General features: G+C 41.5%; 1 protein-coding gene and 1 long non-coding RNA gene across 2 annotated transcripts; both read left to right on the top strand.

The window, feature by feature from the left end:
* Positions 1-68,609: 68,609 nt before the first annotated feature.
* On the top strand, positions 68,610-79,671 carry LOC117516573. Its single transcript, XR_004562469.1, has 3 exons — positions 68,610-68,620; positions 72,160-72,170; positions 79,457-79,671. It is a non-coding gene; the product is annotated as an uncharacterized LOC117516573 (long non-coding RNA).
* Positions 79,672-83,655: 3,984 nt separating this feature from the next.
* paxbp1 (PAX3 and PAX7 binding protein 1) lies at positions 83,656-143,219 on the top strand. Its single transcript, XM_034178354.1, has 18 exons — positions 83,656-84,055; positions 95,240-95,359; positions 101,117-101,329; positions 104,481-104,702; positions 104,786-104,886; positions 126,249-126,472; positions 126,987-127,176; positions 130,838-130,961; positions 131,982-132,084; positions 134,675-134,790; positions 134,932-135,131; positions 135,219-135,366; positions 135,452-135,573; positions 135,658-135,734; positions 135,817-135,883; positions 136,609-136,755; positions 140,833-140,987; positions 142,574-143,219. The coding sequence occupies exons 1-18, from the start codon at positions 83,767-83,769 to the stop codon at positions 142,692-142,694; spliced, it is 2,739 nt and encodes a 912-aa protein (XP_034034245.1). The 5' UTR covers positions 83,656-83,766; the 3' UTR covers positions 142,695-143,219.
* Positions 143,220-144,179: the final 960 nt, after the last annotated feature.

The following is a 144,179-nucleotide window of genomic DNA, read 5'->3' as shown; positions in this document are numbered from 1 at the left end:
TCCTATTTGGTTTTCTTCTCCTTCTGCCTAGCAACTCCATCCTCAGCATCTTCTCCTCTGCACATGCCCAAACTATTACAAACCCACTTTGTCTCAAAACTGTCGTAATTGCACTGTTTCTTTGACATCCTCATTTCTCAACATGTCCATCCTGGTCACCCCCACATAAAATCACAGCATCTTCAGCTTTGCCTTCTGTCTTTTTGTTAGCCCCATGGCCTCTACGTCAACATAGCTGGTCTCTCAATCAACATAGCTGGTGTCTCGATCATCTTCTAAACTTTCCCTTGCAAATCCTTCAATCACAGATCACTCCTGCCATGCTTCTCCACCTACTCCATCCAATTTTAACTAATTTCCACCATGCCCACTCTTTTCACCCACGTACGCCATCTTGCTCCTACTGTCTTTCATTCCCATTCTCTCCATAGCATATCTCCACCTCCCTAGAGACATCTCAGCCTACTTCACACTCTCACTACAGATCACAAGGTCATCTGCAAGCATCATAGTCCATGGAGAAGCTTGTCTGTCTCTCACCAGTGCAAACAAGAAAGGTCTTGTGCCCAATCCTTGATGTAATCCCACCTCTACTTTGTATGCATGTGTCATTCCTACCGCACAGCTCACCACTGTCACACTGTCCATGTAAATATCCTGCACCACGCTCACATACTTCTCTGCTACTCTCAATTTCCTCATATAGTGCCAAAACTTTTCATTGGAACCCTATCATAAACTGTCTCTAAATCCAGACCGGCACAATGCAATTCCTTCTGTCCTGTATAAATACTACACCTGTTGTTCTCTTTCTCTGCATGAAACCATGTTCCTGCTCACAGATTTTCACCTCTTTTCAGCTTAGCTTCCACTACTCTTTTCCGTAATGTCATAGTATGGCTGAGCAACATTATGCCTCTGTATGAGCTGCCAAGGAGACAATATTTCAATTTCAATTTATTTCATTTATATAGCGCCAAATCACAACAAAGTTGCCTCAAGGTGCTTCATACAAGTAAGGTTTAACCTTACCAACCCCTAGAGCAAGCACACAGGTGACAGTGGTAAGGAAAAACTCCCTCTGATGATTTGAGGAAGAAACTTCAAGCAGACCAGACTCACAGGGGTGACCCTCTGCTTAGGCCATGCTACCGACACAATAGACAATACATGAAATTATATAGGAAATTTTTGGAGATTTTACAGTAATAATGGTAATCATGCACACATATGTTTGTTGTGTATTGGTTTGTTTTGGAGGTTTTTGTGGGATTCCTTAAAAACAAATGAACAGGGTTTTTTTTAAATGTTGTTGGAGGGATGTGACATGGGACATTGACGATGGATCAAGTCATGTCTGAGAGCATGAGCTGGTGCTACGCGTCACTGCATCCAAAACACCACAGAACCACCTTGGTCCTGCATGCCAAGTCAAAATGACAATGGATGAAGCTGTTATATAATGGTGTGGCTCTAGATTATGAGGGTGGATTGTGACTTTCACTCATCAGTCAGGATTAAATTTAATGATCAGGATCAAATGTAAGGAACATGATCAAAGGCCAGGTATACAGATCAATGGCATGATCTCATGACAGCCATAGGCTAGAAACTTCACCTGTGTGTGGTATCCTGTACAGAGGTATTGTTTTCAGTCCTCTGTGTCTGTCCATTTTTATCTAATTTGGACAAAGTAGTTGGATTTTGAGGAAAAACTGGTACAAAGTCAAGTTTGCAGGCCAACATAAAAATCTGAAGCCGGTGGAGCAGACCACATGGTCCGCCCCTAAAAATCAGTCCGCCTTTTGCATCTGCGCATCTGTCATTTCGGACCAGAGCAGCACGTCTGAGACGGAGTCTCTTCACCCAAAACAATCAAATGGATTAATGGGATTATTAACCATCATATGATAAAGATAAAACCTCTTAAATCATTCTAAAGTAAGTTTTAAGCAGAAACAAGGCCGTTTTAAGCAGAAACGAGGCGAAATTCCGTGACGCTTTGAAATGTCCAATGCACAGTGCTTCTTCCACCTTTTATGATGAAATAATGCTGAATTTATTTGGAAATGATTGTTGTACAAAAGCTTCAGATATCTGTTGCTGAGATAGATGATGACCGGTGTGCAGTTTTAAGCAGAAACGAGGCGTTAATCGGTGAACCGCGTCATCAGGGGAGACCGATTTTTAGGGGGGCCGGTCAGTCTGCGACACCAGTGCTTATTAATAGGAGATTTGAATGTAGAATGGCTATTCTCAAGTTTGTAACTATTAAATTCTAATATAATATAAATGAATGTATGACCTTTCAGTTGATCCCATGGCCTTTGACCTTGAGTGACCTTTCAAAGGTCAGACTCAAGGTAATATCTGTTTAGAAAGAGAGGTTTGGAGCCAATATGGATTAACCATCTTGGAAGGGTTGATTGTTACTCAAGGATAAAGTGTTTCAACGTTAGACAGACCTGATTAAATATCAAGGCCACACATGTAATATACAGTAGTGTTCAGAATAATAGTAGTGCTATGTGACTAAAAAGATTAATCCAGGTTTTGATTATATTTCTTATTGTTACATGGGAAACTAGGTACCAGTAGATTCAGTAGATTCTCACAAATCCAACAAGACCAAGCATTCATGATATGCACACTCTTAAGGCTATGAAACTGGGCTATTAGTAAAAAAAAAAGTAGAAAAGGGGGTGTTCACAATAATAGTAGTGTGGCATTCAGTCAATGAGTTTGTCAATTTTGTGGAACAAACAGGTGTGAATCAGGTGTCCCCTATTTAAGGATGAAGCCAGCACCTGTTGAACATGGTTTTCTCTTTGAAAGCCTGAGGAAAATGGGACGTTCAAGACATTGTTCAGAAGAACAGCGTAGTTTGATTAAAAAGTTGATTGGAGAGGGGAAAACTTATACGCAGGTGCAAAAAATTATAGGCTGTTCATCTACAATGATCTCCAATGCTTTAAAATGGACAAAAAAAAAACAGAGACGCTAGGAAGAAAACGGAAAACAACCATCAAAATGGATAGAAGAAGAACCAGAATGGCAAAGGCTCACCCAATGATCAGCTCCAGGATGATCAAAGACAGTCTGGAGTTACCTGTAAGTGCTGTGACAGTTAGAAGACGCCTGTGTGAGGCTAATTTATGTGCAAGAATCCCCCGCAAAGTCCCTCTGTTAAATAAAAGACATGTGCAGAAGAGGTTACAATTTGCCAAAGAACACATCAACTGGCCTAAAGAGAAATGGAGGAATATTTTGTGGACTGATGAGAGTAAAATTGTTCTTTTTGGGTCCAAGGGCTGCAGACAGTTTGTGAGACGACCCCAAACTCTGAACTCAAGCCACAATTCACAGTGAAGACAGTGAAGCATGTTGGTGCAAGCATCATGATATGGGCATGTTTCTCCTACTATGGTGTTGGGCCTATATATCGCATACCAGGTATTATGGATCAGTTTGGATATGTCAAAATACTTGAAGAGGTCATGTTGCCTTATGCTGAAGAGGACATGCCCTTGAAATGGGTGTTTCAACAAGACAATGACCCCAAGCACACTAGTAAACAAGCAAAATCTTGATTCCAAACCAACAAAATTGATGTTTTGGAGTGGCCTGCCCAATCCCTGGACCTAAATCCAATTGAGAACTTGTGGGGTGACATCAAAAAAGCTGTTTCTGAAGCAAAACCAAGAAATGTGAATGAATTGTGGAATGTTGTTAAAGAATCCTGGAGTGGAATAACAGCTGAAAGGTGCCACAAGTTGGTTGACTCCATGCCTCGCAGATGTGAAGAAATCATGAAAAACTGTGGTTATACTTGTACAACTAAATACTAGTTTAGTGATTCACAGGATTGCTAAAAAAAGCAGTTTGAACATAATAGTTCTGAGTTTGTAGCGTCAACAGCAGATGCTACTATTATTGTGAACACCCCCTTTTCTACTTTTTTTTTTACTAATAGCCCAATTTCATAGCCTTAAGAGTGTGCATATCATGAATGCTTGGTCTTGTTGGATTTGTGAGAATCTACTGAATCTACTGGTACCTTGTTTCCCATGTAACAATAAGAAATATACTCAAAACCTGGATTAATCTTTTTAGTCACATAGCACTACTATTATTCTGAACACTACTGTATTATGGTATGACTGAATCACCAAGAATTATTTTTCATGGCCCTCTGTCAAACATGTAAGGCACGAGTGTTGCACACAGAGTGCCCGTTGTTGTTGTTGTGTCATTAGCATGGGTGGAATATTTTTGTAGAACTGAACTTTAAATCCACTCCCTTATCTACCCCTGTGGGCATTTCAATAAATGACTTCAACTCCATGAAGTCAGCTCTTATCAAGACAAACCACTGAATGCTGCACTTTATGATCCTCTCTATTTTTCATCGAGAATAAAGTTTTATTGTTCTGTCAAAATACTAAAGGTCAGCAATGGTCATTCTCATCATTCTTATCAGAGGCCACATTCAGCTGCCTCTTTAATGCCTGTGGCATTATGACAAATTATGAGTCTTTCCTGTTGGGGAAAGTGTAGTGACACGGACCCACAACAGGGGGCGCAAATGAACGGTCAATAGATGAGCCAAAAGGTAACAATTTAATGTTGTGAATGTGCACAACGAATATACAGACAATCTCAGAATCTGATAGCAGTCAATACACAAAGGTGACGTGTGGGCAGGCTCGAGGATAGAAGACGTCTGTCCTGAGAAGAGCTGGAACCACACGATTTCCGCCGCCACCGAACCTGGTGAATACTGGAGCCGCCAAGTCCCGAATTCCCAGATGATCACCGTCCCCGACTGTCGGATCTGGTACTGCTGGCGAGGAGCACAAACAGTGAGATGTGGGTGTGTGCACACCCAGTAACAAAAACAGTCAGAAGGTGGAAAGTCACCTCCACCTCTAATCACACACTCATGCAGCTCCTGTTAACCACTTATCTGGTTGGGGTGTGAAGCGAAGCCGTCGCTGATCACACCAAAATGCCAATCCCACAGATAAGGCAACACCCACAGGAAAACGGCTACAAAGAAGTTCAGGCTATAAAGTCAGTGTTAAGTTCAGATACAGCAGAGAATATTACCTTCACAGGTAGATGATATCTCGGCAGTGAGGAGAAACGGTCGCCTTGGAGAAACGGTCCACTATCGTGAAGATGGTCGTCATGCCCTGGGACGGCGCGAGGCCCGTGACAAAGTCCAGGCCAATGTGAGACCAGGGGCGATGAGGCACCGGAAGCAGTTGCAGAAGTCCTTGTGTCTTGGCACAGGTGGTGCAGGCCTGGACATACTCCCGGACGTCGGCCTCCATGGACGCCCACCAGAAGCGCTGCCGGACAACTGCCACGGTCCTACGCACCCCTGGATGACAGGAGAGCTTGGACCCGTGACAGAAGTCCAAGACTGCAGCTCTGGCCTCTGGTGGGACGTATAAACAGTTCTTTGGTCCAGTTCCGGGGTCCGGGCTCTGTGCCAGGGCCTCCCGGACGGTCTTCTCCACGTCCCAGGTGAGGGTGGCCACGATAGTGGACTCCGGAATGATGGGCTCCGGTGGATCCGTCAGCTCAGTCTTGACCTCATCTTCATGCACCCGGGACAAGGCATCCGATCTCTGGTTCTTGGTCCCGGGGCGGTAGGTGATTCGGAAGTCAAAACGCCCGAAGAACAGTGACCAGTGGGCTTGCCTGGGGTTCAGCCGCTTGGCGGTCCTGATATACTCCAGGTTCCTATGGTCAGTGAAAACCGTGAACGGCACAGACGCTCCCTCCAACAGGTGTCTCCACTCCTCAAGAGCCTCTTTCACCGCAAGGAGTTCTCGATTGCCGACGTCATAGTTCCGTTCAGCTGGGGTCAACATGCGAGAAAAGTAGGCACACGGGTGAAGAACCTTATCGGTCTCTCCGCTCTGGGATAGCACGGCTCCTATCCCTGAGTCAGAGGCGTCCACTTCAACCACGAACTGACGGCTAGGGTCGGGCTGCACCAGAACTGCTGCAGACGAGAACCGGCGTTTCAACTCCTTGAACGCGGCTTCGCACCGATCCAACCAGGTGAAGGGGACTTTTGGAGAGGTCAGGGCTGTCAGGGGGCTAACTACCTGACTGTAGCCCTTAATGAACCTCCTGTAGAAATTTGCGAAGCCGAGGAACTGTTGCAGCTTCCTATGGCTTGTTAGTTGAGGCCAATCTCTCACCGCCGCAACCTTGGCCGGATCAGGGGCGACGGTGTTGGAGGAGATGATGAACCCCAGGAAGGACAAAGAGGTGCAGTGAAACTCACACTTCTCACCCTTCACAAACAGCCGGTTCTCCAACAACCGCTGCAGGACCTGACGTACATGCTGGACATGAGTCTCAGGGTCCGGGGAAAAGATGAGTATGTCATCCAGATATACGAAGACGAATCGGTGCAGGAAGTCCCGCAAGACGTCATTAACCAAAGCTTGGAACGTCGCGGGGACGTTAGTGAGGCCGAATGGCATGACCAGGTACTCAAAATGACCTAATGGGGTGTTAAATGCCGTCTTCCATTCGTCTCCCTTCCGGATCCGAAACAGGTGATACGCATTCCTAAGGTCCAGTTTGGTGAAAATTTGGGCTCCATGCAGGGGCTTGAACACTGAATCCAACAGGGGTAAAGGGTATTGATTACGAACCGTTATGTCGTTCAGCCCCCTGTAATTAATGCATGGACGGAGTCCGCCATCTTTCTTGCCCACAAAAAAGAAACCGGCACCCATCGGGGAGGTGGAATTCCGGATCAGCCCGGCAGCTAATGAGTCCCGGATGTAGGTCTCCATTGATTCGCGCTCAGGACGTGAGAGGTTGTACAGCCTGCTGGACGGGTACTCAGCGCCCGGGACCAAATCAATGGCACAATCGTACGGACGGTGCGGGGGAAGGCTGAGCGCCAGATCCTTGCTGAAGACGTCAGCAAGGTCGTGGTACTCAACCGGCACCGCCGTCAGATTGGGAGGGATTTTAACCTCCTCATTAGCATTTACACCGGGAGGAACCGAGGATCCTAAACACTTCCGGTGGCAGGTTTCGCTCCACTGAGTCACAACCCCAGACGGCCAATCAATCCGGGGATTGTGTTTAATCATCCATGGGAAGCCCAAAATCACGCGGGAGGTAGAAGGAGTTACAAAAAATTCAATCTCCTCCTGGTGATTCCCAGACACTACCAGGGTTACAGGTAGTGTCTTGTGTGTGATAAAAGGGAGAAGAGTGCCATCTAGTGCTCGCACCTTCACTGGCGAAGAAAGCGCCACCAGAGGGAGCCCTACCTCCCTTGCCCATCTGCTATCCAGCAGATTCCCTTCTGACCCCGTGTCCACCAGTGCTGGGGCTTGAAGGGTTAAATCCCTGCTCAGGATTTTAACTGGGAGTCGTGTTGACAGATGTGTATGACCCACGTGAATGCTTTGACCCCCCCTCAGCCCAGTCTCTAAGGGCGGGCGTTTGTGTTTTGACCGTTTGAGGCAGTCTCTCTGCTGATGCTCACTCGAGCCGCAGACAAAACACTCCCCGCGGACCAGCCTCCTCTGTCTGAATGTGGCCCTGCTCGTGTCCCTAGCACTGTCAGCAGGGGGAGCTGTAGCCACACGGAGCGCTGTGGCTGTGGAGCGTGGGGAAGAGGCTCTCTTTCGGACCCGGGAGGAAGAGGGACGGCTTGTGCCTGACCACGCCCTTCGCCTCACTCCCATTGGCATTCTTCTAACCAATTGTCCAATCGTATAACCAAATCGATAAGCTCAGCCAAATCCCGCGGTTCCTCCTTAGCCACCAGGTGCTCCTTCAGGACCGACGACAGTCCGTTTATGAAGGCGGCGCGGAGCGCAGTAATATTCCAGCCGGATCTCGCAGCCGTGATGTGGAAGTCAACTGCATATTCGGCTGCGCTGCGGCGCCCCTGTCTCATTGACAGCAGCACGGTTGATGCGGTTTCGCCTCTGTTAGGGTGATCAAAAACAGTTCTGAGCTCCCTCACAAACCCAGTATAAGAAGCGAGGAGCCGTGAACTCTGTTCCCAAAGCGCTGTAGCCCAAGCGCGTGCCTCGCCTCAAAGCAAATTAATCACGTAAGCCACCTTGCTGGCATCAGACACGTACATCACGGGACGTTGTGCAAAGACGAGCGAACACTGCATAAGAAAGTCCGCGCATGTCTCCACACAACCTCCGTATGGCTCTGGGGGGCTTATGCATGCTTCAGGGGATGGTGGGGGGGGTCGTTGAATGACCAGTGGAATGTCTGTATTCGGCCCCGGGTCGGCAGGAGGAGGAGCTGCAGCAGCGCCCTGAGCGCGCGCTTCCACCTGCGCGGTGAGAGCCTCCATCCTGCGATTAAGGATGACGTTTTGCTCGGTTATCAGGTCCAGCCGAGCGGTAAAGGCGGTGAGGATGTGCTGCAACTCACCAATCACGCCTCCAGCCGACGCCTGCGCACCCTGCTCTTCCATTGTCTATCCAACAGATGGTTGACGCCCCTCGGGATCCATGACGTGGCCGAGATATCCTGTTGGGGAAAGTGTAGTGACACGGACCCACAACAGGGGGCGCAAATGAACGGTCAATAGATGAGCCAAAAGGTAACAATTTAATGTTGTGAATGTGCACAACAAATATACAGACAATCTCAGAATCTGATAGCAGTCAATACACAAAGGTGACGTGTGGGCAGGCTCGAGGATAGAAGACGTATGTCCTGAGAAGAGCCGGAACCACACGATTTCCGCCACCACCGAACCTGGTGAATACTGGAGCCGCCAAGTCCTGAATTCCCAGGTGATCACCGTCCCCGACTGTCGGATCTGGTACTGCTGGCGAGGAGCACAAACAGTGAGATGTGGGTGTGTGCACACCCAGTAACAAAAACAGTTAGAAGGTGGAAAGTCACCTCCACCTCTAATCACACACTCGTGCAGCTCCTGTTAACCACTTATCTGGTTGGGGTGTGAAGCGAAGCCGTCGCTGATCACACCAAAATGCCAATCCCACAGATAAGGCAACACCCACAGGAAAACGGCTGCAAAGAAGTTCAGACTATAAAGTCAGTGTTAAGTTCAGATACAGCAGAGAATATTACCTTCACAGGTAGATGATATCTCGGCAGCGAGGTGGAGATGACATCCGGCTTTTATGGAGTGATGAAATGATGGGTGACAGCTGTCATGAGTTGATGTGTGACAGCTGTCACTCCCGGTTGTGTCCGTGGCGGCAGCGCCCTCTCGTGCCTGAAGCCCGCACTTCAGGCAGGGCGCCCTCTGGTGGTGGGCCAGCAGTACCTCCTCTTCTGGCGGCCCACACAACACTTTCCTGCACAATCACTGCATACAGATAAATTTAAAATAAATATGTATAGTTAAGATGCATTTGAGCTTTAGTGCATCAGCAGTGACACTGAATTTTGTCATTAAAAAAACTAAAATTTCACAGTTGTGAAATGTGATGTGTAAAAGAAGATTCTTGTGCATTTGATTAAGTATCTGAAGTTCCCTGAAGAAGGACAAATGATGAAAGAGGAGTAAAGGAGAAAGAGGAGTGGCTGCTTTTTGTAAATCACATCCTTTTCTCCCTTTAAAACTCTTTGAACGGGTCAATAACCTGTCAAATAGAAAGCCCTTTTCCTTCTTGGCTCGTCCAACCCAATGCTGCTCAACTCAACTCAATCCAGCTATCACCTTCTTTTCAGCCTTTCTCTCACACCCGTTTTATTACCTTTAGTCTATTGAGTGAGTCTGCCAACCCAAAGAAACATTGTCCCGTCTTACGTGGCTCAGACTCTTAATAAAAGAAGGGTCATAATGTCAGCGATTCTCAGCAAATTGTGTGTGTGTGTGTGTGTGTGTGTGTGTGTGTGTGTGTGTGTGTGTGTGTGTGTGTGGTGTGTGTGTGTGTGTGTGTGTGTGTTGTGTGTGGTGTGTGTGTGTGTGTGTTGGGGTGCAGAATCCTATATATTACAGAAGTCAGTTGTATAAAAGTGAACCTCCCTCTGCTTTTCTCTAGTGTACTAGATACTGCAGACGTTTTGCTTTACTGCTCCCTTTTGGCCTGAACGTTTGATATCAGGACTGACAGCAAATTAGGGCTGCAGAGCTCTGCTCCACCCTTCCCGGTTTCAGGATTGTAACACCATTTTTATGTTCCATCCTGAGAATGAATAGACCATTTGTAGAATGTGTCAGTAACTTTACGTAATTTGACTTCACCAAGCAAAAAGTGTCATGTGAATCACGCCTGCCAAAAAGTGAGAGATCCATCGTAGAAAATATCACAAACTGGACAAGCCCTTGTGCACTGTATGCTTCTGCATAAACCAAGCAACCTTTGAATTTTTCACTGGGATTGACATTCCTTCATTTTCTATACCCGATCATTACAATTAAACGTCATCTGGTTGCTGGAGTCTATCCCATTGGTCACTGGGAGAGAGGCAGGGCACACCCTGGACAGGTCGCCAGTTTATCGCAGGGCCACATATAGAGAGACAAACACGTTTACTCACACCTACAGTCAATTTGAAGCCATCAGTTTATGGGACCTGCATGTAGTGTTGCCCAACTTAGGGACTTTGTTGCTAAATTTAACAACTATTCAGACACCTTTAGCGACTTTTTTTAAGTGACAAGCAAGAAATCTAGTGACTTTTCCTGGTGTTATTGGAAACTTTTGGAGACTCTATTTAAAACATGTATTTCTCCTCAATGAGCATCAGGTGTTTCCATAGGAGTGGACCAGGTGGGAAGCAATAATAGGACCTTCTCATTTTGACGTAACAGTGCTAGTCACTAAGCCACCATGGTGTCTGGATTTAATGTTATTGTTATAAATGCTATTTGCAATGCACTATATTACTATACTATAACTCAGCATGTAACATCACTTGTTGATTGTTGATGGATATGTGTGACATGTTTAAACAAGATTAGTGGAGAACAATTCCCCATATTGCTATGTTAAACAGGGTAATGTAAAATAATCCAAAATCCACATCCTGAGCACCATTTTCACCAAATTTTAAAGATCTTTTCTCTTGATCCACCATGTATCACACTGATCAGTAACTTTTTTCCACAAAGAATCATTATACATCAGCTACTCTGACATGACGTGATATAATTATGTCATTTTACACTTATATTTTATACCTTAGAGTGACATGGTGTCTTAGTGGTTAGCACTGTTGCCTCACAGAAAGAAGGTCCTGGGATCGCTTCCCGCCTGGTCCTTTCTGTGTGGAGTTTACATGTTCCCTGTGTGTTTATGTGGGTTCCCTTGGGTGTCTGTCTGTATGTGGCCCTGCAATGGACTAGCATCCTGTCCAGGGTGTACCCTGCCTCTCGCACTATGCCTGCTGGGATAGGAAGATTTTTTTTCTGTTTTGCTCTTTACAAATAATAATAATAATAATAATAATTTGGTCTATTTTGCGCTTTACAGTAATGATAATCACAATTTTTTTTATTGTGTGGTAAATATGGCTGTGCGTTATCTTCCATCTGGTGCAAAGAAGTGCACAGTGCAACACTAGCAGTCTTCCTAGTTTTGACACTATTTTCACACCTGACACCCACATTCTTTGAATACCAAAAGTACTTGTGCTCGTAAGTGTTTCCACCACAGACCAGCAATATCCTGCTTTAAAATTCAAAGCAGTGTATATTTGGAGTTTAGAGAGTGAAAGACAGTTGTCAAATAACCTCACATGGTGGTTTCATGACATGCATACCATATTAATTTGTGCCATATCTCTACGCTGATTTCCTTCCCCCCTACGGGTGGAACTGGTGGGAAGGAAGGAAACTGACCCATAGAATTTGACTCATCTTTCACTATTTTCCAGATTGAAATGTTCACAACATATGACAAAACTATGCTCTTTGCAAGGTTATATCACCAAAACAATAGTTGCAGGTCCAGTTGATCATTTTCACAGCTGGGTTTGATTTAGTGCAATTTAATTTTCTTCTCATTCATTCTTGCAGCCTAAACCAACAAGGTCCCAGAGATGATTGCCCTCGAGACCAAGAAACGCTCTTCAGTTCAAGTAATTATCAGCTGTCAATCATCCATCAGTCAGTGCCTGTCTGTGCGTGTGCATGCTTATGGTATCGTATCATTTGGATGATTGATGACTGGTTGGAGTAAAAGTAAAAAGCAGTCTCACCCTTTACATTTTTATCATATGTGTCAGGTTTTACAGGTTTGTTCATGCAAACAGCATTTATGCCACCTACAGTAGTGTTCAGAATAATAGTAGTGCTATGTGACTAAAAAGATTAAGCCAGGTTTTGAGTATATTTCTATTGTTACATTGGAAACAATGGTACCAGTAGATTCAGTAGATTCTCACAAATCCAAACAAGACCAAGCATTCATGATATGCACACTCTTAAGGCTATGAAATTGGGCTATTAGTAAAAAAAAAAAAAAAAGTAGAAAAGAGGGTGTTCACAGTAACATTAGTGTGGCATTCAGTCAGTGAGTTTGTCATTTTGTGGAACAAACAGGTGTGAATCAGGTGTCCCCTATTTAAGGATGAAGCCAGCACCTGTTGAACATGCGTTTCTCTTTGAAAGCCTGAGGAAAATGGGACGTTCAAGACATTGTTCAGAAGAACAGCGTAGTTTGATTAAAAAGTTGATTGGAGAGGGGAAAAACTGTTCATCTACAATGATCTCCAATGCTTTAAAATGGACAAAAAAAAAAAAAAAAAAACAGAGACACGTGGAGAAAACAGAAAACATCCATCAAAATGGATAGAAGAATAACCAGAATGGCAAAGGCTACCCACTGATCAGCTCCAGGATGATCAAAGACAGTCTGGAATTACCTGTAAGTGCTGTGACAGTTAGAAGACGCCTGTGTGAAGCTAATTTATGTGCAAGAATCCCCCGCAAAGTCCTTCTGTTAAATAAAGACATTTGCAGAAGAGGTTACAATTTGCCAAAGAACACATCAACTGGCCTAAAGAGAAATGGAGGAATATTTTGTGGACTGATGAGAGTAAAATTGTTCTTTTTGGGTCCAAGGGCTGCAGACCGTTAGTGAGACGACCCCCAAAGTCTGAATTCAAACCACAGTTCACAGTGAAGACAGTGAAGCATGGTGGTGCAAGCATCATGATATGGGCATGTTTCTCCTACTATGGTGTTGGGCCTATATATCGCATACCAGGTATCATGGATCAGTTTGGATATGTCAAAATACTTGAAGAGGTCATGTTGCCTTATGCTGAAGAGGACATGTCCTTGAAATGGGTGTTTCAACAAGACAATGCCCCAAGCACACTAGGTAAACGAGCAAAATCTTGGTTCCAAACCAACAAAATTAATGTTTTGGAGTGGCCTGCCCGATCCCCGGACCTAAATCCAATTGAGAACTTGTGGGGTGACTCAAAAAAGCTGTTCTGAAGCAAAACCAAGAAATGTGACTGAATTATGGAATGTTGTTAAAGAATTTTGGAGTGGAATAACAGCCGAAAGGTGCCACAAGTTGGTTGACTCCATGCCTCGCAGATGTGAAGAAATCATGAAAAACTGTGGTTATACAACTAAATACTAGTTTAGTGATTCACAGGATTGCTAAAAAAGCAGTTTGAACATAATAGTTTTGAGTTTGTAGCGTAAACAGCAGATGCTACTATTATTGTGAACACCCCCTTTTCTACTTTTTTTTTTTTTACTAATAGCCCAATTTCATAGCCTTAAGAGTGTGCATATCATGAATGCTTGGTCTTGTTGGATTTGTGAGAATCTACTGAATCTACTACTATTATTCTGAACACTACTGTATTTAAATCTGTGCATGAACGCTTTAAAGATGGAATATTCAGAAGACGAACAAAAAGAGGTGAAGATGCTTCAGCCGTCCTTCATCAGCACACAAACACTGACCTTTTCTCAATTTCAAACATCCATTTCTCCATGTCTCACCTTTAGAGGATCTCTTCATTCCTGTTCTTCTCATCTTTTGTTCGCGGGCTCCACTGTGCTCCATTGTGTTTTATGCCGCTCTGTTAAGCTAGCAGTGAGGCTTGTTAAAAAGTCTCCAGCGGGGTTCATTACGACTCCTACATCTGATAGAAATAAAGCAGTAAGTGACATGTTAGATTAGATCATTAGATCACTCAATTTTCCTTAATACAACATGAGTCAAGTAAGTGGGGTGCAACAATGCACAGCAGGGAAGCACTTTCAGATCTGAGAATCACAAAGATTATTTCAGTGGTTCAAATCCTTGGGAACTGAATTTTATCTAAAAAAAAAAAAAAAAAAATCAATCAGTGAGACATTTTGTAAGAACTGTTGACCTAAATTGTGATTGCAGATTGATTTGGGGTCTCTGAAGTGAAGTTCCTAAAGAACTAACTGAGGTTAAATTAAGTCATACTCATTAAGACAACAGTCAGTCTCATTTAGTAAATGATCCTATTGCAAAATTTGCAGTGATAGTCAGACAATGAACAGGTGCTGAGTTCCGACTGCCTGGTACTTTTCTTCTGTTTATTAACTGCATAAAATCTGATTGATGGATTTGTTCATCACAAGGTCAGACATGTATGTACGAGGTCTGTTAGAAAAGTATCCGACCTTTTTATTTTTTTCAAAAACCATATGGATTTGAATCACGTGTGATTGCATCAGACAAGCTTGAACCTTCGTGCGCATGCGTGAGTTTTTTCACGCCTGTCGGTTGCGTCATTCGCCTGTGAGCAGGCTTTGTGTGAGCACTGGTCCACCCTCTCGTTTTTTATTGCGAATAAATGTCTGAACGATTTGGAGCTTTGCTGCATCAATTTTTTTCCAGAAACTGTGGGAGACCTCCAGGTGGACACCGTTCGGAAAATTAATATGGCTTTCAGGGATGATTTTATGGGGATTATACAGATTAAGGAGTGTTACTGCCGCTTTAAGGACGACCCACAACTGCTGAGAGCGCGGCGCGCTCCCAGCGCCGATCGACATGCTCAACCCCGCTGAAACAACCAGATCATTTCCAACGTGAAGGCTTTGTTGATCCGGGACCTTGTCTGACTTTCACAAAAAGGCAGAAGTCGTGGACATCAGTACTTTTTCGGCACATTCCACTGTTACAGGAGTATTTTTCATGGAAAGAAAAGTGGAGGGACGCACCACAGAGCCGTTCATTACACGGGACAAAACCACCTCGATGTTGGTCTCACAGGACGGCTTTCAGGTGGATTTCAGATGGATTACAGTTGCTTTTCAGTCGTGTGATTATCCGATTGTGAGTGTGCATGAGCTGGACATGCCCCAACATGTCCTGGAAGGCTTCATCATCGCGCCATGTGGCTCCACCGCGATGCTCAGTGGAGCCGCTCCTTTTTCCATGACAAAAACTCCTGTAACAGTGGAATGTGCCATTCATTTCTAAACTGGACGCTGTCTTGATCCGGTATGTCGTCTGACTAGCACAGGAATTGTGAAAAGACGTGGACATCAGCACTTTTTCAGCACATTAAGACAGACGTGCGGAGGAGTTCCGTGATGACCCTTTCTATGAAAGCACTTCCAAGTGTGGGCATTCAAAAATGGTTCATACCCCAGATGAATCAAGGACCTTTATTCTATTTATTAGAGAAAATGTGTAAATGTTGCCACCCACACAATTTGACATTAAACATGGTGATGTTGACTATGTTATAATGACGTTTCTACCACAAAAGACTAGACGGCGGTGAAGACGGAGTTGGTCTGTGCAGCCATAAAATACTCCTGAACAATATAATATATGCATAAAACTCTGGTCAAAATATTCCACCATTGTTGATAGTCTTCTTCATGTCTGTAACTTTTAGGTTGTATCTCCCTTGAACTTTGGTTACACAGCCCCAGTGGTGAGCACAGATAACCAAAAAATTAACTTCGATAACAGATAATCAAATAACTGAAAAGTTATCTTTGATAAAGCTAAACCGATAAACCACCCAAAAATGTATCGGAAGTTACAGATAACGGATAAATTCTAGTATTGTCTCCGGTACACTTGCAACTACTAACAAGCTGTTTTTGAGTTCTAACACCATGATCGCTTGAGTCAGCACTTCTGTCTTTGAACATCCTGCCCCGTGCTGGAAGCTCTTGTTTAGTACATGGCTTCCAGCACAAACTAAGAGGAGCCAGGAAGCTCAACTGTCTACTCAATCACAACACTGCCATCAGGTGGAGGTCTTGGAAAATAAAGCAGTGCTGAGTTATGGTTTGGTATATAAATAAAATTAATACTGATAGAATAACTCCATTAATGTCAATTCTGTCATTTGTACACAGTTAAAATATAACATATATCTTTTAATGTTGAATAATGCACTAATTCTGAAGTTTTGTAACAAACACAGACAGATCGCAAAGGATTCTGGGTAAAATGTGCCTCCGCTAACACTGATTGGTTGACTCATTCATTATGTAAACCAACACGTTAATGTGAGGTCTGTCGTGTGTTGGTGTTTCCAGATAAATGTGCTTTTGTAAAATATTCCATTTTTTATTTGTAAATAAAGGCATTTTCAAAAAAAAAAAGCCAAGTTGTAATTAGATAACCGTCTGATATAACCGGTGTCAAAAATAAATAGAACACTGCCATGATCTACTGGTGCCACACGTTCAGTACTTAAGCTGGGTTTACACTATGTGAGTTTTGGCCCTTTTTCAGCTGATTTTTCATTCATGTGAGAATTTTTTGGATCGCACCGAGTTTCAGGTTAATCGCGCGTCCTGCATCGTTTAGTATATATGGAGTAACGAGCTGCGTTTAACATCTCACGACCACCTCCTCATCGGCGATCGTATGGTCAGATGAAAATCAAACCTGTTTGATATTCTGGTCAGCCGTCATGAGGGTATCCCGCTGCTGAAGCGCTACAAATGTCCAACTTCTCGCACTGTGCCTGTGCAAACACGGCAGACCTGTCTTGTAATGTTTGTTTTTTTTAACTTTGATGTCTCCCATCGAGAGTTTTTGTAAAAAATAAGAAATGTAAATTAAATTTGGACAAAAAGCTTCTGTTTACGTTTTGCTTCTGGAAACACGAGTCCGACGTCTGGTTTTTGAACGTACAATGTGTGCGAGAATATAAATTGGGCACTCTGAACTTTTACACCGTGCAGTTCTGTCCTACAGTTTGAGCTGGAACCAAGTACAGTGATTGAAAATATCATACAGTGTCTGCCCAGCTTCAGGGCCGATACTGGCATGAACACTACTGGCCAGTAGATGGTAGTAGAGACCGTGAAAACTTGCCAAAACAAAATTCCAGATAATCCATGTCTGCTACATTTAAGATGCATGGAATTTAATAAACGCAAACACAATAACGTCTATTAACCCAGAGAATATATTCATGAGAGTTTTAGGCACTAGAGTTTAATGCTGTTGTCTGTGGAGCCTGATCAGAGTGTCTCAAATGCATTTCTCCTGTCGTGAACGTACTGATATTACCCTATCCTACCCCTAATGCACTTGGCACAGCATGTCCACACTAAAACCTTAAAAATTAGCGCATTACTTTAAAACTAAAACATATATCTGATATTTTCACTTTATTAAATTTCAGATGTGACATTAATTTAAATAACTTGTCTGAAATTAGTTTGGTTAAAATTTGAACCATAAGTTAAAAATGTATGCCTCTGGATGACTTGGGTGATACTGCCCGCATATCAGTATGCAGTTAAAAGAAATTTTTTTTTTTTTTGGATGACCAGTTCTCCTTTGACTGTAGATGATAGAGCAGTTTGTTTAATAGATTGGTGCTCAACTGATTTTAAATTTTATAAATGTTTGTAGCTGTTCAGCTTTGTTTACCACATTAACAGTCTAAAAATTATCGGACAAAAATTTATCAGAAGATAATTAGTCCAATAATGGTTTTTAAAGTTATCTGAAAAGATAATTACCTCCGCCAAGGAGGTTATGTTTTCAGTCGAGTTTTTGTTTGTTTGTCTGTCTGTCTGTTTGTCAGCAGGATAACTCAAAAAGTTTTGAACGGATTTTGATGAAATTTTGTGGAGTGGTTGGAAATGACAAGAGGAACAACTGATTCAATTTTAGTGGTGATCTGGATCACGATCCGGATCCAGGAATTTTTTAAAGGATTCTTCACTATTGCGGGATTGGGGAATTTTGACATTCTAGTTTCTAACTCCACAAAAACAAGGCAGAAAGGCTTGAAAAAATTAGGGTGTAACATAGTCAAATGTTCTATCAAACAACAAAGTTTGGTGATGATCGGATTCGGATTCCGGATCTGGTGATCCAGAATCAGGGGCGTAGGCAGAAATCATAAAACGGGTGGGCCCAGAAAAAATCAGACGTGCCCAACCTTTGGGGTTGTAGGTAAGGTGTAGGTATTATAATACACCGTTTGAAAAAGTATGCCTCGTCTGAACATCGCAAGCAATGTTATCACTTAGCCTACAGCACTGGCAAAGTGAGCACACAGACGCGACACGTCAGACACAAGTACTCTTTATGGATAATGCAAGCTGCAGTGCAGCGCCACACACACACAGAGAGACACACACATTCAGTGCAAGTCTGGTAGCCTACTTGGCTCAGCCTAAACCCAAAACGTCAATAGGTATTTAAATAAGGCATTGTTTCAAAAATGAATTCTAAGTTTAATGATGAACACATCTCAGCCAACTGCACAGACGCTGTGTGCACAGTTACATAGACGCAAAGTGTCAGACACAAGCACCCCATGGACAATGCAAGCAGCAACGCAACACTTAGTCATGTAAAGTCCTTTAAAATAAAATTCAAATATATCCGCAACATGAAAACAGGATGGCTCAGCGGCCATATTATAAAATTGATCTTCTTTGTCTTTCGGCTGTTACCGTTAGGGGTCGCCACAGCAGATCAATTGTTTCCATCTCACCCTGTACTCTGTATCTTCCTCTGTCACACCAACCACCTGCATGTCCTCTCTCAGCACATTAATGAACCTCCTCTTTGGTCTCCCTCTTCTCCTCCTGCCTGGTGGCTCCATCCTCAGCATCCTTCTCCCTATATAAACTGGGTCCCTCCACTGCACATGTCCAAACCATCTCAATCTCGCCTCTCTGACTTTGTCTCCAAACCGTCCCACCTGAGCTGTCCCTCTGATATGTTCATTCCTAATCTTGTCCATTCTTGTCACTCCCAAAGAGAATTTCAACATCTTCAGCTCTGCCACCTCCAGCTCTGCCTCCTGTCTTTTTGTTAGTGCCACTGTCTCTAAACCATACAACAAAGCTGGTCTCACTACTGTTTTGTAAACTTTCCCCTTCACTCTTGCTGATATTCTTCAGTCACAAATCACTCCTGCCACTTTTCTCCACCCACTCCACCCTGCCTGCACTCTCTTCTTCACCTCTCTACCACACTCTCCATTACTTTGAACAGTTGACCCCAAATATTTAAACTCATCTGCTTTCACCACTTCTACTCCTTGTAACTGCATTATTCCACTGGGCTCCCTCTCATTCACACACATGTACTCAGTCTTGCTTCTACTGACTTTCATTCCCCTTCTCTCCAAAGCATATCTCCACTTCTCCAGACTACACTCAACTTGCTCTCTACTCTCACTACAGATCACAATGTCATCTGCAAACATCATAGTCCATGGGGACTCCTGTCTGATCTCATCCATCAACCTGTCCATCACCACTGCAAACAAGAAAGGACGCAGAGCTGATCCTTGGTGTAATCCCACCTCCACCTTGAATGAGTCTGTCATTCCGACTGTGCATCTCACTGCTGTCACACTATTCTTGTACATGTCCTGCACTACCCTAACATACTTCTCTGCCGCTCCAGACTTCCTCATACAATGCCACAACTCTTCTCTTGGCACCCTATCAGTCCACAACACACAATGTAACTCTTTCTGTCCTTCTCTGTACTTTTCCAACAGTATTCTCAGAGCAAACATTGCATGTGTAGTGCTCTTTCGGCATGAAACCATATTGCTGCTCACAGATCTTCACCTGTTTTCTAAGCCTAGCTTCTACTACTCATTCCCATAACTTCATGCTGTGGCTGATCAGCTTTGTCTCTGTAGTTACTGCAGCTCTGCACATCACCCTTGTTCTTAAAAATAGGAACCAGCACACTTCGTCTCCACTCCTCAGGCATCCTCTCACTTTCCAAGATTTTATTAAACAATCTGGTTATAAACTCTACTGCCATCTCTCCTAGACATTTCCATGCCTCCATTGGAATGTCATCTGAACCAACTGCCTTTCCACTCTTCATCCTCTTCATAGCAGCCCTCACTTCTTCCTTGCTAATCTCTTTTACTTCCTGATTTACTCTCACCACATCATCCAGCCTTTTCTCTTGCTCATTTTCTTTATTCATCAACTCTTCAAAATATTCCCTCCACCTTCTCAGCACACACTCCTCACTTGTCAGCACATTACCATGTGCATCTTTTACCACCCTAACCTGCTGCACATCCTTTCCAGCTCTGTCCCTTTGTCTGGTCAATCGGTACAAGTCCTTTTCTCCTTCCTTACTCGCTAAATTTCACACAACAGTCTTCCTCCTTCAGCTTCCACCATCTGATCCTTTGTTGAGCTCTCACTCTCTTCTTCTTCTTTACCTCTAAAGTCATCCTACAAACAACCATCCTATGCTGTCTAGTGACACTCTCTCCTGCTACCACCTTGCTGTCTCTGATTTCTTTTAGCTTGCATCTCCTATAAAGAATGTAGTCCACCTGTGTGCACCACAGCCATTTCTATCCTTTTTGCAAAATCAACTACCACCTGTCCTTCCCCATTCCTATCCTTGATACCATATCTACCCATTACTTCCTCATCACCTCTGTTCCCTTCACCAACATGCCCATTGAAGTCTGCTCCTATCACCACTCTTTCATGCTTGGGCACACTCTCCACCATCATCTAACACACTCCAGAAATCTTCTTTCTCCTTCATCTCACAACCTACCTCTGGGGCATATGCACTGATGATATTCATCATCACCCCTTCAATTTCCAACTTCACACTCATCACCCTGTCAGACACTCGCTTAACCTCCAACACACTTTTAACATACTCTTCCTTTAAAATGACCCCAACACCATTTCTCTTCCTGTCCTCACCATGGTACAACAACTTGTACCCACCGCCGATGCTCCTGCTCTTACTTCCCTTCTACTTGGTCTCTTGCACACACAATATGTCTACCTTTCTCCTCTCCATCATATCAGCCAGATCTCTCCCTTTACCAGTCATACTACCAACATTCAAAGGCCCCACTCTCATTTCCACCCTTCTAGTTTTCTTCTTCTCCCGCTGTTCGTGGCAGCATTTTCCTCCTCTTCTTCGTCGTTCATATTATAAAATTGATAAACAATGGAAACCATGGATCGGCAGCCAAATTAAAAACCATCAGAACGGACACCAACATGATTTGTGGCAGTTGCAATATAATATTAATAATTAGGCCTATTTAGAAGAAAAAAGTAATTAATGGTCTAACACTTACATTTGATGAATCCTTTTAATGCTACAGCAGGAGACGACGGGTTTTTTTGTTGAACTCTCTTATCACGTCATCATAGTCCAACGATTCGGTCAGTTCTCTTTCAAGGGAAAATGCATTCAGTCTGTGAGTCAACATGGATGTTCTGGTGGACGTTTTTATCCAATTAACAGTAAAAACAGTGAAATCCACAAAGTAATCAGCGCTATTTTTTACAATTATTATGCATGTTTTAAGGCTGTAAAACCCCTCACTACACACTTTATACACTTTCTCAAACAGGCATTAACATTTTCTCACTTTTCTCTCTGTGTAAACACTCTCTTTTTTCTTCTGTGCGAGAAGATTATAAAGACACACGCAGAACACAATGCGCATACTCTCCCTTCGCTCACTGCCTTCGGAGATATGGATGCGGGACCCGCAAAGAATCCAAGTCCTCTCTCGCTCTGCGGCTGCGGTCAACATCACATCAAAACAGTGAGAGTCTCTGGGCCTGTTGCCAGATTTGGCGCAATTCTGCACAGCAGACAGGAGGCGGTGTGAGTGGCCCACTGCTGCGTTTATCGAGCCCGCAGAAAGCACATCGGAGGCAGTGAGAGCAATCGCGGTGATGCCGACCGTGCCGCGACCAGCCCGCCTGATAAGGACGCAGAACACAATGCGCTTAAAAAAAAAGCATGCAAAATTGCTCTAAAAAAAATCTGCGAAACTGCGAGGCCGCGAAAGGTGAAATGTTATAGCGAGGGACCACTGTACTCTGAAAATGAATTAATAAAAATCACAGAAGATGAACCAGATTTTTTGACAAAATTTATTAATTGTCGCTCAGTGCTAATGCAATACCATATCATAGGAATACAATGAGGCAACAACAGGTGACTGTCGAGTGTGACTCAGCCTTCTCATTGGATGGGGCGGGCCTGGCTGACAAGTGGGCGGCCCAGGCCCATCCAGGCCCACCCCTGGCTACGCGTAAGTCCAGAATATGCAAAAATATAGGAAAATAGAAAATGTGTCAGTGTGAGGTGACAAATGAAGCTAGAGATGCACAACTAACACCAAATTGTAGCTGAATCTGTACTGATTCAGTAAGGTGTCATCAGATTTGATGTAGCTTCAAATGTTATGGAGCTAGATCCAGAAGAAAACCGCCATTACCGAAAAATCGTTTTATACAATACTTTTGAACTAATAAAGACATAAAAGTGATTCCAAGTTCTAGTGGTATGTTTCCATGGTCAAGGATGTCAAATATACAGGAAAGAAAAGTGTATGTATCATAGTTTTGGTTGTAACACTGAATTGTTGAATAGATCACTGTGCCAAGGAGGGAATCTCTTTAGGGTCAGTGACCCTATGGCCTTGGCGGAGGTTTGCACTCTCTGAGTGCTTCTAGTTTGATAATAAAACATTGTCTTCGATAATTATTGGATTATCGGAACTGTGCCCACCACTGCACAGCCCCCACGATTACCGCTGGCATTGTTCCATTTTGTTTGTATCCATGGGCTTTTCAAAAACAGACACAAATATGGATAAAATGTATGCAGAATGCAGATAGAAGGCTCTTTCCATACCCATATTTAACATTGAGCATAAATGGGCACTAATGAAATGTACTGTGCTCTTAAACACTTACCATAATACAATTCCTACACAGGAACTTAATCCATTTGCATGTTTGACCTTGACCCTGAGGTTCAAGGTCAAATGTAGTATACTAAAGGAGGAAATGCATGATTTGTTATAAGCCTGAGCTCTAGAATTAATATTTTGAGGAAAAAAAAGCGGTATTTGGGGTGAAACGTGGGTGTCTTTGTCAGCTGTTATTTCAGATGACTTTGGAAATCTCGATCAAGATCATATGCTTAGATGTCACATTTGTGTCCATTTATAATATGATACAGGTATGTAAGAAAGGGGCAACAGTAAAATCTAGGGCTCTCAAAATGTGATGACAGATACGGATGGACAGAAGTAGGCACAGACTCACAGAGACCATTTCAGTGGCCATCCTTATTTCATGGCAGGGGACAAAAAGTCAGATCGTGATCATTTCTAAATCATTATGGTATTCAAACTGAGCTCTTGCATGACGAGATTAATTTGGGCTGCACACTCATCTTCAACATCAGTACAAACATGACAGTCACAGGCTTCTTTTGGCAGCTTCTGTTGGGGATGTCACTGAATCTTTCTCCATCTTCTCCTGTCCTTTGCGTCTTATTCTAACACATTAACAACCTGCATGTCCTCCCTCACCACCTCTATAAATCTCCTATTTGGTTTTCTTCTCCTTCTGCCTAGCAACTCCATCCTCAGCATCTTCTCCTCTGCACATGCCCAAACTATTACAAACCCACTTTGTCTCAAAACTGTCGTAATTGCACTGTTTCTTTGACATCCTCATTTCTCAACATGTCCATCCTGGTCACCCCCACATAAAATCACAGCATCTTCAGCTTTGCCTTCTGTCTTTTTGTTAGCCCCATGGCCTCTACGTCAACATAGCTGGTCTCTCAATCAACATAGCTGGTGTCTCGATCATCTTCTAAACTTTCCCTTGCAAATCCTTCAATCACAGATCACTCCTGCCATGCTTCTCCACCTACTCCATCCAATTTTAACTAATTTCCACCATGCCCCTCTTTTCACCCACGTACGCCATCTTGCTCCTACTGTCTTTCATTCCCATTCTCTCCATAGCATATCTCCACCTCCCTAGAGACATCTCAGCCTACTTCACACTCTCACTACAGATCACAAGGTCATCTGCAAGCATCATAGTCCATGGAGAAGCTTGTCTGTCTCTCACCAGTGCAAACAAGAAAGGTCTTGTGCCCAATCCTTGATGTAATCCCACCTCTACTTGTATGCATGTGTCATTCCTACCGCACAGCTCACCACTGTCACACTGTCCATGTAAATATCCTGCACCACGCTCACATACTTCTCTGCTACTCTCAATTTCCTCATATAGTGCCAAAACTTTTCATTGGAACCCTATCATAAACTGTCTCTAAATCCAGACCGGCACAATGCAATTCCTTCTGTCCTGTATAAATACTACACCTGTTGTTCTCTTTCTCTGCATGAAACCATGTTCCTGCTCACAGATTTTCACCTCTTTTCAGCTTAGCTTCCACTACTCTTTTCCGTAATGTCATAGTATGGCTGAGCAACATTATGCCTCTGTATGAGCTGCCAAGGAGACAATATTTCAATTTCAATTTATTTCATTTATAGCGCCAAATCACAACAAAGTTGCCTCAAGGTGCTTCATACAAGTAAGGTTTAACCTTACCAACCCCTAGAGCAAGCACACAGGTGACAGTGGTAAGGAAAAACTCCCTCTGATGATTTGAGGAAGAAACTTCAAGCAGACCAGACTCACAGGGGTGACCCTCTGCTTAGGCCATGCTACCGACACAATAGACAATACATGAAATTATATAGGAAATTTTTGGAGATTTTACAGTAATAATGGTAATCATGCACATATGTTTGTTGTGTATTGGTTTGTTTTGGAGGTTTTTGTGGGATTCCTTAAAAACAATGAACAGGGTTTTTTTTAATGTTGTTGGAGGGATGTGACATGGGACATTGACGATGGATCAAGTCATGTCTGAGAGCATGAGCTGGTGCTACGCGTCACTGCATCCAAAACACCACAGAACCACCTTGGTCCTGCATGCCAAGTCAAAATGACAATGGATGAAGCTGTTATATAATGGTGTGCTCTAGATTATGAGGGTGGATTGTGACTTTCACTCATCAGTCAGGATTAAATTTAATGATCAGGATCAAATGTAAGGAACATGATCAAAGGCCAGGTATACAGATCAATGGCATGATCTCATGACAGCCATAGGCTAGAAACTTCACCTGTGTGTGGTATCCTGTACAGAGGTATTGTTTTCAGTCCTCTGTGTCTGTCCATTTTTCTAATTTGGACAAAGTAGTTGGATTTTGAGGAAAAACTGGTACAAAGTCAAGTTTGCAGGCCAAAATAAATCTGAAGCCGGTGGAGCAGACCACATGGTCCGCCCCTAAAAATCAGTCCGCCTTTTTGCATCTGCGCATCTGTCATTTCGGACCAGAGCAGCACGTCTGAGACAGTCTCTTCACCCAAAACAATCAAATGGATTAATGGGATTATTAACCATCATATGATAAAGATAAAACCTCTTAAATCATTCTAAAGTAAGTTTTAAGCAGAAACAAGGCCGTTTTAAGCAGAAACGAGGCGAAATTCCGTGACGCTTTGAAATGTCCAATGCACAGTGCTTCTTCCACCTTTTATGATGAAATAATGCTGAATTTATTTGGAAATGATTGTTGTACAAAAGCTTCAGATATCTGTTGCTGAGATAGATGATGACCGGTGTGCAGTTTTAAGCAGAAACGAGGCGTTAATCGGTGAACCGCGTCATCAGGGGAGACCGATTTTTAGGGGGGCCGGTCAGTCTGCGACACCAGTGCTTATTAATAGGAGATTTGAATGTAGAATGGCTATTCTCAAGTTTGTAACTATTAAATTCTAATATAATATAAATGAATGTATGACCTTTCAGTTGATCCCATGGCCTTTGACCTTGAGTCTGACCTTTGAAAGGTCAGACTCAAGGTAATATGTTTAGAAAGAGAGGTTTGGAGCCAATATGGATTAACCATCTTGGAAGGGTTGATTGTTACTCAAGGATAAAGTTTTCAACGTTAGACAGACCTGATTAAATATCAAGGCCACACATGTAATATACAGTAGTGTTCAGAATAATAGTAGTGCTATGTGACTAAAAAGATTAATCCAGGTTTTGATTATATTTCTTATTGTTACATGGGAAACTAGGTACCAGTAGATTCAGTAGATTCTCACAAATCCAACAAGACCAAGCATTCATGATATGCACACTCTTAAGGCTATGAAACTGGGCTATTAGTAAAAAAAAAGTAGAAAAGGGGGTGTTCACAATAATAGTAGTGTGGCATTCAGTCAATGAGTTTGTCAATTTTGTGGAACAAACAGGTGTGAATCAGGTGTCCCCTATTTAAGGATGAAGCCAGCACCTGTTGAACATGGTTTTCTCTTTGAAAGCCTGAGGAAAATGGGACGTTCAGACATTGTTCAGAAGAACAGCGTAGTTTGATTAAAAAGTTGATTGGAGGGGAAAACTTATACGCAGGTGCAAAAAATTATAGGCTGTTCATCTACAATGATCTCCAATGCTTTAAAATGGACAAAAAAAAAACAGAGACGCTAGGAAGAAAACGGAAAACAACCATCAAAATGGATAGAAGAAGAACCAGAATGGCAAAGGCTCACCCAATGATCAGCTCCAGGATGATCAAAGACAGTCTGGAGTTACCTGTAAGTGCTGTGACAGTTAGAAGACGCCTGTGTGAGGCTAATTATGTGCAAGAATCCCCGCAAAGTCCCTCTGTTAAATAAAAGACATGTGCAGAAGAGGTTACAATTTGCCAAAGAACACATCAACTGGCCTAAAGAGAAATGGAGGAATATTTTGTGGACTGATGAGAGTAAAATTGTTCTTTTTGGGTCCAAGGGCTGCAGACAGTTTGTGAGACGACCCCAAACTCTGAACTCAAGCCACAATTCACAGTGAAGACAGTGAAGCATGCTGGTGCAAGCATCATGATATGGGCATGTTTCTCCAACTATGGTGTTGGGCCTATATATTGCATACCAGGTATTACGGATCAGTTTGGATATGTCAAATACTTGAAGAGGTGATGTTGCCTTATGTTGAAGAGGACATGCCCTTGAAATTGGTGTTTCAACAAGACAATGACCCCAAACACACTAGTAAACAAGCAAAATCTTGGTTCCAAACCAACAAAATTGATGTTTTGGAGTGGCCTGCCCAATCCCTGGACCTAAATCCAATTGAGAACTTGTGGGGTGACATCAAAAAAGCTGTTTCTGAAGCAAAACCAAGAAATGTGAATGAATTGTGTGGAATGTTGTTAAAGAATCCTGGAGTGGAATAACAGCTGAAAGGTGCCACAAGTTGGTTGACTCCATGCCTCGCAGATGTGAAGAAATCATGAAAAACTGTGGTTATACTTGTACAACTAAATACTAGTTTAGTGATTCACAGGATTGCTAAAAAAAGCAGTTTGAACATAATAGTTCTGAGTTTGTAGCGTCAACAGCAGATGCTACTATTATTGTGAACACCCCCTTTTCTACTTTTTTTTTACTAATAGCCCAATTTCATAGCCTTAAGAGTGTGCATATCATGAATGCTTGGTCTTGTTGGATTTGTGAGAATACTGAATCTACTGGTACCTTGTTTCCCATGTAACAATAAGAAATATACTCAAAACCTGGATTAATCTTTTTAGTCACATAGCACTACTATTATTCTGAACACTACTGTATTATGGTATGACTGAATCACCAAGAATTATTTTTCATGGCCCTCTGTCAAACATGTAAGGCACGAGTGTTGCACACAGAGTGCCCGTTGTTGTTGTTGTGTCATTAGCATGGGTGGAATATTTTTGTAGAACTGAACTTTAAATCCACTCCCTTATCTACCCCTGTGGGCATTTCAATAAATGACTTCAACTCCATGAAGTCAGCTCTTATCAAGACAAACCACTGAATGCTGCACTTTATGATCCTCTCTATTTTTCATCGAGAATAAAGTTTTATTGTTCTGTCAAAATACTAAAGGTCAGCAATGGTCATTCTCATCATTCTTATCAGAGGCCACATTCAGCTGCCTCTTTAATGCCTGTGGCATTATGACAAATTATGAGTCTTTCCTGTTGGGGAAAGTGTAGTGACACGGACCCACAACAGGGGGCGCAAATGAACGGTCAATAGATGAGCCAAAAGGTAACAATTTAATGTTGTGAATGTGCACAACGAATATACAGACAATCTCAGAATCTGATAGCAGTCAATACACAAAGGTGACGTGTGGGCAGGCTCGAGGATAGAAGACGTCTGTCCTGAAAGAGCTGGAACCACACGATTTCCGCCGCCACCGAACCTGGTGAATACTGGAGCCGCCAAGTCCCGAATTCCCAGATGATCACCGTCCCCGACTGTCGGATCTGGTACTGCTGGCGAGGAGCACAAACAGTGAGATGTGGGTGTGTGCACACCCAGTAACAAAAACAGTCAGAAGGTGGAAAGTCACCTCCACCTCTAATCACACACTCATGCAGCTCCTGTTAACCACTTATCTGGTTGGGGTGTGAAGCGAAGCCGTCGCTGATCACACCAAAATGCCAATCCCACAGATAAGGCAACCCCACAGGAAAACGGCTACAAAGAAGTTCAGGCTATAAAGTCAGTGTTAAGTTCAGATACAGCAGAGAATATTACCTTCACAGGTAGATGATATCTCGGCAGTGAGGAGAAACGGTCGCCTTGGAGAAACGGTCCACTATCGTGAAGATGGTCGTCATGCCCTGGGACGGCGCGAGGCCCGTGACAAAGTCCAGGCCAATGTGAGACCAGGGGCGATGAGGCACCGGAAGCAGTTGCAGAAGTCCTTGTGTCTTGGCACAGGTGGTGCAGGCCTGGACATACTCCCGGACGTCGGCCTCCATGGACGCCCACCAGAAGCGCTGCCGGACAACTGCCACGGTCCTACGCACCCCTGGATGACAGGAGAGCTTGGACCCGTGACAGAAGTCCAAGACTGCAGCTCTGGCCTCTGGTGGGACGTATAAACAGTTCTTTGGTCCAGTTCCGGGGTCCGGGCTCTGTGCCAGGGCCTCCCGGACGGTCTTCTCCACGTCCCAGGTGAGGGTGGCCACGATAGTGGACTCCGGAATGATGGGCTCCGGTGGATCCGTCAGCTCAGTCTTGACCTCATCTTCATGCACCCGGGACAAGGCATCCGATCTCTGGTTCTTGGTCCCGGGGCGGTAGGTGATTCGGAAGTCAAAACGCCCGAAGAACAGTGACCAGTGGGCTTGCCTGGGGTTCAGCCGCTTGGCGGTCCTGATATACTCCAGGTTCCTATGGTCAGTGAAAACCGTGAACGGCACAGACGCTCCCTCCAACAGGTGTCTCCACTCCTCAAGAGCCTCTTTCACCGCAAGGAGTTCTCGATTGCCGACGTCATAGTTCCGTTCAGCTGGGGTCAACATGCGAGAAAAGTAGGCACACGGTGAAGAACCTTATCGGTCTCTCCGCTCTGGGATAGCACGGCTCCTATCCCTGAGTCAGAGGCGTCCACTTCAACCACGAACTGACGGCTAGGGTCGGGCTGCACCAGAACTGCTGCAGACGAGAACCGGCGTTTCAACTCCTTGAACGCGGCTTCGCACCGATCCAACCAGGTGAAGGGGACTTTTGGAGAGGTCAGGGCTGTCAGGGGGCTAACTACCTGACTGTAGCCCTTAATGAACCTCCTGTAGAAATTTGCGAAGCCGAGGAACTGTTGCAGCTTCCTATGGCTTGTTAGTTGAGGCCAATCTCTCACCGCCGCAACCTTGGCCGGATCAGGGGCGACGGTGTTGGAGGAGATGATGAACCCCAGGAAGGACAAAGAGGTGCAGTGAAACTCACACTTCTCACCCTTCACAAACAGCCGGTTCTCCAACAACCGCTGCAGGACCTGACGTACATGCTGGACATGAGTCTCAGGGTCCGGGGAAAAGATGAGTATGTCATCCAGATATACGAAGACGAATCGGTGCAGGAAGTCCCGCAAGACGTCATTAACCAAAGCTTGGAACGTCGCGGGGACGTTAGTGAGGCCGAATGGCATGACCAGGTACTCAAAATGACCTAATGGGGTGTTAAATGCCGTCTTCCATTCGTCTCCCTTCCGGATCCGAAACAGGTGATACGCATTCCTAAGGTCCAGTTTGGTGAAAATTTGGGCTCCATGCAGGGGCTTGAACACTGAATCCAACAGGGGTAAAGGGTATTGATTACGAACCGTTATGTCGTTCAGCCCCCTGTAATTAATGCATGGACGGAGTCCGCCATCTTTCTTGCCCACAAAAAAGAAACCGGCACCCATCGGGGAGGTGGAATTCCGGATCAGCCCGGCAGCTAATGAGTCCCGGATGTAGGTCTCCATTGATTCGCGCTCAGGACGTGAGAGGTTGTACAGCCTGCTGGACGGGTACTCAGCGCCCGGGACCAAATCAATGGCACAATCGTACGGACGGTGCGGGGAAGGGTGAGCGCCAGATCCTTGCTGAAGACGTCAGCAAGGTCGTGGTACTCAACCGGCACCGCCGTCAGATTGGGAGGGATTTTAACCTCCTCATTAGCATTTACACCGGGAGGAACCGAGGATCCTAAACACTTCCGGTGGCAGGTTTCGCTCCACTGAGTCACAACCCCAGACGGCCAATCAATCCGGGGATTGTGTTTAATCATCCATGGGAAGCCCAAAATCACGCGGGAGGTAGAAGGAGTTACAAAAATTCAACTCCTCCGGTGATTCCCAGACACTACCAGGGTTACAGGTAGTGTCTTGTGTGTGATAAAAGGGAGAAGAGTGCCATCTAGTGCTCGCACCTTCACTGGCGAAGAAAGCGCCACCAGAGGGAGCCCTACCTCCTTGCCCATCTGCTATCCAGCAGATTCCCTTCTGACCCCGTCCACCAGTGCTGGGGCTTGAAGGGTTAAATCCCTGCTCAGGATTTTAATGGGAGTCGTGTTGACAGATGTGTATGACCCACGTGAATGCTTTGACCCCCCTCAGCCCAGTCTCTAAGGGCGGGCGTTTGTGTTTTGACCGTTTGAGGCAGTCTCTCTGCTGATGCTCACTCGAGCCGCAGACAAAACACTCCCCGCGGACCAGCCTCCTCTGTCTGAAGTGGCCCTGCTCGTGTCCCTAGCACTGTCAGCAGGGGGAGCTGTAGCCACACGGAGCGCTGTGGCTGTGGAGCGTGGGGAAGAGGCTCTCTTTCGGACCCGGGAGGAAGAGGACGGCTTGTGCCTGACCAGCCCTTCGCCTCACTCCCATTGGCATTCTTCTAACCAATTGTCCAATCGTATAACCAAATCGATAAGCTCAGCCAAATCCCGCGGTTCCTCCTTAGCCACCAGGTGCTCCTTCAGGACCGACGACAGTCCGTTTATGAAGGCGGCGCGGAGCGCAGTAATATTCCAGCCGGATCTCGCAGCCGTGATGTGGAAGTCAACTGCATATTCGGCTGCGCTGCGGCGCCCCTGTCTCATTGACAGCAGCACGGTTGATGCGGTTTCGCCTCTGTTAGGGTGATCAAAAACAGTTCTGAGCTCCCTCACAAACCCAGTATAAGAAGCGAGGAGCCGTGAACTCTGTTCCCAAGCGCTGTAGCCCAAGCGCGTGCCTCGCCTCAAAGCAAATTAATCACGTAAGCCACCTTGCTGGCATCAGACACGTACATCACGGGACGTTGTGCAAAGACGAGCGAACACTGCATAAGAAAGTCCGCGCATGTCTCCACACAACCTCCGTATGGCTCTGGGGGCTTATGCATGCTTCAGGGGATGGTGGGGGGGGTCGTTGAATGACCAGTGGAATGTCTGTATTCGGCCCCGGGTCGGCAGGAGGGAGGAGCTGCAGCAGCGCCCTGAGCGCGCGCTTCCACCTGCGCGGTGAGAGCCTCCATCCTGCGATTAAGGATGACGTTTTGCTCGGTTATCAGGTCCAGCCGAGCGGTAAAGGCGGTGAGGATGTGCTGCAACTCACCAATCACGCCTCCAGCCGACGCCTGCGCACCCTGCTCTTCCATTGTCATCCAACAGATGGTTGACGCCCCTCGGGATCCATGACGTGGCCGAGATATCCTGTTGGGGAAAGTGTAGTGACACGGACCCACAACAGGGGGCGCAAATGAACGGTCAATAGATGAGCCAAAAGGTAACAATTTAATGTTGTGAATGTGCACAACAAATATACAGACAATCTCAGAATCTGATAGCAGTCAATACACAAAGGTGACGTGTGGGCAGGCTCGAGGATAGAAGACGTATGTCCTGAGAAGAGCCGGAACCACACGATTTCCGCCACCACCGAACCTGGTGAATACTGGAGCCGCCAAGTCCTGAATTCCAGGTGATCACCGTCCCCGACTGTCGGATCTGGTACTGCTGGCGAGGAGCACAAACAGGAGATGTGGGTGGTGCACACCCAGTAACAAAAACAGTTAGAAGGTGGAAAGTCACCTCCACCTCTAATCACACACTCGTGCAGCTCCTGTTAACCACTTATCTGGTTGGGGTGTGAAGCGAAGCCGTCGCTGATCACACCAAAATGCCAATCCCACAGATAAGGCAACACCCACAGGAAAACGGCTGCAAAGAAGTTCAGACTATAAAGTCAGTGTTAAGTTCAGATACAGCAGAGAATATTACCTTCACAGGTAGATGATATCTCGGCAGCGAGGTGGAGATGACATCCGGCTTTTATGGAGTGATGAAATGATGGGTGACAGCTGTCATGAGTTGATGTGTGACAGCTGTCACTCCCGGTTGTGTCCGTGGCGGCAGCGCCCTCTCGTGCCTGAAGCCCGCACTTCAGGCAGGGCGCCCTCTGGTGGTGGGCCAGCAGTACCTCCTCTTCTGGCGGCCCACACAACACTTTCCTGCACAATCACTGCATACAGATAAATTTAAAATAAATATGTATAGTTAAGATGCATTTGAGCTTTAGTGCATCAGCAGTGACACTGAATTTTGTCATTAAAAAAACTAAAATTTCACAGTTGTGAAATGTGATGTGTAAAAGAAGATTCTTGTGCATTTGATTAAGTATCTGAAGTTCCCTGAAGAAGGACAAATGATGAAAGAGGAGTAAAGGAGAAAGAGGAGTGGCTGCTTTTTGTAAATCACATCCTTTTCTCCCTTTAAAACTCTTTGAACGGGTCAATAACCTGTCAAATAGAAAGCCCTTTTCCTTCTTGGCTCGTCCAACCCAATGCTGCTCAACTCAACTCAATCCAGCTATCACCTTCTTTTCAGCCTTTCTCTCACACCCGTTTTATTACCTTTAGTCTATTGAGTGAGTCTGCCAACCCAAAGAACATTGTCCCGTCTTACGTGGCTCAGACTCTTAATAAAAGAAGGGTCATAATGTCAGCGATTCTCAGCAAATTGTGTGTGTGTGTGTGTGTGTGTGTGTGTGTGTGTGTGTGTGTGTGTGTGTGTGTGTGTGTGTGTGTGTGTGTGTGTGTGTGTGTGTGTGTGTGTGTGTGTGTGTGTGTGTTGGGGTGCAGAATCCTATATATTACAGAAGTCAGTTGTATAAAAGTGAACCTCCCCTCTGCTTTTCTCTAGTGTACTAGATACTGCAGACGTTTGCTTTACTGCTCCCTTTTGGCTGAACGTTTGATATCAGGACTGACAGCAAATTAGGGCTGCAGAGCTCTGCTCCACCCTTCCCGGTTTCAGGATTGTAAACACCATTTTTATGTTTCCATCCTGAGAATGATAGACCATTTGTAGAATGTGTCAGTAACTTTACGTAATTTGATTCACCAAGCAAAAAGTGTCACTGTGAATCACGCCTGCCAAAAAGTGGAGGAGAGATCCATCGTAGAAAATATCACAAACTGGACAAGCCCTTGTGCACTGTATGCTTCTGCATAAACCAAGCAACCTTTGAATTTTTCACTGGGGATTGACATTCCTTCATTTTCTATATACCCGATCATTACAATAACGTCATCTGGTTGCTGGAGTCTATCCATTGGTCACTGGGAGAGAGCAGGCCACACCCTGGACAGGTCGCACAGTTTATCGCAGGGCCACTATAGAGAGACAAACACGTTTACTCACACCTACAGTCAATTTGAAGCCATCAGTTTATGGGACCTGCATGTAGTGTTGCCAACTTAGGGACTTTGTTGCTAAATTTAACAACTATTCAGACACCTTTAGCGACTTTTTTTAAGTGACAAGCAAGAAATCTAGTGACTTTTCCTGGTGTTATTGGAAACTTTTGGAGACTCTATTTAAAACATGTATTTCTCCTCAATGAGCATCAGGTGTTTCCATAGGAGTGGACCAGTGGGAAGCAATAATAGGACCTTCTCATTTTGACGTACAGTGCTAGTCACTAAGCCACCATGGTGGTCTGGATTTAATGTTATTGTTATAAATGCTATTTGCCAATGCCTATATTACTATACTATAACTCAGCATGTAACATCACTTGTTGATTGTTGATGGATATGTGGACATGTTTAAACAAGATTAGTGGAGAACAATTCCCCATATTGCTATGTTAAACAGGGTAATGTAAAATATCCAAAATCCACATCCTGAGCACCATTTTCACCAAATTTAAAGATCTTTCTCTTGATCCACCATGTATCACACTGATCAGTAACTTTTTTCCACAAAGAATCATTATACATCAGCTACTCTGACATGACGTGATATACATTATGTCATTTTACACTTATATTTATTACCTTAGAGTGACATGGTGTCTTAGTGGTTAGCACTGTTGCCTCACAGAAAGAAGGTCCTGGGATCGCTTCCGCCTGGTCCTTCTGTGTGGAGTTTACATGTTCCCTGTGTGTTTATGTGGGTTCCCTTGGGTGTCTGTCTGTATGTGGCCCTGCAATGGGACTAGCATCCTGTCCAGGGTGTACCCTGCCTCTCGCACTATGCCTGCTGGGATAGGAAGATTTTTTTCTGTTTTGCTCTTTACAAATAATAATAATAATAATAATATTGGTCTATTTTGCGCTTTACAGTAATGATAATCACAATTTTTTTATTGTGTGGTAAATATGGCTGTGCGTTATCTTCCATCTGGTGCAAAGAAGTGCACAGTGCAACACTAGCAGTCTTCCTAGTTTTGACACTATTTTCACACCTGACACCCACATTCTTTGAATACCAAAAGTACTTGTGCTCGTAAGTGTTTCCACCACAGACCAGCAATATCCTGCTTTAAAATTCAAAGCAGTGTATATTTGGAGTTTAGAGAGTGAAAGACAGTTGTCAAATAACCTCACATGGTGGTTTCATGACATGCATACCATATTAATTTGTGCCATATCTCTACGCTGATTTCCTTCCCCCCTACGGGTGGAACTGGTGGGAAGGAAGGAAACTGACCCATAGAATTTGACTCATCTTTCACTATTTTCCAGATTGAAATGTTCACAACATATGACAAAACTATGCTCTTTGCAAGGTTATATCACCAAAACAATAGTTGCAGGTCCAGTTGATCATTTTCACAGCTGGGTTTGATTTAGTGCAATTTAATTTTCTTCTCATTCATTCTTGCAGCCTAAACCAACAAGGTCCCAGAGATGATTGCCCTCGAGACCAAGAAACGCTCTTCAGTTCAAGTAATTATCAGCTGTCAATCATCCATCAGTCAGTGCCTGTCTGTGCGTGTGCATGCTATGGTATCGTATCATTTGGATGATTGATGACTGGTTGGAGTAAAAGTAAAAAGCAGTCTCACCCTTTACATTTTTATCATATGTGTCAGGTTTTACAGGTTTGTTCATGCAAACAGCATTTATGCACCTACAGTAGTGTTCAGAATAATAGTAGTGCTATGTGACTAAAAAGATTAAGCCAGGTTTTGAGTATATTTCTTATTGTTACATTGGAAACAAGGTACCAGTAGATTCAGTAGATTCTCACAAATCCAACAAGACCAAGCATTCATGATATGCACACTCTTAAGGCTATGAAATTGGGCTATTAGTAAAAAAAAAAAAAAAGTAGAAAAGAGGGTGTTCACAGTAACATTAGTGTGGCATTCAGTCAGTGAGTTTGTCAATTTTGTGGAACAAACAGGTGTGAATCAGGTGTCCCCTATTTAAGGATGAAGCCAGCACCTGTGAAACATGCGTTCTCTTTGAAAGCCTGAGAAAGGGACGTTCAAGACATTGTTCAGAAGAACCGCGTAGTTTGATTAAAAGTTGATTGGAGAGGGGAAAACTGTTCATCTACAATGATCTCCAATGCTTTAAAATGGACAAAAAAAAAAAAAAAAAAAAAAACAGAGACACGTGGAAGAAAACAGAAAACATCCATCAAAATGGATAGAAGAATAACCAGATGGCAAAGGCTCACCCACTGATCAGGCTCCAGGATGATCAAAGACAGTCTGGAATTACCTGTAAGTGCTGTGACAGTTAGAAGACGCCTGTGTGAAGCTAATTTATGTGCAAGAATCCCCCGCAAAGTCCTTCTGTTAAATAAAAGACATTTGCAGAAGAGGTTACAATTTGCCAAAGAACACATCAACTGGCCTAAGAGAAATGGAGGAATATTTTGTGGACTGATGAGAGTAAAATTGTTCTTTTTGGGTCCAAGGGCTGCAGACCGTTTAGTGAGACGACCCCCAAAGTCTGAATTCAAACCACAGTTCACAGTGAAGACAGTGAAGCATGGTGGTGCAAGCATCATGATATGGGCATGTTTCTCCTACTATGGTGTTGGGCCTATATATCGCATACCAGGTATCATGGATCAGTTTGGATATGTCAAATACTTGAAGAGGTCATGTTGCCTTATGCTGAAGAGGACATGTCCTTGAAATGGGTGTTCAACAAGACAATGCCCCAAGCACACCTAGTAAACGAGCAAAATCTTGGTTCCAAACCAACAAAATTAATGTTTTGGAGTGGCCTGCCCGATCCCCGGACCTAAATCCAATTGAGAACTTGTGGGGTGACATCAAAAAAGCTGTTTCTGAAGCAAAACCAAGAAATGTGACTGAATTATGGAATGTTGTTAAAGAATTTTGGAGTGGAATAACAGCCGAAAGGTGCCACAAGTTGGTTGGACTCCATGCCTCGCAGATGTGAAGAAATCATGAAAAACTGTGGTTATACAACTAAATACTAGTTTAGTGATTCACAGGATTGCTAAAAAAAGCAGTTTGAACATAATAGTTTTGAGTTTGTAGCGTAAACAGCAGATGCTACTATTATTGTGAACACCCCCTTTTTCTACTTTTTTTTTTTTTTACTAATAGCCCAATTTCATAGCCTTAAGAGTGTGCATATCATGAATGCTTGTCTTGTTGGATTTGTGAGAATCTACTGAATCTACTACTATTATTCTGAACACTACTGTATTTAAATCTGTGCATTGAACGCTTTTAAAGATGGAATATTCAGAAGACGAACAAAAAGAGGTGAAGATGCTTCAGCCGTCCTTCATCAGCACACAAACACTGACCTTTTCTCAATTTCAAACATCCATTTCTCCATGTCTCACCTTTAGAGGATCTCTTCATTCCTGTTCTTCTCATCTTTGTTCGCGGGCTCCACTGTGCTCCATTGTGTTTTATGCGCTCTGTTAAGCTAGCAGTGAGGCTTGTTAAAAAGTCTCCAGCGGGGTTCATTACGACTCCTACATCTGATAGAAATAAAGAACATCAGTAAGTGACATGTTAGATTAGATCATTAGATCACTCAATTTTCCTTAATACAACATGAGTCAAGTAAGTGGGGTGCAACAATGCACAGCAGGGAAGCACTTTCAGATCTGAGAATCACAAAGATTATTTCAGTGGTTCAAATCCTTGGGAACTGAATTTTATCTAAAAAAAAAAAAAAAAAATCAATCAGTGAGACATTTTGTAAGAACTGTTGACCTAAATTGTGATTGCAGATTGATTTGGGGTCTCTGAAGTGAAGTTCCTAAAGAACTAACTGAGGTTAATTAAGTCATACTCATTAAGACAACAGTCAGTCTCATTTAGTAAATGATCCTATTGCAAAATTTGCAGTGATAGTCAGACAATGAACAGGTGCTGAGTTCCGACTGCCTGGTACTTTTCTTCTGTTTATTAACTGCATAAAATCTGATTGATGATTTGTTCATCACAAGGTCAGACATGTATGTACGAGGTCTGTTAGAAAAGTATCCGACCTTTTATTTTTTTCAAAAACCATATGGATTTGAATCACGTGTGATTGCATCAGACAAGCTTGACCTTCGTGCGCATGCGTGTAGTTTTTTTCACGCCTGTCGGTTGCGTCATTCGCCTGTGAGCAGGCTTTGTGTGAGCACTGGTCCACCCTCTCGTTTTTTATTGCGAATAAATGTCTGAACGATTTGGAGCTTTGCTGCATCAATTTTTTTCCAGAAACTGTGGGAGACCTCCAGGTGGACACCGTTCGGAAAATTAATATGGCTTTCAGGGATGATTTTATGGGGATTATACAGATTAAGGAGTGTTACTGCCGCTTTAAGGACGACCCACAACTGCTGAGAGCGCGGCGCGCTCCCAGCGCCGATCGACATGCTCAACCCCGCTGAAACAACCAGATCATTTCCAACGTGAAGGCTTTTGTGATCCGGGACCTTGTCTGACTTTCACAAAAGGCAGAAGTCGTGGACATCAGTACTTTTTCGGCACATCCACTGTTACAGGAGTATTTTTCATGGAAAGAAAAGTGGAGGGACGCACCACAGAGCCGTTCATTACACGGGACAAACCACCTCGATGTTGGTCTCACAGGACGGCTTTCAGGTGGATTTCAGATGGATTACAGTGCTTTTCAGTCGTGTGATTATCGATTGTGAGTGTGCATGAGCTGGACATGCCCCCAACATGTCCTGGAAGGCTTCATCATCGCGCCATGTGGCTCCACCGCGATGCTCAGTGGAGCCGCCTCCTTTTTCCATGACAAAAACTCCTGTAACAGTGGAATGTGCCATTCATTTCTAAACTGGACGCTGTCTTGATCGGTATGTCGTCTGACTAGCACAGGAATTGTGAAAAGACGTGGACCATCAGCACTTTTTCAGCACATTAAGACAGACGTGCGGAGGAGTTCCGTGATGACCCTTTCTATGAAAGCACTTCCAAGTGTGGGCATTCAAAAATGGTTCCATACCCCAGATGAATCAAGGACCTTTATTCTATTTATTAGAGAAAATGTGTAAATGTTGCCACCACACAATTTGACATTAAACATGGTGATGTTGACTATGTTATAATGACGTTTCTACCACAAAGACTAGACGGCGGTTGAAGACGGAGTTGGTCTGTGCAGCCATAAAATACTCCTGAACAATATAATATATGCAATAAACTCTGGTCAAAATATTCCACCATTGTTGATAGTCTTCTTCATGTCTGTAACTTTAGGTGTATCTCCCTGAACTTTGGTTACACAGCCCAGTGGTGAGCACAGATAACCAAAAATTAACTTCGATAACAGATAATCAAATAATGAAAAGTTATCTTTGATAAGCTAAACCGATAAACCACCCAAAAATGGTATCGGAAGTTACAGATAACGGATAAATTCTAGTATTGTCTCCGGTACACTTGCAACTACTAACAAGCTGTTTTTGAGTTCTAACACCATGATCGCTTGAGTCAGCACTTCTGTCTTTGAACATCCTGCCCCGTGCTGGAAGCTCTTGTTTAGTACATGGCTTCCAGCACAAACTAAGAGGAGCCAGGAAGCTCAACTGTCTACTCAATCCCAACACTGCCATCAGGTGGAGGTCTTGAAAATAAAGCAGTGCTGAGTTATGGTTTGGTATATAATAAAATTAATACTGATAGAATAACTCCATTAATGTCAATTCTGTCATTTGTACACAGTTAAAATATAACATATATCTTTTTAATGTTGAATAATGCACTAATTCTGAAGTTTTGTAACAAACACAGACAGATCGCAAAGGATTCTGGGTAAAATGTGCCTCCGCTAACACTGATTGGTTGACTCATTCATTATGTAAACCAACACGTTAATGTGAGGTCTGTCGTGTGTTGGTGTTTCCAGATAAATGTGCTTTTGTAAATATTCCATTTTTATTTGTAAATAAAGGCATTTTCAAAAAAAAAAAGCCAAGTTGTAATTAGATTTAACCGTCTGATATACCGGTGTCAAAATAAATAGACACTGCCATGATCTACTGGTGCCACACGTTCAGTACTTAAGCTGGGTTTACACTATGTGAGTTTTGGCCCTTTTTCAGCTGATTTTTCATTCATGTGAGAATTTTTTGGATCGCACCGAGTTTCAGGTTAATCGCGCGTCCTGCATCGTTTAGTATATATGGAGTAACGAGCTGCGTTTAACATCTCACGACCACCTCCTCATCGGCGATCGTATGGTCAGATGAAAATCAAACCTGTTTGATATTCTGGTCAGCCGTCATGAGGGTATCCCGCTGCTGAAGCGCTACAAATGTCCAACTTCTCGCACTGTGCCTGTGCAAACACGGCAGGACCTGTCTTGTAATGTTTGTTTTTTTTAACTTGATGTCTCCCATCGAGAGTTTTTGTAAAAAATAAGAAATGTAAATTAAATTTGGACAAAAAGCTTCTGTTTACGTTTTGCTTCTGGAAACACGAGTCCGACGTCTGGTTTTTGACGTACAATGTGTGCGAGAATATAAATTGGGCACTCTGAACTTTTACACCGTGCAGTTCTGTCCTACAGTTTGAGCTGGAAACCAAGTACAGTGATTGAAAATATCATACAGTGTCTGCCCGCTTCAGGGCCGATACTGGCATGAACACTACTGGCCAGTAGATGGTAGTAGAGACCGTGAAAACTTGCCAAAACAAAATTCCCAGATAATCCATGTCTGCTACATTTAAGATGCATGGAATTTAATAAACGCAAACACAATAACGTCTATAACCCAGAGAATATATTCATGAGAGTTTTAGGCACTAGAGTTTAATGCTGTTGTCTGTGGAGCCTGATCAGAGTGTCTCACAATGCATTTTCTCCTGTCGTGAACGTACTGATATTACCCTATCCTACCCTAATGCACTTGGCACAGCATGTCCACACTAAAACCTTAAAAATTAGCGCATTACTTTAAAACTAAAACATATATCTGATATTTTCACTTTATTAAATTTCAGCTGTGACATTAATTTAAATAACTTGTCTGAAATTAGTTTTGGTTAAAATTTGACCCATAAGTAAAATGTATGCCTCTGGCTGACTTGGGTGATACTGCCCGCATATCAGTATGCAGTTAAAAGAAATTTTTTTTTTTTTTTGGATGACCAGTTCTCCTTTGACTGTAGATGATAGAGGCAGTTTGTTTAATAGATTGGTGCTCCAACTGATTTTAAATTTTATAAATGTTTGTAGCTGTTCAGCTTTGTTTACCACATTAACAGTCTAAAAATTATCGGACAAAAATTTATCAGAAGATAATTAGTCCAATAATGGTTTTTAAAGTTATCTGAAAAGATAATTACCACCTGCCGCCAAGGAGGTTATGTTTTCAGTCGAGTTTTTGTTTGTTTTTCTGTCTGTCTGTTGTCAGCAGGATAACTCAAAAAGTTTTGAACGGATTTTGATGAAATTTTGTGGAGTGGTTGGAAACTGACAAGAGGAACAACTGATATCAATTTTAGTGGTGATCTGGATCACGATCCGGATTCAGGAATTTTTTAAAGGATTCTTCACTATTGCGGGATTGGGGAATTTTGACATTCTAGTTTCTAACTCCACAAAAACAAGGCAGAAAGGCTTGAAAAAATTAGGGTGTAACATAGTCAATGTTCTATCAAACAACAAGTTTGGTGATGATCGGATTCGGATTCCGGATCTGGTGATCCAGAATCAGGGGCGTAGGCAGAAAATCATAAAACGGGTGGGCCCAGAAAAAATCAGACGTGCCCAACCTTTGGGGTTGTTAGGTAAGGTGTAGGTATTATAATACACCGTTTGAAAAGTATTGCCTCGTCTGAACATCGCAAGCAATGTTATCACTTAGCCTACAGCCACTGGCAAAGTGAGCACACAGACGCGGACACGTCAGACACAAGTACTCTTTATGGATAATGCAAGCTGCAGTGCAGCGCACACACACACACAGAGAGACACACACATTCAGTGCAAGTCTGGTACCTACTTGGCTCAGCCTAACCCCAAAACGTCAATAGGTATTTAAATAAGGCATTGTTTTCAAAAAATGAATTCTAAGTTTAATGATGAACACATCTCAGCCAACTGCACAGACGCTGTGTGCACTAGTTACATAGACGCAAGTGTCAGACACAAGCACCCCATGGACAATGCAAGCAGCAACGCAACACTTAGTCATGTAAAGTCCTTTAAAATAAAAATTCAAAATATATCCGCAACATGAAAACCGGATGGCTCAGCGGCCATATTATAAATTGATCTTCTTTGTCTTTCGGCTGTTAACCGTTAGGGGTCGCCACAGCAGATCAATTGTTTCCATCTCCCCCTGTACTCTGTATCTTCCTCTGTCACACCAACCACTGCATGTCCTCTCTCAGCACATTAATGAACCTCCTCTTTGGTCTCTCCCTCTTCTCCTCCTGCCTGGTGGCTCCATCCTCACATCCTTCTCCCTATATAAACTGGGTCCCTCCACTGCACCATGTCCAACCCATCTCATCTCGCCTCTCTGACTTTGTCTCCAAAACCGTCCCACCTGAGCTGTCCCTCTGATATGTTCATTCCTAATCTTGTCCATTCTTGTCACTCCCAAAGAGAATTCAACATCTTCAGCTCTGCCACCTCCAGCTCTGCCTCCTGTCTTTTGTTAGTGCCACTGTCTCTAAACCATACAACACAAGCTGGTCTCACTACTGTTTTGTAAACTTTCCCCTTCACTCTTGCTGATATTCTTCAGTCACAATCCTACCTGCCACTTTTCTCCACCCACTCCACCCTGGCCTGCACTCTCTTCTTCACCTCTCTACCACCAATCTCCATTACTTTGAACAGTTGACCCCAAATATTTAAACTCATCTGCTTTCACCACTTCTACTCCTTGTAACTGCATTATTTCCCTGGGCTCCCTCTCATTCACCACATGTACTCAGTCTTGCTTCTACTGACTTTTCATCCCCTTCTCTCCAAAGCATATCTCCACTTCTCCAGACTACATCTCAACTTGCTCTCTACTTCTCACTACAGATCACAATGTCATCTGCAAACATCATAGTCCATGGGGACCTCCTGTCTGATCTCATCCATCAACCCTGTCCATCACCACTGCAAACAAGAAAGGACGCAGAGCTGATCCTTGGTGTAATCCCACCTCCACCTTGAATGAGTCTGTCATTCCGACTGTGCATCTCACTGCTGTCACACTATTCTTGTACATGTCCTGCACTACCCTAACATACTTCTCTGCCGCTCCAGACTTCCTCATACAATGCCACAACTCTTCTCTTGGCACCCTATCAGTCCACAACACACAATGTAACTCTTTCTGTCCTTCTCTGTACTTTTCCAACAGTATTCTCAGGCAAACATTGCATGTGTAGTGCTCTTTCTCGGCATGAAACCATATTGCTGCTCACAGATCTTCACCTGTTTTCTAAGCCTAGCTTCTACTACTCATTCCCATAACTTCATGCTGTGGCTGATCGCTTTGTCTCTGTAGTTTACTGCAGCTCTGCACTCACCCTTGTTCTTAAACAATAGGAACCAGCACACTTCGTCTCCACTCCTCAGGCATCCTCTCAACTTTCCAAGATTTTATTAAAACAATCTGGTTATAAACTCTACTGCCATCTCTCCTAGACTTTCCATGCCTCATTGGACTGTCATCTGAACCAACTGCCTTTCCACTCTTCATCCCTTCATAGCAGCCCTCACTTCTTCCCTTGCTAATCTCTTTTACTTCCTGATTTACTCTCACCACATCATCCAGCCTTTTCTCTTGCTCATTTTCTTTATTCATCAACTCTTCAAAATATTCCTCCACCTTCTCAGCACACACTCCTCACTTGTCAGCACATTACCATGTGCATCTTTTACCACCCCAACCTGCCTGCACATCCTTTCCAGCTCTGTCCCTTTGGCTGGTCAATCGGTACAAGTCCTTTTCTCCTTCCTTACTCGCTAATTTCACACAACAGTCGTCCTCCTTCAGCTTCCACCATCTGCTCCTTGTTGAGCTCTCACTCTCTTCAGTCTTCTTTACCTCTAAAGTCATCCTACAAACAACCATCCTATGCTGTCTAGTGACACTCTCTCCCTGCTACCACCTTGCTGTCTCTGATTTCTTTTAGCTTGCATCTCCTATAAAGAATGTAGTCCACCTGTGTGCACCACACCATTTCTATCCTTTTTGCAAAATCAACTACCACCTGTCCTTCCCCATTCCTATCCTTGATACCATATCTACCCATTACTTCTCATCACCTCTGTTCCCTTCACCAACATGCCCCATTGAAGTCTGCTCCTATCACCACTCTTTCATGCTTGGGCCACACTCTCCACCATCATCTAACACACTCCAGAAATCTTCTTTCTCCTTCCTCTCCCAACCTACCTCTGGGGCATATGCACTGATGATATTCATCATCACCCTTCAATTTCCAACTTCACACTCATCACCCTGTCAGACACTCGCTTAACCTCCAACACACTTTTAACATACTCTTCCTTTAAAATGACCCCAACACCATTTCTCTTCCTGTCCTCACCAGGGTACAACAACTTGTACACACCGCCGATGCTCCTGCTCTTACTCCCTTCTACTTGTCTCTTGCACACACAATATGTCTACCTTTCTCCTCTCCATCATATCAGCCAGATCTCTCCCTTTACCAGTCATACTACCAACATTCAAAGGCCCCACTTCTCATTTCCACCCTTCTAGTTTTTCTTCTTCTCCCGCTGTTCGTGGCAGCATTTTCCTCCTCTTCTTCGTCGTTCATATTATAAAATTGATAAACAATGGGAAACCATGGATCGGCAGCCAATTAAAAACCATCAGAACGGACCCCAACATGATTTGTGGCAGTTGCAATATAATATTAATAATTAGGCCTATTTAGAAGAAAAAAGTAATTAATGGTCTAACACTTACATTTGATGATCCTTTTAATGCTACAGCAGGAGACGACGGGTTTTTTTTGTTGAACTCTCTTATCACGTCTCATAGTCCAACGATTCGGTCAGTTCTCTTCAAGGGAACATGCATTCAGTCTGGAGTCACCATGGATGTTCTGGTGGACGTTTTTATCCAATTAACAGTAAAAAACAGTGAAATCCACAAAGTAATCAGCGCTATTTTTTACAATTATTATGCATGTTTTAAGGCTGTAAAACCCCTCACTACACCACTTTATACAACGTTTCTCAAACAGGCATTAACATTTTCTCACTTTTCTCATCCTGTGTAAACACTCTCTTTTTTCTTCTGTGCGAGAAGATTATAAAGACACACGCAGAACACAATGCGCATACTCTCCTTCGCTCACTGCCTTCGGAGATATGGATGCGGGACCCGCAAAGAATCCAAGTCCTCTCTCGCTCTGCGGCTGCGGTCAACATCAACATCAAAACAGTGAGCGTAGTCTCTGGGCCTGTTGCCAGATTTGGCGCAATTCTGCACAGCAGACAGGAAGGCGGTGTGAGTGGCCCACTGCTGCGTTTATCGAGCCCGCAGAAAGCACATCGGAGGCAGTGAGAGCAATCGCGGTGTAGCCGACCCGGTGCCGCGACCAGCCCGCCTGAGTAAGGACGCAGAACACAATGCGCGTTAAAAAAAACCAGCATGCAAATTGCTCTAAAAAAAATCTGCGAAACTGCGAGGGCCGCGAAAGGTGAAACGTGTTATAGCGAGGGACCACTGTACTCTGAACATGAATTAATAAAATCACAGAAGATGAACCAGATTTTTTGGGACAAAATTTATAATTGTCGCTCAGTGCTAATGCAATACCATATCATAGGAATACAATGAGGCAACAACAGGTGTACTGTCGAGTGTTGACTCAGCCTTCTCATTGGATTGGGGCGGGCCTGGCTGACAAGTGGGCGGGGCCCAGGCCCATCCAGGCCCACCCCTGGCTACGCGTAAGTCCAGAATATGCAAAAATATGGAAAAATATAAAATGTGTCAGTGTGATGTGACAAATGAAGCTAGAGATGCACAAACTAACACCAATTGTAGCTGAATCTGTACTGATTCGTAAGGTGTCATCAGATTTGATGTAGCTTCAAATGTTATGGAGCTAGATCCAGAAGAAACCGCCATTACCGAAAAATAGTTTTTATACAATGACTTTTGAACTAATAAAGACATAAAAGTGATTTCCAAGTTCTAGTGGTATGTTTTCCATGGTCAAGGATGTCAAATATACAGGAAAGAAAAGTGTATGGTATCATAGTTTGGTTGTAACACTGAATTGTTGAATAGATCACTGTGCCAAGGAGGGGAATCTCTTTAGGGTCAGTGACCCTATGGCCTTGGCGGAGGTTTGCACTCTCTGAGTGCTTCTAGTTTGATAATAAAACATTGTCTTTCGATAATTATTGGATTATCGGAACTGTGCCCACCACTGCACAGCCCCCACGATTACCGCTGGCATTGTTCCATTTTGTTTGTATCCATGGGCTTTTCAAAAACAGACACAAATATGGATAAAATGTATGCAGAATGCAGATAGAAGGCTCTTTCCATACCCATATTTACCATTGAGCATAAATGGGCACTAATGAAATGTACTGTGCTCTTAAACACTTACCATAATACAATTACCTACACAGGACACAATGATTAAACACCAAGCACAGCAGACTGTCCAAAATCAACTTTGTAAATGAACACTCTGGAGAAAAAAAAAAACAATACTGTATTTTTTTTTTAATTAATTTATTTATTTTATGTTGTTTGCTGTTGTTGTTTTGGTTTTGAAACTTTGAATGTCTATGGGCACATTCTGGTAATACCACTACATGTGGTGCACACGAAATATGGATCCATTTTCACTTATTGTTTACTAATGGCTGCAGGTTCCACAAGCTATGCCTGACAACTATCATGCAACCAGTGGTGGGCACAGATAACCAAAAAATTAACTTCGATAACACATAATCAGATAATTGAAAAGTTATCTTCGATAAAGATAAAACAATAAACCACCAAAATGAAGTTACAGATACACCGATAACATAAATTCCAATATTACCTCTGACACATCTACAACTACTAATAGAACAAATTTAATAGGGTATATTAAAAACAACAACAGACCCCAACAATGAGACCACACTTTTCTTTCCACATTTGGCCCCTGCTGGAAGCTCTTGTCTACTACAGCGCTCCCAGCACAGAGACACCCCGAGAGCAATCATAAAGCCAACTCTCTATCAATTACGATGCTCCGGTCAGGCGCAGGTCTTGAAAATAAAGTCATGCTGAATGCATGAATAACCCATAATAATTATATACATGGGAGATACGTAATACCAGGACAAGATATTGCAGAGATCAGAAACAAACAGAAAAAAACCCATGGCATATCAATTAAAGGTAAGCACTAAGTCAGGCACGCTCCTCATCGACCACACAAAACGCCTGAAAGCGCATTGACCATGGTATCCCGGTGGTATTACAGAGTCAATATTAACAACGAGAGCAGTGATTGATCCCTCGCTACCATACACTCCTTGTGAAACCTCATGAACTCCTTTCATGCCTCAACTCTTTTTATATTTCTTTAATCATCTATTTCTGACAAATATATTTAACAAATTCCCAAATGATGCCTTTTTAACTAAACTAATATTGCAAAAAAGTGGCATATTCCATCGAGAGCTGAAACAGAGCCTTTGGTTCAATGTTTAATTCTTCTGGAGTTGACTGTTTTATGTGGTAGTTTCAGACCTGTCATGCTCTATTGCTGAAATCTGTAAATAGTTTGATATGCAGCTGCCAGAGTTCTAAACAACGACCAGAAATTCTAACCATAATACTCCAGTATTAGCCTCACCACACTGGGTTCTCCTATACATATGAGGTCAGGCTTCATGGCATTTTTGTTGTTGTTGTTTGTTTGTTTGTTTTAATACACAACATGCCGAATGTTATGGTGCTTTCATCTCTGGAATTTAGGAATCCTTACATAGCTGCAGTTTTTCACCAATTCACCTATTTTTATGTTGATGTAAATATAGAATCCTCAGATTTCAAGTCATTATGGCAAGCAGCGAAGACATCCAAGTGAATTGGCAGAAATGCACATCAGCATGTCAAAACCTGAGCATCTGCTGATGCAGCCATCATTCAGATTTGTTTGTCTTCATAGACTTATGATCTGATTTGGAACAAACATCTGCTCAATGTTTCTCAGCTTGTCCCTCCATCAAATGTCTGCTCAAGGTCATGATGATGGCCAAAAGTAAGATTCTCTTGTGATTTAAAGGAATTTCTAAAATTGTTACTCCTAACTGGCAGAACTGGTCAGTATGAGCTACAGCGTCATTGATGCTCTGGTTTGTTTGTTTGTTTATTTGGTTGGTTGGTTGGTTGGTTGGGTTGGTTGGTTGGTTGGTTGGTTGGTTGGTTGGTTGGTTGGTTGGTTGGTTGGTTTGGTTTTGTTACTTTTTTCACAGGTGGGAGTGGCAATTATGGTTTGGATGACCAATGTTCTTCGGTTATCTTGTTGTATTCATCATCTGACAGCAGCACCATGGACTTTTACACATTTTAATTTGTGCCACTTCAAACTCAAAAGTAATTCAGGCTTCTTTATATTAAAATTCTGAAAATTTATATTAAGCTGTGGAACGTTTGCTTTTAGTTTGAATTGAAGAGGATAATTTTAGAAATTTTAATATAGAGAACCATAAATTACTTTTTGTGTTTTGAAATGGCATAAACAATGTAAACTGTGTAAAAGCCCAAGGTGGTCAATACTTTTGCAAGGCACGATAACTGCCCATGATTTTTGCCCTGTGCAATATAGCACATCGTTGATTTTGTATGTTTGCTCTATTTCTGTACTTTTAAATCTTTTTGAATTTTAATGTAATGAATGCCTTCATAATTCTTTTAATGTCAAAGCACTTGAATTTGGTTTCTTTAGAGGTCTGGACAATAATGTATTATTATTATTATTATTATCATTATTATTACAGTTAGTGTTTTTTCCTGCATGCTTTTTTTTCAGAGCAGGAATCTAGCGTGCAAAGTGTATATCTACATTGTATCATGCTCTGTTCAAAATTTGCCTCAAGGAAGAATTTCTTGCTTTTTTCTGTTGAAGTTTGATTTTGCGTGCAGAACACTACAAAACCTGACATTGAAAGAAAGTTAAAAAAAAGACTTGTTTAAAGAAAATTTTACTTAATTTTTGTGTAAATAGAAAAATGATCTTGCAAAGCATTTTTTTTTTACATGAGAAAAAAATGTCTTATTTTGGGAAAATGTATCTCATTTTTTTCTTAACATGTTTCCAGCTAATAACAAGCTGTATTTAACCAGTAACAAAGGAAAAGGCAATAGATATTTCAAATCATCCAAGCAAGGAACAAGATTGTTCCCTTTATTTTAAGAGAGACTAATCTAAAGTAAGAATTCTGTCTAATTTTAAGGCGCATTTTGATTATTCAGTGCCTAGACATTTTGCTAGTTTTGAGAATTCTAACCACGTAAATTTTTCTTACCCCATTGGCAGATTTTTTTTTTTTTTTTTTTTTTTTCTTAATACAAGACAATTTGGCTAGATTTCGGATTATTTGGCTTATTTTGAGAGGGACAGTTTTTGCAGTGAACACATTGGCTTTGAAGCAGTAAAAAAAATCTTTGTGTTTTAGTATAAAACTATGGTGGGACATTGAGGCTACCTTAGGTAGGACACTAAACTCAAAAACTTTGACAAATTTACTGTATTTCATGTTGATAGTGGCAGTAATTCAGTTAGTCATTAAAAAATAAAACTACACTATTTCAGTTGCCATCTCAAATCATTTTTTTTTCACCTAAATCTGATCCCACTACCTCACCAATGCAGTTCTTGTAGTTCTTGTACCTGCAGCTGGTGCTCAAAGGATGCTATTTCGTATTTTTTTTACCCCGTGATGCCTCACAAATGCTCCAGATTCCCCGGGCAATTAAGGATGAGCAGCTGCGTTGTGTTTTTTTTTTTTAACGGAGTACTGAAGAATGAAACTCACAAGTGCTAATGATTCATGTCCTGCTTTTGGTTATCATTTCACCTTTGTTGATGAAAATGACATGTGACTGTCTGAATGGGAACTATTGTGGTTCCCAGTGAACTCCCATCTGGATCCTTTATCAGGGTGCAAATTTTAATGAGCCAAACACAGAAAGGGAGGCAGGAAACGAGGTCAGCTTTAAACACAGTGATTAGCAGTTCAAAGACAACAACTCAGGGTTTCATCTACCTTCCTCCTCCTTGGGCGTTCCTCCCCTCGTGCCAAAATGCTCTCATCTTCAACGACCCAGGTGGAGGGGTGGAGGGTGAAGGATGACTTTCCTGGGTCAACCAACAGGGAGCATTGAGGGCAGGAGGATGAAGGCTAGAGAGCAGTCTTTGTTGCCTGCTTGGCCTCTCCCTTTGCTGGGCAGCGAGTAAATCAAGGCCCTGGTGTGAGGCCTTTAGCTGGGGCAGCAGTGTGCTTGCGGCCCCTGCTGACTTGGGATGTGTTTCCTGAGAGGAAAATATGACAAATTGTCTGATGGTGCACTTAAAGGGCTTGTACAAGCCTTTTCAGCAAGCCAGTGTAAGCTACGTAGTATACTATCTCAAAAACACGTAAAAACTACTCCAATGTCTGCCTAAAACTTTCCTGTTTGTACATCTACACATGATCACAATGGCATTATTGTTAGGTGCCAGCCTAGTCGGATTGAGTCTGGGGTTTGGTAGATTTCTCTCAGGGTCCACCTGATCAGGTTTGTCTCGCTCTGGTCTGTGAATGTGTAAGAAAGTCTGGTTTGTGAGTGTGGGTGTGTGTGGACGGATGAATGGGTGTGTCCTGTTGCACCTGCCTTAACTGTCCTTATGTGTGTGTTTGCATGCTCTGGACGTGTGGATGGATGGATAGGTGTGAGTCGTATATGTGGGAATGTGTGTTTCCTCTGGCGCTCTTCCCACACCATACGCATATGTCCTCTCCGTCCTTCAGTCTCTTCCGGGGGTTTTTCCACATCCTGCATGTGGTAGAGAAGCTTGAATCTTCGACTGGACTGGGTTGCTTGACGTGAGGACGTTTCGCTTCAAAACACAGAAGCTTCCTCAGCTAAAATTCTTGCTCTGGTAGTCTGACTTCTGCCTCTTCTCTACAAGAGTCAAGACAGAAGTCAGACTACCAGAGCAAGAATTTTAGCTGAGGAAGCTTCTGTGATTTGAAGCGAAACACACAGAAATCCTGCATGTGTATTTCCCTGCATGTCATCTGTTTCTGTCTGTTGGCGTGCACGTGTGATGTGTCCAGCAGGTGTTCATGGATCGGCGTTTCCTTCTCATCCTAATGTGTGTGTGTGAAGCGCTGCTTTCCCTCATGTTGTCACCTGCTTGTGTCAGGGCTGAGCGGGCGCGATCATGTACCATCCTGGATCTCTCTGTCCTTGCCAACTGTCCTTTGTCCCTGCTCAGTCCTTTGATTCTCTGCCACACGCTTCACCAGGTGTCCGCCTTGGGGTTGCGCGTGGTGGTGGTTTATTCTTTCTCTTTCTAAGGCTCCGTTCTTCACAGGTTGTCAGCTCCTTTGATGTTCAGTTTTGTTACGGCCATTCTGGGCTTATTGCCATTCAGTTTTGTACGGTGTTTCAGGTTGCACCCGTGTCTGTGGTTTCCCTGGTAATGTTATGTCACTGTTTTACGTTTAGTCCACTATATAGATAATGGTTTGTCGCCCTCTTGTGTTCAGTGTTTGTTACTACATTCATAATTGAGATGACCTGTATTTCATCAGTGTAATTTATTAGTGTCTGTTTATGTCACACCCGTTTGTTTTCCCTGGCCGGTCATTAATGTTTATCTCCCGGTGTTTGCACATGTTTCCTGCTCCAACTTTGTATTGTAACTTTGTTTTTTCACTCAGCCTTCCTGTGTCTGGCTACTCTGCATTTTGGGGGTCCTTCCGTCCTCTAGTAGACTAAACCATAACAGAAAGACTGGCCCAAAATTGGACTCCACAGATTAGTCTCCTGACTTCCCCACGCTTTTGTCCTTCTGTGAACAATTAAGACTCTTCCACACGTGTACACTGCTGTTCAAAGCAAAGGAAGAAAGAGGACTTCATGAGGGAGGTGTGGGGTTTACTGGAAACCAATCATTGGTTCTTAGACACTTTTCTGAGCTGAACTCCTTAGATAATTTATTTAATCAAGAAAATCTTCCTGAGTGGGTTTATAACCTGGCAGATTTTTGGCCCCTCCCTGATTTAAGTGCTGCAGATGACACAGACCCTTTGCTGGTCAAACACCACCGAGAGGACAGTGCACTCTCATCAGGGGTCCCCACTTCCAAGAGCCGGTGCCCAGTTTGAAGTTAGTTCCATTGAACTTGACTTGAGTGATCTGTCTGGAGCCACCCTCCTTACTCCTGTGCTGATGGGCACATCCCATCGGGATGGGAGGAGGCCCCCGGGAGACTCAGGACATGGTGGAGGGACTACAATCTCGCAGCTTGTTTGGGAATGCCTCGGAGTTCCCCCGGAGGAGCTGGGGGAGGTGTGTGTGGATCGGGAGGTCTGGGCGGCATTGCTTGAGCTGCTGCCCCGCGACCCAACCTCGGATGAAGCGGAAGAAAATGGATGGATGTTTAATGGTGATTGTTCTGTCTGAGTTATTTTCATTAGTTACTTCATCCAAACCATCAACATGTCTATTAGACCCCATTCCTACCAGGCTGCTCAAGGAAGCCCTACCATTATTTAATGCTTCGATCTTAAATATGATCAATCTATCTTTATTAGTTGGCTATGTACCACAGGCTTTTAAGGTGGCAGTAATTAAACCATTACTTAAAAAGCCATCACTTGACCCAGCTATCTTAGCTAATTATAGGCCAATCTCCAACCTTCCTTTTCTCTCAAAGATTCTTGAAAGGGTAGTTGTAAAACAGCTAACTGATCATCTGCAGAGGAATGGTCTATTTGAGAGTTTCAGTCAGGTTTTTAGAATTCATCATAGTACAGAAACAGCATTAGTGAAGCTTACAAATGATCTTCTTATGGCCTCAGACAGTGGACTCATCTCTGTGCTTGTTCTGTTAGACCTCAGTGCTGCTTTTGATACTGTTGACCATAAAATTTTATTACAGAGATTAGAGCACGTCATAGGTATTAAAGGCACTGCGCTGTGGTGGTTTGAATCATATTTATCTAATAGATTACAATTTGTTCATGTAAATGGGGAATCTTCTTCACAGACTAAGGTTAATTATGGAGTTCCACAAGGTTCTGTGCTAGCACCAATTTTATTCACTTTATACATGCTTCCCTTAGGCAGTATTATTAGACGGTATTGCTTAAATTTTCATTGTTACGCAGATGATACCCAGCTTTATCTATCCATGAAGCCAGAGGACACACACCAATTAGCTAAACTGCAGGATTGTCTTACAGACATAAAGACATGGATGACCTCTAATTTCCTGCTTTTAAACTCAGATAAAACTGAAGTTATTGTACTTGACCCACAAATCTTATAAACGTGGTGTCTAACCAGATCCTTACACTGAATGGCATTACCCTGACCTCTAGTAATACTGTGAGAAATCTTGGAGTCATTTTTGATCAGGATATGTCATTCAATGCGCATATTAAACAAATATGTAGGACTGCTTTTTGCATTTACGCAATATCTCTAAAATTAGAAAGGTCTTGTCTCAGAGTGATGCTGAAAAACTAATTCATGCATTTATTTCCTCTAGGCTGTACTATTTAAATTCATTATTATCAGGTTGTCCTAAAGTTCCCTGAAAAGGCTTCAGTTAATTCAAAATGCTGCAGCTAGAGTACTAACGGGGACTAGAAGGAGAGAGGATATCTCACCCATATTGGCCTCTCTTCATTGGCTTCCTGTTAATTCTAGAATAGAATTTAAAATTCTTCTTCTTACTTATAAGGTTTTGACTAATCAGGTCCCATCTTATCTTAGGGACCTCATAGTACCATATCACCCCAATAGAGCGCTTCGCTCTCAGACTGCAGGCTTACTTGTAGTTCCTAGGTTTGTAAGAGTAGAATGGGAGCAGAGCCTTCAGTTTCAGGCTCCTCTCCTGTGGAACCAGCTCCAAATTCAGATCAGGGAGACAGACAACCCTCTCTACTTTTAAGATTAGGCTTAAAACTTTCCTTTTGCTAAAGCTTATAGTTAGGGCTGGATCAGGTGACCCTGAACCATCCCTTAGTTATGCTGCTATACACTTAAGACTGCTGGGGGGTTCCCATGATGCACTGAGTGTTTCTTTCTCCTTTTGCTCTGTATGCACCACTCGTGCATTATAATCATTTAGTGGATTGATCTCTGCTCCCTCTCACAGCATGTCTTTTTCCTGGGTCTCTCCCTCAGCCCCCAACCATTCCCAGAGAAGACTGACCCTCCCGGAGCCTGGTTTGCTGGAGGTTTCGTTCTTCCTGTTAAAGGGAAGTTTTTTCCTTCCACTGTCGCCAAGTGCTTGCTCACAGGGGGCTGTTTTGACCGTTGGGGTTTTTTACCGTAATTATTGTATGGCCTTGCCTTACATATAAAGGCGCCTTGGGGGCAACTTGGGTGTTGTGATTTGGGACGCTATATAAATAAAATTGATTGATGATTGATTAATTAAAGTGTTGTAATGAAAACCCCAATGCATCACTTCTTGATAATCATGTGCTGTATTTCTGCCCTCAGATGAACAAGATGAGATGGGTCAAGGTGAGGAGCTTGTTTGCAGTAACTATGTCATCATGTTGGGACCCAGAGATGAAGGATCACACCTGTTCAAAAAGGCCCACCATCACATGTGAAATGCATCCACCACCACCAGGACCGCTACACCCTGTAGCTGACTGCATCTTAGAGCGTGATGCAGACTCCCGTCTATATTCAGGGATTCCACTCGTAAAATTTCAAACACTTCACCATCAATGCTGGTTGTGGCCCAAATTCTAATGACTTTGATGAAACTAAGACAAAATTTTGTCATGGCTGATTTGGCACACCGATTTAAATATCACAAGGTCAGGTCAGCAAGACAATGGAACTGTGGATACACATTACGTGTGAACACATGAAGGATCTCATTGTGTGGCTGCCTCATGAAACAATCAAAGCAACATTGCCAAAAGCTTTAAAAGAGCACGTTGCTAACACAACCTGTGTAATTGACTGCACATAGACAGTTTTACAAAAAGCAAAAAACTGGATTCAAGACGTGAGTCATACAATCAGTATAATGTAAATAACCAACCTGGTCTCACGGCAAATCGTAGCAGCACGAAATATTCATTAATTGGTTCGTGATACTGTGGCAAAAAGCGCCTCATTTTCGTCACAGCAGCACAAATTCATTCTAATTCATTCCTTGATGGCTGCACGAAATTAAAAGTGAAGCGGGGGGGGGGGGGTGTGTGTTGTGGTTACTGTGGGGGAAAGAGTAAGGATTAGGTTATGGTTAAGGTTAGGGTCAGGGGTAAGAGTAGTGTAAGGAATGGTGAGTTTAAAAAAACCCTGTCACGGAATTTGACTCATTTCATCACAGGAGCATGAAAAAAAAAAAACATGAGACTGGGATGAAATAACACAGTTAAGTATTTAGTGATTGTTTTCCCCCTCTGGAATAATCGGGTTATATTTCTGACACTTATGGTGTAAAAATGTGACATGCACATGACACAGATAATGTTTTTTTATTATTATTAGGACAAGCTGCCGCGACCACCTTAGTAATCTTTTGCTTCCCTGTTGATTTACTGCTGGTGAATTAATGCCTCAGGTGCAGTTATTTCCAACCGACTGATTCTGCACTTTTTCTCTCTGTCCGAGGTGCTGACAATTCCATGAATGACAGATCCGTGGCTCTGCACCCAATACTGCCGGATTGACCTGGGGATGCTACGCCTGTTGCACCAATGACCGGAGGTCCTGCCCTGCAGACTACCGGTGCTGGACATGGACAGAGACCCAAGATGGACTCTATTTTCAATTTAGGACTCTGTTTTGTTGCTCTTCTGTTTCTTCTGTTTGTAAAGAAACGCTTGCAACTGTTTGAATGGCCAAAGCAGTGGGTCACCCCTCTGAGTCTGGTCTGCTTGAGGTTTCTCCCTCATTACCACCAGAGGGAATTTTTCCTTGGTCAGCTTAGACCTTACTCATGTGAAGTGCCTGACCCCTTGAGGCAGCTTTGTTGTGATTTGGTGCTGCACAAATAAAATAAATTGAAGAGAATTAAATTGAATTGCACTTTAAGCAGCTGTAGGTAGCTTCATCCATTAGGTCCCCTTATGCATGATTACTGACAAATAAAAGCTCATAACTTTAATGTCTATGCCAAAGCAAATCATTAGGAGAACCACAGAGCAGTCCCTGTCACTGTTACTGTCATCTGTGTGCTTGCTCAAAGGGTAGGGTTGGGGGGTTGGTAATGTGAGACCTTACGCGTATGAAGCACCTTGTGGCAGTTTTGTTGTGATTTGGCACTACACAAATAAACTGAACTAATAAGTCATACTTATTTTTGAAATGTGGTGGTACTGCTTCATGCCACAAGAAGCAAAATAAATTTTTGCCGGTCGTGGATCAGTACAGCAGAGACTCAAACCATCATGGACTTTTCTTCAGCCAGGGCAACAAATTAAATTATTTTCAGATGTTTTCATCAAAATGAAGATGATCTCACTGAAATGGACAGGTAAGACTATATTATTTTCTCCTTGTGTGAATGGTTTTAATATTTAATAATAACATGTTACGCTACTAACATACAGTACATTAACTGTATTCCAGAAGGAAATAATATTTATTTTTAAAATAGCTGATAATTTCAGTCCCTCGTGACAGATTTGAATGTACCTTTTTCTCAGAAAAAAAAAATCAGCAAATATAATACCCATTTTTTTATTATACATTTTTAAAACACTGCAGTTAGCCTTTCTTTAGCCTAACTGTTGTCCTGGTTCTGGCTGTCCCAAAAAGTGCAAACAAGTGGAGTGCCAAGTACAAGCCCAATTCTAATGAAGTCAGGACATTGTGTAAAGTGTAAAATGTAAATAAAAACAGAATACAATGATTTGCAAATCCTATTCACACAAGGAGAAAATAATATAGTCTTACCTGTCCATTTCAGTGAGATCATCTTCATTTTGATGAAAACATCTGAAAATAATTTAATTTGTTGTCCTGGCTGAAGAAAAGTCCATGATGGTTTGAGTCTCTGCTGTACTGATCCACGACTGGCACGGTCAACTGCAGGTGTAATCCATTCATTGCATCTGCAGCTGATGGTTCGAGTCTCTGCTGTAAATTGATATTCTTGTTCCACTGCAAGCCGCTTTGCGCTGCAAGTTAAAAGCCACGTAGTCCCTCATCTGCTCCTAATGTCTCAGTCTGCACAAAACGAAATTCCCATGATCCACAAAACAATAATAATGTGAAAATAGCCAGTTTTGCCTCTGTGTGGAGTGCAGAATCCACGCAACACTGTGTGTGTGTGGCGCGCTCGTGAATATAAGTGTTCCACCTGCCAATCAAAAGGATTCTGCCACCAAGAATAACCGCTCTGACACTGAAAACACGGTGCAGCTCCAACCCAAACCACTCGGTGGAAACAAGGGTTGTCAGTAGCCTGTAAAAATCCATAAATTTATCCATAAATTAATGGTGCTATTAAGATAATGGTTCCGGCCCTATGATCACCTTATTCTTCTTCTCTGATGTCAGATCTTGCCAGGAAGTTCCAGGTGTTTAGTGGCACGCAGCTCAAAATCAGAATATTTCTCTCTTCAGTAACTGCACACCAGGAAAGGAAAAATTTCAAACTGTTGTTTAATTTTACTCTTAAATACTCAAAAACTACACTTTACTACACTTTAAATAGCACCTCATAGGTTCTGTGTATGAGGTGTTTGCATTATAAAAAATTCACTGGTTAAATTTATTTTGCTTCTTGTGGCATGAAGCAGTACCACCACACTTCAAAAATAAGTATGACTTGTCAGTTCAGTTTATTTGTGTAGCACCAAATCACAACAAAGCTGCCACAAGGTGCTTCTTACAGAAAGGTCTCACCTTACCAACCCCCCAACCCCACCCTTTGAGCAAGCACACAGATGACAGTAGCAGTGACAGGGACTGCTCTGTGGTTCTCCTAATGATTTGCTTTGGCATGGACATTAAAGTTATGAGTCATTTATTTTGTCAGTAATCATGCATTAAGGGGACCTAATGGATGAAGCTACCTACAGCTGCTTAAAGTGCAATTCAATTTAATTCTCTTCAATTTATTTTATTTGTGCAGCATCAAATCACAACAAAGCTGCCTCAAGGGGTCAGCGCACTTCACATGAGTAAGGTCTAACCTGACCAAGGAAAAATTCCCTCTTGTGTGCTTTGGCCATTTGAACAGTTGCAAGGTTTTTTTTTACAGATTGTACAAGAGATTATTTACAAACAGAAGAAACAGAAGAGCAACAAAAACAGAGTCCTAAATTGAAAATAAAGTAGACTCCATCTTGGGTCTCTGATACATAGATAGGTGTCCATGTCCAGCACTGGTAGTCTGCAGGGCAGGACCTCTGCTCAGTGGTACAACAGGCGTAGCATCCCTAGGTCAGTCTGGCGGTGTGGGGTGCAGAGCCAGGATCTGTCATTCAGCACCTCGGACAGAGAGAAAAAGAGCACAATCAGTCGGCTGGAAGTCACTGTACCTGAGGCATTAAATCACCAGCAGTAAATCAACAGGGAAGCAAAGAGATTACTAAAGTGGTCACCGGCAGCGAGTCTGTGCTTCACAAACAGACCCAGAATTTAGATGTAGTGAGGCAGAGACCTGTTCCACTCCTAATAATATGAATTAAACGGAGAGGAAGCATAGTTCCATACTACACCAGTACACTAGCCATATAAGAGGGACAATAGATGCGTCTTTAGTCTGGACTTGATTGCCTCTACAGAATCTGACTGTTTTATCTCTGCAAAGAGATCATTAAATTTATATGTTTTCCCCCTTCTTCATGACGCATTTTTGGATATGTGACAAATACGCTGGTGAGACATATAATCTGGAAAATACGGTAATTATAAAAGACACATAAATGATATTATAAATGTTGATGCAAAAGCTGTAAAAGAGCCCTGGGCCCAGGGTTTCAAGTTTGAAACCAAATTAGTAAATTTAGGTTTGGTGTGCATAAATAAGTTACTGAAGTCATTCAGGAGGAGTGGATCAGTTACCAACAGTGGCTGCACAATTTTGGCAGCTCCCCAGTGGCAATCTACAACTGTGTGAACGTGACACAGTATGGTGCTAAAAAATACTCTGCACGTTCAGCCAAAGCCCCATATAATAAAGATTTAAAAAAGTCAAATGCTGAGGGGAAATAAAAGCACTTTAACATGTAATCCTTTGAAGGATTGCAGCTCCCTCCTGCCGTGCACTAGGAGCTGATTGCGTGCCCCAGGTCCTGTTCCTGACAGCTTGACAGAAAGAAAGAGAAAGCATTCAGGCAGAGTTATACTTGTGTAATTACTAAGAAGAAAAAAGTATTTTTGTCTTCATGTATAAACTTTTGGGATATTCTAACTCCCTCCCACAGAGTAGTAGTGACTGATTGCTGTGCCCGAGGTCCTCTTCCTGATGGGCTGACAGAAAGAGGGGAGAAATGCATTCAGGGAGAGTCATCATTTACCCTCATGTAATTACTCTGAAATCAAGGAGCTGAAATATATGTACTACAGAAAAGAAAAACGCCCTGAAGGACTCTCTGAAACACACACTGCCTAGGAAATGAAGAAATGGGGGGTGAATAAGAAATATGAAATGAAGACTTGAGAGAGGTTAAATAAAGTGAAAGTAAGGTCAAGCATGCTTAAGAGAGACGGCTTCAAGATGCAACGATTAATCAGCAGACATGGGCTGAGAATGGAAACAACTGCGAAAGTGACTGCGCAATTGTGGTTTAGGCTGTGACTGAGTGAAGACATTACTTTATGACCTTGGTGCAAGTAATAAAAGTTTGGTTTCAAAAAGTCATGAATATCAAAATTCTACTGGTCATTATTACGAACAGCTGCTCTAATGTGTTTAAGTCCGATCTGTCCAACAGTTTTAAACCGGGAACAATTTTATATCAACATCAATTTTATATCAACTTCAGAAAAGTTTTTTTTCTTCAGGGTGTATAAAGCCATATTCATTGGTAAAACAACTTGATAACGATTTTATCATATACCTATAAATGCACGCAGAACACAATGCGCATGCTCTCCCTTTGCTCACTGCCTCCGGGGGTACGGATGCAGGACCCGCAAAGAATCCAAGTCATGGCCACGGAGCTCTGCGGCTGCAGTTACCGAGACCATGCAGCAGGCACTGCGCATCAAAACAGCGAGAGTAGCCTCTGGACCCAGTGCTGGAGTTGGATGCAGTTCGGCACAGCAGACAGGAGGCAGTGTGAGTGGTCTGCTGCGGCGCTTAACGAACCCGCAGACTCAGTAAGCGCATCGGAGGCAGTGAGAGCAATCGCGGTGATGCAGACCTGTGCCGCGACCGCTCGCCTAATAAGGACGCAAAACACAATGCGCTGTTAAAAAAAAAAACAAGTAGAAGCAGCATGCAAAATTGCACTAAAAAAATCTGCGAAACTGCGAGGCCGCGAAAGGAAGTTACGTTCTAAAAATAACCCACAATAGGCAAAATCTGCAAAGTAGTCAGCGTTATTTTTTACAATTATTATAGATGTTTTAAGGCTGTAAAACCCCTCACTACACACTTTATACACTTTTCTTAAACAGGCATTAACATTTTCTCACTTTTCTCTCCTGTGTAAACACTCAAAGTTCAAACCTTAGTAGAAAAAAAAAATCAAACATTTTCCTATAATATTATGATGGCTTTTAGAACTAACTCATTTAATTTTAACGATCAACCTACGAGGTTGGACACGTAAGAAATTATTAATAGTGACTCACCAGCATTTCACAGTTCCTCTGACCGCGCCTCTTTGTCGTGGCGCCACTACTCCGCTGTCCGGTTTTGGCGGATTACTCAGGTGGTATGAATAAATTACCCGTCCACGAAATAGGAAGTTAGCTTTGAGTTAGCAGACGTTAGTGTGCACACTAATGCCACAAAATGTCTTGACTCGAGGTGTTAGCAGGTTACAAAAACAGCGTTTTCAGTTTTAAAAAGTGTTATTTCTGGCTAGCTTTACATAATATATCAAAGAGGATATATTTACGAAATGGAGTATTGCAGCTAGCTACCAGTCTGTGACTCACCATGCTATCATCCTAAAATGTCTTGTAAATAAGTTGAGAAGTGTTATTAGGTTCCAAAAAGAGTGTTTTCAGTTTTAGAAGTGTTTCTTTCTTGCTAGCTTTTACATAATGTATGAGAGACATGTACGAGGTCTATTAGAAAAGTATCTGACCTTATTATTTTTTTCAAAAACCATATGGATTTGATTCATGTTTTTACATCAGCCAAGCTTGAACCTTCGTGCGTATGCATGAGTTTTTCCACGCCTGTCGGTTGCGTCATTCGCCTGTGAGCACGCCTTGTGGGAGGAGTGGTCCACCCCTCTCATCGTTGTTTCATTGCGAGGAAATGGCGGAATGATTTGGGCTTTTTTTCCATCAGAATTTTTTCAGAAACTGTTAGAGACAGGCAGCTGAAAACCATTCGAAAAATTTATCTGGCTTTCGGTGAAAATTTTACGGGCTTCACAGAGAATAAGGACTGTTACTACAGCTTTAAGGACGCCCCACAATGGCGCACAGCGCGCCGCGCTCCGAGCCGCCATCGAGAGGCAGAAAACACCACATCATTTCTAAAGGGATGGCTGTGTGGAGCTGGGACCGTCGTGAGCAATTTCTCTGGTTATCACAAGAGCTGGACATCAGCCATTTTCCGGCAGATTTCACTTTTAACAAGAGATTTTGTCATGGAAAGCCGCGCGGAGGCTTCGCACGTCAGGACCAATTCGCTGATCGAGCGAGACAAAGGAACACCTCCGTTTCGGAGTGCCAGGGGACAAGTTGGGACATGCTTATCTCGGCTTTCAATGCTTACCAGCCCAGTGAGTATAAGAGAAATTGTGGAGAGCTGGGCATGTCCCAACTTGTCCCCTGGCACTCCGAAACGGAGGTGTTCCTTTGTCTCGCTCGATCAGCGAATCGGTCCTGACGCGCGAAGCCTCCACGTGGCTTTCCATGACAAAATCTCTTGTTAAAAGTGAAATCTGCCGGAAAAAGGCTGATGTCCAGCTCTTGTGATAACCAGAGAAATTGCTCACGACGGTCCCGGCTCCACACAGCCATCCGTTTAGAAATGATGTGGTGTTTTCTGCCTCTCGATGGCGGCTCAGAGCGCGGCGCGCCATGCGCCATTGTGGGGTGTCCGTAAAGCGGTAGTAACAGTCCTTATTCTCTGTGAAGCCTGTAAAATTTTCACAGAAAGGCAGATAAATTTTTCGAATGGTTTCCAGCAGCTTGTCTCTAACAGTTTCTGAAAAAATTCTGATGGAAAAAAAAGCCCAAATCATTCCGCCATTTCCTCGCAATGAAACAGGGGTGGACCACTCCTCCCCAAGGCGTGCTCACAGGCGAATGACGCAACCGACAGGCGTGGAAAAACTCACGCATGCGCACGAAGGTTCAAGCTTGGCTGACATAAAAACATATGAATCAAATCCATATGGTTTTTGAAAAAAATAATAGGTCGGATACTTTTCTAATAGACCTCATATATTAACACGCAGAACAAAGCAGTTTTGGAGAGACTAGCTACTGACATCGACTGTGCAGCTCTACTCTGATTGGCTGTCATGCCCGCCACTCAAAAACAAAATGGAACAGATTGAAACAGAATGTGACTTTTTAACCTCTTAAAATTGGTCAAGATTAGCCATCTTTGGACTTGTCCAAGGTCCTGTGTCCCAAGAATGTTCCCTTTGAATTTGAAGACTGTGGCAGTAATAGGACTAGAATTATGTTGACCACAGACGGACAGATGGACAGACAGACAAGCGGACGCAAAGCCTTTGTGATACCCACTGGCCATATTTAATGGCCTTGGGTAAAAAAATAAAATAAAATGTTTTTCACCCTGAAAAAGCTTTTCTATGCAGAGTTGTCTGCGTCCCATTTTGATCCTGTCACTGCGTGATGACGAGACAGAGGGACTTCCTGCCTTGATAATCTATGAGTAAGTTATTTAGCTTCTCCCTTCACCACAGCAAATCTGATAAGGATCTGCATATTTAAAAAGTGATTAATTAAAATTTGTTACAATTCAAGGTCAGAGGCCTAGGTCAAAATTTTGCCCAAATGCTTATAGTGTGTGCAGAGCAGGTGCCTCTGTGGAGTTGGAGTTTATTAATTTGTTCATTTTCTGAACCTGCTTATTCCAGTTGAAAGTAAAAGAATGTGAGAGCCCATCCCATCATTCATTTGGCAAGAGGCGGGCACACCCCAGACAGGCCACCAGTCTATTGTAGACACAACACACATATTCATTCACACCTACGGTCAATACAGAGTTTCCAGCTTACATAACCTGCAGCGCTTCAGAAGTGGAAGGAAGCCAGAGCACCTTGCAAACAGGGAGAGACAATTCATACTCCACACAGAAAGGACTACATCAGATTTAAACTTGGGTCTTTCTCCCTGTGACATATCAGTGCTAACCGTACTGCCCAGAATAGGAGTTTGATTTGGAGTATATAGACTGTATAAAATTAAAGATGTATGCTTCAAGCTGTCTTCAACAATACACTTCATCTGCATTGTTCCAGGTATTGGCTGTGGAAATAACCTGTGATGAACAAATATTCCATCCAGGGAGAGTCGTAGACACTCATTCATTTCATTCTACAATATCCAGAGATAAGTACCAGCCCGATGGGCCTTGGGACCTACGCAAAACTTAGAAAGAAATTAGAATAAGCTGGGATGGTATGGAAAATGCAAATTACAAAAAACTGTAATGACTTTTACATTAACTTTGACTTTTATTTCATAACACACAGTATGAACACAACACATTTCATGTTTTATGTGGTCAGCTTAATTTCATTTGTTAATATACATCCATTCCCACATTTCAAGCCTGCAAAAAAGTTGGGATGGGGACAATTTAGGCTATGTAATGAGGCAAAGAAAAAGAAAGAAAAGGATCAATTTTGTTATTTCAAACAGCTGATGTCAACAAGTGATTGTAATTATGATTTGATACAAAACCAGCATCCACAAACAATAGAGTATTAGAGGTGCAAGGATGGGCTTTGGATCTCCTCTATGTCAACAAATGTGTGAGAAAATTATTGAAATATTTAAAAACAATGTACCCCAAAGAAATATTAGAAGGGGTGTGCCCATGTCTCCCACAACAGTGCATAATATAATTAAACAATTAAAGTAATCTGGAGGAATTTCAATGTGAAAGTGCAAGAGATCAAACCTAAGATGAACACCCATGGTCTGATCCCTCAGACAGCACTGCTTCATGAATTGTCAAACATCAATAGCTGATATAACCACATGGGCAAGGGATTACTTTGCGAAACCTTTGTCAAGCACTGAGATATGAATTTACATTCATAAATACCACTTAAAGACAGAAAGGACCATCCAGACAATTATCAGCAACAAGTCCAAAAGCCAGGGTCTGTCATGGTAAGGGGTTGTGTCAGTGCTCTTGGTAAAGGTAATTCAGTCCTGACCTGTCCCCAATAGAGAATGTGTGAAGACTTCAGAAAAGAAAAATGCAACAACAACCACCCTGTGCTGCTGCACACCTTAAGGGCCCTTTCACACATCATGCGAATTTGGTCGAATTACAGCAAAACAGAGTGAAACAGTTCGAATTAACAACCACAAAAACATCACGCCGATGGGCAGGCATGTACGATCCTGCTGCAAAGGTGTTGTGCATGCCATGCATAACACAGTGCAAGCAACTGGAGCATGTGTAACCACATCGCACCGCTGCTGTGGAATAAGTAAGGATAAACGAGAAGCCGTGCATTATACGGTTTGAATGCACAACGCGGAGTCTAAAACACCACGACGCGAAACGGAGTGGTGTTACTCCACGAAGTGCATTCAAACCGTATAATGCACGGCTTCGAGTTGTTTAATCCGCTTATACCATGGTCCCACACAGTGAGCTAACACACAAATATTTAAGTTAACAGAACTTGATAAAAATGTGTGAGTATTTGGGACTATTTTATACCAGTCTCAATATATTTTGCCTCCGATGCGCTTACCGAGTCTGCGGGCTTGCGCTGCAGCGGGCCACTCACACCACCCCCTTTCTGCTGTGTGGAGCTGCAGCCAACTCTGGCAACAGGTCCAGAAACTACGCTCACTGTTTTGATGCGGAGCGCTCCGGTAGCCCGCAAGGATAGAACCGTTCTCTTCTTCTTTCCCGTCTTCAACCTTGTCCAGTTCGTCCGATGTTAAATCTTTACACCGTTGCTTTGCTGTTCTTCTCGTTTGCTCTCCTCCTCTTTCCATTCCTCAAACGTTTTATTTTGGCCAAAAATATTAAAATTCACTTGGAAATCCATGTTTTATCGCGTTTCTGTCATTCACCTCTCAAAACACAGCTGATCTGCGCCAACTGATTTGGGCATTGCTATGGTGACGACCAGAGTGGAGTGATTATAACAGTGACTTAACTCGCCGAACTACGTGTGCGTATACATGAAAATAATGCACGCCAGTTAGACATGGAATTCTCACTGACCATGGTATAAATAAAAAATAAAAACCAGCTGGTACCTGTAGAACCATATCACGCCACTGCTGTGGAAAAAAAAATACATCCCACCCACGGGATTTGTACCTGTACTATATTTATTACCAGCCCGAAACTTTACCACTGAGCTACCGTCGCTGGCCTGTAAACACTGTGGGAAAATGTCTGAAATCAACAAAGAGATTGACGTATTTAAAAAAATTAAAACACACACCATAAAAAAAACACCCTCTTATTAAATATGAACTGTGTGTTCCTCTGTAGATGACCCATGGTCACAGACGTACAGTCATGAAATGACATTAATGAAGCAGTGCGCTGTTGTCATGTCCAGATCTACTGGTCCAGTGTGTCCAGCCAGCCCCACGCGCGTGTCCATGTGGAACAGAGCTCACGTGGGTGATGTGACAGTCAGACCGCCCACTGCATGTTATGATCTTACGGTCCATTGTCACCTAGGGCAGCCTGTCAATGTGCACGATGTGGGTGGACGCACCCCCTGTCAGTTCAGCGCACAAACCAACACACCATCTGTACATCCATATATCAGCAGCTCATGTAAGTGCACCCCCCCCCCCCCCGGCACCACATGTTTACGAATGGGGGGAGAGCAACACATGCGCAATTCACATGAATGCTACATGTGTGCGGGAGGAGCCAACACTCTGGCATCTCACATGTGTGTTGCTGTTTTGCAAAGCCACTCTCATGGGGCACTTAGACAAATTTCACAGCCAGCTCGACAGTGATTGTCTGCTGACTTGTTGTGATGCAGTTCACTCTCACTTTTTTTTTTTTTTTTGTGCTCCCATCATGAAATTAGTCAGATTTTCGTGACAGGGGTTTTTTTTTAACTCACTATTACTAACCCTACTCCTACCCCCAACCCTAACCTTAACCATAACCTAATCCTACTCCTTCCCCCCACCCTAACATAACCACCCAGACACCCACCCAACCCCGCTTCACTTTTAATTTCATGCAGCCATCACAGAAAGAATTAGAATAAATTCATGCTGCCGTGACGAAAATGAGGCACTTTTCATCACAGTATCACGAACCAATAGATTAATGTACATTTCGTGCTCCTGAATCACGACTTGCCGTGAGAGTTACGTGATGATAGTGTGAATGGCCACACATTTTCTAAATGTCACACGAGCAGTGTTAGATGTTCGTGTGTTTCAGCTGGAATTTGGCCAACACCTACCGCGAGAGGGTTCGATGGGTTTGCACAGGGCACACTCTGTCTTTCTGGTGTGCGCAAATAGTTGTAGCAACAGGTGTACGAGGCGTTTGAGGCAGCTATGAATATACATGTTTTGCATACGATTCCTGCTTCATGCGCACTTTGACCAAATTCCCACTATGTGTGAAGGAGCCCTAAGATGTGTTTACAGTAAGAATAGCACAAAATAACACCTGAAACGCTTCATCCCTTGGTATCCGCAAGGCCAAAATGTCTTTTAAGTACTGCAAGAAGAAATGGCAGCCATGGTAAATGGTTTAAGATTCAAACTTTTTTTTAAATGTGGTGAAAGCCTGAAATGCTAGAATGGATATATGTCTTTCATGTCTATATGGGAATTTAAAACAGCTATTTCAGGGAACTGGTTATAGATACACCAATTTTGATATTCCATAGCAATATGAAATCACATATCACCTTGCTACTGGTCACATGACCTCTGATCCTAGTTGAACTTGAAAGCTGGAACTCATTTGGAATGGATATTTCAAAAGAAGTGGTTACATGAAGCACTAATGTGAAGCCATGTATCGCCCTTCTGTTGCTTATATGACCTTTGACTTTGGATAATGATCAAACTAATTTGGAGTGGTTATTTTGATGACTCGGTTATAGATGCACCTATGGTGACTATTAAAGACTAATGTGAAGTCACATATCACCTTGCTGTTTGTCACATGGCCTTCAGACCTTGGACAACATCGAAAGGTCAGACTCATTTTCAAAGATGGAATTGAAATTGAATAGACTGAAAGGTAAAACTCAAGGAGAAACTGGTTCACTTGTGTCAGAACTGATCAAATGTGAATGTGTTTCAAACATAGAATGCACAGTCACTACACATACATTTTGTTGAGCTGAAAACATTTTTGCAGATATTAAAATGTTGAAATTCCTCAGTAAATTACCTCTCTTTTCATCTTTTAAATACATTTATAGAAATTTGTCTCCTCCACTAATTCTATCAAACAAGACATTTGCTTTCTGCAAAATGAGAATTTTATTTCACACATCTGACACAAATCTCTGGACTATTTTATGAGCACTGCATGGGTTGAAGGAGAGTAAAGAGAGAAAGAATGAAAAGCAAGGAGGGCATTTGTCTATTTTCTGTTTTGTCAGATACCCATGAGAGGATTACATGTTTGAATGTATCATTAAGGAAAAAAATAAACCCTTGTTTCAATTCCTAACAGCCATTTTTGAGCAGTGCGTCTTTGTACACTCTTCTTTCACATTCAAAGTGCATCTTTTAAACACGTTATACATGCACTCAAGTGCACGGCTATGAAAGGAAATTAATATTTAAGCACTGAGCCGCAGGTGGAGGAGCAGCAGTCATTTCTCAAGTCTTCTCCAACACATCTTTTATTTACCAGCTTGAGGTTTCAAAGTGGGTTTAAACATCATCATTTTCTCCCTGTGTTCTCTTTAATCAGTCACTTCGTCTCCCCCACCTTCTTCCTGAACTTTTATTTCCATGTATGGTACGCAAATGCTGTCGGATCATATTCACTGAAGAGTATCTCAATGAGTATTTGTGTTCCTCTCATGTCAGGGGGTTACAGATCGGCCGGTTTTCTTAAAATCCTCAGGAAATACACGCAGATGTGAACACTCAGGAGAGGGCCAAAGTGCCACAAGAGGGATGCATGCATTCGAAGAGGGATTTGACATGCGATATGTAGACGCTCCATTCCTGTGCAGAACTATTGAGAAGCCTCCCGGAGATTCGGCTTTGATGTTACCCTGTGTGATAGATGAGAGAGGTTGGAGGAGAGAGGAAAGGTAATGCTGCTGACACAGGAGTTTGACTTAACTTTCTTCCTGATGCTTTTTTAAAAAAGTCTCTACCACCTTGCTTTCTGCACCTCTGTGTCTTTGTACAAAGCATCAACTTCACGTAGAAGGTAAGGAGAGTGTAAACTGACAATGGATGCTATGTGAGAGTACCTGAAAGGTGAGGAGTTGACAAGTTTAGTTATTAATACACCTAAGGCACAATCTAAGCATCTATCTATGTTGCTCTATTTATTCAGTAGGTTCAGTAAGGTAGCCGCAACGTCCTTCTCCCCAACTGCATCTTCTGGCCAGTTCTGGAGTATTCCAATGCTATCCCGGCACAGATGGGATATAATACCTCCAGCACATTCTGGGATTGTACAGGGTCTTCTCAAAGTTGGACATGCATAGAAAACATCCAAAGGAAGGTACCCATGAAGTAATCAGTTTGGATGCCGAAACCATCTCAATTAGCTTGTTTCTACATAAGGGCCTTGTCACACAGCACATGGCGATAGCTAAACGAAGGGAAAAAAATGTAAAAATGTCAGAAATTGGGGCAGCATGGTGGCTTAGTGGTTAGCACTGTTGCCTCACAGGAGAAGGTCGTGGGTTCAATTCCCGTGGCCTTTCTGTGTGGAGTTTGCATGTTCTCCCCGTGTTTGCGTGGGTTTCCTCCGGGTGCGCCGGTTTCCTCCCGCATCCAAAGACATGCGGGTTAGGTGGATTGGAATCTTTAAATTGTCCGTAGCTGTGTGTGTGGGTGTGTCTGTGTTTGTTTGTTTGTGGCCCTGCGACAGACTGGCATCCTGTGCTGGGTGTACCCTGCCTCGCGCTCTATGGCTGCTGGGATGGGCTCCAGCCCTCCGCGACCCTTAAATGGACTAAGCGGTAGTAGATGGATAGATGGATGGATGTCACAAATTGTTGAGAAAAGGTAGACGAATAATCCTGCACTTTTCGCATCACCAATAAGCCTGCACAAATTACATCACTGTTCCCACTAAGTATGTAGAATCTATAGTGCATTCAGAAAGTATTCACAGCACTTCACTTTTTCCACATTTTGTTATGTTACAGCCTTTTTCCAAAATGGATTAAATAATTTTTTTTCCTCAAAATTCTACACACAATACCCCATAATGACAATGTGAAAAAAGTTAGTGTTGCTATTGTTTTTAGATTTTTGCAAATTTATTAAAAGCAAAAAAAAAATCTAAGAAATTATACGTACATAAGTATTCACAGCCTTTGCCATGAAACTCAAAATTGAGCTCAAGTGCATCCTGTTTCCACTGATCATCCTTGAGATGTTTCTACAGCTTAATTGGAGTCCACCTGGGATAAATTCAGTTGACTGGACATGTCAGAGCACAAACCAAGCATGAAGTCAAAGGAATTGTCTGTAGACCTCAGAGACAGGATTGTGTTGAGGCACAAATCTGGGGAAGGCTACAGAAAACATTTCTACTGCTTTAAAGGTCCTATTGAGCACAGTAGACTCAGTCATCTCTAAATGGAAGAAGTTCGGATCCACCAGGACTCTTCGTAGAGCTGGCCGCCCATCATAACTGAGCAATGGAGGGAGAAGGGCCTTAGTCATGAAGGTGACCAAGAACCCGGTGGTCACATTGTCAGCGCTCCAGCATTCCTCTGTGAAGAGAGTAGAACCTTCCAGAAGGACAACCATCTCTGCAGCCATCTCTGTAGCAATCCACCAATCAGACCTGTAACTTTCAGCAGGACAGTGACCCTAAGCCCACAGCCAAGATATCAAAGGAGTGGTTTCAGGACAACTCTGTGAATGTCCTTGAGTGACCCAGCCAGAGCCCAGACCTGAATCCGATTATCCCTGGAGAGATCTGAAAATGGCTGTGCACCGACGCTCCCAGTCCCATCTGATGGAACTTGAGAGGTGCTGCAAAGAGGAATGGGCAAAACTATCCAAAGATAGGTTCGCCAAGCTTTGGGCATCATACGAGGTCTGTTAGAAAATATCGGACCTTTTTATTTTTTTCAAAAACCTGATGGATTTGAATCACGTGTGCTTGCATGAGCAAACCTTGAACCTTCGTGCGCATGCGTGAACTTTTTCACGCCTGTTGATTGCATCATTTTCTGGTAAGCAGGCTTTGTGTGAGGTGTTTGTTGTGCGCTTGGCGTTTTTTCATTCCAAGGAAAAAGACAGAATGACTGGAGCAGCACCGCATCAAATTTTGCCAGAAACTGGGCGACAGCCAGGTGGAAACCATTCTGATGATTCAGACGGCTTTCGGTGACGATCCTCTGGGCATCACACAGACTAAGGAGCAGTACAACCGGTGGAGAGCGAGCCACATCCGGTCGGCCATCGACATGCTGAAATGACCAGATCATTTCCAAAATGAATGCTGTGGTGATGCGGGACCGTCGTGTGACTATCCGAGAAATTGCAGAAGAGGTGGACATCAGCACTTTTTCAGTACATTTCAATTTCAATTTTCAATTTATTTATTTATTCTTTTACATGAGAATGTACAGTACAGACACAATACATTCACAGTAAGAACAGGAGTAGGATGAAGACCAAGTCTTATTTAATCCCTACCCCATTCTCACACAAAGAATACAGTAAACAATTAACATAGATGGCTACATACAGTATGATTTTTTTACATTGTTTTTACAAATAAGACTTCAACATTTATTTTTTAAATTTATATTTGAATTGAATAATATTCGAACATGATTTTAATTCATTTCCCAAATAGTTCCATAACTTAACTCCAGCATGTGAGACACTCATTTGTTTAAGTGTTGTTCTAGAAAAAAGGTAATTTAAAATCAAGATTTCGTCTACTATTTTCATCATTCATAATAAAAAGATTTTGCAAAATTTGTGGTAACAAATTATGTCGAGCTTTTAACATGATTATTAATGTCTGTAAAGAAATAAGATCTTTAGGTTTTAACAGCCCTGACTTCCAAAAGAGTCCAGAAGTGTGCGCATTCCACTGTGACAGAAGATTTGGCGGTGAAAATCATGCCGATGGCTTCGGCACGAAGCTGCCGACAGCGCAGCAAAAGCGCCTTTGTGTTGAAGTCTCACAGGACATGTTGTGACATGCCCACCTCTTCCACAATTTCTCAGATAGTCACATGACTGAAAAGTCACCGAAAGCCATCTGAATCATCCGAATGGTTTCCACCTGGCTGTCGCCCAGTTTCTGGCAGAATTTGATGCGGCGCTGCTCCAGTCGTTCCGTCTTTTTCCTTGAAATGAAAATCTGCCGAGCGCGCTGCACACGTTGCACACAAAGGCTGCTTACCAGGAAATGACGCAATCGACAGGCGTGAAAAAGTTGACGCATATGCACGAAGGTTCAAGGTTTGCTCATGCAAGCATACGTGATTCAAATCCATCAGGTTGTTGAAAAAATAAAAAGGTCCGTTTCTTTTCTAACAGACCTTGTATTCAAGAAGACTTGAGGCTGAAATTGCTGCCAAAGGTGCATCAACAAAGTATTGAGCAAAGGGTGTGAATACTTATGTACACGTGATAGCTCAGTTTTTCATTTTTAATAAATGTGCAAAAATTAAAAAAAATAAAACTTTTTTCATGTTGTCATTGTGGGGTATTGTGAGTAGGATTTTGAGGTGAAAATCCATTTTGGAATAAGGCTGCAACATAGCAAAATGTAGAAAAACTGAAGTGCTGTGAATACTTTCCAAATGCACTGTAACCTGTGTTGAGTGTTTTAACTTCAAAGAAACAAATTATTCTGAAGTATAAATTGTAATCTTTGATATTATGTGTTATGAATTTGTATACTTTGTAAATCATTTATGATTCTTCTGCTAGAGGTCTTTTTTTATCTTTCAAAGCATCAGGATACTAATTTAAAAAAAAAAATACAAACCAGTGCAGGATTCATGATACGTTTGTGCTGATTCACGATGCATTGTTTCACAGTTAGTCATTATTATTTGAGATTTTGTCCCAAAAAGACCAATTATGCCAGACTGATATTTAATTGTTTTTAATTAGTCCGCTGTTCTTCACTAATCAAAGACATGATGTCACAAAGGCCAGCAGAACATGATTTTAGATTTAATTTATGAGTGGATTCTCAGGGATAAAACCTTAAAAACTCTGGTCCACAAAATAAAACCATACTTTTCCAGTCAAGCACAGACTTGCATTAACTAAGACATAGAAGGTTTCGATCATTTTGCCCTTCCATTACAGCACCTGTCGACTTTTTGTTTCAAATCTCATTCCATCTTCATTACCTTGTGACACACACACACACTTTGTATTTAATAAGCCAGGTTATTCAGCCTCGATGTTTGTTCTAACAGCACAAATAAAACCTTGGCTTCCATAACACTGCTTTCATAGTTACTGTATCCTGCCGTAGTCATTTATTGAAGTGGCAATCGTCCTACTGCACAGATATTCAGTGTTACTTTTAGAAAGTAAAGAGTTTTGCACAAGGTTTTACCACATTATCCTGCACATAGTGACATGTGTTCTTTTCACATTTTAAGCTGCTTTTCTGAAATAAATATCCAAATGAATCACGTGATAACCTCCTCTCAGCAATGAGGAGCTACTGGATGAGTCTTATGGGCCTTTGAATAGTATTGATATCATCTATATTCATGTTATCTTGTTTTAGATACATTCACTGGATTGAGAAATGTCATTGTATATGATTAGCATTTAATACATGAGTGAACTATGAGCCTTTCCTGGCCACAAGTAAGTCAGAGCCTCTTGCTTACAAGGAGCTATGGTGCACCCTAGTGGTTGTTAACTGAATTTAAAGATACCTCTTCAACCATTTCTTTTGTTACATTGGTGTGCAGAAGTCTGAATCCTCCTACTGTTTTTGCATAAATATATTTTGTTTGTTTGTTTTTTCTTCCTTAAATTTGCAAAAACTTATACAGAAGCAATACATTTTCCCCCAAATAAGTAAAAAAAAAAAAAAAAAACCCTGATTACTCTGTAGGTTTACAAATTAGAATGAATTGATCATGTTCTTATAAAGCCAAAAAGATATTTACTCCAAAATAATGATTCTTAAAGATAAATGCTTGTGACATTTATTTTGTTAAACATTTAAAATGTTAAATATGTAATCCTTCAAATGCTGATTATTATATCTTTATATTATGGAGAAGATTTTCTTTGTTTGCTTGGTATTTATGCTTGATGAGTTTTTAAAATCGTGCCCAGAAAAACTGTACATATTATTATATTACATATGTTGTCAGTGTTGGGCAGCACAGTAGCTTCGTGGTTAGCCACCTGTGGCCTTTCTGTGTGGAGTTTGCATGTTGTCCTCGTGTTTGTGGGGGTTTCCTCCGGGTGCTCCCACATCCAAAGACATGCGGGTTAGGTGGATTGGAAACTTTAAATTCTCTGTAGGTGTGCGTGTGGGTGTGAATGTGTTTGTTTGTCTATATGTGGCCCTGTGACAGACTGGTGCACCCCGCCTCACGCTCTATGACTGCATGTCTTTGGACGTGGGAGGAAACCGGAGCACCCAGAGGGAACCCACGCAAACACGGGGACAACATGCAAACTCCACACAGAAAGGCCACAGGTGGGAATTGAACCCATGACCTTCTCACTGTGAGGCAACAGTGCTAACCACTAAGCCACCGTGCTGCCCTCCAGCACCGCACGACCCTTAATTGGAGTAAACATTTGAAGATGAGTGAGTGAGTGAGTGACTATTCAGCGTTAAATTTGATATTTATTGTTTTTTTAACCTGTCCAGGTTTTAGAGTTGCATTAGGAAGGGCATCTGGTAAAAAAAATTCTGCCAAATCAACATGCAGGTCCATTTCAGATCTGTTGTGGCAACACTGAGCAAAAAAGAAGTTGAAAGATTCAGTCATTTCTCAAGTAAATATGGAAGGAAACATTGTCTTAATGATGTCATAAACACAACAAGATCATTATTATTATTATTATTATTATTATTATTCTCAATTCAATTTCAATTTCAATTTCAATCATTTTCAATTTATTAATTTATGCCATCTCACGACAGAGTCGCCCCAAGGCGATTCACATAACACACAATTCATAACAACAGAGTAAATTTAACATCAAAAGGGCACAATAAAAAAGTAAAACACAGTAGAATAAAAAACATTACAAGCCAAACGTAAAAACAGAATAAATTAATGACAGTCTATTATTATTACAGAAAGCAGCACTGTTTCCTCACAGCAAGAAGGTTGTGGGATCAATTCCCGCCTGTGGCCTTTCTGTGTGAGTCTGCATGTTGTCCAAGTGTTTGGGTGGGTTCCCACAGCCTGATATTCTGTCCAGGATGTCAGGCTGTGGGAACCCCATCTCATGCCCTATGACTGCTGGGATAGGCCCCAGCCTACCCAACCCCCCACCCCGTGACGCTTACTTAGAATAAGTGGGTATAGAAAATGGATGGATGGATTACAGAAAACTTAAAAATGTGTATGAAATTGTGTGCCTTTGACACTTACAGAAATGCCTTTTTATTGATCCCTTTTAATTTATTCTATTTATTTAATGACAATGTGCAGCACTTTGGAACCTGGGTGGTTGCCATCCAAGGCAGTTCTGTGATGTCATGGATGCATTGAAGCACAGTACCAGCTTATACACTAGGTGACATGTTTAGGTGGGAGCTGTTACAGCCCAGCTCAAAAGCCGCAACAAAAAGTGAGGCACACATGGAAGCACAGATCTTTTTAACCCTTTGTAAGGCATTTATTACAAAAAGTAAAAGAAAAGAAAAAGAAAGGGAGGCATACTGGAATAAGCCAGAGGACCAAGCCAGGACCAAGCACACGTGGCCACTCCCCACGCCGCGATCCGGAGGAGGAAGAGCGTGCGGGAGAGAGCAGAACTCCCCTCTTTTATAGCACCCAGGACAGGAAACACACACATTAAGACAGCAGCACAACAAACACATTAGGATGGCCGCAAAGGGCCGTCACAGGAGCACTAAAATTCTTGGTAACTCTTTGTTTGAGGAGAGGGGGCTACAGCCCCATAAAGTCCAATGTAGAGGCGTCTCTGTCTGTCGCTGCATTGTGGATCATATTGTGTAGTTTCCTGCTCTCCACAATCTGCTCCTCAGTGATGAATGTGTATCCATTCTTAATATGGGGAGAAAGGGATCGGGGACTTGAACTGAAATGCTACTGCTAATAGGGAGATCTTATCTCCAATTACCGTTTTAATGGCAAGAGGTCCTCTTGATGTCATTTAACTGCAACATATCAATCCAGCTTCATCTGTGCTGACATTTTAATCTCAGCAGTTATTATCAGCGTGGACTACGCCGGGCCGTGTGACAGCTCTGCAACAACCACTACTAACTCCAGCTCAGATCTCTGGCATTTATGAAAGGAAAAGCTCACGATATATGTTATCTGTTTCTATTAGTGGAGACATTTGTCCGCCCAATCGATGTGTTGAAGGTGTCTGGTGTGTTCCTATACATACTGCGGCAATCAGTTGCAATTTCAGAGAAATGTGTTTGGCTCTTTCATCTATCAGACCTGTCGTCAGGTAAGTAGGTAAATGAAAGAAAGTCTGGAGATAATGATGGCTGAGGTAATGAAAGGCGATCAACTTTGATGAAGAAGAAAAAGACGTATGTGAAGGTTATTAGATTGAAAGAGATTGAAAGAGCCCATAAAAAATATTATAGTGCTGGGAGATTTTTTGAAGACATCGAAAAGGCAGTTACGAAGATGTATGTATGCACTGTGGAAAATCTGTCTTCCTGTCTGCATGTCCGCCTGATTTTATATCCTTATGTTATGTCGTTTTGTCCACCTGTATATCATGGATTTAATAGCAGCTCTGACCCTTCAAGGTCAGTGTTTGCAAGCCACTTTTCTTTTTAACTCACATGCTTCTGGGATTCAGTATTTACAAAACAGTGATATTTATTCTCTGATTTAGTCATGGGCATGATTTGGGCATAATATAAAATAAATCAATCAGAGGCACACTCTTGTTTAATAATGCACTAATGAGTCAATGCACTAATGAGTCAGTGTGCCAGCAGACAGCAGCCACCAAAGCTCCCTGAGGTGATGCATGAAGTACCAATGTGAAGCTTTGCATTTTCCAAGAGTATTTATGTTATTCCTTTTAATAGTTGTTTTCTATCTAGTTTCATTGTGTATACAGGATGTATGTCAGCTGTGCCCAACCCTAGTCCTGGAGGACCCCTGCCCTGCATGTTTTCTAATTCTCCCTGTTTCACTCCCAGGCAACTAACTCTATCAGGTGTGCTCAATCGATCAAGAGCTGGAAGACACAACTTTTTTTAAAAATCAGGTGAAACTTAAGTAGGGAGACGTGGAAAACGTGCAGGGCAGGGACTCTCCAGGATCACGGTTGCTGACCTCGAGAATACAAAATATATATTTAAAGTACAGCATTTAATTACAATAGCTGTTGATTAATTTAATATGGTAGTTAATTAATAAGTAAATAATTAATTAATTAATTGTTGTAGCTCAAAAGGCAACACACCTTGCCCCGTGATGTGAGTAGTGCTCATTCAGGAAACTAGTGTCAAAAACTAAGAGGAACTTTAATTGGAGACTGAAGTTCTGCAACAGATCCAACAGAAAGACTGTAATTTTTTAACAACATAGTACTGTACCATTACTGTAGTCAGAACAAATATTTAACATGAAAAAGACTTGCCATTATTGAAGAGCCATTATAAATTAATAATATATATGAATAAATCTACAATGGTATTCCAGTACAAATTGCAAAGTTCAACATGATATCATCAGTGTAATTATGATGTGTAATGTAGGATTTTCAAAGTAAAACTGCTTCAGAGTAATGAAATATGCAATCAACTGCTGAAAATTTAGGTTTGGGTAAAAACAAACAAATTACTCCTATGACAACTCTGGACAACTTGGAAATTAGACTGGACCTATGAAAAACTCAAAATACAAGAAAATTGTAAAAGCAGAAGTTCTTTTAAATTACACATGCCACTTAAGAACACATCTTTGTAGGAGTTGCTCTAACATCAGTCACATTGTTCATAATAGTCAACAAATAAAAGCTGACGATGCACTGAGAAAGAAACCATTGCATTTAATTGACTATGTCATCATGTGACAGCAAGACAGTCAGGGTGTCTGTTTGGCTCTTAAACTCCATGTTACTTCACACATTCTTAAGAGAACATAATCTACCTGGTCTATCTTCAGCACTGATAAACTGTAACAACCAGCCTATTTGCACAGGTTTCAATCCAGTTTGGATGAGAAGGTGTTTGCCATGGGATCACTGCCTGCATATACACAACAGAAATGGAAGTACGGTTCATCCGGAAAGTATTCACAGGGCTTTACTTTTTCCACATTTTATGTTACAGCCTTATTCCAAAATGAAGTAAATTCATTCTTTTCCCCTTAAAATTGTACTCACAACACCCCATAATGACAACATGAAAAGATGTTAATTGAAGTAAGCGGGTATGGATGGATGGATGTCATAATTAGGATGTGTCTGTATGCATCAGGTGTATTCTTTGCATCAGTCTAAAAAATGTATAATTTTTCTGAGACAATGAACCTCATGTGGGAAAAAGGAAAATCCCTGCGGTGGAAGTGGATGCTGGTCTGGTCACCTCTCCATAGCAAAATTTGTTCTTTGCTGTCAGATGTAGCTGTGACAAAACAATGGTCTGACCATGATGATTGGTAGATGAGATGGGAAAGTATATTTCAAGCTACAAGAACATTTTAAAAAATCTTATCTTAAAAACAATACTAAAATTTTAAAAGCAATTCTGAATTTCACAGGTAGCCAATGTAAAGAAGATAAAACCGGTGTGAAGTGTGCCCTTCTGTTAGTTCCTGTTAAAGCTTCACTGCAGCATTCTGTACCAGCTGGAGACGAGTGACTGCAGATTTGTTAAAACAAATAAAAAGAGAGTTACAGTACAATAATCTAAATGAGAGGAAATAAAAAGTGTGTGTCACCTCTTGCCTGTTGTTTGTATCATCTCTGTGCCTCGTATGTGTGTGTGTGTGTGTGTGTGTGTGTGTGTGTGTGTGTGTGTGTGTGTGTGTGTGTGTGTGTGTGTGTGTGTGTGTGTGTGTGTGTGTGTCTTCCTTTGCCTGTCACGTGTGCCGTCTCTGTGTGTTGTGTGTGGAAATGTGGAGGTACGAGTACATGTGTGTGAATGAGAGGGAGCCCAGTGGAAAAGTGCAGTTACGAGGAGCAGAAAAGGTAAAAGTAGATGAGTTTAAATACTTGGAGTCAGCTGTCCAATGTAATGGAGAGTATGGTAGAGAGGAGAAGAAGAGACTGCAGGCAGGATGGAGTTGGTGGAGAAAGGTTGCAGGAGAGATATGTGACTGAAGAATATCTGCAAGAGTGAAGGGGAAAGTTAACAAGACAGTAGTGAGACCAGCTATGTTGTACAGTTTAGAAATGGTGGCACTGCTGTTGGTAAAGTTAGACCGTACGTGTGAAGTGCCTTGAGGGAGCATTGTTGTGATACAGCACTATACAAATAAGTTACATTGGATTGAATTAAATTTAATTTATATCCCCCGCAAAAAAAAAAAAAAAAAAAAATTGGACTGGTATATATGAATCACCATATCGATATCTTCAGATCGACATGGTTAATTTATAGGTTTGGTCAGCGAAACCTAAAAGAAGTATTTATGCAAGTTTCCATCGGTATGTGTGTGTGGGGGGGGGGGGGGGGGAAGTAGCAGCTGTGTGCTTGTGCTCCGTGCAGTGGAATCACCAAGTTGCCCCCCCCCCCCCCCCCACAAAAAAAGCTGTGACAAAAAAAAAACAAAAAAACATAGACATCAATCTTTCCAAAGCAGAGGGCAAGTGTATTGTATGGGGGAATTTAACTTACAATAGCAAAAATGCTGGGAGCAGTAGCCATTTATTTTCAGTAATATGGACAGATGTCAGGCTGCTGCCATGCAAGGCACCCACTACACCCCGGGAGCAACTAGGGGATTAAGAACCTTGCCCAAGGACCCTTGGTGATTTTCCGGTCAAGCTGGGATTTGAACCGACGATCCACTGGTCTCAAGCCCAACGCTTAACCACTAGACCATCACCTCCCCAAACTACTAGGGTGACAGATTCAGGAAATAGTTGTAGAAGAAATGGAAAAGAAAGGAGTAAGTCACTGTTACTAGACTGAGAATTGGGCATACGTTCTTGAACAGTACTCTCTTCCTCCTAGGGAAACACCAGGATGGACTATGTTTGGAATGTCACCAACCAGAGACAGTGCAGCATGTTCTCATGTAATATGATAAATATTCCAGAGAAAGGCAGGATCTTCTTTCAGAATTTAGAAGGTTAGGCCTGAAAGAAGTGACTATAGGAAGTATTTTAGACATAGGGTCAAGTGGAAGGGGAAAGTGTTGGCTTTTTCAATACCTGAAAGACACTGGACTGTGCGGTGCAAAGCTCACTCTTATTGTAGACGAAAGCAGCAAAAGCTATGTACACCAGTGACGTGTAAATTAAGATTTAGTACACTCCTATTTGCACACCCTCATCTACACAAATTTCATGTATAATTCTGTGTCAGCCTGATCCCGTCAGATCTCAGAAGCTAAGCAGAGCAGGATCTGGTTAGTACTTGGATGGGAGACCTCTTTGGAACACCAGCGGTTGTGTGTGTTATTCCAGGTAAAACTGGAGTTGCGTCAGCAGGGGCATCCGGCATAAAACTTGTGCCAAATACTAATGCGGATCTGGCTGTATCCACTGTGGCGACCCTGAACAAAACTGGGAGCACCCGAATGAACAACAAATTAAATGTAATATGGTTTCCTCTGCTCTTTCCGGGTCAAATTTGAAAAGCCTTCTGATTAAGTCAGATTTTAAGATTTTACAGCTAAGTATTTGATCCAAACTATCAATATTTTGAAGTTTCTTACCTCATAAACTGCCCACACCATCCCAAAATGCAATATGGCTGCCTCAGGTGGTGCATATTGTGTGATATGGATGAATAATACGAGCGAAGCGCCGCACAGCGGTGTGAAGATCGCGCTTATGGTAGATGAAAGCACAAACCAGAAATGGCACAAAAATTCAACCCATTGGAGAAAAAGCCACAAACTGGACATTTTTGTAAAAAGCTGTAAAAAACCACAAACCGAAGGTAGACAAGTAGACGAAGCCACAGTCCAAACACTGTGCCGCGCTCTGCCGAGTCAAGTTAGAGTCCGGCCAGAATTAATAACTTTAAAGTAATTTGCGATTTTAAATCAAATGAGACCTCTTTCTAAATGTTGTAATACAAACAATAAACTACAATTGACTAAAATTCTTTCCTCTCAAAATGAGACGTCCTATGTTCTTTATGAATTACATTGATGCTGACGTGCAGCGCAGCCAGCTAAACTCAGCTCAGAGGTATGGAGTGACATTCATGCCATTAATGTCTGAAAGAAAATGCTTTTGAAAAAGCCTCATATTTTGTTTATTTCTATTTATGTCCAGAGATCAAGGATCCAGCATGTAGAGTTTATTTAAGTCCAGAGATCAAGGATCCAGTGACCAGTTTCGTATTTATTCACTTTAAGACTCAATAAAATGTTGTTGACATAGAAAACCTGTAAAGTCTACTTTTAGTACACAGAAGATTCACAAGAGGTATCGATAAGGGAATCGATAAGGAATAGGATAAATAAGCGGAATCGATAATGGCATCGATCTTATCAATCAATCAAAAATCTTATCAATACCCATCCCTAGACCTAAATGACATGGTCAGATGCTGAAGAGCTTCGCTCATTTATGTCCTCGACATAAACATATATTATACACCAGGTGGCGCAAATTACACACCCGTATCTTGCAATATGCAACACATAGTGCATATTGTGCATCCATATGTCGCAATATGCACAACCCGTGGTGTATATAGCCAGTCTGGACAAGGCACAAACCGGAAACGGCACAAAACAATCCGGAAATGGCACAAAAATCTGCCCAGTGGAGAAAAAGCCACAGACCAGACAACATTGTCATAAAAAGTCATGAACCCATGGTAGACGAACATAGACATTATAAAGACACTGCATTGTTTGCTGAGGTGCAAGAAATGCGGCCACCATCTTGGACCAGTCATCGTCGTGATACCATCACAGGGCACATAGTGAAGGTTTAATTTAATATTATTGTTTTTTTTAATCTTTCTATAAGATAAGTTGCTTTGTTATTTTTCTGTTCTGTAAAGTGATGAAATGGTGAGATGCTGAAGAGCCTCGCTCCTTCATGTCCGCAACATATACATATGGGTTGCAGCGGACTTTACACCGAGCGCCCTCTGGGGGCCATTTTTGGCCGATGAAGAAAATCGCCAAGCTCAATACAAATACATGTAATTTTATCACGTTTCAAAGGGGTCAGACTCGTAAATAAAGTCAATTTAATGTACAATGGTTCATTTCAGCTCAGCTTGGTGTATAAATCTCATTGTTCCATGGCAATGATAGCTAACAGCTGGCTGTTAGAGGCAATGAGAGCGGCACTCTGAGCAGGGTGCCATTAGTGCAGCAGATAAGTGAAACAATCATGCAAATGGTGATAAAAGCATCAAATTCAGCAGAAATACTCCTTAGACACTCCTCTTTTGAAAAAAAAACAAACGATTGGCCACTTGACTTTTCAATCGGTGGTCAGGTAGGGGTCAATTGAAGAATTACACAGAGGTCAAAATTAAAAGATGCTCCAATCATATTGAAAAATATTCCACATTATTTGCCTGATCATAAAGATTCCAAAAAGGTATAGTTTGGACTATCTGTGACTGAATTCTATGGAGTTACGGGATTAAAAACAGCAAGAATGGTGACAAAGGCCAGTGTCATTTTGTGCAGAGGTCAAAAGTTAAAGTTGCTCCAATTTTGGTAAAAAGTGATGCAAATTATTGGTTGAGCTAATAGGGTTAATAAATGGAATAGTGTTGTCTATTGGATTCTATGACATGTGACATACGTTACCCCGTAATGTGATAAGTAAGGATGATACATGGTCCAAACTATTCCTTTTTAAAACCGTGTACTCCATAGAATTCAGTCACAGATAGTCCAAACTATACCTTTTTGGAATCTTTATGATCAGGCAAATAATGTGGGATATTTTTCAATATGACTGGAGCATCTTTTAATTTTAACATCTGTGTAATTCTTCAATTGACCCCTACCTGACCACCGATTGAAAATTCAAGTGGCCAATCTGTTTTTTCTAAAGAGGAGTGTCTGAGGAGTATTTCTGCCGAATTTGATGCTTTTATCACCATTTACAGGATTTCTCTCTAAATATTCTCTTATCCGCTGCACTACATCCGACGTTTCGCAAATTCGCCCGCGGTAACCCATTACGGATACAGAAGGTGGCAGCAATGCACCAATAAGGATGCCGGCTGTCGTTAAACGTCAAAGAAGAAGAAGAAAAAGACCAAGTCAGAAAATGGCAGAGTGAAAACGGCGACAATTTTGCCCCGCGTGAAATCATTTTGAAACGTCATATTTTGAAATAAAATAATGTTTAAAAAGGCGAAACGAGCGAACTTCCGACGGAGGAATGAGTCGGACGAAGAGGAGCTGGAAGAGAATAATGTGCAATTGTTTGGGCCTGTTGTGGAGGAGATCCCGTTTATGGAGACGAATAGCAGTAGCGCGTTAGCCGCTAGCAGCGCGGACAGCAGCCAGAGTAACGGCCTTCAGACAAATGTGTGCGGTGTGAAAAATGTCAAGAAAGAAAAGAAAGGCAAAGAAATTCCTCCGGCTGGACCCACTAAAGTTAGTCTGCTGAGTTTCGACGATGACGAAGGTACCTTGGCTAACTCTGCTAATCATATATACGTTAGCTAGTTAGGTAGCCAGATATTACGGGATTATTCACTGAGCAAGCGAGGTTAGTAATTAGTTTATTATGTGGCTATTATATATAAACACGCGGTTTTTGGGCTCGTAGTCAGACCTGTTCTTTTTTACACTTCCGCGAAGAACTTGCTAACAGATGGTCCAGTTAGCTGGTAAGCTTTCAATCCGTGTGTTTTTTTCCGATGCTGTTTTGATGTTTATGGAGAATGTTCATGTATTCTTTGTATTTATGCCGTTTATGTAATTCTTTAAACTGGTTGTAATCCCGAGTAATTGGCTTTGTGGATTGTCAGCAAGTTATTCTCCTTGTTCTTAATTTTTTTTTTCTCTTAATATATACTATATATTTTTATTATGCAGCCAGGCATGAAAATTTCCCATGGGTAGTCCCATAGCCAAGTTTGCGAATGACCTGCCGCTATTATGGTAATCAATACGGGGTGTTGTGTGTAGCAATTTCTGATGCTGGATGAGAAACCACTTTTGAGTAAGTTAGATTTTGGCCCATGTTGCAACTGTAATAATTGTCCACTGTGGCATTCTCTCTCAAGGTCACATTTAGATGAAAAATTCTCATCTTATCCAATTTCAGTTTAAAATTATTTTAATTTATATAGAGCCGAATCACAACAAAGTTACCTCAAGGCACGTCACACAAGTAAGGTCTACATTACCAACCCCCAGAGCAAGCATACAGGTGACAGTGGTAAAGCCCTGGTCACAACCCACCGTGCGTTTTTTTTTTTTTTTTTTTTTTTTTTTTTTTGGCCGTACGTTTTCTGTGGATGCCACGGCCACTACATTTTTGTGAAAACGTACGGAGGTAGTAGCAAGAGGAGGGAGGGAGTACGTTCAACGCACGTCTCTAGGAGTGTAACGATAAAGAGAGTTGACAGTAAAGCAGTGTGTGTGTGTGGGGTCGCTTTTCTTTTTATGAGCGGGACCGGAGCGGCAGGTGTTTTTCGGCGTTGGCGATGCATGAGCATGTCCAGCCTGCAGCGGTCAGTTGTACGAGTGTTTACTTGCCTCGAAAAGTTACAGGTAGTTAACAGACTGAAGCTGTGGAGTGTGTGTTGCTGACGTTTGGAAATAAAGTCCAAGTTCAAGTGAGAAAATGCGTTGTGCATGCAAGTCTGTCGGCCTCCAGAGTATGTGGTGAGTGCCGTAATCCGTAGTGCCTATGTATGGATTTGGTTAATTAAATAGTAATTGAATGAAAATGTGCTGCTTTGAATCTGTACTGAGGCAGTACTCACAACGTGCGTCATCTGTACTGCTGGTGAATCCGCAGCCTGACCGCAGCGAAAGTTCTGCATGCACTAAAACCTCTACGGCGTGTCTGCGTGTGTCTGCGTGCTCCTAAATTCCTACTGAGGCAGTACTTACGACGTACGGATCTCCAAATTTAGCCCACGTTTTTGCAAGTAGACTGCACGCACCTGCAAGTACGGTGGGTTGTGACCATGGCTTAAGGAAAAACTCCCTCTGATATTTGAGGAAGAAACCTCAAGCAGACCAGACTCAAAGGAGTGACCCTCTGATTGGGCCATGCTACAGACATAATTTAAAAACAATTCACAAAATGAATATCCAGGAAATGTTGCCGGTGCACAGGATAGGAGGGTTGCAGAAACAGACACCACACTCATTTCTGTATGGAGCTGCACCTCAAACAAAGAAAAACCAGAATCAGGCATCAGAAAGACAACAAATACAGTATAATTTATCAGCATTAAGCAACAAGATAAACAGAAGGAATACTAAGGTGATCGCCGGCCACTAGCCCGAAGCTTCACTAAAAGACCCAGAATTTAGATAAAGTTGAGGTTGTGGCGCGCTCCGTTTCCTATAATGAATTTAAAAGAGTAAAAAATATAGTAACATACTATGTCAATATGCTAGCCATATGAAAGGGAAGGTACGTGCGTGTTAAGTCTGGACTTGAAAGCCTCTACAGAATCTGACTGTTTTATTGACGCAGGGAGATTATTCCACAGAACAGAGGCACAATAAGAGAAAGCTCTGTGAGTTTTTATTCACCCTAGGGACATAAAGTAGTCGTGCACCCTGAGAACGCAAAGCCTGGGCTGGTACGTAGGGTTTAATTAGGTCAGCTAAGTAGGGAGATGCCAGTCTGTGAGAAATTTTATGCTTTAGTAGCAGAACCTTAAAATCTGATCTCACAGGGACAGGAAGCCAGTGAAGATGTGCCAAAATAGTTGTAATATGGCCAAACTTTCTGCTTTCTGTCAAAAGTCTGGCAGTAGCATTTTGAACCAATTGGAGACCCATAATGCTGGACTGCGGTAAACCAGAAAACAGAATATTGCAGGAGTCCTGTCTAGAAGAGAGAAATGAATGAATCAAGGTCTCAGCATCAGCCATAGACAAGATGGGATGAATCTTTGCTATATTTTGCAGGTGGAACAAAGCAGTCCTTGTAATATCTCCAATGTGGAGGTCAAAGGACAATGTAGGATCAAAAAGTACATCAAGGTTCCTCACTTTGTCAGTGTGATGTATGACACACAGGCCTAGGCTAAGCATTAGCTGGTGAAATTGATGCCGATGTTTCACTGGGCCAAGAACCATCATTTCAGTCTTATCAGAGTTTAAAAGCAGGAAGTTGCTACACATCGAGCTTCTCACTGATGCAAGTCATCCTCCAAGGATTTTATGTGGAAGAGGTTACCAGCAGTTATCAGTATGTATAACTGAGTATCATCAGCATAGCAGTAAAAGGTAATCCCAAAACGCCATAATTTGTGCCCAAGGGATGCTATATAAAGGGAGAAAAGCAGGGGGCCTAAGACGGAACCCTGTGCAACCCCAAATTTCATGTCACGAAGGTTAGAGGTAGTGTTATTGTAAAAAAAAACACAGTGAGAACGACTGGTCAGGTGTCCAAATCCATTCCAAGTAGAAGATCATTCACCACTTTAGCGAGATCTGTCTCTGTGGAATGATATTTTCTAAAAGCAGACTGTAAGATTATTCTCAGCAAGGTGGTTCATGAGCTGCCGTGAAACCACCTTTTCCAGAGTTTTAGTGCAAAATGATAGATTTGATATCGGCCTATAGTTTTTCAATACATTAGGGTCAAGATTAGATTTCTTAAGTTGTGATTTAATCACTGCAGATTTGAAACTTTTAGGAACAGTTTGGGAAGTTAATGAGAGATTAATAATTTCCAGCACAGTCGGCCCACGAGATTGGCCATCACTTATTAAAATAAAATAGCTTCTCAAAGACTGGGGACTGTTTAATCACAGCGCAGCAAATGAGGTCAGTAGGCTGAGCGAGTCCAAATGAGGACAATTGTAGATATCCCTCCGCTCAGTGCTTTCAGGCTGCTGCAGGTAGCGGAGGAGGGTAAGACCCGCTGCGGCTCGGTGACAGAGACTTTCACTTTCAGTCGCCAAACATAGGAAAAGTCTCCAGTAACGCCAGAAAAAAGTAGTTAGATTTGTCGCTAGAAAATAAATCGTTGAGGGTTTGGAAAGTCGCCAGATTTAGCAAGAAACTCGCTAAATTGGCAACACTGAATGTAAACACACGCAACGCGAGCTCACCCGTGCATAGTCCTGTACTAAACCGAGCGTCCCATACCGAAACGGTTCAGTACAAATACGTGTACCGTTACACCATTATGTTCCACTAAACATGGAAGTGAAACTGTAAACCTAATGAGTGAGTGATCAGAGACCACTGATGCAAGAGGCATGATGTCAATATTTGTGACAGCAATACCACGTGCGAGAACCAAATCCAGGGTATTTCCACTAATGTGCATCGAGTCCTGAATATATTGCCGAAATCCTAATGCATCCACAATTTCTATAAATGATTTGCAGAGGTGATCAGAAGGCTTATTTCTATGAATGTTAAAGTCACCAATAATCAGAATGTTATCTGCACTAGTCAACAAGTTAGAGATGAACACACAAAATTTATCTAAGATTTCAGGCTGTGGGCCAGGGGATGCCTATATACAGTGACAAAGTAATTCGGCTGATTTTTTATTCTTCTGACCATGGCGATATGTAGCATCGTGTGCAAAGAAGAGAGTCAGCTGTTCAAATGAGTTATATTTGTGACCCCCAACAGCTAATAAACTAAACCTAGATTTATAAATAAGTGCAACACCCCCACCTTGCTTCACATCACGAGGGACTTGACTAAATGTGTACGCCGGTGGGCAGGCCTCATTTAAGGGGAGGACAGCTGTAGGTTTAAGCCAGGTTTCACATAATCCAATCATATCTAAGTGATGATCCATAATTATATCAGTAATTAACAGTGATTTTGAAGATAGTGATCTTATGTTAGTGAGACCCAGTCTAAGGACCTCAGTGGGGTTGACAGTTGGACTGTTTGGATTTAGGGGTGGTTCCAGAGTAGCATATATAAGATGTCTGTTAGATTTAGGCTTGAGACATTCCATGTGGGTTGTAGGTAGCAGACACGGAATAGTTGATATTGCTGGAACAGCCAACGGGCCATCCTAAATTTCAACGTCATCCAATGTAGTAATGGGTATTAAGTTTGTAAAGCATATCCCTCTGATTTTTATGGACCTCCCCCCAAAGTATTTAATTTACTCATATTTGAAGTCAGTCTGAGTAAATTGTTGTTTCCTGGCTGATGTGTTATTTAAAGTAGACCTGCATTGAAATAAATGCAGTCAGATCTTTGGAACAAAAAATTACTTATATTTACACATAAGATCCTTCTGAATGTCGTAAAGTAAATCTACAAGCCCAGATCTGTCATTCAACAGAGAAATATTTGTTTAAAAATGACAAATTTACAGCTAAAATTTAGCCCTCCGCAAAACTGTCAGCACATCCGGGACGCTGCCGAGATGTCAGAGAGAAGACCCTATCCCAGCATGCATTGCACGTGCCAACTGTAATTTGTGGATTAACGTCAGTTTGAATCTCTTACAAAAGCACCTTTTTATTGTCTTATACAGAAGGATCGACTTTTTTAAAACTTCATATTGTCTTGCGGTACGTTTGGTGAGTATACATTTTTTATTGTTGCTTGAAAATGATTTTTGGGGACTTTTCCATACGCCCGTTTGATTGAGTGGTGTCGCATTGAACATCTACTGTCTTTAGCCTCCGGTGTTACCGTTGCGGGGTACGGATGCAGGACCCGCAAAGAATTCAAGTCATTAAAAAGATATAAACCTTTCTCAGCGGCCACGGTGCTCTGCGGCTCTGATTACCGAGACCGTGCGGCGCTGCGGATTTTGCCGCAAGAAGTCCGTCCTTGCGGGCAACAGGTGTCACCGGCCGCTCCGCATCAAAACAGAGAAGAACGTCGCCCGCTGTCGATGTCGACGCTGATCTGAGCATGCAGAGCTGTATCTCGCATTCATTGCAGCTTACTTTTGGATGTTGAAACAAGGATGTGTATAACAGTAACATTACTAACAGATAAAATCAATTTCAATGCAGGATCGGACTGAAGGCACAAGCGCGTTGTCTTCTCCCCGACGTCATGGAAATGACCCAGATGTACAAACTGTTTTCGCGGAGGGCTAAATTTTAGCTGCAAATTTGTCATTTTTAAACGAAGATTTCTCCGCTGAATTACAAATTTGGGCTTACAGATTTACTTTACTGCATTCATAAGGGTCTTATAAATACATATCAGCTTTTTCTTTCTGAGATCTGACCACATTTATTTCAATGCAGGTCTACTTTAATGTGGTGTTTTTTCAAACCCAAAGTTTGATGAGCTATTGGGTTTTATACCTCTAAAACATTACTGGCAGGCCCTATTTTAACCATTTTTGAGTGGTTTATTGAAAGCAAGAATAATTGACAATGATTTATGTTGCAATATTTAATATCAAACTTTTCTGCATGTTTCTGTCAAAGTCGAAGTTCATAAAATAAATTATCTTGAAAAGGTTATAAATAATGCTGAAAAGGTTAAAATCACCATATTTCATAATGGATATTTGCTCTCAACTTCAAAAATGACACAGTGCCTTTTAATCCAGTGAGGAAGAGGCCTGTGTCTCACAATTTAACACGGTGACCCTGAATGTTAATGTAAATTTACACACAGTAACTTGGTTTTTCTTTCATATGACAGTTTTTTGTTTTTTTTTTTTCAACATTTTGAGTGGGATTGCATAACATTTATCAAACAGAATAAATAAAATCAAAATATAAAAAAAAAAACAATGTTTGAACAAGACGTGAACTGATTTGTTAAACCTGCTCTTTTAAAAATAAAAACTGAATTTAAAAAAAAAAAACTTTCTACAAATGATTGTGGGACCATTTATAAACTTTTCATGTGAAAATGAGTGATGCTACCCCTCCTCCTCTCTGCCTCGCCCCTCGCCTCGCTCAGTGAGACCGTTGTTTTTCCTCCTTCGACCAAACTTGGGAGCTTTTTGAGAACGCGAAGCCTTTCAGCTGTAAAATCAATAGCAACTTTCTGAAAGTACAGCAGCTATGGACTTTTTTCAAATACTATTCAGAGTGCTCGAGCTGATTGGAGCACAGGCAGCTGATGGAACAGTGATGCTGAAAACAGGTGCTGCTGTGTGTCAGCGTCTGTGTGCCGGCTGCATCGCACGTCTCGTGAACAGCGAGAGACAAACCTCAACGCAGAACACTCCACCCCCCCCCCCACACACACACACACACACACACACTCAGCATCTGCACCAACGGAGCAGCGGTTCAGACACTTCACAAAGAAGTTTTCCTGGATTGAAAAACTCTATCTCTATCATGGCCAAATGTATACCATATAAACCATACATACCATGCACCCTTAGATATAATCCCCTACCGCTAAAGCCCAGTGTTTCGGCCTGGAGATAGGAATGGAAGTCACCCAGCTCAACGAACTCACATCAGGCATATCCAAGGGAGGAAACCAGTTCGCAGTAGCAAGTGTGATCGGTGTACCGCAACCAGGCCCCAAGCCCTACATGACTTCCTCCGCCTATCCGCATTCCGAAAGCTGTCCTCCACAACTGCTGTTTCTAAGCTGATGCTAATGAGCACACTAGCCACCCCAACACTAACCTTGTCTGGAGTGCCCGTAACATCAATCTCCACTGAGCTAAGAAGCTGTCCTAGCTCACGGACACGGCTCTCTAAAAGAGCCAACGTATTTGCCAGCATCACGCAGGGTTTATGTAAAGTGTAAAGTAGTGTACTTGAGGGCTGAATTGATTCGTCGAGTAACTTGAATAATTTGATTACAAAAAATGCTTGAGGCAAATTCTGTGCCTTGAAGCTCCGTTTAATGTTGTAGGAAATGTGCCATGCCTGTGTGTGGTGCTGTAACATCCCCAGAAAAAAAACAGAAGAAGACTAGAGCATGCACATATTGCCGAAGCATTGCCCAAGGGCCCTTAGTGCATCAAAACCTACAACTTTGCAACCGGACACACAAGAGTAAATAAAGCCTTTTAAGAGAAAGACGGTCCACGCTGATCATCTGAAATAGACTTACTTTGCATTTAAAGTGAAGCAGTGTGTTTGTGTACTTTTAAAAAAACAGACTGTCCGCTCTACGTGGCTATTTGCCCGGAAGCCAACTGCTATCTTTCTCTGGTCGAGTCACAGCTCCATCTCTGGCCACTCTGACAAACACTCTCTGAAAGAAGATCCTCTCAGCAAAAGTCCACTTTCTAAAGTGTTTTGCTCAGACTCGCAGTGTGTTTTGCTTTTCAATTTTTTGCTCTTTTGGGCAACACACAACGCTTCACAAACACTGTAACTTCAATAAATTAATAATAAAATCTGACTGCGAGGCTTGAATGTTCAACATCCAGCTGAAATGCATCTGCTGAATTGCAGAGAAAGAGGAGTTTAAAAGAATCATACCCAGTCCACAAACCTTTAAAAAAAATGGTTAAATTTTACAAGTTGGGGAAAAACAAAACAGAAAGCCACATCCCATAACCATTTCAGGAAAATGCCAAGACTTTGGCGCAGTGACATTGTACCATTGCTTAGGGAGAGCCCTGGACTATTGATGTTTAAAAACGCAAAAGTATTTTTTTATCCAATTACTTGATTAATCGATAGAATACTCGATTACTAAAATAATTGATAGCTGCAGCCCTAGTGTACTTTGTGCACCAGAAAATTCAAGAGTATATCCAAGCTAGTGCGAATATGCTAACCACTCCTAAGGTTCACACAGGAGTAAAATGATGAGCTAAAAGTCACAGTAGTTACACTGAAAAACGAACAGAAGTATTAGACTGATAAAAACAATAATGAAAGAAATGGGGGGGGGAAGTTGACCTGGGCCCCACAGGCCCAGAGCAGGGCCACGGGACCACGGCAGAACTGGTGAGGCAGACCCCTTACCCAGTTGACCTACCTAATGCAAGCTAACCGCTAGCAATTCACAATAGGAGTACTGTAGCTAAATAAGATTCACAGTAGATACACTTAAAAACTAAAAGAAGTGTTGAACAGAAATAAAAGAAACTAATACAACCGTGTAGAGATTGGAAGAGTGTCACAACAGCAAACAGTCCTTCGGAAGCAGGTTGCTAGATCTGTGAGCCAGCGTCACTGTCTCCACAAGTGACACCAGAAAAGATCAGGATTAGTGCTGAAACGATTAGTTGAGTAATTCAATTACAAAAAATGTTCGCGGCAAATTCTGTGCCTTGAAGCTTCGTTTAACGTTGTAGTACATATGCCAGGTCTGTTTGTGGTGCTGTAATGTCCCCAGAAAAACAAACAGAAGACTAGAGCAAGCGCTAATCAATTAGGGGAGGGGATGGTCTAGTGGTTAAGGTGTTGGGCTTAAGACCAGAAGATCCTGTGTTCAATCCCTGCCTGACTGGAAAAATCACTAAGGCCCTTGGGCAAGGTCTTTCATACCCCTATTTGAGCGTCTGATGCAGATGGAAAAGCGCTATATAAATGCAGTCCATTTACCATTAGTACAAAAGCTACAGCTTTCAACGTGACGAGGTGGAAAAAGACGGTCCACGTTGATCATCTGAAATAGGTTACTGTGCATTTAAAGCAAAGCAGTGTGTTTGTTTTTTAAAAACAACACAGTTTTGTCCGCTGGCTGCTCTGGGCGCGGTGGCCGGCTGCTGCCTCTCTCTCTGCCCGGTGTGAGCGGCTCAGCACTGCCCTCACACAGATCCGTCCCGGCCACAGACAGTCTCTGGAAGAAGTCCACTCTTTCTTCTGTGTTTTGTTTAGACTCGCAATGAGTGTTTCGCTTTTTAATTTTCAGTTTTTTGGGCAACACACAAAGCTTCACAAACACGGGAACTCAAATAAAATAATAATAATTAAAAACAGTGACCTGCGAGGCTTGCAGGTTCAGCCTCCAGCTGAAAATGAAATGCATTGGCTGAATCGCAGAGAGAATGTTAAAAAGAAATTCATGCAGGGACCCAGTCCACCACCCCTTAATAAATAACTAAAAATGGTTAAATTTACAAATTCGGGAAAACAAAAGACAGAAAGCCACAACCATCGGCATTCAGCAAATGTCAAGACTTGGGCCTGACTTTGGCTGAGCTCCTGACAACAGGAAAGATCCAAAACTTGATGTGAAAAAACAACAAGATGTGAAAAAATAATAATTACCCAGGAACTAGGGCTGTCACGATTAGGAATTTCTGCAGACGATTATTTGTCAGACAAATAATTGCAATTGACGAATATATTGTCTTTTCTTTTTTTTTCCCCTTCTTTATATCTGCTATCGTAGTATAATTACACAAGTCTGGAAGAACGTTTGGCTTCTGTGATTGGAGAAGAACTGGGAATAGTGCAACATTTTTATTTTTATCTTCATTTTACATACCAGTCCCACTTTTTCTGATTTGTGGTTGTTTCTGTTGCATTTCTGAAATTGTTTTCTCCTCATCAGTCACGTTTTGTGCTTAAACACTACATTAAGCTCAAGATTGAACAAATAATACCTTTGGAAAATAACCAGCTGTTAAAGTTCAGAGTTCTCACCAGCTTTTTGTGATCTGTGCGTCTGAACATCACCACAGCTTCTCCACGTCAGGGTTTTTTTTTAACTCATGTATGAGTAATTTTTTCTCAGTTCATTCATATATTCTCATTTTTTAATGTTTTTAAAGATATTTGACGTTTATTTCATCTCATCTCATAATTCAGTATATGATGCGCACATGGTGTGAACAGGACAGTAACGGCAGAATCACACCAGGAGAGAAAGTTCAGAGAGAAGTAAAGGCAGCTCCACGTTTTGTTTTTTGTTTTTTGTTTTTTTTTTACATGTTCACTCGGGTTAAAATCCTCTCTCTGCTCCGCACTCGCTGCGTGCACTGATGGTTCTCAGGAGACTGTACCGTGTTGTGCCTCCATTCAGGAATCTTCCTCCTCCACCCCTCCCTCGCAGCCTGTTGATTCCGCGTGCACACACACAGACAACACACACCGACAGCTCCTTCGGTAAACTCCGATTTTAGATGGCTTTGAAGAAGACGGCCACTGTTTTAATCGGCCGTCTTATCCAAACGGCAGGACGGATTGCTCCTCAGCCTCCATGTTATTATCCTGCCTTAAGACGAGAGCGAAACAGAGTGAGCGAGGCTGCAGCACAATGACGTCATATTCTGAGTCATTTTATGCTTTGTGGATAAAGTAAATAATTAATGGTAACCGGGAATATGAAAAGTAATTGTGAATATGAAAAGTAATCACGATTGGCGAATATCGTAATAATTGTGACTGCCCTACCAGGAACACAGAAAGGGATACACTAAATTTGACAATATCCGTGATGATGCAGTGACATTGTGCCATTACTTAGGGAGAGCCCTGGACTGTTAATGTTTTAAAACGCAAAAGTACTTTTTATCCGATTACTCGATTAATCGCCAGAATAATCGATAGAATACTCGATTACAAAAATAATCGATAGCTGCAGCCCTAATCAGGATCAGTGTTTATTTCGGTCACATCCAATCTAGATAGAATGTGGTGCTTGATATGAAACCTAAACATATTTTCCGGAAAAAGATAAAAAAAAAAGTGCATAAAATGATCTCTTTTAAACATTACTTAACTAGTTATGGAGTACTTCACCATTTATTTATTTATTTTTCTTTTCCTTCATTATCTGTGACCAGAGGGATCTGAGGTGTTCAGAGTGAGAGAAATCTATCACAGCAAGAAAATTGTCAAACAGCTGAAGAAAGAGTACAAGGAGGATCTGGAGCGCTCTGGTGTCAAACAGGACATCAGATCAGGTGGGATTGCTCAATCTGCATTGCAATGTACATTGATTAGCCACGAGTTTGTTTAAATTCTGAGATTCTGGTAAATACGAATGCAGTTTTTCCCTGCACTGGTAACAGCATGGTGGCTTGTACAGCAAAAATGGAGATGAATGGGGTTAGTGGGAGGGACGGTGCATTGTTTTGTTTTGTATTATCAAGAAAGATAAGTCACTGCTTATATGGAATGGGTGTTGGGTAGGGTTGTAGGAATCAGTGGCTTTATTGGAGAGGAAACGTTAATTCCCTTTGACTTCAGATGATGCTGTGGTCTTTGTGAAATCAGTGGATACGCTATTTGCAGCATGTGAGAAGCTGAGTGAAGCATTGGAGTGTCTCGTTGCAGTTGTCCTGAAGCAAGATTAAAGCTGGCTGTACGCTGTACAGTAATGTGATATGAATGTGTGTTATGTCAGGATTGTAGAAAAACATACACCATGCTGCAGCATGTATGGAATAATTTCATTGCAGCTGTGCGTGTTCATGAGATCAGGCTGCAGTGCTCCAGTTTGAGCATATTCAGAAATTGTGACATGTGACAAGCCCCGGAGTGGTCAAGAGGAAGACAAAATACAAAAAGAAACAAAAAACTATAGCACCTGAAATCCTATTGCATGCACAAAACATATAGGCTAATTAATCCCTGCAGTTTAACTTATGTCCGCCAAGGACGTAATAAATCATTGGCATTTATTTATTTGCAGGATTACGTCAAAACTACTGCATGGATTTTGATGAAATTTTCACCACAGATACATATTAGACCATGGAAGACATGTTATTGATTGGAATCCGGATCTGGATTCTGGATCAAGGTTCACTTTATATAGGCTTAGAAGGATTATGTCAAAACTACTTCATGGATTCTCACCATATTTTTACCATGGATACATATGAGGCCATGGAAGACTCCATTCAATTTTGGAGGTGATCTGAATCAGAATCTGTATTCTGGATCAATATTTCACTTTATATACGGTTTGAAGGATTACGTCAAAACTACTCCACGGATCCTCACCAAATTTGCAAACCCCTGAGCCTGGTTCTACTGGAGGTTTCTTCCTGTTAAAAGGGAGTTTTTCCTTCCCACTGTTGCCAAGTGCTTGCTTACAGGGGGTCGTTTTGACCGTTGGGGTTTTTCCGTAATTATTGTATGGCCTTGCCTTACAATATAAAGCGCCTTGGGGCAACTGTTTGTTGTGATTTGGCGCTATATAAATAAAATTGATTTGATTTGATATTAGGGCACAGAAAATTTCACTGAATTTTGGAGGTAATTCGGATCCGGATTCTGGATCAAGGTTCACTTATATACGCTTTGAAGGATTATGTCAAAACTACTTCACAGATTCTCACCAAATTTGTACCACAGATAGATATTAGGGCATGGAAGATCACTGAATTTTGGAGGTGATCCAGATTGGCGAACATCATAAATCTTTGATTGCTCTTGTTATTTGTGTGCACATGATCAATAGTTTTGGCAGCACATAAGAGGAGATTGCATCAGAAGTGTGTCTGCAGTGAAAGTTTTGAATTTGTATAGACATTACTTTATCATTACATTTGTACTGCTCGTTTTTTAAATTTAGGTATGTTTGTACTTTGCTCAGCAGTGACATTCATGTTTCTTGCTCCTCGACCTTTGAGATTGAGAGACACCTGGGAAGAGCTTGTGTCATCATTAGGTCACTGGACAGAGGTTTTTGGCAATGTTAATATTCTTGCAGTAGAACAAAGGTCCAAGTCTTTTGGGTCCTGGTACTGCTGGAATGACTGTGTGTTCACCAAACAATTCATTTCGGAGTTTAAAATTGGCAGCATGCACCACATGGCTATATGTTGTAAATCATTCCAGCAGTAGCGGGGATGTTGGCAACAGGATTTTGGCCATGTGGTGCAATTCTCTAGGGATGTAGGTGTCTTCATGTTGAGGACCCCAGCAGCAAAAAAAGCCAAAAGGATGGCCACGAACCTGTGACAGATAGATGGTTATTTTCAAGGGTGGGGATGCCCGGTTGTCTGCCATCAAGCATCCCAGGTGGTTCCATAGTTTAGTGGATGCAGCAATGTGTGGCACCAGTGTATGCTCCAGAACTGGCCTGATCTGATCTTGTTAGACACCAATAAATTTTTTATCTCCCAGGGAAAATTTTATTCTATCCTCCCATGTCCTCTTTACTTGCCTCTGTAGCAATACCCATATTCAAGTGCCTAGGAGGTTCCAGGAAAACATAAATTGTACTTTGGAATCAGCATCAGTGCAACTGTGATTGTTGTGAAGACAAAACTGTCTTGCCCCTTGGTCAGTAAGGGCAGGGGATGCCTGGAATCTGCACTGTTCTCCCATCAGTCACCCTTTCAGTGTTTTCCCTTAAGATTATATTGGTGGTACTTGCTGAAAACTCAAATCAGGAGGGATGCAGAGTTAAAAAAAACAAACAAACAGTGTGCTCAAAAATCCAAATCAAACTGCAAAAAATGACGTGTCACATACAGTGAGCATAACTCATTGCTACACTGCAAAGTGAATAACATTTTTTTATCCCATCAATTTTGGTAATGAGTGTGCAATGTAGCAATTTTTTTTGTTTACTTTGCTAGTCGGCTTAAATTGTGTTATGTGTGAAGGGTCCCTAAGGGATCTCCTCTTCACGGATGACTGGGCTCTGAGCTAGCAAACAAGAGGATGTTCAACGCACCACAACTCTCTTCTCCAATGCCTGTAAATACTTTGGCCTTACCGTAAGTACAAAGAAGACAGAAGTTCTGTACCATCCAACGTCCAGCGAGCTCTACTTGGAAGCAAATGTACATGTTGATGCTCATAAACGTGCACGTTGTGAAAAATTCACCTACCTAGTAAGGATGGGTATGGAAAACCAGTTCTTTTCAAGAATCATTAAGAAATTATTCGATGCACCGACATCAATAGCCTTTTTGCTTCACGATTCCTTTATCAGTCCTTCAGAGCTGCTGCTGCTTTGAGGGTGTTTATCGGGAAAATAATTAATTCTCTGTTAATTGCAGACACTGCAGCGGGTCTGTAATCAACCGCTTCTGCAGTGCGGCTCTGCTTGAAGCTTGAACCAAAGAAGCAGTGTTCCGACCCACTGCTTTGTTGGTTCTATGCTTGGCTGCTTTTCAGAAGTGGCAGGTCTGCTTTTTACCCCTCTCAAAGCCATTTAAAGATGTCAATCATGAGTCACTTTTGTGCTGATTAAAGTCGCTAACTGGGACTCTTGCCTTGTTCCGGAAAAAAATGAGAATCATCCTCCGTTCCGTTCGTACAACTCCAAACACTGTGCCGCTCTCTGCCGAATCAAGTTACAGTCCATTCGGAATTGATAACTTCAAAGCGAATTGCTGTCGTCTGTTTTGCGGGACTAAGTGCACAGCTGCAAAGAGCTGCACAGATTTCGGTCGGAAATAATAACTTCAGAGCGAATCGCCGTTTTAAATCAAATGACACCTCTTTCTAAACGTTATAATACAAACAATAAACTACAACTGGCTGAAACACCCCCCCCCCCCCCCCAAAAAAAACGTCCTTTGTTTTTTATGAATTACGTCCTGATGTGCAGGCAGCCGGTTGAAGTGCTCAGCTCAGAGTGTATGGGTTACATTTGTGCCATTCATATCTGAAACGAAATGCTTTTGACAAAAACTACATATTTTGTTTATTTCTATTTATGTCCAGAGATCTAGAATTCACCATGTACATCAAGGATCCAGTGACCATGTACTGATTTTATGTTTATTTCTATTAATGTCCAGAGATCTAGGATTCACCATGTACATCAAGGATCCAGTGACCATGTACTGATTTTATTGAGTTTTTTATGTCCAGAGATCAGAACACCCATTTATTTACTTTTAGGCTCAATAAAATGGTTGACATAGAAAACCTGTAAAGCCTACTTTTAGTACACAGAAAATTTTCAAGTTATTGATAAAGGAATCAGATCAGGAATCAATAATGGCATCAATATCAATAAGATCTTATCAATACCGTCCCTAATCGTTTCGCATTGTGAGGAATTGAATCACCATCAAACCGCATTGAATCGGGAATGGGGTGAATCGTATTGCTATGTGTATCGTATCGCTAGTAGTGTATCAAGATGCGTATCGAATTGTTGTCACTGAGATTCACATGCCTAATATGGATGTGTCTTCCATCTACTGGATGATCCCTGACTACAGGTTTGATTAGATGGCTTGTGCTTCTATTTGGCCTAGGGTCCATGTGATTCTTCTTGACTGTGCAAATTGACGTAATTGATGATATTGATCTTTTGCCGCAGCCCTACAAATGACACATTGCAGAAGCAGTAAATTTCACCACTCTAACGATTTCAATAATTATTAATTTTTAAGATTTAAATGTGCCTCAGGCGGACACCAAGATAATGTAACGAATTTTAATATTCGATCATTATTTTTCGCCTCACACTGCGGACCACAAAATGTAACACTGGGAATATTTAGATTTATTAATATTTAATGTTGAAATGTGCCTCCTTATGGGGACCCAGAATAAGTCATGAATAATTAGTGTTTTTGTTAATATTAATAATTTTGGGAAACATCCATGTGCTCACAATAATTTATGTAATCAGTGTTGAAAGTTTTCCGGAAATGACTGGAAATCTGGGTTTTCTCGTGTGGTGAATGTTTCTATGTTATTTTTGATAATATACGTTAGAATCCATTTATTCAGTTCCACGCCCAAACAGTTGGTAGTGGGGGGAGGTGATGGTCTAGTGGTTAAGGTGTTGGGCTTGAGTCCAGAAGATCATGGGTTCAAATCCCCGCCTGACTGGAAAATCACTAAGGGTCCTTGGGCAAGGCCTTTAATCCCTTATTGCTCCCGGTGTGTAGTGAGCGCCTTGTATGGCAGCACCCTGACATTGGGTGAATGTGAGGCATAATTGTAAAGTGCTTTGAGCGTCTGATGCAGATGGAAAAGCGCTATATAAGTGCAGTCCATTTAATGTGCCATGTTGGTTTACAAGCCACCAAAATCTCCAAAGAAGAAGGGTTATTTGTTTTGGATTTGTGAGTTTAAGTCGTATTTTTGGGGATTGCATGGTGGTTCTCCTGTTTACTTTGTTGTGCAGTGTTGGGCACAGTTTTGCTAATCGCTAATTAGCGAAGGTAGCTGCTTTGTTAGCGGATTAGCTTTTCAGCTAACTTTGAAAAACAAGTAACTTCCACTAAATTTAGTTCTGTTAGCTCTCGGTCTGCTAACGTTTTTTTGCTGGCTAAGTAAGTGAAGCTTAACGGTCAAAAAACATTTGTAAACCCCGACGGTTGCTGACCCTCTCTGTTGTGGTCAGCAACAGTCAGGTCACTATGAGGAGTTCAGCCCTCCCCCAGCAGAAGGGGGTGGGCCGGCTGCGGCAAAGAAGTGTTATTTTCTTTTTACACACAACAACACAGATGGTGGCAGAAGACATCAAACACAGGGCACTTTTCACTCATGGTAACAGCATAACCCTTCACCAAATGGATTACACTACTTAAATTAGAAAAACACAACAAATCGATAACACTAACAACACTGCTCAACCAACATGTACTACAATAATGCAAAAACCCAAACCCAGAACTCCCATAATGCATTGCAGCAGCAGCACAACAATTAGGAACCTGAATTGCTGTGCTGCTGCTGTTGCACAGTTGCTATCTGTTTAAATGATCTTTTTCTGCATCCCATTTTCCTAGACACTCTGCTTCAACCCTTGATCACCATTAAAGAAGAAGTTGTTAGTAGAGCTGGAAGTGAACACGGTGAAGAAGAAATGGAAGTGGACAGTGTTGATGAGCAGGACGAAGAGCCAAAGAGTCAAGGTGGACTGGCAAGCAGTCAAGTCTCCAGGAACAGCAGCACTGCAGGAACCTTCAACACCCTCTCCTCCCTCAGCAGCCTAAGACCTGGTATCACAGACACCCTTAAAACAGGGACTTTTAGACACAATCTGTTATCCAAATTAAAAGATCCATATAAGAATAATCAACTGTTGTACAACAGTTGATTATTCTATATGGATCTTTTAATTTGCATCAGCATCTATGATAATAGATTATAATATTGAACTTTTGTTAGATTCATAATCCTTGGTTTATGTTAGTGTGTATATATAATGCATATTATTGTACCATTATTTAGTCAGGTCCATAGATATTTGGACAGTGACCATTTTATAATTTTGCCTTTGTCTGCCACCACAAAGGAGTTCGATTTAAAAACTTAAGCTATACTTCTAGTTTTGCTTGGCTGCGTTAATTCAGTTTCAGTTTATTTCATTTTATATAGTGCCAGATCACAACAAAGCTGCCTCAAAGCACGTCACACAAGTAAGGTCTAACTTTACCAACCCCCAATTCAAGGTGTTTAGCAAAATGCTGCATTATTTAGCATTTACACATATCATGTTTACAGCTATGACTCTTTAGACAAGTTGGGATGGTTTGATGAACATTTCGATGTCAATATGTCTTGGATTAAATTTAAATCAACCATTGCCACTGTATGGCACATCTGTTTGGAATAGACAGTGAGGGTTAGAGAATATTTTTTTGAGCCTACTGGTCAGGACCAGTAACAATTTTTAGTAATTTTGTTACTGGTCCTCCTGGTCAAGGGTGTTTGGAAGCTCAGAGTCTCCGATGGCGAGCACGCAAGCCTCAGCATAGCATTAATCATCACATCATGCACATTTTTTTACTTACACTCAATTTTTCTGTAATTCTGGCCTTGTGCTTGTCTTATGCCGCCCAAACATAGCCTTTACTGTTGTTACTTAATCCACTTGTCTATTTGTGCTGTGTAAGCTCTGTAATACCTCTGATTTTTTTTGTTTTTTTTGCGGGGGGAGGGGGCAACAATTATACCCATTGTTTCTCAGACTAGTATGATGAAAATTTTATGAATGGGTCAGGGGTCTACAACCTTTAATGTTAAGAGCCATTTTTGACCCATCTTCCACAAATATAATTCTTCTGGAGCCACAAAACATATTTGACCTTCAAAATGAATGAATAAAGATAACACAGCTTATGTTTTTCTATATACTGTTCAACTGTTTTTAATTGTTCTTGTTGTTTAGTTTTTATAACTCCAAATCAGAAAAGTTTGGATGATATGAAATATGTGGTGGACCCATAATGATCCTGACATTTTCTTTGACTTCTATTTACTGCAGACTGTATGAAACCAACATATTTCATGTTTTGTGTGGTCAGCTTTATTTTATTTAATATACATCCATTCCTACATTTAAGACCTGCAGCCTTTTCCAAGAAAAAAAAAGTTGGGACAGGGCACTTTATTCTAAATGGAAGAATTAATCAGTCAATTTTAGAGCCAGTTTTCTTGAGAAATGTCAGGGGATGAATACATGAACATTTACAAGTCACTGCATATTTCTTAGACTTCATTTACATCAATCATTCAGACATACGAACAGTGTGGTACTTTATAGTAAATCTGTGTCAGCTAAGCAGTTCTCAAAAACTAAATGTCCATGCTGGGGACAGTGGGGGAAGCCATCAAGACACGACTCTAGAACTTTTGGCTTCTGTGAGTGTGAGTGGAGAATCTTCATTTTACATATAGTCCCAACTTTTTTCTGATTTGTGGTTGTTCTCTGTTGTATTTCTGAAATTACAAAACTGCTATAAAGAAAAGTGTTTTGTTTTTTAAAACTTTGTAGTACTGATGTAAACATCAAATTCTTATAAAGAAGGAAAAAATACCTGGGCATGTGCAGGCAAACTTTGATATACGTAAATTGAACAGAACAATGCAGGCTGATTTGACTCCCTGTGTTTTGTTTTTTTTTTTTGTTTTTAAATAAGTATAAAATAAGAAGTAACTTACTTTGAAATAAAATATAGCTGCAGGCTAATAACTTTGAAAAATAACATAAATTAGCAGGTTATATTTTTATTCTGACTGGAGTACATTTTAGTGGGATGAAGTCACCCTGTTTTATTCTCCTCAGTCATGTTTGTGCGTGCATAAAACAACTACATTAACTCACAATCTAAAATAAATACTTAAAAAAAAAAAAATAAAAGCTTATTAAAGTTCAGGGTTCTCACCTGCTTAATGTGAGAACTTGCGCAATGAGACACTACTCCGTTCAGCCCCCTCCTCCTCGCATTCTGTCTGTCTGTGAGCCAGCTGGGGGAGCAGCTCCGCGCACGCACACACAGACAGCTCGTTTGAAAAACTCCACATTTTAGACGGCTTAGCCGTCCACCAGTTTTCAGACGTCTTTTCGAAAATTAACCGTTCAAATGATGGCTAGACGGCTCGCTGTCCAAAACTCTGTTGTAATCTCCGAATGGCTGTTATTTAAGGTGCAAGTTTGAAAAAAAAAATCGTCAGACTTGTCAAACACTTTTAATCACAAGACGGACAAGATTTTTAACTAGACATCAGTCTAAGCAGGGGAAATATCTACTAGACATCGGTCAAAAGTTTCTGGTCTGTGTCCTCAGACCACTGGATTTCTCTACCCCGGGGCAGTTCTCGAAATTTGAGTGATTGTGCAAGGAGATTAGTGAGGGAAGACACCCAAACATCTTTGAAGTTACAGACTTCTCTGACTGTAGATGGAGAAACTGCATCGTGCAACCTTTGCCTTTTGTATCACCAGTTATGTGACTTCATGGTGGAGTGGAACACATGGGAGACTCTGTTTGTTGTATTAAATCCATCTCTGCTTCATTCCACCCATGAACTTGTGAGACAGACAAAATATGTATTTTGCAGTTTCTCCAATCACAACCACGGATATCTGAATTACTTCAAAGTTGTAAAGTCCCAAGAAGTAAAGCCAATAATCTACAACTAAAAGGACATCTTGATTGGTTCATCTCAGTTTCATTGTGGTGGAGTACAGAGGTAAAAATTACAAAAAATTGTCACTGTCCAACTACTTATGGGCCTGACTATAACTTGTGCTTTATTTTTAAACATTGGTTCACCAAGATGAATGTTGTGGTGTCTTGTAGGATTTTCACATTATTAAATGTGGTTCTTAATTCTAAATGTGGAACCTGTTCCAATTCACTTTAGGTGAAATCCCTGATGCAGCATTCATCCATGCTGCCAGAAAGCGCCGACAAATGGCCCGAGAGCAGGGGGTTGAACCTCCCCCGGTTGAGATTGAGACCCCCAAGAAACGACTGGTAGGAGAAGACCAAGATGGCAGCGACGATGAAGATGAAGAAGAGAAGAGGATTCGCTTCAGTGGAGTCAGAAATAAAACCCAGCGCCAGAAGATAGCTGAGGAGATAGGTGGCTTATATCACAAAGCTGCATCCTTATATTGTAATTTTCCCTCAGTTTAGACTGCTCAGTTAACATCTCCACATGTACAGGTATAGAGGGCAGTGATGATGAAGCCTTGGATGCAGGCCAGGATGAGGAGGTGAGCCGGTGGGAACAGGAGCAGATCAGAAAAGGAATCAGCATACCACAGGTGAGCCGCACCAACTTCCTCAGTAGCTACTAATTAAAAATTTAGTGTTCAAAAAGCCTTGAGATGATGTTTCAATTGGTCCCAGATGCACTATGGAGCAAATAAATGTGAAAACGCACATATATATTTTTTTTGCTCTACAAAGGTACCATAGAATGAATCACTGGCTGTCATGCAGTGTAGACATAAAGCCACAAACAGGTAGTTAACAGACTGAAGCTGTGGAGTGTGTGTTGCTGACGTTTGGAAATAAAGTCCAAGTTCAAGTGAGAAAATGCGTTGTGCATGCAAGTCTGTCGGCCTCCAGAGTATGTGGTGAGTGCCGTAATCCGTAGTGCCTATGTATGGATTTGGTTAATTAAATAGTAATTGAATGAAAATGTGCTGCTTTGAATCTGTACTGAGGCAGTACTCACAACGTGCGTCATCTGTACTGCTGGTGAATCCGCAGCCTGACCGCAGCGAAAGTTCTGCATGCACTAAAACCTCTACGGCGTGTCTGCGTGTGTCTGCGTGCTCCTAAATTCCTACTGAGGCAGTACTTACGACGTACGGATCTCCAAATTTAGCCCACGTTTTTGCAAGTAGACTGCACGCACCTGCAAGTACGGTGGGTTGTGACCATGGCTTAAGGAAAAACTCCCTCTGATATTTGAGGAAGAAACCTCAAGCAGACCAGACTCAAAGGAGTGACCCTCTGATTGGGCCATGCTACAGACATAATTTAAAAACAATTCACAAAATGAATATCCAGGAAATGTTGCCGGTGCACAGGATAGGAGGGTTGCAGAAACAGACACCACACTCATTTCTGTATGGAGCTGCACCTCAAACAAAGAAAAACCAGAATCAGGCATCAGAAAGACAACAAATACAGTATAATTTATCAGCATTAAGCAACAAGATAAACAGAAGGAATACTAAGGTGATCGCCGGCCACTAGCCCGAAGCTTCACTAAAAGACCCAGAATTTAGATAAAGTTGAGGTTGTGGCGCGCTCCGTTTCCTATAATGAATTTAAAAGAGTAAAAAATATAGTAACATACTATGTCAATATGCTAGCCATATGAAAGGGAAGGTACGTGCGTGTTAAGTCTGGACTTGAAAGCCTCTACAGAATCTGACTGTTTTATTGACGCAGGGAGATTATTCCACAGAACAGAGGCACAATAAGAGAAAGCTCTGTGAGTTTTTATTCACCCTAGGGACATAAAGTAGTCGTGCACCCTGAGAACGCAAAGCCTGGGCTGGTACGTAGGGTTTAATTAGGTCAGCTAAGTAGGGAGATGCCAGTCTGTGAGAAATTTTATGCTTTAGTAGCAGAACCTTAAAATCTGATCTCACAGGGACAGGAAGCCAGTGAAGATGTGCCAAAATAGTTGTAATATGGCCAAACTTTCTGCTTTCTGTCAAAAGTCTGGCAGTAGCATTTTGAACCAATTGGAGACCCATAATGCTGGACTGCGGTAAACCAGAAAACAGAATATTGCAGGAGTCCTGTCTAGAAGAGAGAAATGAATGAATCAAGGTCTCAGCATCAGCCATAGACAAGATGGGATGAATCTTTGCTATATTTTGCAGGTGGAACAAAGCAGTCCTTGTAATATCTCCAATGTGGAGGTCAAAGGACAATGTAGGATCAAAAAGTACATCAAGGTTCCTCACTTTGTCAGTGTGATGTATGACACACAGGCCTAGGCTAAGCATTAGCTGGTGAAATTGATGCCGATGTTTCACTGGGCCAAGAACCATCATTTCAGTCTTATCAGAGTTTAAAAGCAGGAAGTTGCTACACATCGAGCTTCTCACTGATGCAAGTCAATCCTCCAAGGATTTTATGTGGAAGAGGTTACCAGCAGTTATCAGTATGTATAACTGAGTATCATCAGCATAGCAGTAAAAGGTAATCCCAAAACGCCATAATTTGTGCCCAAGGGATGCTATATAAAGGGAGAAAAGCAGGGGGCCTAAGACGGAACCCTGTGCAACCCCAAATTTCATGTCACGAAGGTTAGAGGTAGTGTTATTGTAAAAAAAACACAGTGAGAACGACTGGTCAGGTGTCCAAATCCATTCCAAGTAGAAGATCATTCACCACTTTAGCGAGATCTGTCTCTGTGGAATGATATTTTCTAAAAGCAGACTGTAAGATTATTCTCAGCAAGGTGGTTCATGAGCTGCCGTGAAACCACCTTTTCCAGAGTTTAGTGCAAAATGATAGATTTGATATCGGCCTATAGTTTTTCAATACATTAGGGTCAAGATTAGATTTCTTAAGTTGTGATTTAATCACTGCAGATTTGAAACTTTTAGGAACAGTTTGGGAAGTTAATGAGAGATTAATAATTTCCAGCACAGTCGGCCCACGAGATTGGCCATCACTTATTAAAATAAAATAGCTTCTCAAAGACTGGGGACTGTTTAATCACAGCGCAGCAAATGAGGTCAGTAGGCTGAGCGAGTCCAAATGAGGACAATTGTAGATATCCCTCCGCTCAGTGCTTTCAGGCTGCTGCAGGTAGCGGAGGAGGGTAAGACCCGCTGCGGCTCGGTGACAGAGACTTTCACTTTCAGTCGCCAAACATAGGAAAAGTCTCCAGTAACGCCAGAAAAAAGTAGTTAGATTTGTCGCTAGAAAATAAATCGTTGAGGGTTTGGAAAGTCGCCAGATTTAGCAAGAAACTCGCTAAATTGGCAACACTGAATGTAAACACACGCAACGCGAGCTCACCCGTGCATAGTCCTGTACTAAACCGAGCGTCCCATACCGAAACGGTTCAGTACAAATACGTGTACCGTTACACCATTATGTTCCACTAAACATGGAAGTGAAACTGTAAACCTAATGAGTGAGTGATCAGAGACCACTGATGCAAGAGGCATGATGTCAATATTTGTGACAGCAATACCACGTGCGAGAACCAAATCCAGGGTATTTCCACTAATGTGCATCGAGTCCTGAATATATTGCCGAAATCCTAATGCATCCACAATTTCTATAAATGATTTGCAGAGGTGATCAGAAGGCTTATTTCTATGAATGTTAAAGTCACCAATAATCAGAATGTTATCTGCACTAGTCAACAAGTTAGAGATGAACACACAAAATTTATCTAAGATTTCAGGCTGTGGGCCAGGGGATGCCTATATACAGTGACAAAGTAATTCGGCTGATTTTTTATTCTTCTGACCATGGCGATATGTAGCATCGTGTGCAAAGAAGAGAGTCAGCTGTTCAAATGAGTTATATTTGTGACCCCCAACAGCTAATAAACTAAACCTAGATTTATAAATAAGTGCAACACCCCCACCTTGCTTCACATCACGAGGGACTTGACTAAATGTGTACGCCGGTGGGCAGGCCTCATTTAAGGGGAGGACAGCTGTAGGTTTAAGCCAGGTTTCACATAATCCAATCATATCTAAGTGATGATCCATAATTATATCAGTAATTAACAGTGATTTTGAAGATAGTGATCTTATGTTAGTGAGACCCAGTCTAAGGACCTCAGTGGGGTTGACAGTTGGACTGTTTGGATTTAGGGGTGGTTCCAGAGTAGCATATAAGATGTCTGTTAGATTTAGGCTTGAGACATTCCATGTGGGTTGTAGGTAGCAGACACGGAATAGTTGATATTGCTGGAACAGCCAACGGGCCATCCTAAATTTCAACGTCATCCAATGTAGTAATGGGTATTAAGTTTGTAAAGCATATCCCTCTGATTTTTATGGACCTCCCCCCAAAGTATTTAATTTACTCATATTTGAAGTCAGTCTGAGTAAATTGTTGTTTCCTGGCTGATGTGTTATTTAAAGTAGACCTGCATTGAAATAAATGCAGTCAGATCTTTGGAACAAAAAATTACTTATATTTACACATAAGATCCTTCTGAATGTCGTAAAGTAAATCTACAAGCCCAGATCTGTCATTCAACAGAGAAATATTTGTTTAAAAATGACAAATTTACAGCTAAAATTTAGCCCTCCGCAAAACTGTCAGCACATCCGGGACGCTGCCGAGATGTCAGAGAGAAGACCCTATCCCAGCATGCATTGCACGTGCCAACTGTAATTTGTGGATTAACGTCAGTTTGAATCTCTTACAAAAGCACCTTTTTATTGTCTTATACAGAAGGATCGACTTTTTTAAAACTTCATATTGTCTTGCGGTACGTTTGGTGAGTATACATTTTTTATTGTTGCTTGAAAATGATTTTTGGGGACTTTTCCATACGCCCGTTTGATTGAGTGGTGTCGCATTGAACATCTACTGTCTTTAGCCTCCGGTGTTACCGTTGCGGGGTACGGATGCAGGACCCGCAAAGAATTCAAGTCATTAAAAAGATATAAACCTTTCTCAGCGGCCACGGTGCTCTGCGGCTCTGATTACCGAGACCGTGCGGCGCTGCGGATTTTGCCGCAAAGAAGTCCGTCTTGCGGGAAACAGTGTCACGGCCGCTCCGCATCAAAACAGAGAAGAACGTCGCCCGCTGTCGATGTCGACGCTGATCTGAGCATGCAGAGCTGTATCTCGCATTCATTGCAGCTTACTTTTGGATGTTGAAACAAGGATGTGTATAACAGTAACATTACTAACAGATAAAATCAATTTCAATGCAGGATCGGACTGAAGGCACAAGCGCGTTGTCTTCTCCCCGACGTCATGGAAATGACCCAGATGTACAAACTGTTTTCGCGGAGGGCTAAATTTTAGCTGCAAATTTGTCATTTTTAAACGAAGATTTCTCCGCTGAATTACAAATTTGGGCTTACAGATTTACTTTACTGCATTCATAAGGGTCTTATAAATACATATCAGCTTTTTCTTTCTGAGATCTGACCACATTATTTCAATGCAGGTCTACTTTAATGTGGTGTTTTTTCAAACCCAAAGTTTGATGAGCTATTGGGTTTTATATACCTCTAAAACATTACTGGCAGGCCCTATTTTAACCATTTTTGAGTGGTTTATTGAAAGCAAGAATAATTGACAATGATTTATGTTGCAATATTTATATCAAACTTTTCTGCATGTTTCTGTCAAAGACGAAGTTCATAAAATAAATTATCTTGAAAAGGTTATAAATAATGCTGAAAAGGTTAAATCACCATATTTCATAATGGATATTTGCTCTCAACTTCAAAAATGACACAGTGCCTTTTAATCCAGTGAGGAAGAGGCCTGTGTCTCACAATTTAACACGGTGACCCTGAATGTTAATGTAAATTTACACACAGTAACTTGGTTTTTCTTTCATATTGACAGTTTTTTGTTTTTTTTTTTCAACATTTTGAGTGGGATTGCATAACATTTATCAAACAGAATAAATAAAATCAAAATATAAAAAAAAAAACAATGTTTGAACAAGACGTGAACTGATTTGTTAAACCTGCTCTTTTAAAAATAAAAACTGAATTTAAAAAAAAAAAACTTTCTACAAATGATTGTGGGACCATTTATAAACTTTTCATGTGAAAATGAGTGATGCTACCCCTCTCCTCTCTCTGCCTCGCCCCTCGCCTCGCTCAGTGAGACCGTTGTTTTTCCTCCTTCGACCAAACTTGGGAGCTTTTTGAGAACGCGAAGCCTTTCAGCTGTAAAATCAATAGCAACTTTCTGAAAGTACAGCAGCTATGGACTTTTTTCAAATACTATTCAGAGTGCTCGAGCTGATTGGAGCACAGGCAGCTGATGGAACAGTGATGCTGAAAACAGGTGCTGCTGTGTGTCAGCGTCTGTGTGCCGGCTGCATCGCACGTCTCGTGAACAGCGAGAGACAAACCTCAACGCAGAACACTCCACCCCCCCCCCCCCCACACACACACACACACACACTCAGCATCTGCACCAACGGAGCAGCGGTTCAGACACTTCACAAAGAAGTTTTCCTGGATTGAAAAACTCTATCTCTATCATGGCCAAATGTATACCATATAAACCATACATACCATGCACCCTTAGATATAATCCCCTACCGCTAAAGCCCAGTGTTTCGGCCTGGAGATAGGAATGGAAGTCACCCAGCTCAACGAACTCACATCAGGCATATCCAAGGAGGAAACCAGTTCGCAGTAGCAAGTGTGATCGGTGTACCGCAACCAGGCCCCAAGCCCTACATGACTTCCTCCGCCTATCCGCATTCCGAAAGCTGTCCTCCACAACTGCTGTTGTTTCTAAGCTGATGCTAATGAGCACACTAGCCACCCCAACACTAACCTTGTCTGGAGTGCCCGTAACATCAATCTCCACTGAGCTAAGAAGCTGTCCTAGCTCACGGACACGGCTCTCTAAAAGAGCCAACGTATTTGCCAGCATCACGCAGGGTTTATGTAAAGTGTAAAGTAGTGTACTTGAGGGCTGAATTGATTCGTCGAGTAACTTGAATAATTTGATTACAAAAAATGCTTGAGGCAAATTCTGTGCCTTGAAGCTCCGTTTAATGTTGTAGGAAATGTGCCATGCCTGTGTGTGGTGCTGTAACATCCCCAGAAAAAAACAGAAGACTAGAGCATGCACATATTGCCGAAGCATTGCCCAAGGGCCCTTAGTGCATCAAAACCTACAACTTTGCAACCGGACACACAAGAGTAAAATAAAGCCTTTAAGAGAAAGACGGTCCACGCTGATCATCTGAAATAGACTTACTTTGCATTTAAAGTGAAGCAGTGTGTTTGTGTACTTTTAAAAAAACAGACTGTCCGCTCTACGTGGCTATTTGCCCGGAAGCCAACTGCTATCTTTCTCTGGTCGAGTCACAGCTCCATCTCTGGCCACTCTGACAAACACTCTCTGAAAGAAGATCCTCTCAGCAAAAGTCCACTTTCTAAAGTGTTTTGCTCAGACTCGCAGTGTGTTCTTTTCAATTTTTTGCTCTTTTGGGCAACACACAACGCTTCACAACACTGTAACTTCAATAAATTAATAATAAAATCTGACTGCGAGGCTTGAATGTTCAACATCCAGCTGAAATGCATCTGCTGAATTGCAGAGAAAGAGGAGTTTAAAAGAATCATACCCAGTCCACAAACCTTTAAAAAAATGGTTAAATTTTACAAGTTGGGGAAAAACAAAAAGAAAGCCACATCCCATAACCATTTCAGGAAAATGCCAAGACTTTGGCGCAGTGACATTGTACCATTGCTTAGGGAGAGCCCTGGACTATTGATGTTTAAAAACGCAAAAGTATTTTTTTATCCAATTACTTGATTAATCGATAGAATACTCGATTACTAAAATAATTGATAGCTGCAGCCCTAGTGTACTTTGCACCAGAAAATTCAAGAGTATATCCAAGCTAGTGCGAATATGCTAACCACTCCTAAGGTTCACACAGGAGTAAAATGATGAGCTAAAAGTCACCAGTAGTTACACTGAAAAACGAACAGAAGTATTAGACTGATAAAAACAATAATGAAAGAAATGGGGGGGGAAGTTGACCTGGGCCCCACAGGCCCAGAGCAGGGCCACGGGACCACGGCAGAACTGGTGAGGCAGACCCCTTACCCAGTTGACCTACCTAATGCAAGCTAACCGCTAGCAATTCACAATAGGAGTACTGTAGCTAAATAAGATTCACAGTAGATACACTTAAAAACTAAAGAAGTGTTGAACAGAAATAAAAGAAACTAATACAACCGTGTAGAGATTGGAAGAGTGTCACAACAGCAAACAGTCCTTCGGAAGCAGGTTGCTAGATCTGTGAGCCAGCGTCACTGTCTCCACAAGTGACACCAGAAAGATCAGGATTAGTGCTGAAACGATTAGTTGAGTAATTCAATTACAAAAAATGTTCGCGGCAAATTCTGTGCCTTGAAGCTTCGTTTAACGTTGTAGTACATATGCCAGGTCTGTTTGTGGTGCTGTAATGTCCCCAGAAAAACAAACAGAAGACTAGAGCAAGCGCTAATCAATTAGGGAGGGGATGGTCTAGTGGTTAAGGTGTTGGGCTTAAGACCAGAAGATCCTGTGTTCAATCCCTGCCTGACTGGAAAACACTAAGGGCCCTTGGGCAAGGTCTTTAATCCCCTATTTGAGCGTCTGATGCAGATGGAAAAGCGCTATATAAATGCAGTCCATTTACCATTAGTACAAAAGCTACAGCTTTCCAACGTGACAGAGTGGAAAAAGACGGTCCACGTTGATCATCTGAAATAGGTTACTGTGCATTTAAAGCAAAGCAGTGTGTTTTTTTTTTTAAAAACAACACAGTTTTGTCCGCTGGCTGCTCTGGGCGCGTGGCCGGCTGCTGCCTCTCTCTGCCCGGTGTGAGCGGCTCAGCACTGCCCTCACACAGATCCGTCCCGGCCACAGACAGTCTCTGAAGAAGTCCACTCTTTCTTCTGTGTTTTTGTTTAGACTCGCAATGAGTGTTTCGCTTTTTAATTTTCAGTTTTGGGCAACACACAAAGCTTCACAAACACGGGAACTCAAATAAAATAATAATAATTAAAAAACAGTGACTGCGAGGCTTGCATGTTCAGCCTCCAGCTGAAAATGAAATGCATTGGCTGAATCGCAGAGAGAATGTTAAAAAGAAATTCATGCAGGGACCCAGTCCACCACCTTAATAAATAAATAAAAATGGTTAAATTTTACAAATTCGGGAAAACAAAAGACAGAAAGCCACAACCCATCGGCATTTCAGCAAAATGTCAAGACTTGGGCCTGACTTTGGCTGAGCTCCTGACACCAGGAAAGATCCAAAACTTGATGTGAAAAACAACAAAGATGTGAAAAAATAAATAATTACCCAGGAACTAGGGCTGTCACGATTAGGAATTTCTGCAGACGATTATTTGTCAGACAAATAATTGCAATTGACGAATATATTGTCTTTTTCTTTTTTTTTCCCCTTCTTTATATTCTGCTATCGTAGTATAATTACACAAGTCTGGAAGAACGTTTGGCTTCTGTGATTGGAGAAACTGGGAATAGTGCAACATTTTTATTTTTATCTTCATTTTACATACAGTCCCAACTTTTTCTGATTTGTGGTTGTTTCTGTTGCATTTCTGAAATTGTTTCTCCTCATCAGTCACGTTTTGTGCTTAAACACATTAAGCTCAAGATTGAACAAATAAATACCTTTGGAAAATAACAGCTGTTAAAGTTCAGAGTTCTCACCAGCTTTTTGTGATCTGTGCGTCTGAACATCACCACAGCTTCTCCACGTCAGGGTTTTTTTTAACTCATGTGATTTTTTTCTCAGTTCATTCATATATTCTCATTTTTTAAATGTTTTTAAAGATATGTGACCGTTTATTTCATCTCATCTCATAAATTCAGTATATGATGCGCACATGGTGTGAACAGGACAGTAACGGCAGAATCACACCAGGAGAGAAAGTTCAGAGAGAAGTAAAGGCAGCTCCACGTTTTGTTTTTTGTTTTTTGTTTTTTTTTACATGTTCACTCGGGTTAAAATCCTCTCTCTGCTCCGCACTCGCTGCGTGCACTGATGGTTCTCAGGAGACTGTACCGTGTTGTGCCTCCATTCAGGAATCTTCCTCCTCCACCCCTCCCTCGCAGCCTGTTGATTCCGCGTGCACACACACAGACACACACACCGACAGCTCCTTCGGTAAACTCCGCATTTTAGATGGCTTTGAAGAAGACGGCCACTGTTTTAATCGGCCGTCTTATCCAAACGGCAGGACGGATTGCTCCTCAGCCTCCATGTTATTATCCTGCCTTAAGACGAGAGCGAAACAGAGTGAGCGAGGCTGCAGCACAATGACGTCATATTCTGAGTCATTTTATGCTTTGTGGATAAAGTAAATAATTAATGGTAACCGGGAATATGAAAAGTAATTGTGAATATGAAAAGTAATCACGATTGGCGAATATCGTAATAATTGTGACTGCCCTACCAGGAACACAGAAAGGGATACACTAATTTGACAATATCCGTGATGATGCAGTGACATTGTGCATTACTTAGGGAGAGCCTGGACTGTTAATGTTTTTAAAACGCAAAAGTACTTTTTATCCGATTACTCGATTAATCGCCAGAATAATCGATAGAATACTCGATTACAAAATAATCGATAGCTGCAGCCCTAATCAGGATCAGTGTTTATTTCGGTCACATCCAATCTAGATAGAATGTGGTGCTTGATATGAACCTAAACATATTTTCCGGAAAAAGATAAAAAAAAAAGTGCATAAAATGATCTCTTTTAACATTACCTTAACTAGTTATGGAGTACTTCCACCATTTATTTATTTATTTTCTTTTCCTTCATTTATCTGTGACCAGAGGGATCTGAGGTGTTCAGAGTGAAGAAATCTTATCACAGCAAGAAAATTGTCAAACAGCTGAAGAAAGAGTACAAGGAGGATCTGGAGCGCTCTGGTGTCAAACAGGACATCAGATCAGGTGGGATTGCTCACTCTGCATTGCAATGTACATTGATTAGCCACGAGTTTGTTTAAATTCTGAGATTCTGGTAAATACGAATGCAGTTTTTCCCTGCACTGGTAACAGCATGGTGGCTTGTACAGCAAAAATGGAGATGAATGGGGTTAGTGGGAGGGACGGTGCATTGTTTTGTTTTGTATTATCAAGAAGATAAGTCACTGCTTATATGGAATGGGTGTTGGGTAGGGTTGTAGGAATCAGTGGCTTTATTGGAGAGGAAACGTTAATTCCCTTTGACTTCAGATGATGCTGTGGTCTTTGTGAAATCAGTGGATACGCTATTTGCAGCATGTGAGAAGCTGAGTGAAGCATTGGAGTGTCTCGTTTGCAGTTGTCCTGAATCAAGATTAAAGCTGGCTGTACGCTGTACAGTAATGTGATATGAATGTGTGTTATGTCAGGATTGTAGAAAAACATACACCATGCTGCAGCATGTATGGAATAATTTCATTGCAGCTGTGCGTGTTCATGAGATCAGGCTGCAGTGCTCCAGTTTGAGCATATTCAGAAATTGTGACATGTGACAAGCCCCGGAGTGGTCAGAGAGAAGACAAAATACAAAAAGAAACAAAAAACTATAGCACCTGAAATCCTATTGCATGCACAAAACATATAGGCTAATTAATCCCTGCAGTTTTAATTATGTCCGCCAAGGACGTAATAAAATCATTGGCATTTATTATTTGCAGGATTACGTCAAAACTACTGCATGGATTTTGATGAAATTTTCACCACAGATACATATTAGACCATGGAAGACATGTTATTGATTGGAATCGGATCTGGATTCTGGATCAAGGTTCACTTTATATAGGCTTAGAAGGATTATGTCAAAACTACTTCATGGATTCTCACCATATTTTACCATGGATACATATGAGGCCATGGAAGACTCCATTCAATTTTGGAGGTGATCTGAATCAGAATCTGTATTCTGGATCAATATTTCACTTTATATACGGTTTGAAGGATTACGTCAAAACTACTCCACGGATCCTCACCAAATTTGCAAACCCCTGAGCCTGGTTCTACTGGAGGTTTCTTCCTGTTAAAAGGGAGTTTTTCCTTCCCACTGTTGCCAAGTGCTTGCTTACAGGGGGTCGTTTTGACCGTTGGGGTTTTTCCGTAATTATTGTATGGCCTTGCCTTACAATATAAAGCGCCTTGGGGCAAACTGTTTGTTGTGATTTTGGCGCTATATAAATAAAATTGATTTGATTTGATATTAGGGCACAGAAAATTTCACTGAATTTTGGAGGTAATTCGGATCCGGATTCTGGATCAAGGTTTCACTTTATATACGCTTTGAAGGATTATGTCAAACTACTTCACAGATTCTCACCAAATTTGTACCACAGATAGATATTAGGGCATGGAAGATCACTGAATTTTGGAGGTGATCCAGATTGGCGAACATCATAAATCTTTGATTGCTCTTGTTATTTGTGTGCACATGATCAATAGTTTTGGCAGCACATAAGAGGAGATTGCATCAGAAGTGTGTTCTGCAGTGAAAGTTTTGAATTTGTATAGACATTACTTATCATTACATTTGTACTGCTCGTTTTTTTAAATTTAGGTATGTTTGTACTTTGCTCAGCAGTGACATTCATGTTTCTTGCTTCCTCGACCTTTGAGATTGAGAGACACCTGGGAAGAGCTTGTGTCATCATTAGGTCACTGGACAGAGGTTTTTGGCAATGTTAATATTCTTGCAGTAGAACAAAGGTCCAAGTCTTTTGGGTCCTGGTACTGCTGGAATGACTGTGTGTTCACCAAACAATTCATTTCGGAGTTTAAAATTGGCAGCATGCACCACATGGCTATATGTTGTAAATCATTCCAGCAGTAGCGGGGATGTTGGCAACAGGATTTTGGCCATGTGGTGCAATTCTCTAGGGATGTAGGTGTCTTCATGTTGAGGACCCCAGCAGCAAAAAAAGCCAAAAGGATGGCCACGAACCTGTGACAGATAGATGGTTATTTTCAAGGGGTGGGGATGCCCGGTTGTCTGCCATCAAGCATCCAAGGTGGTTCCATAGTTTAGTGGATGCAGCAATGTGTGGCACCAGTGTATGCTCCCAGAACTGGCCTGATCTGATCTTGTTAGACACCAAATAAATTTTTTATCTCCCAGTGAAAATTTTATTCTATTCCTCCCATGTCCTCTTTACTTGCCTCTGTAGCAATACCCATATTCAAGTGCCTAGGAGGTTCCAGGAAAACATAAATTGTACTTTGGAATCAGCATCAGTGCAACTGTGATTGTTGTGAAGACAAAACTGTCTTGCCCCTTGGTCAGTAAGGGCAGGGGATGCCTGGAATCTGCACTGTTCTCCCATCAGTCACCCTTTCAGTGTTTTCCCTTAAGATTAATATATTGGTGGTACTTGCTGAAAACTCAAATCAGGAGGGATGCAGAGTTAAAAAAAACAAACAAACAGTGTGCTCAAAAATCCAAATCAAACTGCAAAAAATGACGTGTCACATACAGTGAGCATAACTCATTGCTACACTGCAAAGTGAATAACATTTTTTTATCCCATCAATTTTGGTAATGAGTGTGCAATGTAGCAATTTTTTTTGTTTACTTTGCTAGTCGGCTTAAATTGTGTTATGTGTGAAGGGTCCCTAAGGGATCTCCTCTTCACGGATGACTGGGCTCTGAGCTAGCAAACAAGAGGATGTTCAACGCACCACAACTCTCTTCTCCAATGCCTGTAATACTTTGGCCTTACCGTAAGTACAAAGAAGACAGAAGTTCTGTACCATCCAACGTCCAGCGAGCTCTACTTGGAAGCAAATGTACATGTTGATGCTCATAAACGTGCACGTTGTGAAAAATTCACCTACCTAGTAAGGATGGGTATGGAAAACCAGTCTTTTCAAGAATCATTAAGAAATTATTCGATGCACCGACATCAATAGCCTTTTTGCTTCACGATTCCTTTATCAGTCCTTCAGAGCTGCTGCTGCTTTGAGGGTGTTTATCGGGAAAATAATTAATTCTCTGTTAATTGCAGACACTGCAGCGGGTCTGTAATCAACCGCTTCTGCAGTGCGGCTCTGCTTGAAGCTTGAACCAAAGAAGCAGTGTTCCGACCCACTGCTTTGTTGGTTCTATGCTTGGCTGCTTTTCAGAAGTGGCAGGTCTGCTTTTTACCCCTCTCAAAGCCATTTAAAGATGTCAATCATGAGTCACTTTTGTGCTGATTAAAGTCGCTAACTGGGACTCTTGCCTTGTTCCGGAAAAAAATGAGAATCATCCTCCGTTCCGTTCGTACAACTCCAAACACTGTGCCGCTCTCTGCCGAATCAAGTTACAGTCCATTCGGAATTGATAACTTCAAAGCGAATTGCTGTCGTCTGTTTGCGGGACTAAGTGCACAGCTGCAAAGAGCTGCACAGATTTCGGTCGGAAATAATAACTTCAGAGCGAATCGCCGTTTTAAATCAAATGACACCTCTTTCTAAACGTTATAATACAAACAATAAACTACAACTGGCTGAAACACCCCCCCCCCCCCCCAAAAAAAAGACGTCCTTTGTTTTTTATGAATTACGTCCTGATGTGCAGGCAGCCGGTTGAAGTGCTCAGCTCAGAGTGTATGGGTTACATTTGTGCCATTCATATCTGAAACGAAATGCTTTTGACAAAACTACATATTTTGTTTATTTCTATTTATGTCCAGAGATCTAGAATTCACCATGTACATCAAGGATCCAGTGACCATGTACTGATTTTATGTTTATTTCTATTAATGTCCAGAGATCTAGGATTCACCATGTACATCAAGGATCCAGTGACCATGTACTGATTTTATTGAGTTTATTTATGTCCAGAGATCAGAACACCCATTTATTTACTTTTAGGCTCAATAAAATGTTGACATAGAAAACCTGTAAAGCCTACTTTTAGTACACAGAAAATTTTCAAGTTATTGATAAAGGAATCAGATCAGGAATCAATAATGGCATCAATATCAATAAGATCTTATCAATACCGTCCCTAATCGTTTCGCATTGTGAGGAATTGAATCACCATCAAACCGCATTGAATCGGGAATGGGGTGAATCGTATTGCTATGTGTATCGTATCGCTAGTAGTGTATCAAGATGCGTATCGAATTGTTGTCACTGAGATTCACATGCCTAATATGGATGTGTCTTCCATCTACTGGATGATCCCTGACTACAGGTTTGATTAGATGGCTTGTGCTTCTATTTGGCCTAGGGTCCATGTGATTCTTCTTGACTGTGCAAATTGACGTAATTGATGATATTGATCTTTTGCCGCAGCCCTACAAATGACACATTGCAGAAGCAGTAAATTTCACCACTCTAACGATTTCAATAATTATTAATTTTTAAGATTTAAATGTGCCTCAGGCGGACACCAAGATAATGTAACGAATTTTAATATTCGATCATTATTTTTCGCCTCACACTGCGGACCACAAAATGTAACACTGGGAATATTTAGATTTATTAATATTTAATGTTGAAATGTGCCTCCTTATGGGGACCCAGAATAAGTCATGAATAATTAGTGTTTTTGTTAATATTAATAATTTTGGGAAACATCCATGTGCTCACAATAAATTTATGTAATCAGTGTTGAAAGTTTTCCGGAAATGACTGGAAATCTGGGTTTTATCTCGTGTGGTGAATGTTTCTATGTTATTTTTGATAATATACGTTAGAATCCATTTATTCAGTTCCACGCCCAAACAGTTGGTAGTGGGGGGAGGTGATGGTCTAGTGGTTAAGGTGTTGGGCTTGAGTCCAGAAGATCATGGGTTCAAATCCCCGCCTGACTGGAAAATCACTAAGGGTCCTTGGGCAAGGCCTTTAATCCCTTATTGCTCCCGGTGTGTAGTGAGCGCCTTGTATGGCAGCACCCTGACATTGGGTGAATGTGAGGCATAATTGTAAAGTGCTTTGAGCGTCTGATGCAGATGGAAAAGCGCTATATAAGTGCAGTCCATTTAATGTGCCATGTTGGTTTACAAGCCACCAATAATCTCCAAAGAAGAAGGGTTATTTTGTTTTGGATTTGTGAGTTTAAGTCGTATTTTTGGGGATTGCATGGTGGTTCTCCTGTTTACTTTGTTGTGCAGTGTTGGGCACAGTTTTGCTAATCGCTAATTAGCGAAGGTAGCTGCTTTGTTAGCGGATTAGCTTTTCAGCTAACTTTGAAAAACAAGTAACTTCCACTAAATTTAGTTCTGTTAGCTCTCGGTCTGCTAACGTTTTTTTGCTGGCTAAGTAAGTGAAGCTTAACGGTCAAAAAACATTTGTAAACCCCGACGGTTGCTGACCCTCTCTGTTGTGGGTCAGCAACAGTCAGGTCACTATGAGGAGTTCAGCCCTCCCCCAGCAGAAGGGGGTGGGCCGGCTGCGGCAAAGAAGTGTTATTTTCTTTTTACACACAACAACACAGATGGTGGCAGAAGACATCAAACACAGGGCACTTTTCACTCATGGTAACAGCATAACCCTTCACCAAATGGATTACACTACTTAAATTAGAAAAACACAACAAATCGATAACACTAACAACACTGCTCAACCAACATGTACTACAATAATGCAAAAACCCAAACCCAGAACTCCCATAATGCATTGCAGCAGCAGCACAACAATTAGGAACCTGAATTGCTGTGCTGCTGCTGTTGCACAGTTGCTATCTGTTTAAATGATCTTTTTCTGCATCCCATTTTCCTAGACACTCTGCTTCAACCCTTGATCACCATTAAAGAAGAAGTTGTTAGTAGAGCTGGAAGTGAACACGGTGAAGAAGAAATGGAAGTGGACAGTGTTGATGAGCAGGACGAAGAGCCAAAGAGTCAAGGTGGACTGGCAAGCAGTCAAGTCTCCAGGAACAGCAGCACTGCAGGAACCTTCAACACCCTCTCCTCCCTCAGCAGCCTAAGACCTGGTATCACAGACACCCTTAAAACAGGGACTTTTAGACACAATCTGTTATCCAAATTAAAAGATCCATATAAGAATAATCAACTGTTGTACAACAGTTGATTATTCTTATATGGATCTTTTAATTTGCATCAGCATCTATGATAATAGATTATAATATTGAACTTTTGTTAGATTCATAATCCTTGGTTTATGTTAGTGTGTATATATAATGCATATTATTGTACCATTATTTAGTCAGGTCCATAGATATTTGGACAGTGACCATTTTATAATTTTGCCTTTGTCTGCCACCACAAAGGAGTTCGATTTAAAAACTTAAGCTATACTTCTAGTTTTGCTTGGCTGCGTTAATTCAGTTTCAGTTTATTTCATTTTATATAGTGCCAGATCACAACAAAGCTGCCTCAAAGCACGTCACACAAGTAAGGTCTAACTTTACCAACCCCCAATTCAAGGTGTTTAGCAAAATGCTGCATTATTTAGCATTTACACATATCATGTTTACAGCTATGACTCTTTAGACAAGTTGGGATGGTTTGATGAACATTTCGATGTCAATATGTCTTGGATTAAATTTAAATCAACCATTGCCACTGTATGGCACATCTGTTTGGAATAGACAGTGAGGGTTAGAGAAATATTTTTTTGAGCCTACTGGTCAGGACCAGTAACAATTTTTAGTAATTTTGTTACTGGTCCTCCTGGTCAAGGGTGTTTGGAAGCTCAGAGTCTCCGATGGCGAGCACGCAAGCCTCAGCATAGCATTAATCATCACATCATGCACATTTTTTTACTTACACTCAATTTTTCTGTAATTCTGGCCTTGTGCTTGTCTTATGCCGCCCAAACATAGCCTTTACTGTTGTTACTTAATCCACTTGTCTATTTGTGCTGTGTAAGCTCTGTAATACCTCTGATTTTTTTTGTTTTTTTTGCGGGGGGAGGGGGCAACAATTATACCCATTGTTTCTCAGACTAGTATGATGAAAATTTTATGAATGGGTCAGGGGTCTACAACCTTTAATGTTAAGAGCCATTTTGACCCATCTTCCACAATATAATTCTTCTGGAGCCACAAAACATATTTGACCTTCAAAATGAATGAATAAAGATAACACAGCTTATGTTTTTCTATATACTGTTCAACTGTTTTTAATTGTTCTTGTTGTTTAGTTTTTATAACTCCAAATCAGAAAAGTTTGGATGATATGAAATATGTGGTGGACCCATAATGATCCTGACATTTTCTTTGACTTCTATTTACTGCAGACTGTATGAAACCAACATATTTCATGTTTTGTGTGGTCAGCTTTATTTTATTTAATATACATCCATTCCTACATTTAAGACCTGCAGCCTTTTCCAAGAAAAAAAAAGTTGGGACAGGGCACTTTATTCTAAATGGAAGAATTAATCAGTCAATTTTAGAGCCAGTTTTCTTGAGAAATGTCAGGGGATGAATACATGAACATTTACAAGTCACTGCATATTTCTTAGACTTCATTTACATCAATCATTCAGACATACGAACAGTGTGGTACTTTATAGTAAATCTGTGTCAGCTAAGCAGTTCTCAAAAACTAAATGTCCATGCTGGGGACAGTGGGGGAAGCCATCAAGACACGACTCTAGAACTTTTGGCTTCTGTGAGTGTGAGTGGAGAATCTTCATTTTACATATAGTCCCAACTTTTTTCTGATTTGTGGTTGTTCTCTGTTGTATTTCTGAAATTACAAAACTGCTATAAAGAAAAGTGTTTTGTTTTTTAAAACTTTGTAGTACTGATGTAAACATCAAATTCTTATAAAGAAGGAAAAAAATACCTGGGCATGTGCAGGCAAACTTTGATATACGTAAATTGAACAGAACAATGCAGGCTGATTTGACTCCCTGTGTTTTGTTTTGTTTTTTTTTGTTTTTAAATAAGTATAAAATAAGAAGTAACTTACTTTGAAATAAAATATAGCTGCAGGCTAATAACTTTGAAAAATAACATAAATTAGCAGGTTATATTTTTATTCTGACTGGAGTACATTTTAGTGGGATGAAGTCACCCTGTTTTATTCTCCTCAGTCATGTTTGTGCGTGAACATAAAACAACTACATTAACTCACAATCTAAAATAAATACTTAAAAAAAAAAAAAATAAAAGCTTATTAAAGTTCAGGGTTCTCACCTGCTTAATGTGAGAACTTGCGCAATGAGACACTACTCCGTTCAGCCCCCTCCTCCTCGCATTCTGTCTGTCTGTGAGCCAGCTGGGGGAGCAGCTCCGCGCACGCACACACAGACAGCTCGTTTGAAAAACTCCACATTTTAGACGGCTTAGCCGTCCACCAGTTTTCAGACGTCTTTTTCGAAAATTAACCGTTCAAATGATGGCTAGACGGCTCGCTGTCCAAAACTCTGTTGTAATCTCCGAATGGCTGTTATTTAAGGTGCAAGTTTGAAAAAAAAAATCGTCAGACTTGTCAAACACTTTTAATCACAAGACGGACAAGATTTTTAACTAGACATCAGTCTAAGCAGGGGAAATATCTACTAGACATCGGTCAAAAGTTTCTGGTCTGTGTCCTCAGACCACTGGATTTCTCTACCCCGGGGCAGTTCTCTCGAAATTTGAGTGATTGTGCAAGGAGATTAGTGAGGGAAGACACCCAAACATCTTTGAAGTTACAGACTTCTCTGACTGTAGATGGAGAAACTGCATCGTGCAAACCTTTGCCTTTTGTATCACCAGTTATGTGACTTCATGTGGAGTGGAACACATGGGAGACTCTGTTTGTTGTATTAAATCCATCTCTGCTTCATTCCACCCATGAACTTGTGAGACAGACAAAATATGTATTTTGCAGTTTCTCCAATCACAACCACGGATATCTGAATTACTTCAAAGTTGTAAGTCCCAAGAAGTAAAGCCAATAATCTACAACTAAAAGGACATCTTGATTGGTTCATCTCAGTTTCATTGTGGTGGAGTACAGAGGTAAAAATTACAAAAAATTGTCACTGTCCAACTACTTATGGCCTGACTATAACTTGTGCTTTATTTTTAAACATTGGTCTCACCAAGATGAATGTTGTGGTGTCTTGTAGGATTTTCACATTATTAAATGTGGTTCTTAATTCTAAATGTGGAACCTGTTCCAATTCACTTTAGGTGAAATCCCTGATGCAGCATTCATCCATGCTGCCAGAAAGCGCCGACAAATGGCCGAGAGCAGGGGTTTGAACCTCCCCCGGTTGAGATTGAGACCCCCAAGAAACGACTGGTAGGAGAAGACCAAGATGGCAGCGACGATGAAGATGAAGAAGAGAAGAGGATTCGCTTCAGTGGAGTCAGAAATAAAACCCAGCGCCAGAAGATAGCTGAGGAGATAGGTGGCTTATATCACAAAGCTGCATCCTTATATTGTAATTTTCCCTCAGTTTAGACTGCTCAGTTAACATCTCCACATGTACAGGTATAGAGGGCAGTGATGATGAAGCCTTGGATGCAGGCCAGGATGAGGAGTGAGCCGGTGGGAACAGGAGCAGATCAGAAAAGGAATCAGCATACCACAGGTGAGCCGCACCAACTTCCTCAGTAGCTACTAATTAAAAATTTAGTGTTCAAAAAGCCTTGAGATGATGTTTCAATTTGGTCCCAGATGCACTATGGAGCAATAAATGTGAATAACGCACAGTATATATTTTATTTTGCTCTACAAAGGTACCATAGAATGAATCACTGGCTGTCATGCAGTGTAGACATAAAGCCACAAAAATGTAAAGCAATGGAGTTGAAACATTTTGTTTTGACAATTTTGCTTTGTGTTTGGTCACATTTAAATAGTTTATTATGAGGGATTGTGATGGTGTCAGTACTTTGAACCTTTCCTCATATCTTTGGTGGTCATCAGGCTCCAGAGATAAAATACAATTAGCACTCATGCTTATTCCAAACAAATAGCAATGCATGTCTTTACCAAACACAAAATGTCCTGTCAGATGACATCACCAATTGACTAAACGGATGTCTGTTCCAGTGCAGTGCTGCGGTGCACGGCAGAGTAACTGAACATAAACAATAACTGCTTAATGCCACAAAGAACTCCACAACCAAACTGGAGTATTCCCAGCAGGAGAGTTGGCACTGTGTTAATAGGCTCACACATCCAATCCATGTGTTAATTTTTAAATGAAAAACCATAGTATCCCCAAGCATCAGATTCCATGCTGTTCACAGAGACTGATAAAGCCACAGCTAACCACAAAGCAGTTGTCCCAAATGCTTAGACTAATGTGTTAGCTGAGGCAATCTTCTACTTCTTCTAAAACGGTACAATGAAGAACAAGTAGTGTAAAAAGAAAAACAGCATTCCTTGTTCTTTTAACTGGAAGGCTACACTGTTGAGTAAAAAGAGGGGATATTATTTTATTTTTATTCTATGTAGAAGAAAACTTATTTGGACTATGTCAAACAACAAAAACAGCTCTTTCAAGAGTCCTGTGCAAAAATTGAGCAAGAAGTACATTACCATCAGTCTATCTTTTACAAATATATTACAAAGGAGTTTTTGCATATTTAATTACATTTTACATTCACCTCACATATGACTGTCTATTCAGTCTCTTAAAGAGGCAGTTTACTCACATTTTGTAGTATAGCAGCAATTTGCTCATTATCTGTGCTCCTTAACACTGCGTGTCGCATATAAATAAAGTGCGATAAAATTTATTTTGCGTCTTGTTGCATGAAGTGATAAATGTAATTTATACTCCGGCTGCAATTTATATTCAGTTTTGCTCTTGAAGCATTTTTGTACAGTTGCAATCTATGTGCTGAAAAATATGGTAATTAAAAAGCCAGCTAACCACAACTCTAAAATCAAGGAAATTGTGATTTTGATTAGCCAAATGATTATTAGACCCCACAACAAAACTGATTTTCTGAGATTTGCTTTGTGTACTAACATAAACTTTTCTTTCTTTCTTTCTTTTTTTGTGTCTGTCAACCAGGTCCAAAGCAGCCAGCCTGAGGAAAATGCTGTCTACTACCAGAACAGCTACGAGAGCCATCCGTACGGCTCTTCTTACAACATGCCTTTCACTTACAGTGCTGTGGCCTCACAGGGTGTCAAGCCAATTGGCCAAGCAGACAATGGCTCCGTCCACTATGGGGCCCCCAGTGGTGACCTAAGCCCGGTATCCATTGATTTGGTAAAGAAACGCCTGCAGGATAGGTAGGTTCTGTGGAAGACTGCCCATCGTCCAATGTCAATCCTCAGCTCAGCTGCAGCTATGTTCTGTGGTGCAGCAGAACAAGCAAAGCTGCCTTCAGTTCAGGTGTATAATCACTGGGGACCAACAGTAGGGCTTTCCTTAATGCGGACTTACTTGACCAAATTGTAGCAAGGTGTCCCACCACTGTTGACATAGTGAGACGATGCTTGTCCGTATGTGTTAGCATATTTCTTGAGAACACAGTAATTTATAATACACAGTAGACACTTTATGCTTCCACGGTAACCCCTGAGCAGCTGTGAGTTCTGTGTATAAGCTTGCATTTTTATGAGGATGGTGAGACACGAGGAAACTCGATTGTCCCTTGTTCTTTTTGACACTTTTGGTGAATATTCACTGTGCCAGTTCCATTTATGTGGATAATGAAGACTCAGCTTGAAGTCTTGTAAGTAAACGCCAAATCTCTGTTTTTGTTTTTGTTTTTTTTTTCCCCTGTGTACAATGTGTTTTTAGGCTCACACAAATGCAGGCAGGCTATGATGCAAACAGACAGCGCTACAAACAGATTCAAGAAGATTTGGCTACTTCTGAGAGCACCATACATCAACTCGAGGGCTCATCCAATGATAATGCAGATCAATATAAATTCTTGCAAGAGATGCGAGGGTATGTTGGAGACTTGCTTGAGTGTTTCAATGAAAAGGTAAGGGAGACGTTATCTGCAGTTTTTTGAAAATTATGTTTAACAGCTTCTAACTAATTTTATGATCTTCAGCTTCATAGTTTGGCTCTTGTAGGGATATAATTTAATAAAATGTGTCAGTGGATGAATGGGTCATAAATTTCAAAAACTTCAGTGTTTTTATGTTCTTTATGAAACAGTAGTTAACAGAGATGACAATGTATTTTTCTGCTGTTTCCAAATGTTTTTGAATGGATGAGACTGAGTAATTTTCATAATGATCTCAAGTGCTTTTTGTTTCTCTATTGTCAGAAATATAACTTCATTAGTTGTCAGCCGTGCTTTTGAATGGATATTTTTATGAAAAGGAAATGTGTTGTTCAGCTTTTCATCTTACTTTAGCTATAGTGTGTGTGTGTATGTATGTATGTATGTATGTATGTATGTGTATATGTATGTATGTATATATATATATATATATATATATATATATACACATACGAGGGTAGGCTGAAAAATTCTAAGGCTCCCAATGAAGGAGTAATGCATTAAATGCATTATAGTGAGCCTTAGAACTTTTCAGCCTACCCTCGTATGTATGTATGTATGTGTGTGTGTGTGTGTGTATATATATATATATATATATATATATATATATATATGTGGATAGATAGATAGCTTTTAGATATACAGAATGTCAACAATGTAACTTTTTTTTGTAGGATGAATTGTTGCTGTAAAACTGGCAGTTTTTCACAAAGAGGATCAGCCAGATTTATTCAGTGCATAATGTCTGTGACTGTGTAATGTGTGTGTGTGTGTGAAGAGTATTTTGTGGTTTTAAATTATTAAAAACATGAAGTTTATTTTCCCCTGAGGAGATATTAAGTGTAAAGGCCGTTGCATAGTCCTGCAGACAGGCTCTGTGTGTAGTGTTTCTAACACTGCACTGGGGGGGAATGATAAGCTACCATCCTAATTGCGCAAAGACCCGGTCACACGGCATACGGCAATTGCTGAACGAAGGAAAAAAGTCAGAAAGTCACAAATCATTGAGAAAAAGTGGACAAATGAGCCGGCACTTCTCATCACCGAAAAGCCTGCGAGTGCAAAGCACATAAAAGAACAAAGGAAAAACAAAGCAAACTGCGGCCTTAACACTTTAAACAAAATCAAAACAAAACATTCATGATGGTGTAACTTGACAGCAGGTATCAGACCAGGCACCAGCCTGTGGTCAAGTCTGCAGCACCTGCAGGTGCGAGAGTTATCTTGACAACAGGTCTGTCAACAACATGTACGCACACGCATGGACGGCATACGAACGTGCGCACAGCCTGTACAGCCAGTGACGGCATGCGAACATGCGTAGTTAACAGTAGTTGATAAAAACGTTGCTTTTCGTCCCACACATAGACGCATCACGTTTAGCTTGTTGGATCTTCAGTTAATGATCCATTCAGATGTCGTCAATGTTCGTGCAAGACATCGGACTTGGGAGGTTGGACGAAGTTGGACGACAGTCAAATGGAACACTGATGGTACGGGAACTACACAAACGATGAGGAACCATCAAGACAGAAAGCAAAACGGAATATGGACGAAATGAATTTGTCATCGGGATTCATTCACATTTTTGAACAGTTTGAAAATTCTGACGAAGTGCCAGCTACAGCAACGAAGCTGGATGACAGTTAAACAATGTCTCCAAAAGTCAACATAAGTCCAGATTTCTTGTTTTGTTTTAGCTTCGGTGTCCTTCATTAGTGCCGTGTGACCGGGGCTTAAGGAGCTAGCACACTAATTCAGCATTTTATATCTTCATTGTGATTCTTTTATCATTTTACTGATGTCTTGCCTCCAATTACAGACTCAGTGGTGTGAGAGGGAGGGGGGGGGGGGTTGCCCCAAGCATAATAGAAGGAAAATGCAATCTGTTGCCTAATGGCAGCTCATCATTCAGTACAAGACTTTGGCTTTAACTGTTGACCTATCAGTATCACACTTCTTCTTGTTGCACACCCACCCCATTTTCAGTGTTCTGAGTAGGGGTGTTTATTATGGATTTTGACTCCCTTTGCCTGTCTAGTGTAGTATGCAACGACCTTAACTCATCTCACTTAATGACTTTTGTCTTGGTCCTTCAGCAGGTAAGAGACAGCTGCATGGACTGTATTAAAAACAAAACAAAAAACTTCCTGTCAGTTGTGACCATGTTAGACAATAACAATTTCTTTCTTTTTCTTTTTTTTTCTATCCTTGGAGATCTTCAGATCATTCCAAATGAAAACCTGGTACTAATTATGTGCATGACTTAACACAGAACATCAAGACTGGAACAATATATTAACAGTGTTGGAGGAAATATTTTAAACCCCTCATGTATATGACTTAAATAAAAAAGGGGATTTTCAGGTAGGGATGCCCCCCTTTATTTATTTATATATATATATATATATATATATATATATATATATATATATATACTCCTTCATGGGGAGCCTTAGAACTTTTCAGCCTACCCTCGTGTGTGTGTGTGTGTGTGTGTGTGTGTGTGTGTGTGTGTGTGTGTGTGTGTGTGTGTATATATATATATATATATATATATATATATATACACCGAATTTCAATTCTTTAATTAGCCCTCGTCCTTTGATTCATGATCTACACCTCAGCCTAGGCCCTGCACAGAACACTTTATATAGGTCTGTGCAGGTTTTGAGTCATCCAGGTGAAGATAAAAAGCTTCCTGGCATTAATTTGAGCTTACTTCGCTTCCTTACTCAGCACAGCATATTTTCAAGGAGCAGTTCCAGTTGAAGCTTTGCTTAATTTATTTTGGTTTGACCTTTTTTTTTTTTCTTTCATTGGGGGGGGTGAATTACTGGCCGATAGGCCGCTACCCCCAGTCATTCTCTGTTTATTGCGATGTATCAAAAAGTACTTAAAGGCAATTTACTCAAACTGTCTGATAACTTTTTTGTATTATTTAACAAGGGCACAATATCGGTCATTGACATTTTTCCGGTCCCAAAATTATTCACGTAGATTCATTTGTTTGGAATTGGCGGCCATTTTTATGCCGAAAATGGCTATTTTGCCTTGGGCTTTAATTGAGCCAGTAACCCACGGGGCCCTTGGCGCTCTGTTTTTTTTTTTTTTTTTTTTTTTTTTTTTTTTTTTCTTCCCCACAGCAGGGCTGATACAGATTTTCATGTTGAGGTGTCCCAGATTTTGTGCTGAATGTTCTTTCTGGTTCAGCTCCAAAAGAATGGGGCACATGTGGCCTTGAACTAGGGACAATATTGTTAGGAAGCAAGTGGGTAACCACTGTGCTGCCTTTGTGTGACAAGTGAACTGCCCAGTGCTTATTGGTAACAGATTGAGAATGCACAAAAGCGATACAGTCCTTCGGAGAAAAAGGCATATGTCAACCCTGATACTAAGATTTGTTTAGATATGTGATAAGACATACCTACAGGACTATTCTGAACTGTCAAAGTCCCCCCCCCCCCCCCCCCCAAAAAAAGCCCCAAAATATAAAATTGACACTATTTCTGTATTGTTGCCAGCTTGATGTCGTCTGTTATGCCCATGTTGTCCCTCCAGCAAGACGTCCTGGTGTCTTGGAGTCCTGCTTTTTGTTTGGGTCAGAGGTCACACAAGTAATCATATCTTTCAGGTGCCTGCTGTCCAGGAGCTGGAGGCTGCCATGCACCAGTTACTAAGGCAACGGGCCTCCCGACTCGTCCAGAGAAGACAGGATGATATTAAAGATGAATCGGCGGAGTTTGCAAGCCTTTCAAGTCAGTCCATCTTGAAGGTTTTTATAATTTATTTGAACGGCCTCGTTAGTTCTCTGAATGCGAGTGCGGCTGTGTGATGTTCATATCGTAGTTTCCCCATGTCCTTATCTGTCCCTCATGAATGTGATGAAGCTTGTATGAGGCGTGCTGCTGATTGAGTGGGCATGGAAGTACGTGGGAAATGTTGTATTGGAGGAGCTGTGTCAGCTTCTCTGTGGCTGAGTAACACTCAGCTGGTAACTGCAACTGAGATGGCAATGAATCACTAAGATAAGAAAGTAGTGACTTGACTTCTCTCACTGTAACGTGTAATATGTTGCAGCCAGGTAAGTGAATAAAGGAAAATGTTCATTAGATACATGAATTACATGTTAAAAAATGATTTGATGTTTACTTGTGGTGGAACGATTAATTGAGCCAATTTAAATGCATTTTTAAATAAGCAGCCCTGGCCAAAAACGGAAAACAATTCTGCAGTCACATCTGACAAATGGTGTTGTCAGTGTGGCTTCTGTGCAGCAGTGCCAGGACTCCTTGCATTCATTTACATGTAGACAGGTGCCTTAAAACGATGGATATGGGTGTTTTTAAAGCCAGTGCTCGATGTGTTACCTGGCAGAAAACGGTAAGACTTGAATGGAAACAATGCAGATTGTAGCAGTGTTAAATAATTGCTCATAGTAAGTTCAGCAATTTTGTGACTTGATGTTGAATTGTAAATTGTGTTACCACATATATCTACATTACATATTGGCAACTGGCAGCTCTATTCTGTTTTTAAAAAACAACAACAAAAAAAATCAGTTGGCTGTCAAACAATTATCAGTCAACTAATAATATTGACGTTATACATTCTGAAATTTATAAGGAATTAAACCAGTTTTAGAGGTTGCATATTTGATGGTTTTCAGTGTACATCTTTTTGTGTTGTGTGAGATGCTGAGTGTCCAGAATAAAAATGAGGTTATGTGTTATTTGGAGTATTTTAATGGGTTTTAACATGAGTCTTGTCTCTTACAGATAAAGCTGTTATGGCTCCAAATCTAGACTCATTTGGTCGAGACCGTGCAACCTACCAGGAGCATAGTCGTCAAAGGAGGATAGCAGAGAGAGAGGCACGGCGGTATGACATTCACTTACAGATTCGATGAAACTGGTTCTTGAGTTAAATTGGTTTTATATGCCCCAGTGTTTCTGATCTTTTGCTAGTTTCTGTTGAACAGTCATGATACACAACATTTGCCTGTATGGCTGTGAGATTAGGTAGACATGGCTGCATGAGAGAGTGAGATGGACGGCAGGTTTTCGTGATAATGTTTCTGTGCGGCTTAGCACTGATGTGTGTAGATTATGAGATGAAAGCAGAGCTGTGCATTATGTGGGGTGAGAGACTTGTTACAATAATTTCAACAGGCCCATCTCCAAAAATTAGAATATCATGAACAAGGTCAATATTTTATATATAAAACCCCTGGCAAAAATGATGGAATCACCGGCCTCGGAGGATGTTCATTCAGTTGTTTAATTTTGTAGAAAAAAAGCAGATCACAGACATGAGACACAACTAAAGTCATTTCAAATGGCAACTTTCTGGCTTTAAGAAACACTATAAGAAATCAGGAAAAAAAAATTGTGGCAGTCAGTAACGGTTACTTTTTTAGACCAAGCAGAGGGAAAAAAATCTGGAATCATGAAAAACAAAAGAACGCTCCAACACATCACTAGTATTTTGTTGCACCACCTCTGGCTTTTATAACAGCATGGACTTAATGAGTGACAAACAGTACTCTTCATCAATCTGGCTCCAACTTTCTCTGATTGCTGTTGCCAGATCAGTTTTGCAGGTTGGAGCCTTGTCATGGACCATTTTCTTCAACTTCCACCAAAGATTTTCAATTGGATTAAGATCCGGACTATTTGCAGGCCATGACATTGACCATATGTGTCTTTTTGCAAGGAATGTTTTCACAGTTTTTGCTCTATGGCAAGATGTATTATCATCTTGAAAAATGACTTCATCATCCCCAAACATCCTTTCAATTGATGGGATAAGAAAAGTGTTCAAAATATCAATGTAAACTTGTGCATTTATTGATGCTGTAATGACAGCCATCTCCACAGTGCCTTTACCTGACATGCAGCCCCATATCATCAATGACTGTGGAAATTTACACGTTCTCTTCAGGCAGTCATCTTTATAAATCTCATTGGAACGGCACCAAACAAAAGTTCCAGCATCATCACCTTGCCCAATGCAGATTCGAGACTCATCACTGAATATGACTTTCATCCAGTCATCCACAGTCCACGATTGCTTTTCCTTAGCCCATTGTAACCTTGTTTTTTTTCTGTTTAGGTGTTGATGGCTTTCGTTTAGCCTTTCTGTATGTAAATCCCATTTCCTTTAGGCGGTTTCTTACAGTTCAGTCACAGACGTTGACTCCAGTTTCCTCCCATTCGTTCCTCATTTGTTTTGTTGTGCATTTTTGATTTTTGAGACATATTGCTTTAAGTTTTCTGTCTTGACGCTTTGATGTCTTACTTGGTCTACCAGTATGTTTGCCTTTATCAACCTTCCCATGTTGTTTGTATTTGGTCCAGAGTTTAGACACAGCTGACTGTGAACAGCCAACATCTTTTGCAACATTGCGTGATGATTTACCCTCTTTTAAGAGTTTTTCCTGCTTTCTTATAGTGTTTCTTAAAGCCAGAAAGTTGCAGTTTGAAATGACTTCAGTTTTATGTCATGTCTGTGATCTGCTTTTTTTTTCTACAAAATTAAACAACTGAATGAACATCCTCCGAGGCCGGTGATTCCATAATTTTTGCCAGGGGTTGTACTTTGATACAGCACTTTGTAAACAGCCAGCCTTTTCAGCTATGACCTGGGGGGTGTCAGCTACTGTTTTCTGGGCAACTGTCAATTCAGCAGTCTTCCCTAAAATTGTGACTGCATTTACTGAGCCAGACTGGGAGATTCATTGTATTTATACTGCAGAAATAGTTAATCAAGCTTCAAATCAAATCTTTAAATAAATTTTAATACAGGTTTTTCTTTCTCGTTTTAAAGATGGAGGCTGTAATTATCAATTAAAATAAAGAATTCTCTCTGTCTCTGTCTGTCTGTCTCTGTGTGTATAATAGACAGCAGGGTTTTCATTAAGAGTGTAAGACAGAAAATAATATGCTGAGACACTTCTGTGTTTTCTCTTCTGGTCTCTGTGCCTAGTTTTACTGCGAGCAGAGCTCACTTAGCTCTTATTGCAGCGATCATAATGTGTTATTTGGGACTAATCAGTATTTTTCCCAATGATTGCATAATTAAGTCATTGTTTTCTTTTTTTGTAGACCAGAATTTCATGTCTACTTAATTAGAAGCGAGCAAGATTAAAAAAATAAAGTGGTCCCCTGTCCTCTAAATTCCATTGAACAGACCAGTAACTTTCAAATAGTGAATACTCCATCCTTCAGTTTCAAACTGTTTTTCAATTAAGCTCCACAAGATACATGATGTTCCCATTAAAGCTTCTCGTTATCGAAATTACTTTTGATGGTGAATAAGGATGTGCACCACCAGTTTCTTTTGATAGTTGGAAAAAAATATTTCTAAATGGATTTAGTTTCAAAGCTGCACAAAACATCGCTGGTGTAAAATAATGATAATAATCACACATTCTGCTTCTTTTCACTTTTTATTTTTACTGGAATTGTAGAACTCGGCGGCGTCAAGCTCGGGAGCAGAATGGAAGGATAGCCGAACACAATGAAGGCTTGTCATCCGACGATGAAGAGACCACCACCAACATCACCAGCTTCAACACGGAGAAAGGTGCTTGATGTTATTACGCTGTTGTAAAATGAGAACATCTACAAATGTTACTGCGCACGAAAGTAAAATATGTAATGTAATCAGAGCTTAACTAAACCTTTAAGTTAAAGGCTTTATTTGTTTTTGTTTTATTTGTTCCAGATCGGATCATCAGGGAATCTAAGAAGGTATTTGAAGATGTGCTGGAGGACTTTCATTCTCTTGACTGCATCAAATCCCGCTTTGAAGTGTGGAGGAGTTGCTATGCTGACTGTTACAGGGAAGCGTACATAGGGCTCTGTTTGCCAAAGCTCTTTAACCCACTAGTCCGTCTGCAGCTTATTACATGGAACCCTCTGGAGGTAAGGTTGCATTCAGTGCTGCCTAACTTTTTCCCTTTTGATGTTGGCAATGAAAATCTTAATGTAATTTGTCTTGTACCTGCATAGGAGGAGTGTGCAAACTTTGAGTATATGCTCTGGTTTGAGTCGCTATTATTTTATGGCTATGAGGAGCACAGCGCTTTGCAGAAAGATGATGTTGATCTCGGTTTGCTACCTGCAATTGTGGAGAAAGTGCTACTTACTAAAATGGCTGGTAAAGCATCACTGAGCATTCATTCTAAGAGGTGCTTCCTTGGCATAATGCAGGCCGGCATGTAATATGCCATGTTTGTTTTAAGTGTTGGCAGAGCACGTGTGGGACCCGCTGTCCAGCAGCCAGACAGTGAGGCTGGTTGCCTTCATTCACAGATTGATTAAAGCTTATCCAACTGTGTTGCATGGGGACAACCAATACACAGAGGTACCAATGTGCACATATTTCTGCAGAATCCTGTCCAATATAAACATTTGTTTCATTTAAGAATAACATTTTGTTTTATCGCAGGTGCTATTAAAGACAGTTGTATTACGGATTCGGCGGACTCTGGATGAAGACATCTTCCTACCACTTTATCCCAAAAAGTATGTCTCACACAGAAAGTTTGGAAGTATTCAGATTTTAATTTCTATGGTTAATCACAGAAATGTTTTTGTGTTGTTCCAGTGTGATGGAGAATAAAAATGGTGGCCCCTATTTGTTCTACCAGAGACAGTTTTGGTCCTGTGTGAAGGTATGTGTGTATCATTTTGTTAAAGTTCAAAGCATTATGTTGAATTGACTTGTTCATCTTTTGATCAGTCAGTGTGTTCTCACACATCATACAGCTTTACACTATGGCTGAATAAGGAAGGGCACTTGTCTCTACACTTGTATTTCACTTTTGTTTGATTTTGCTTATTAGATAAAGTTAGCAAATGAGAGCCCCATCATTACAGAATTTCAAAATAAGCAAATATTTGCACAAAAACAATAAAGTTCATCAGTTTGAACATTAACTATCTTGTCTTTGTGGTGTATTCAGTTTAATATAGGTTGAAGAGGACTTGCAAATCATTGTATTGTTTTATTTACATTTTTCACAATGTCCCAACTTCATTGGAATTGGGGTTGTAATAAAGTCACTGTTTTATAACACAAATATTGTTGTTTTCATAGGTTTTAATCTCTTTAAATGCAAATGCTTGTATGAAGTTCTGTTATATTTCAGAGCTCATTGCAGCCCATGAAATTAGGTTTCTCTAATGGCCCCGAAATGCCTCTAAAATGCTCAAAGCCTGTGGGCCCCCACCAGAGGTGCTGCCCCTGGACCCCACTAGGGGCCGACAGCAACCCCTGGGCCCCGGTGATTTTTAGAGTTTTCTTTGCCCATTCTCATCCCTGATTGTGTGTGCAGTTTGTTACTTCATTGGTTTGTGTACAGTCTAACACTATTTTTCATCTTCTTCTGCTTTGTAGCTGCTAGGTAATATTCTGCAGTGGGAAAGTATCCTGTCTGGTTCATGCCTGAGGGATCTGGGTTTAGACAGTACCCTTAATAGATACATCCTCTCTGCGCTGCAGACCACAGATCCAGGAGAGGAAAACTTCCACAAGTGTCGTAAGGTACATCAGTTTTCTCTCAAGTAAATAAATGACACAATGGTGAAAATAAAAAAAATTAGATACACTTGTGCACAAATATTAAACAAGTTGTATTCCTTAAAAATATGTTTTATCATTGTACAAATACTGTGCTCTGTCTATCCAAAGTGTCAATAAACCTCAAACCTGAATGTTTAATAAAGGAAAAGTGAGTTACAAGAACTAATATTGCAGATGTAATAAATACCGTATTTCCTGCACCATAAGGCGCGCCCTCAGTTGGAGGGTACTTAACCCTTACAAAAGGCGCGGCCTCAATTAGCGGGTACTTAACCCTGACAAAAGGCGCACGCTACAAAAAAAAAGGTCACGGAAGCAAAACGGTGAGTTTATTTGAAGTTTTTAACAACTTTGAACTACCGGTATTCAACAATATGGTACTCACATTATTTTTTTATTATGGTTCTGTCACAAATCCATCGAAGTCCTCATCATCTGTGTCTGAATTGAACAGCTGGGCAGTTTCGCCATCAAACACGCCAGGTTCCCGCTCATCTTCCCTCTCATCATCGCTGTCGTTTTTGCCTTCAGCCGAATGGTGACTGTAGAGACGCTTCTCCCGGCTGTTCTTTGTTCAATGACCTATTGCTTGAGTTGGTCTTCTAGCTGTGGCCACCTCGCTTTGTTTCCACGGAAACTCCATTTGGTCTTTTTAACTTGGCGCAGTTCATTTTCTTGTTTCCTCTCGCAGCTGCTCTATTCCCATGAACAACCGCGTAACTGATAGCCTGCAGTTTGAATTGTGCCTCGTAAGCATGTCTCTTCGCTGGCACCATTTTCGGGGGTTCTTAGACAAACAAATGTTGTTTTGCAGGATACCTGTAGTATACGGTAACTACCGGAGGAGTGGCGGAGGTAAGTGTACGTACCACGGACTCTTCTCTGATTGGTTTATCGCTGTCAGCGTACGTACTTTACGTATTACATCCCTGTGTCAGCGGGAAATGGTCCGATATTCCGACGATCAAAGACAACGTCGGTCGTTTTTACAGATTTTAGAATTCAGTGTGCACATAAGGCACACCAGATTATAGGGCGCATGGCCGATTTTTGGGAAAATTTAAGGCTTTTAGGTGCGCCTTATGGTGCGGAAAATACGGTACATTAGATTGTGGTGTATCAGAACATGCTGGATGTGGAGGAAGTAGTACTTGGAGGGAAGAACTGTATTAAAAATAATGAAGATGGTTATGTCTGGTTGTATTTGAGTGGCAATACAAGGATTTGTTGGGTGTTTGGCATAGGTTTGCACTTTGACTGATGCATCTCTGCTGCTCTACACAAATGTCCCCAGGACATGCAGCATCCAGTTGAAAAAAACCCCAAATTGGTTCACGCCATCATTCTGTGTCTCACAGCATGGTGGTGACATGAGTTTTACAAACACATTTAAGCATTGTTTTCCTTCTAAAGTCTGTGCATATCCTCTGGCTGTTAGTGCATGTAAAACTGTAGAGGCTGAAAACGGGACAGGGCCTGTGGCGAGTTAAAAAAAAAAAAAAAAAACAATGCTTCCCTTCCCTCCTCCCCCCGACTACACCTCGATGTCCTGTCCATGAATATCACAAACGGGATCAGTGACAAGGCGCAGCCCTGGCAGGGGCCAACCCCCACCGCAAAGAAGTCTGACTAACTGCCGAGCAATTGAAGACAGCTCTTGCTTTGTGAGTACAGAGATTGGATGGCCCTGAGAAGGGACTCCCTCACTCCATACTCCCGCAGCACCTCCCACAGTATCTCCCTTGGTACCCGATCATACGTCTTCTCCAAGTCCACAAAACACATGTAGACTGGATGGGCATACAACCAGGCACCCTCCAGGATCCTTGTGAGTGTGAAGACCTGGTTGGTTGTTCCACGACCAGGATGGAATCTGCATTGTTCCTCTTCAATCAGAGGTTTGACTATCAGCCGAACCCTCCTTTCCAGCACCCTGGAGTAGACTTTATCAGGGAGGCTGAGTAGTGTGATGTCCCTGTAGTTGGCACACACGCTCTGGTCTCCCTTTTTAAATAAGGGGACCACCCCCCCAGTTTGCCACTCCTTAGGCACTGTCCCAGACCTCAACGCAATATTGAAGAGACGTCTCATCCAAGACAATCCCTCCACACCCAGAGCCTTCAGCATTTCTGGACACATCTCATTGACCCCCTGAGCCTTGCCACTGCGGAGTTGTTTGACTACCTCAGTGACTTCCACCAGAGAAATTGATGAAAATCCTCCATCAGCTTCCAGCTCTGCCCCTGCTATAAAGGGCTCTCCGGTCTGATGCAGGAGTTCCTCAAAGTGTTCCTTTGAGCGCCGGATTACATCCTCAGTTGAGGTCAACACAGTCCCATGCTCACTGTAGACAGCTTGGATGGTTCCCCATTTTCCCCTCCTGAGGTGCCTCACGGTCCACCAGAAGCACCTTGGTGCCAACCGAAAGTCCTAGTCCATGGTTGCTCTGAACTCCTCCCACATCCGCTGCTTTGCCTCCCCCACAGCAGAGGCTGCTGCCCTTCAGGCATGTTGGTACCTTGCCAAATTTAGGAGCTATATATATATGTATATATATATATGTATATATACATATATATATGTATGTTTATTGGTTTACCAATATATATATATATATATGTATGTTTATTGGTTTACTTAAAATAAAAAAAATTATAAAGTACTGTGACCTTCTGATCCCCCTTCCCCCCAGTGTCTTCTTTAATTTGTCATTTTACGGAATATATAAAGTTGAAGTAACAGGAAATGGCTTCCACTGGTGTTTGAAAACAGCAAAATGCTAGAGGTTCTCCCCCAGGAGGGGTGCCTATTTCCCCCCAGGGCCACACTTAACATGGCAGTGGGTGTGCCGCAACCCAACCTGACCTCTAACACAATCATGCTGTAAATTTCTGGGGAGAGACCCCTGCCAATTCTGTGCACAACATTTTATAACACTGCATTAGCAAGCAGAAGATAACTGACTAGCTAATGCTTTTGTAGGAGGCATAAACCCGGAGTAAACTCCTTCTCACCACTGAACAGACAATCATAGGTGATGTAAACATATAATAAATAATAATATAATAAAAAGTTCACCTCATTATTTATAGCTCAAACTGAGTAAGAAGTCAGAAGCTAACAATATCATTTTTAGTAAAGGAGGCACAAAGAACTCGGAGTAAACTTTCTTTTTCATTTTTATCTGTTCAGTGACTCCAAGTGTTTGAAAACTCTTTTGTAGAACATCTCTAAAAGATAAAGTTAGCTTAACTGACCCACTGTTGCTGTTCTTGTTGTCTCAAACAGTCTAAACAAGTGGTGTGCTGAGTAGTATGAAGGTATTTTATTCAAAAAGATGGTCTTTCAGTTTGAGAACATGGTGTATTACATTTGCTTAGTCTCTAAGACAAAGAGCATCATTCTCATTCAGATCTTCTTTGACTTCTTGTTTTACAGTAGTTGGCACCCAGCTTAATGGGGCACATGTTGCGCCAGTGTGTGAATCACACTGCCTCATTCAGTATACAGGAGAGGCTTGTCATGTATCTAGGTGGTGCCATATTGGGGCCATAGATCACAATGCAGTATTTATTTGTATATTTCCATATATGCCACTTTGGAATAAAATCTCAGAACCTTCCAAACTTTTTAAAACAAAATTTGTCTGCAAAAACAATAATAAAATTGACATCCCTTGGTATTCTCAGTTTTTTTTAATGGACCAATGTTATTTTCCCTGCTCAAACTGCATCAAGAGAAACTTTGTTTTAATAAACAGAGCAGCATAATCGCAGGATGTCATACGTTTGTCGTTACTGTCCTCAGAATAGTACTCAGACTTGTACGTTATGTCACAGCTTTGTTAGGGGAAGAATGACAGGAAAAAGGTCACTTATGTTTTATTCAGAGACTCATTTTCAGGCAAATATGACATAAAGATGGAGTTTGTTTCTTCACCCACTTGTGCAAGAAGAGTGATTTGTTTTGACAAACACTTCATTACCCCTGAATCACATAGTAGGTTCTAACTTTTTGGTGGTTTTGTACCTTCTTCAGGTTGCAGAACTTTTCCCAGCACAGTGGTTTGCTGGACTAAAGGGCCAGCACACTTTGCCTCAGTTGGAACCATTCTGTCGCTACCTCGCCCACTTGGCCAACTCGTTGCACCGCAGCACTTTGGGAGCCTCTGATCTTGAACGGCGTACTGCCAAGTAAGTATGCCATGCTATACGTAAAACCAGCCACTTGTTACACGATTGTGGAATATAAATGTGCATTTTGCCACAATCTTGCAGAAATGCAAGTCATTTTGCAGCATGTACGCAGTACTGACATTACAACATTACAAACGTGTGTCTTAATTAGCTCAGGCCACAATGCAGCATTTCGAGCGTGTTCAAAGTCAGTTTTTTAAAACACCTGACTTCCAGGATGCACACGTTTACAGAGTGTTGGAGTGGTCCGAGATGACTAAATACAAAATGGTAAGATGGAAATCTTCTTGCAGACATGCAATCTATAATTCCTGTCCACAGTAAGATTAGTTTTGTGTATGAAGTAAATACAGTGGTCCCTCACTATAACACGGTTCACCTTTCGCGGCCTCGCAGTTTTGCGGAATTTTTTTTTTGTTTTTAGTCCAATTTTGCATGCTTTTTTTTTTCCTTTTTTCTTTTTTTGTTCGCGCATTGTGTTCTGCGTCCTCATCAAGCAGGCCGGTCACGGCACAGCGAAGGAAGAGCACGCGCATTGTGTTCTGCGTGTCTGTTTATAAGAATCTCCTCACCCAGAAGAAAAAAGAGCGCCAACAACTACCCATAACTGTGTTCTTCACTCGGAAAAAGACACCTGCTCCGAGGTGTGACTCAGTGGAAAAAGGCGCGACAGCGGCGCCAGGACGTAGAGGTGCGATCAGAGGAACTGTGAAACTGTGAGGACTGGTCAGTCACTATTAATAATTTCTTATGTGTCCAACCTCGTAGGTTGATCGTTAAAATTAAATTATTTTGTTCTAAAAGCCATCATAATTATTTGTAGGAAAACGTTCTATTTTTATTTCTCAAAAAAAATGTTTGGGCCTGAAAACAGGTTGGTCTTATTTTTCTACTAAGGTTTGAACTTTGAGAGTGTTTACACACGAAAGAAAAGTGAGAAAATGTTAATGTCTGTTTGAGAAAAGTGTATAAAGTGTGTAGTGAGGGGTTTTACAGCCTTAAAACATCTATAATAATTGCAAAAAATAACGCTATTTCGCGGATTTTGTTTATTGCGGGGTATTTTTAGAACGTAACTCCCATGATAAACGAGGGACCACTGTACTTGCAAAACTTGGCCATTAGAAAAGATGAGGCAATGCACCTTTCTCTCTCTGTAAACATCTGTTTGGTGCTCAATAAATACATTTACATTAATTTAAACACCCAATATATTTTTATTTTTTAATCACACAGGGTGTTATTTTCTATCCCTGGGCACTTGGCAGTTTGGCACAGTGTAGACACACGTGCACATGAACCAGTCAGATATAAGAAATAATTGGATCTTTTGCACACACAGTAGAATATCTTTTGTATTTTTCCCCAGTCGCAACAGAGCTGTGCATCTGCCAGTGATGTGACAGATTGTGTGTGCTGTGTTCTGCCTTTTCTTCAGAAGTGATTTCTGCGTAATGTTGATAAGGCATATTGCATCATCGTGTAACGAGTGACCGGCTTTCCATCCTCTGTGCTCTTAGAGAACTCGTGTCCAAGTTTGCATGTGATGCTTTTGTTTTAATAACGATCACCTTTGCCAACAGGGAGCAAATCAAAGAGCTTGTCCAGCTGCTGGGCCGCATGAACGCCCTGGACCACATCATTGCTGTGGCAGAAGAACATGGCGTCAAAGACATCAAAACACTTCTGGAGGCAAAGTCGTAAACAAAATCAATACAGTGGAATTTTATCTTATTGTTTTTGAAAAACAGGAGGTGGGCAACATAACCCCCTTTTGTAAATATTGTGAATAATGTATATTGTATGGAAAGGTGTTGATATACTTGTCAGCAGTGATGCTCAAGCAACTTCTTGTATTTCGAGCTGAAAAAGACTCTGTGCTCAAATCTAAACATTTGTTACTGTTGGCTTTTACTTGAATTCCCCTAACCATGAATCCCCCACCCCCACCCTTTCTGTTCAACTGTCAGCAGAACAGCTGATCCATCTATATTTCTCACCATGCTCTTTAAATTTATGTGCCATCAGATGTTTCCAGTTTTCTAAAGGAACAATGGGAATTGCTCACTGGTAAAGACTGAAGCTGATTCAGTATCTGAAGATGGCATGTCGTTGGTCTCTGATCACCACTTGATCCTTTTGCCTGTCTTGCCCATTTAGAGCTTTGTATTCAAATTTTCACAGTTGGTATTTTATTTGGAAGTGAATAAATGGAAAATTGAAAAGTAATCTTTAGGATGTGCTGAATGTTTCAGGTGACAATCAAGAGCAAACCAGAATGCAAGAGTTTATGTTGAATGAATTGATTTAAATGTTTATGATTCTACTGTCAGCACCATTTCCTCACAGCAAGCAGGTCCTGGCATCCTTTCTAACTTGGGCCCTTCTGTGTAGAGTTTGCATGTTCTCCCCATGTTTGAGTGGGTTCTTGTCTAGGTGCTCTGGCTTCCTCCCACTTCCAAAAATAAGCAGGTTAGGTGAATTGGAAACTTTAAATTGACTGTAGGTGTGAGTGTGAGCATGAATGTTTGTCTCTCTGTATGTGGCCCTGTGATAAAACTGACATTGTATCCAGAGTGTACCCTGCCCTATGGCTGCTGGGATCAGCTAAAATAAAAAAAAATAGTTGACAAGGAATAATAAAACAAAGATTGTAACTTTCTTAACTTACAATTATATAAAAAAAAATAATTTAAATTCTTACCTGAAATCCTCAGATGTGAGAAAATGTGTAGTGGCTAGAACCAGTTTCATGTTGATGTAAGATATTTCAGATCATTTTATGTCGTAATGGGAGAAAAAAGAATCTAAGAATGAAATCTGGTGTTTAAATTCACTTGATATGTTAAGTTCTTTTATCACAAGGATTAAAACAAATTCAGGTTCCACCAGAAAATTTAGGTCATTGGAATGCTTGCATTAACATTCATACATACTATATATATATATGACCAAAAATATAACTTTACACTTGTTTTTGCTCCCATTTTTTCATGAACAAAAGACCTATTTCTCTCAAATATTGTTCACAAATCTGTCTAAATCTGTGTTAGTGAGCACTTCTCCTTTGCCGAGATAATACACCCCACCTCACATGTTTGGCATATGAAAATGCTGATTCAACGGCATGATTATTGCACAGGTGTTCCTTAGGCTGGCCACAATAACAGGCCACTCTGAAATGTGCAG

The sequence above is a fragment of the Thalassophryne amazonica genome, chromosome 9, assembly GCF_902500255.1.
Source record: "Thalassophryne amazonica chromosome 9, fThaAma1.1, whole genome shotgun sequence".
Taxonomy (NCBI): domain Eukaryota; kingdom Metazoa; phylum Chordata; class Actinopteri; order Batrachoidiformes; family Batrachoididae; genus Thalassophryne; species Thalassophryne amazonica.
The sequence above is the reverse complement of the archived record's forward strand: the minus strand, read 5'-3'. Positions and strand labels throughout refer to the sequence as shown.

Excerpts from the sequence above, each read along its gene's own strand:
- paxbp1 (XM_034178354.1), top strand. The coding sequence starts at position 83,767 with ATGTTTAAAAAGGCGAAACGAGCGAACTTCCGACGGAGGAATGAGTCG. Across the intron at positions 84,056-95,239 it reads GAGTTTCGACGATGACGAAG|AGGGATCTGAGGTGTTCAGA; the intron begins GTACCTTGGCTA and ends ATCTGTGACCAG. Across the intron at positions 101,330-104,480 it reads CCTCAGCAGCCTAAGACCTG|GTGAAATCCCTGATGCAGCA; the intron begins GTATCACAGACA and ends AATTCACTTTAG.